A 144,179-nucleotide genomic window follows, 5' to 3' on the forward strand; every position below is an offset into this window, starting at 1 on the left:
ACGAGCTATGGGGGTGGTGTTCTAGCAGCACCTGCACAGAAAGCGGCCGAGTGTCCAGTTTTTAAAAATTTGGCAAGTTCTTGTCTTTGTGGGGCATATCGTGGCCAGTGGCACAGCAGGTGGTCGATATTTTCTTCGGTGCCGCAGACCTCGCATGCTGCACTGTCAGTCACTCCAATTAATGTAGAGTATGCCTTTGTTAAGGCACCTCCTAACCAAAGGCGACAGAAAAGCGTAGCTTCACGTCGAGGAAGTCCGAGTGGAGATCGGAGTTTCAGAGACGGGTTTAGTTGATGCAGTCGTGTAAGTCGTAAGTTTGGCGAGTTCCTCTCGGTCAGTGAGAAACTGCGTGCCAGGTGTCGAAGCTCCCTTGAGGCGTCTGTCCTGGAAAGCAGAATTTAAACACTGTGCTCTTCTTGATGTGCTGTGCGAGCAGCGTTATCGGCGGAATCATCGCAACTGATTCCACAATGGCCAGCTATACGTAGAAAAACAACCTCGTGACCTTATTGTTGGACGTGATGGTAAAGTTTCACGATTTCGTATGTCAATTGCTCATGACACCCGCGTACGATAAGTGACTGCGTGCACTCTAGTGCCGGTTTTATATTACAGAACACAGCCCATTTTCGAGTTCTTTTAGAATCAATGAATTCCAGTGCACGACGCAGGGCTGTTAGTTCTGCCGCCGTTGAAGTCGTGACATGTGGTCTTGAACCGCAGTGTCATTCCTCGCGTTGGTGTAACCACCGCACCACCAAAACAGGACGACTTAGTCGATCCATCAGTATAGATGTGCACGTGGTTGTTGTACTTTTCGTGCAAAAGAAGTAAGCTCAGCTGTTTTAGAACAGGGGCATGTAGATCTGTCTTGTTCTGTAGTCCTGGAATCATTATATGTACTTGAGAACGGCTCAAACGCCACTGAGAAAACGCTGGCTTGACCGCCGGTGCGTACCCTGAAGTAAACGACTCACGATGTGCACTGATAGTACCGCTAGTTGGAAAGGTGATTATGTAATGTTAATTGGTCAATTATCCATTTTGATTTTCAGTGTAAGTACCGTCAGCTTCCTCGGTGAATCCGGCATAATAAGTTAATTAGTGCTATGTGGCATAGGTGACTTACGTTATTATAAAATGTCCGGGATTTCTTCTATGATTACAGGCTTTCCATTTACCTGAGGCGAGCTTTCGCAGCTACGATGCGGAGAGAAGGGTGCGCATATCGTACGCCATTGTAACATGTGGCTGCATGGATAGCCTCTGTAAAAAATTGCGGCTGCCAACAGCAAACGCCTTACGGCAAAGTACACTTTCTCGCGATTGCTCTGTAGCTCTCAATCATATGTAGGTACCTTAGAAAAATAAAGATCATGCTGAAATTTGCTGCTAAGTCGACTCTATCGTTTCGCCGAGTTTCATTTACTGGCCGTAATTAGTTGGTTCACAGTGAAGTTGTAAACGTTACAGAATTCCCGTCTGGCTGTCAATACATGGGCATCCACGGAGGGAGTGGGGTTACAGAAAACGGCTGTAACTCTTGTTTTACTGAAACTATTCCGAAACAAGTTATATGATAATTAGCCGCTAACGTGACTCTAACATTACGCCGAGATTCATTTACTCTACGAAATTGCGTAGTTCACAGTGAAGTGGTAAATACTGTCAAATTCCCGTCTGCTGTCAATATATGGGCTTCTACGGGAGGTAAATGGACAACCCCATGTTTGTCCTCTGAAATAAAACTGTAGCCCTTCCAAGTTTCATTCAGCTAATTAACTAGGAAGTATGCCGAATAGCAAATTAAAAACAAACATGTTTTTTTTTTTCGTGCACTCCTTTGGACTGCACCCCGGTCAACGCAGTATGGCCGTCCGCATTGAGGCTTGGTTGAACGGCCACCTGCGTCTAAACGGCGCTCCGTCGCAGCTGCGTCAACAAGACTTGCGTCTTTAGAGCGTCTCTAGGCTGTGGTCCTTTGTGCTCAAACAGTTAGGTCTACAGTTTTATTACAGTGACTCCAAAGTGCCAACGACGATGCCTCAACAGTCGGGAAAAGCTTTGACCCTGAGCCAAGAACCTAACCGGCGCCGTCATAGAGCCATCGGTGGTGTATCGCAGCGACCACAAGGCCATCGTCACTTGCGTGACAAGATATAGATACAGAGAAACGAGACAAGAAATGATTGTGTATTTCTTTGTATTTCGCATAAATTAGATATAGGTAATTATAGGTATTGTTACATACCAACATAGTTTAAACCACCACAGCAGCTTCGCTTGTCAGCTATCTTCACAGGGTAAAATGGCTCCTCATGTTCATTTCTTTCTATTTTTAAGTATGAGCTATTCGGTGAGACAACAGCAGCACCAAGTAGTCACGGTCAGCAGCACATGCCGAAGGAAAAGAAACAATGTCAGTCATGGCAGAGGGTTAGGTGGTGCGGTGAAACTGGGAATATTGCAGACACAGGATGGGATCAGCCGGCGTGATGCAGTGGCAACCGAAGAAGGTCCTTCATTCTGCCGAGCACATAATAAGAATCTTAATGATGATGGTGATGAACCATTAATGATGATGGTGAACCATTCAGTGGGCCTGTATACATGTGACTCCATAGAAATATAAGCGCCATTATCCTCAGTAGCAGTCACCAGAGCCATCGTCACTGTTTCTTCACTCCATGGAGCGTCGATTAAAATACGTGGAATGGCTACGGGAGGTGTTCGTGATGAAGTGGGTCCGAATCCTGTCAAAGGGTAAGGGTACCAGTCACACACACAAACACCGGTGGAGTCGATATGCGTCCAGGTTGTTCGCAACTCAGGAGTGGGCCTTGACTGTTCGCTTAGAGCGCTGGTCTCCCTGCTTCGAAGCCGAGTGGCTTGCTCGGTGGAGATGTTGTCAGCGTCTAATGAACGCTGGAACGGTCCAGGCACGTGGCCAGCAGTCCCTATAGGGGCGGCTGGCTGAGCGCGGATCGTTGACTGGTCGGTGCACTAGACGTCACTCAAGGCATCTGTCCGAATGCAGCTTGTCTCTGGGATTTGTTACTCTTGAGGGGCCCTTAAGGGGATGACGCTGCGCTAGGCTTAGTACAGCTCCACTGAAGAGATATGGCACGCCACGAATAAAAGTTTCGAGCAATCATTTTTCTTTCTCTCCATTTTGTTTAGTCCTAGTTGTTTATATGATCTTGAAGGTATGCATGGGTCGTCTCGGTAGCGTTCTATAGAAAGCAATCCCACGTTGTGGGTCTTTTGCAGAGGTTGCTCTCTAGTCTCCTTGCCTAAAAAAAACATTTTTTATAAGGACGCTTTTATTGCCTACCCTACCATGGCTTCGTATCCATCGGTCGGTCGCTATCTCGCTGGATATGGTTGTGGATATATATTTTAGCACTGGGCTTTATGACCACTGCGCGCTGACCGATAAAGCAGCGTGAGTGCACCTTTGTTCCGCTTAATCGGGCACTATATATGACGGCGTAAAACGTGTACGTATAAGATATCCCCACAGGTATTTCTAAGATTGCAAACTACTACATAAAACTCGTAACGGTGATGTCTATTCATATGCATGGTTATCTCTAAAGCGTACGTACCTCTTCATAGAACAGCGCATGATTCTCAACGGCCTATTTTATTTTCTTATATTTGTTATATTTGGCCTACCCCATTCATCCGGTGTCTGGGTATGTGCCGCCGTGACAGAAGGAACGAATACATAATTTAAACGTTTCACATATTGCCCCGCACTTCTCTCTGCTCAAAACCTCTCTTTACCGTTCTTCCCCGGACAAGCATCACACATCGCCTCCGTTCTTTTGACGTTTCTGCGTCGACGCTTCACGTTGTGCATTCCGTATGTACTGCTTGTTTGCCTCTCGGCATAGCTAGCAAACCTGTGTAGTGCGCGAATGCAAACATTACGTGACATTAATTTTGCGACGAGTGCCGCGCATAAACATCGCGTGAGCTTACACGTTGCACTGCGATAAAATATAGAGAATTGTGCGCATGAAATTAAAGTTGTAGATCATTTACGTTCCCGCATCGGGGAATGCTTCGCTCTTCATATAGACTCTAACGTGTGCGTTGGTTCTGCAGAACTTGCATGCAGCACGCGTCTCTTTGCACAATAAAATGTTTTGAGAAGGCTTTGCTTAACATTGATCCCAACAAGCGCGTATGATCTCCTGTTCAGTTTCAAAGCCCACGCGTGGCGCCTGGTTTAGCATTGTTTCGTGACAATCCGCCTTGGATCTCTTACGATGAGACGCTGCACCAACGTCGAAGTGTTCAGTGATTTGATCGAGCTTGTTAGCCAATACCGCCATAGGAATCGTGAGGCGTAGACTTCTTCGAAACGAGCAAGGAACGCTGGGATGACGCGAGTCGTGCAGAAGGGGGGGGGGGGGGGGGCATCGACAACAACTCTATACTATGGCATACCACTTTCAGATTGCATTCGCTGCTCCTGCTGCATTCTGTTTTGACTCAGAAGTCGAACAATCCCGCCGCTTCTTAGGAAAATTTTGTTTGCGCAACGTTGCTGAAATGAAGAATGCAAACTTGTGTACCTATGCTTAGCTTGGGAAAACATTGCTACTACCACAATCCAACTTTATTCGATTTCACTTCGCCTGTGGTCCTGCATAGCAACTGTTAACACACTCAATATATTTCCATAGTTTTAGCCAAATGCAAGCTAAGTATTTCAAAGAGCCTAGTCAGCGGAGAAGCGGTGGTAAGTAGCAACACTAGTAGTGAAAGACACATAATCAATTATTTCTGGCAGTGAAAAAGAAAGAAAAGAAAATTGACTCGCCTTCCCAGCCCTGCGAAAGTGGATGTCCGGCGAAGCTTGCAAAGCTACCGCTGCAACTGCTGACGGGGGTATGCAATGTTTTATTGGTGGTTCAGATGCTCGTTTTGGGCTTGTTCTTTATTGAAACGTATGTTGTTCCGTGTGGGTGATTTCAATGAACCTATACACTGTTCGCTTCACTTCGCTGAGCGCTTGTAGCCTCTGCCTTACGGGGATATGAGCCATCGCATTTTTCGCTTGGTTACGGACGTATGAGGAGTTTCGGATGATTATATTTTTTTTTTCATGGACGGACACGACAAGTGCCGATTACCGAGAGGCTAACAGCTTCGCTGTAAAACACGCGGTGAGTAATAATTCGCGCTTTAAATCCCGAACCGGTGCCGCCATAAGCATTGCTCCCAAGCGGCCTGCCACAAAAGCATGACGATACGACACCGGGGCGGCGAAGCGATGGCCAGAACAGGATGCGCTCCGGACAGGAAGCGGTGCTAAATAGAGTTTCTCTCTCTCTTTCTCTCTTAGCTGGAGGACGTTTGGGCTGCGCGCTTTATGCTGAACAGGTGAGTAGTCATTTCTAACCCCGTTCCTTCATTCACAGAAGAGTTGACTGTTGGGCTAGTTGGTCGTCCATATTTGAAGTAGTAGCTTAGCGCGAATAAAGCCACGTACACAAGAAAGACGGACAAGGACAAGCGCTACTCGAAACTGTTTAATGGAGGAAAGGATAGTGCATATATATATATATATATATATATATATATATATATATATATATATACCCTCTTGTCACACATGCACCTACCAAGCAGAAGAGAAGCAGGTACATGCACATCAAAGGCGGTTGCGCAATAAGTTACATTCGGCATCCAGTAATGTGATAGAAGGCTCGCTCACACATCTATCTCTATTCTTCTTGATGAAGAAGGCCTCAAGAGCGAGCCTGGAAGAGGCGTTGCCACTCCTGCCAAGAATAGTACAGCGATTGCTCCGTGAGCCATCGCTGTACGTCCTCTGCGCTCTCGGCGATCTGCTCGATGTCGACCGCAAACAGCGGACCCAGTAATGGCCAAGAGTTTGGCTGTTCGTCCACAATGTACTCGAATTCGAAGGCAAGGCCAGTCTGGAGCAGCCTGCCCTCCGCTTCCGGCACAGACATAATGTAAAGTAAGTCCCCGAATCATGCATCATACCGCCCGCTCTCTCGCGCCACCTGTCCCAGAAAGCACGCAGTTTTAGCGAGTATACTTTCTTGTTTGGAGAGCTGTTCATACACCTCTCATATTCTTCAAACGCGTTGCACACAATCTGCGGCGGATGCAAAGGCCAGGTGAGCCTATTTGGCTGGTGGATTGTTCTTCGCTTCGTTCTCGCTCACCTTAGGCCGGAGGGTGCGTAAGCAAATTTCGTAGAAACGTTGAAGCGTTCGCTCGCCGCTGCTGCCACCGCTCTTCACCTCACCAGCGTTGTGACAGCGAGTTTCCGCTGTCATCGAGTGAGATTTGACCAAGTTTGCTTGTACACCCATGACAGCGTGCTCGCTAACTTAATTAATAAGCGATTATTTAGTGCAATTTTTTCGGCCGACAAAACTTGCGTCGTTTTGGGGCCTAAGACTTTACTACCGCTATAGATGCTTCGCCATCGGGGCGAAACTGCGACCTTCCGTAGCTTTGTTAAAATAATTTTTAAAGAACGCATGCACTTCCAACAATGTTCCTTCCAGTGGCTTTTGAGCTAGTTAAACTTTCGCGATATGCCTAATATATTGACAAAATTCTTGTTGATAATTAGCCGGAATACTAGTGAGCACATTTAAGGTGGCAGTTACGCAGCGCTGCCTTAAACACTGGTTCATCATTGCTCCGACTTCATCATCATCATCATCATCATCTGTTATGTCCACTGCAGGACGAAGGCCTCTCCCTGCGGTCTCCAAATACTCCTCTCCTGCTCTAACCAATTCCAACTAGCACGCGCGAATTTTCTAATTTCATCGCACCACCCAGTCTTCTGCCTTCCTCTACTGCGCCTCCCTTCTCTTGGTGCCCCTTCTGTAACCCTAATGGTTCAGCGGTTATCTAACCTGCGCTTTACAAGACCTGTCCAGCGCCATTTTTTTCTCCTAATGCCGATTAGGATATCGGCTATACCCTTTAGCTCTCTGAGCCAAACCGCTCTCTTTCTGTCTCTCAAAGTTATGCCTAGCCTTGTTTGTTCCAGCCCGCTTTGTGCGGTCTTCAACTTGTTCCAGGTACTACCCATCATTCACATGCCCCCTGAACTACCCTGCGTACTGCTTCCAGAGACACTAGCGCCACCATTCGCTCTAGTAGTAATTGTACGAAGCTCTGTGGTTCTGACTGCTTAATACCAAACACGGCCAACGTCATGCAGGCCACCCTCACGCTGATGTTCTCTCACGCTCATACAGCCATGTGAGGATCGGAGTCAGGAATTCTGTGATGCTGAGGGAGGGGAATGGAACGAAACAAGGTTAACTGAAGAAATTGGTATTCAAGTCGTAAAATTACCTACATTACGCACTCCTCGTTCAACGATTTGTGCTTGAACATAAAGGCGTGGTCACATTACTGTGATATATATCTCACATAACCAGCCTACATATACATATCATGACCGGCTTACCTGCGTCTGCGTCCTGTATCAACTCAAATTCTGCTTTACACAATATTTAATCCATGACACTGGTTCATCGTAATTATGAATACTTGCAAGAACTTCATTTGCGCGAGTTGGTTCATCTCGAGTAAAATTTTAAGCAATGCGAAGAAGAGGATGACAACAATCGAAAACACACACAACTGGACGAGCGCTGTACTACAAACTGGAAAAAATTTCTTGAAAGATCAGTCGGCTTATACTGCATTTAGCACGAATAACCGAAAGGTTGAAACGCATGCCCACTGCCTAAAAGTTTATCTGCGTATCTAAAACATTTATCCCATGTTTCATGCAGTGCGCATGCGTACTGCCTTCAGGAGACTTAAAATGATTCATTATCGCGATAAACCAGTAACACGGATTACATATTGCGTAACAAATATGCCCGGGTCTCAGCGCTTTATCTGCGTATCTAAAACATTTATCCCATGTTTCATGCAGTGCGCATGCGTACTGCCTTCAGGAGACTTAAAATGATTCATTATCGCGATAAACCAGTAACACGGATTACATATTGCGTAACAAATATGCCCGGGTCTCAGCGCTGATGGAGCCAGCACTCCAAGAAGCGGTTTGTATTCGCCAGCCTACAAGTCCACATTAGTTGGCCTGGCTATCGAGAAAAGTTTTCGGCCGATATTGTTAGAATGTTGCAAAATTAAATCACGATCGAAACAGCAATTCGTATTTTTGTTGTTTGCGCATGCTATTATTTACTTGATTCAGGGAAAGAAACAGAAAGTCGCATTTCTGCCCCAGTGGCGTCGTTTCGACAGAGAGTGTTCGACAATTACACGAAGTAAATTTTTTGGGCCGAATAAACTGCACTTGCTGCCCTCTGGAGCCCAGCACAAGAGCCTCGTTCTTTGCCGCATCTCCGCACGCATGGCCCATCGCACTAAACACTTCCAGTTTCGGGTCACAGCGCCATCGATGCACTAAATTGCGCTGTGCTCACGCAGAGCAGAGCACTCACATTGCCGTTTTATAGCTTTTAGACTGCAGTGGTTCTTTCGCGGGTCCTGCGTAATTGCGGGGCTCTATTAAGAAGCATGGCGGACTGCCATAGCGCGGTATCCTCGTACCTAACTCGAGCCCTCCCTGCCTTCGCCTCTAGCGTTCGCCTTCTTTCTCCACGGGACGACCTAAATAAACCAAACTTTCGCTGAACCCTTGAGGCGTCTACTCCACCGCGTTTGTACAGCCTTGAAATGTACAAATCTGAACATCTGCATGCATCGTCGTTCATTAGCCTTAGGCGACGATCGAATGAAATCCTACCGGTTCCGTCTTTGCAGCCTCGTAAAGAAGACCAGGCAGTGTCGCTCTCAATCACGCCGACAATGACGTGTGCATAGCCAACCTGTATGGATAGATGGAAACAACTTTATTCTGAATCCGGCAAATTTTACGACCCGGGCTCAGGTCTCCCATGAGGGGACTTCGAGGCCTTGCCTCGTCGCCGCCTCTCGGGCTTGCTGGACAGCCCACTCTTGTGTTTTGAGGTTGGAGCTGCGCAGAGCGGTGGCCCACTTCGACGCAAGAGCCTCCGGAGCTACTGCCATTGTAGCTGATGTAACCCGACATTCCCACAACATGTGTGACAGCGTCGCTCTAGTTTCCTGACACAACTTGCAAAGAGCAGTCGGATATTGCGCGGGAAAAATGTGCTGCAATCGCACCGGACTGGGGAATGTTTGTGTTTGCAATTGTCGCCAGATGACTGCCTGGCGACGTTTCAGCATGGGGTGAGGTGGGGGCAGCAACCGCCTGCCTAGCTGGTAGTGCTTGGTGATGTCATTGTACCTGACCAGGCGTTCTCGCGTGTTTTGAGCCAGCAGTTCCGAACTCGAAGAGGCGGTCTCCGATTCTGCGCGGCGGGTCAGTTCTCGCGCAGAGCGGTGTGCTACCTCGTTCAAGTTAATGAGGCCCTCATCGGTGGGGGTGGCGACGTGCGCTGGAAACCATATGTAGCTCTCCACGCAACTTCGCGCTCATGGGGTTCCATTCATCCTCGAGTCTTCACAAACAGGCACAGAACAGCGTTAGAAAAGTTTGCACCGGGCACGTGTAATCGTTTCCACAGTTATCGCATCAACACTGTATGGCTGCTACCCCACATACGCCATGCGCGCTCCGAATGCCATGCTATCGGGGCATAGCGTGTCACGTGGTCCTCGTGTACCTCCATAACAATTTTTAATCCAATTATTGTTACGTCATGGTAACGGAATTCCGTTGCGGAATGTTAGCCAGGGTGATATCAGGTAGGAAAAACATTATTACCCCACAAAGTGTATGAGAAAACGGTACCCAGCAGCTCAATCGGTGCTAAGACGTGGGGTTGTATCCCACCTGTGGCCAGTTCTTTTTTCGTTCGCTTAAATTTCCATTACTTTACCATTTCATTAATTTGATTAGCATTCACAAGTCATTGCTCCTGTTTTGCCCTTGGTGTCTCGTTGTTGGCTTCTTATGAAACTTTATGGAATCTAATCAGCGGGTCAAGCGCGTCAGCTTTTGTACACCATTCGTCGAACGTTCCAGAGTAATCGCTAGGATCCGCGTGTCTTCCACAAACTTCTACACTATTCACGTCGCCCATACATCCAATCAGATTGCACAAGGTTCCGTGACAGACAGCGGATGGAACAGTCGATAACACTCCAGAAACTTTCGATGCCTGCTCACCCCGGTGCTAGCTAAGCACGTGTGTCCGAGCGTGTACGCGAGTGATGTGTGTAGACTGTGCGCTAAGGAGAGAGCCACCGCGGCTCACATCCTTTGGGACTGTAGGTAAATCCGCGAGAAGCCAGCGAGAAGACGACGATCCCGCCGCAGCTAGAGGCTGCAACGAGGAGCTATGACCAAGAGACACAACTCACGGCCGTCCAGCAGGTCTCAGCAGCTCTAGAAAGGCAGCGACCGCGCGAAACCGAGAAGGGGGCGGTGGCCCTCTCGGGCCCGCGGAAGTAGCGAGGAACCAATACCTCGAGGAGCACAATGCACGAGACTGACGTAGTGGCCGCGTCGCGGTAGAAGCTTGCCCTCCCCGCGTGGAAGGAGCCTAACCGACTCTGCAGGCATTTTCGCTAAAGTTGTTCTCTCTCTTCACTTTGAAAGAAGCTGAACATGTTCCCTATGGAGGAAGCCAGAATTATGCGTGAAATGTAGATTTCAATTTCAACAAAATGCGTGCCTTGACAGGCGTGCCTTGAAAACAGAGTGAAACAAGACTTCTTCTATTTGAAAAAAAAAAAAACTATCTTCATCACGCTTTGTGGATTCTGCGGAATATGACGGGGAGACACTTTTAAAAAGAATAACCAATATTACATAAAATAAACAAGCGGATAAGTGCGGTACAATGACAATTTCTTTTTCGAGTGAAACTTTCTTTGCATACTTGGACGACTTCGGCTATTCATGGCCGACTAAGTTCGTTCCCCCACCGTTGCAGCCCAACTCATCTAGTTCTAGAGGAGCTTGAATGGTTGCACTCTATAGTAAAAGTCCTCGTGCACAAGAGCAGCCTCTTGTCCTATTATAGTCCTACACTTCGTGCTTACAACTTCTGTGCAAGCGGTCCCGCATTGGCACCACATTCTTCCAAAAATACTGCGTAGAACAGGTCGATTTACGAACAATAAAATTCAATGGCTGTTCAGTGGAAAACACGAGAGAAATGCATTAGCATGTTGGAAACGGGACCTCTTTGAAGTCTCAGTTGCATGACTTTAACTGCGTTGACCGCATTGCAGAGTGTTGTTGAGAAGCTTACTCCACAAGTCACACGTCCTGCCTCTTTAAAAATAAGATTAAACTATGGGGCTTTTTCGTGCCAAAACCACGATCTCCTTATGAGGCACGCAGTAATGGGGAACTCCGGAAATTTGGACCACATGGGTATCACTAACGTGCACCTAAATCTGTGTAGTCGGGCGTTTTCGCATTTCGCCCTCATCGAAATGCGGCCGCCGTGGCCGGGATTCAATTCCGCGACCTCGTTCTTAGCAGCCCAACACCATAGCCACTAAGCAACCGCGGTGCGTGTCCTGCCTCGTTGGGAATATATATATATGTATATATATATATATATATATATATATATATATATATATATATATATATATATACATATATATATATAGCATTATGCACGCTCTTCTAACCTCTGCCAGCCGCTCTCTAACAGAGAATGGATGTAGAGCTTAGAAGAGCGAGCACTAGAAAACATTAACTTACTTTCCCTAACATTTATTGCTCCATGCATGGTTGTGTAGAACAAAACACGATCATCGTACGCGGAAGATATTTGTCGTTTCGTCCGTTGCGGATCATTGAAAAGGGAAAACAGTAGACATTGGATACTAAATTCCGAGTAATCTTCAAGGTAAGATGTGAATACTCATATAAGCCAGCGCACTTCAATGTTTAGTCCTTGCACGTCTTTTTTTAAAATGTTTGTAGCCAAAGGGACTGTAAATTCAGTTTCAATATTGGCCTGCAGCCCCGACACCCAGCCATGCTATCGCGCCAAACTGAAATGATAACAGAAGAAAACGAACGTAATCATATGTTTGTTTTTCCAAATGACTAATGCAGTGAACCTGACGCGAATTTTCGGCATTGTGTCTGGAGACCGAAGTGCTTTTGTTTTGTGTGGTGATATCCGGATGCTGTATATTTAGCTAAGGTGCTTCCTGTTATCATTTAGCGCCCACATGATTCGGTAACCATTCCCGACACTTAACGCGTGTGTAATATAAACACACCCCCACGTCGGTAAAGAAAACGCCTTAAATAAGTCCGAAATATGCTCCATAACGGGTCTGATGAAAGTAACACGGCTTCGCGCTTGGTTTTTTTGATTGGTTGATTGATTGATTGGTTGATTGATTGATTGGTTCAATGAATGAATGAGTGAATGAATGAATGAGTGAGTGAATGAATGAATGAATGAATGAATGAATGAATGAATGAATGAATGAATGAATGAATGAGCCTCTGAACTGGGGCCCCTGTGCCTTCCGTGCATCTCAGTTGTTACATGTGTAACAGCTTTCGAATTCTACAGATTCTAAAACAAATTATGGGAGTTCAAGCTCGTCTATAAACGTGAGGAACAAACGGGATGCTTGTTGCCTCAATTATAATAATAATTATGTTGCAGACCACGACAATTGTTAAATCTGCGCACTTACTTCGTACCGTCAAAGCGTTCACTCTATGCTTTATTTTCTCATGGCCAACTTCTTTCGCAGACTTTGATGCCCCACTGCAAGTCTTAGACACCGTAACAGTTTTATTCTACGCTCGTCAACGCATCTCTCTGTTGCAGCCAGCGTTAGAGCTCCATTACGAACGAATATAGAAAACAACAACACGCAAAAAAAATTCTTAAAATCCGGGCTGACAGGCTCGTGTTCCCAAGTACTCACGACGCGACAGTCCTCTGATAAATTGGTTTTGCAAAGCAACAGTCTAGTTTCTAGTGCGCACGACATCGTTAATAGCTACCGTAACACTGTTAGAAGGAAGCACACCGGTAGAAACCATCAATTTTCGTTCGAGCCTCTCCATTACTCTTCCGCAATGTGGAACCACCGAGCAACCTCGATACTTTCCATTGTCCGCCTCCTCAAGAGCTTTACCTTACGTTTTCTTGTCTGTGCCCGCGTGCGGTGAAAAATACATGGCCACGTGGCAGCGGGCCGGAGTAATTTGCTTAGGATGTTCAGTGTTTAGCAAGAGAAACATGTGACCTGGGTGAAATGCCAAGGACACGTGCGTAAAACTGCACCTTCTTGTACGCTCGAGAAATGATGACTTTTCGTGGTCAGAGTTTTCGCGCACCAGTGGTCTGAACAGATGTCATGTGCTGGAAACCAAAGTCCAGGTGTCAAGGGTTGTGCTCCGGCACTGAAGTGCTTCTAATGCCTGCGTGCACGGGAACATTACAACAGCAACAGCGTGTAATTTTACGGGAACATGAAGTGCGCAGTTACAACGGTATTAAATTACGCCTTGAAAGACGAGAAATAAAGATATCTGAAGAAAATGTTCATTTGAAATCCAAATTTTGCATGAAGCTAAATCCAAAAAGAAACAGCCGTGTATCGTGTATTGAGTGAACGTTGCAGTTCCCCGGAGTGGTTCAAATTTAGCCCGCTGTCTGCCACCACGGCATGCCACATAATGACATCGTGGTTTTGGGCCCGTAAGAGCCCAGAATTATTTTTTTTCAATGTTGACAATGATTCCTCTTCAAAGCAATGTCAGTCGTGAGCCAGACTTCTTACTCATCCTCTGTTACTGCTTTTAGGTAACAAATGGCGCCTGCTGACTGTGGTTCAGTGTCGACCGAGGACCTTTAGCTCGAAACTCTGAAACTCAAAAAAATATTGTAAAATGTGTTGACTGCAGGCAATACTCGTCCACAAAGAGTTAAGAACACAAATCAAACCGAGCAATGACGACAAGAGTAAAAGGCTGTTATCCTGTTATCGTACTTGTTATCAATCTGTTTTTCATGTTGATAGGAATTCTGAGGGATAGTTGAATGCAGTTTAGCTATTCAGTACTGAGCACAATGCAAGAGCAAGGACGATGCAGTGAGCCCGGAAGAAAATGATGACACCACCGCTATTGTTTCTTTAGCCTGTATTGTCTTCCGTAGGCAAATTTTTCGAACAGTTGTTACCTACGACAGCGGTCTGATACCTGTACTGCAAATAACTTCTAATTAGGCCCAGGAATGTTCCCCTAAAGCCATAAATGTCAAGTTTTGTTAGTAGAGCGTTGCGATTAATGGTGTCAAAAGCCTTTGAAAAATCAATAAAGACGCTGAGAGCAACTAACCTGTCTTCAAAGCCTCGCTAAATTATCTCTTTTTGCCCGAGTAAAGCTATTTAGGTTGCACGACCTTTTCTATACCCATACAGGTAACCTGTAATTACATAGCGCTTTTTACAAAAAGAGGTTACCCTTCTCTTAATCAATTTCTAGAGACATTTAGAAAAAATATGCAGCATCAATGTTGCCCTATAATTTTTAGAGCTCGTTTCTGTCGCCAGATTTACCTTCGCTGTTTGCATGCGCCGAGGAAATATACCATTCGCCAACGAAAGATTGTACACGTGCTCTAAGACAGGACAAATTAGGTCTAGAACAGGCTTAGCTGGGCGAATCTGCAAATCATCGGTAACGCAACTTTTGCTATTTCGAAGGCTAGGAAACGTGCTATAGTTTTCATAAGTGTTAGCGGGGCCTAGGAATGTACTTTCGACGACTGTTGGTTTTACGTAGTCTGTGCAACTAGGATAATAAAAACAATTGACCAGCGATACAAAATTATTGTTAAATCGCCATCCAATGCCGTGCCTGATGTCGGCTGATTATTTATTTCTAGCTCTGCTGCATTCTCTGGCTGATTGTTTGCAGGAAGTAAATTGTTTAGATTTTTCCAGGTCATATCGGTTTGCATTATTCGTTTTCGCATTAAATAATTTCTCGAAATATTGTGCTTTTGCTACCCTTAGAATTGCGTTAAGGTTATTCCGGAATTTTTTAAACTCTGCCATATCTGTTGCGTCGCTTGTGCCTAGGAATTGCTTGAAAAGAGCATCTTTTTCTTTGATCAACTTCAACGTGCTGTCAGCAATCCAAGGTTTCCTTGCTTATTTTGCTTTTTTCGTTTTGCGTTTAAATAACTTTCTTTCTGTATGCGCTCTGAAAAAAAGGATAAAAACAACTCGCACACTTTGTCGCAGTCTTTTTCGTTACACACGTATTGCCAGTTTATGCGCAGTATTTCGTTGTTGCTCGTTAACATCTTCTTGCTTACCTTGCATCCTTCATTTTTTGCCTTTGTAGTATTCTTGGGATAGTCGGCTCCAAAGGGAGTCCGGCCTTCCCAGTTTTATGCAGTTATTATAATGTAGGCTGTATATTGATAACACCACCAAATGCAGCTGCAATAATCCAACGACAAGAACAAGAACAGCATCTACAAATGCAGCACTAATAAGCGAACAACAACATATGAAGTAGCAACAACCCAAGAATAACAAGAACTGCCAAGACCGGGACGGCAACGATAACGCCACCAACCTCCCTCGCTTCGTCGACTTAAAGGCTGCCTCAAGAAAAAAAGACTTCGAGGAACGTTGCTACCACCACTAACAGCTTCGATTTTGCTGAATGTAGCGTTTGATCTTGTTGAACTGAGATCTCTGCGCATACCGTTGTACCTACATTGCCAGCAAGTCCTCACTAAAAGTATGTGTAGGTGTCGAGAAAGGCACGTCAAAGGATACCAAGTTTTCACGTAAAAAAAGAACACAAAAGTTTCTCGAACGAATAGATTATTTGGCGCTCATGCCGTCGTGGTGCTCATACAGACCACAAAACCAGTGAAAATAACGCAAGCATCTCAGCATTCTGAACGAATATTTCGTTTCGGGAGTCTTCCAGGGCGCAATAAGCTTGCACGTATCGCCATAGGCCGCGAGCCTGTCAAGTGAAAAGATACATTGCGGGTGGGAGACTGAAGCGTAAAGCGTAAAATAGAAGAAAAAAGAAAAGAAAATAGGATAGAGAAGGAACAAGCACGACGTTACGGATACCACGTTAGTATGCAGGCATGCAACCTAAACATCTCATTTTTCATGTTTGGATAGGGAAGATAATTTTCCTGCTATTCCGTCCAGAAAGTAATGCGGACCCTATATTTCCAGAAGGTAAATGGTAACTCGAGGAATGGAGTTTGACGAGTGTTTCTAAGAATTTTATTCGCTTTTTTCCTGCAAGAGTGTGTGCAAGAGTTCAATACTTGGATGTGTGGGGAGCTCGTTTTACCGGAGGCAAGGAATACACGTTTTGATAGCTTGAGAACAGAGACAACTGGGTTTTATTCAAGAGTAAAAGTAGGTTTGCTGAGTGGCTGTGGTGGTGTCCTAGTCGGAGCGTGCCCCGATTCCAAGAAAGCGCCGGGGATAATGACTCCCCAAGGCGAGGGAAACCGGCTTTTCCAGAAGCGAAGACATAACAGGGACAGAAAGTCGCTACAGGAGGTCCCCCTATCCCCCTATAGAATGCCGGAGGCTTAGGGGTGAGTGGAGGAAGGAATGCAGAGTTAATGTTCAAGATAGCCTGGTTTCACGCGATCGCATGACACTGTCTCTTCCTTGAACGTCAATCTTCAAGGTTTTCTCTGGACGTGAAACCACAATACAGGGGCCTTCATGGGAAGGAGGTAATGGTGACTTGATGAAGACAATTGCAGAAAGGCTTGCGTGATTGTGCCTATTGTCGGGGAACACAGCATGGCCGCGGGTGATACGTGGGGGTGTAGATCGAAGCTGGTCGAGCCAGGTATGTGTCTTCTCTTTACCTCAGCTAATAAGATTTAAGTCAGCTAAGCACTTGTAGTGGCAACTCCCCCACCCTCCCCCTTCAAGAAAGCAGGGCCGGACGCGAGTGCGTTTTTCCCGCGGACGCGCTCAGCGTTGGTGCTCCTGAACGCAGCGCCACTCTGCTGGAAATGTCTATCCGGGTAAGCTCGGTGACGCTGAGAAATCGCACAGTATCAAACGTGACGCACTATGCTTTTTAGGAGGTCCGGCAAGCGCCATCTTGAATGTCCACCCGAGGCGCAACACGCGTGCCGATGCAATGAGAGTGAAGACCGATGGGACGGGGGATGTCGAAGACGCAGCTCCATCGCTAGCGAGCGCGCGCCTGTCGAGGCAGGCCGTGCTCATGGCCCTCGCATCCGTAGCTTCCTTGTGGACGCCATAGAGACGCTGCTGCAACTCATAGGGGAGCAAGCAAAGGCGAAGGGGTGCTACTTGGCACTACTTTAGTTCTTTTTTTAGGAGTTTTGCACTAGACGACGTCAGTACGCCATCAGACGACATCAGCATGATATCAGCAACCTAAAGTGTCTTGCCCCGCAGTCAACGTGGCAGCGCACCACACTATGTTAGTTATTTATCGCTACGTTTAAGTACGTGCAGAAATAGTGGTCAATCGAGAACAACAGCATGGCACTTCCATAAACCTACTAACAGAAATCAGCAAAGCAAAAATACAAGGAAGTGCGAACACCATTCCTAAAGCGTACCACAGCACCCACTGTTCTACTTCTCTTGCATTTTATTGATTTCATCATTTACCACAGCTTGTGACTAAAAAAAAGAAAGGAAGTTTTCCTATAGCCACCTTTCAAAGGCACACGTCACTATTTTTTTTTTCTGTTTTGGATGTCTCATTAAAGAGGATCGTATCGGATTATCGCAAACTCTGGATGATTGAAAACTCTTTTCTTGCTGGTTCAGGAGCTCGTTCCTCAAGCCATAATTTATACAGTGCAAGGAAGCTTCCAATAGCCGTTCCCTTTTTGATGCCCCGGGAAGCTCGTGTACTCGACCATTTCCATTGTTATCGATGCAGCATAACCCATTTTAATTGGGTCATTTTATTCCCGGCTGAGCTCTAAGCATGCATTCAGATGATTTGGTCAGTGACGTATCAAAAAGCGCAGCAACAAAATATTGATAGAGCTTGACCCGACGGAAAGTGTCCGAAAAATTATTATATACAAATATAGTGAATTCGTTTTATTATTTTGTGAAGAACGCGTGGACCTGGGACAGATTGTGCAATTTTAGCTTCTGTCGAGTTTTCCTGTGATTTGCTCGCTAGCTTCTCGTTTGTTTGATTGTTGGCATCTTTATTTGTTTTCTAGCTTCTTTTAGTGCGATATAAGAAACCAAGCTGTCTTGGTAGCGAGACTTGACCTATCGAAGTGTTAGCTTTGTCTCTGAGGTCAATGCACCTTCCATTAGTGAACACCAAATGCTTCTTTGTTTCAAATATTGAAACAGTGAAACAAAATTAAAACTGAATTTTCAGAAGAAATAGAACTAACCTTTAATTAGCCTTGCATGAACGCCTGAGATTCCAATATAAATTTTGCTTGCTTTACACTCTGTTTTTTTTTCTCAAGATGTAAACTGCTTGGTGATTTGTCCCAGTCCTCTTTCTTGCTTATCGTTGTAGTGTAACAGGGTGACATGCTTTATTTTTTCCTTAGGTCACAAAAAGCGGCGTGCGACGCATGAATTCTGTGTGCGCTTTGGTTTCTGTAAAATTCTACGAATGAAAAAGAACGCGCATATACCCTTAATATTAATAGGCGCCAGTGCCAAAAAGAAAGAAGACATGAACGGAGGTGAGAGCACAAGGACGAGATTGAACTGCCAACAGCATTATCGTGAATTATTCACGTATACCTATTGTCCTAACCAGTCGTTAGCATCTGCGCATGCGGAAATATGCCAGCTCTTTGTCTGAAAGCGTCATGGAAGCCATGCTCACACATCCCTTCACAATTCAAGACATCCGTTCAGATTCTGCGATTTGCCGTGTCACACGCGTTTTGCTCTTCTTGATAGAGGAGGTGTTTTCAAGGTGGGACGAACAGTCCTTGTAATTTATACAAAGACTTACCAGAAAAACCTTCAAAATCGTTTCCTTCACGCGCATTTTTTTTACGTTGTTTGCGTGCTTCTTTAAGGTATCCTTAACACATCTCCTAGTTTGACCAGCGTACACGTCTCTGCACCTTAAAGGAATTTCATAGACTACACCTTCGGCGCATTCAGGAAAAGTCCTCCTATGCTTTATCCCACTGTCACGATGCTGGGTTGCCGCCGAGTCAGTCAACCTGCAGAATTTTGAAAGGTTGTGGGGGGCAGAAAACACGGCTTTCACGTCGTTATACCCAGTACGCCCAATTCGCCCCATTAGTACCCAGCTAGCCTGAAGCTCTTCCAATTTTTGCTGCAATCACTGCCGTCCGAAAAAACAGTTTCATGTGTTTTTGGAAAACACATTTGTAACACAGGCGGTTCCTTGGCTATGGATAGCGTAGGCAACCTGAGCAGCCTTGCACATGGCGTCATCTAAAATAACCAGTTGGCGTACAAGCAGCTTCAGGGAGACTGCGGGGGCAAGATGTTCAGTTGCCTTTAAGTGATTAGCTAAGCTGGGCTGCACTGCTGAATTTTGCAGACGTCACTTATTTTGATACTCAATCTCGATAGATTTTTCTACAGTCTTCTCATCTTGCTCAAAAACAAAAATAATCTTTTAAAAAAGTAACTTTGTTAAACATCACAGTAAACTTGGCCACGGACTATATACAAAACAGTGAAAATTTGAGGCAGAACACGTTAACGTCGACCTCGATCACCTAGAACACCTAGCCCAACGGAAGTTTCGTCGAAGCTTTGTATTGTTATTCAAGTGGTTCCTTAGAAAAGCCTGTAAAATTTTTAAGCTACTTTAATCTGACTTCTCATATCAGCCACGCTGTGTTGTTCCTTTTTTTTAGCAGCAGCCAGAATGCGCGGTTTCAGTTCATTTGAATAATAATTACACGTTCCATCTATGTCCGACTTAGTGTACGTCTGGAGCTCACAAGCGCATCCAAAGGTCACGGTGTCTTGCTGCGACGTCGTTTTCTTTTTTTGTACGAAATGCTAAAGTAACCCTTATTCGGCGAAGGCGGTTAATGTGATTTTAACGGACTCCCTTGTGCTTTTTTAATGCGCTCGCTCAGCTACCCGCGTGCGCTATCAACATAACTCTTCCGTGAGGTGCCTGGCGAGCTTGTCTCGAACTTCTTCCAGTCTCTTCGCTTTTAATACTTTGAAGGAAAAAAACGAGACACCCCTCTCAATTTTCCACACCGCTGCTTTTGCGAGTCCTTTTTCTCCACTCTGTGTACAGTTCCTGTCTGCTCCCTAACTTTTTTCTAGTCACGTGATACTCCTCCTTATCTTATGCCATACGTATACGCTTCCTTTGTATCTCGTATACTCATGTGCAAAATTAAGGGGAACCAGCCCAGGCCCCCTCCGGTTTAGATGTCCTTTTTTTTACATTCATGGCAACAATGATGTCGACTTTGTTTCCATGTCAGGTTGTTCCTCATCCAGATCAAGGATGTTATTGAAGAAGTCTGCTTGAAGATGTTCCCCAAGCCGCAAACAAGAATTTACGTAAGTTTTCCGTCAGTAGATGTCCTATAATGTTCTCAAAAATGCTGGAGGGTTTCCTACTTATTATACAGGCGCTCCTGCATACGTAGGCATTAAATTTAATGAGCATTGGCATGGGGAAAAAAATAGAGGCAGCTATGCCACTTGCAGAGGCTCCTTGTGCTTCTCTCTGTAGCGATGCTTGGCCGTTCTCCTCTGTGCACTGCGGTAGTCTTCACGCAAACTTGTTTTTCGGCCCCTATAGTCCCGAGGCTTGAGCTGCGGGAAGTACCTCTAAAACCTTTGAACTTTGCGTCGCGTTCTCATTTTCTTATTCGTATATAACGACACCCACTCCAGCGATAGCCTTGACTGAGCTGCAGTACGTAAAAACATAAATAAATAAATAAATAAATAAATAAATAAATAAATAAATAAATAAGGTCAGTTTATTTTTTGCCCCTGGCAAGCGTGCATTGCCACCTAAAGCACGTATATGAGGAAAAGGCAACCTCTCAGCTCAAGGAATTTTTTTAATTCGTTCGCGCAACGCTACAAAAAGAATGAACACTAGCGCACTGCTATTATGATTAGTGCGTTTACTGTGAGTGCTTTCGTTGTGCCTGCATTGTTGTGCGGCGTTCTCCAGAAACTGAATACCAATAGGCCGAAACTTCAAAAAAAATTGAATTTATTATCGGTTCAATATGGCTGTTAATTGAAGTGCGACTGTGCTTAACCTTGTGCGCAGATAGCACAATATTCCCTCCTAAATAGGTGACCGGCTGCTCCTGATTATTTTGCTGGTTGAACTTGGTAAAAAGTTAAGAGGAAGAATTGGCAGCGGAAACAATGACTCGAAAATTGCAAAGCAGATTCTGATATCTGAATGCCGACATGATGCGTCAGCGACGATGGTAGAGTCAGAATACGAGATAGGCTTGTGTGATGGGTAATCAAATTTATTAACCAAGAAAGCAAAAGAAACCAAACCGTATGTGTAAAATCACATTGGACCAGCATAGTGTACGTAGTCGATTTTTTCCTCCTAGAGTTGGGAATGAAAGGATATATGTGCAATTGCGCCACATAAATTCTGAACTCACGAAGAACGCGGTTCAAAATTTTATATTTACGGAATATAAAATATTCACATATTTCTCTCAATAGCGCTCAATCATTTTCAAAATTATAGTAGTAACACAGAAACGTGATTTTCCGACATCATTAAAGGGTCGGAGATACGCTTTTTGTCGCACTTCTAGACATAAAGCGTATTTCTCAAAGAAAGCTTACATACGAGAGCTTTGCTCCAGAATGCTATAATAAAGCTGACGTGCACGTTCATGGTGGAACATCACGCCTCCTCCCAAGTGGCTGCGTTCCCCCTCAACTTCTACAGCGTACGGCCATCGCTCCGTCAACGCCTACTCTATTTTTTTTTTTTCAATGCCAGTGCCATCGCTCGCTCCCCAATGGGAGCCGTTGGCGCGCCTTAGTTCCGTGAGTTGCCGCAATGCGACGCTACCCGGATCGCACGACCTAATTAGGTGGGACTAATTTAGCTACGCTTGCTTGCAGAACCCGGGCGTCTGAGCATCCAACGCTGCCGTTCCCGATGGCAAGGGGTAGACGCTCCGTCCGTGCGTCTGTCAGGTGTCAGGTTATCACGCGTCTCTCTTCTTCCGACTTCCGCTGTGAAGCGCCCCCCAGATGGTACTCTACCCGACGACCATAAAGCAGGCGCGAACGCTAACCCATAGAGTTTCCTACAAAAGTTACTAGAGGGAACTCTGGCGCTAGTGTCTACGGGAACTGCAATGGGAGTGGTTGTCCAAGCATGGGAATTATGGGAAGTACATGGATTTGCCTAAACTTCGTCCTTTTGGTTTGAAACACGGCTTTGTGACTTTGTAAACTCGTCGTTTTCAACAGTGTATTGAGTAATAAATAATTAAAACAACATCATTAAAATTGCCCGACGGCAGGATTCGAACACAGGGACTTTAGCACAGAAGGCTGATATTGAAACCAATAAGCCATGAACGCATGGATTCGCAAGCGAATGAAACGACCTTATGAACTTATCGCGGGCATGCCAGTGCCTCGAGACGCTTGGCGCGTTTCGATTTGGCCACCTGGCCAAGCTCAATCATTGCAATTAATAGCGATTGTACGCGTTCTCAGCGCCTTCTGCAGTTCGAAGAATACAGATTGCGCTGAAATATCCGACAATAAGATTTATATAGCGCAATATACAAAGCCACAAGAACGTCTGAACCCAGAAGCACAATGAAGTATTAAAGCTCGTGCCCTCTCTTCTAAATTCGACGTAGTTAAATATTTTAACAGTCAAAGAAAGACCAGAGTCGGAAGCATTGCCATCAAAACCGAAATCAAAATAAAGCTAAACCGCGCATCTAAAATATGGGTAGAGAAGATTACCGGTCTGACCGGCCGCTAGGGGCGCTGGCAGCAGTGCAGTAGCTCCGCCGCTGGACCCTATGTGAATGTGCGCTCTTTAGCTATACGTTTATCTATGATATTATTTCGGTTGGACGATAGCCTGATAACATGTAAACAGCCAATGCGTACCTTTACGGTGCTCTCTATATTATGCTCCGAACTTTTCTTTTGTAGCATGCAACAGTAACTATAAGCGATATCCCTAACCTGGGAATATGGTGAAATCGGCAATTTCTAAGGTTTTTTATACTATGGAATCAGAAAAAAAAAAACGAAAACGCAAAGTAAACAGACGTTGGTAATCGAGTTCCCTTCTGAGTGAAAATTAGAGATGGTATATACCACTAATGTTTTATTTCTTTATTGTCAAGTTACACGGCACATTCAGTCGAAGTTTCGTCATAGTCGTCATAGTCGTCGTAATACATAGTCGTCAAGTCGACTTTGTATTATAGCGTCGTGAAAGAAATCGCGACTGCGACATTGTCACGTAGGCAATTCGGGCTTTGAACTCTTGTGTGGACCGCCGACTCTGGTCTCTCCTTACTTTCGGCGCTTTTCAGCACTAACGAATGACCAGTGCAGCTGAAATAGTCCTACCCACTTCGATATAATGTAAGAATGAAGGCATCCCCCGCCGCTGTGTCAACAATACTAGGGAGTATGAACTTACCGTTACGCGTAATTACCGTTCACGAAACGCGAAATTACTGGGCGCATAAACGCGAGCATCCGGGTTGGTGGCGCCATCTTTCGTCACTGAGCTTAACCAGGAGGACACCTATAGCTATTATTGCTGTAACTATCCATGTTCTTTATCTGCTGGCATGTACCGACGCAATCTATAACATGCAGTGCCTATGGTTTCAGATGACTTCAATGAGAACACCCATGTAATGGAAACCTTTCAAGCGTTTTTGAAAGAAAAAAAAAAGCTGCCGATACGCGCTTCTGCGTTTACTGTAACTCGCTCTTTCCGTAGAGAGATGCGTATACGGACGGCGAAGGAAAAAAGCGCGAGGACGGAACAGGAAGGAACGAACAGACGATTATCGGTGAACGTATTCGCGCAGTACTAGGAACGCTGGGTATCTTGATCTACTGCGGTCAGCACACCGGAAAAAAGAATTACGGCAGAACTCATCTCACCATGGCTATCGATGGTAGTGCGATATCATTCGAACAATGTAGTGACGCTATTTCTGATGTTACATTTCTTTAGCACCTTTAGTGGTCACTTTGAATCTACCGCTGCCTCGGCTATATGCGACATACTCTGGTATCGCCCCACTTTGATATGGCACACGCTTTCCAATGTTGCCGATGTCATGAAATGGGGCGCTGCCGTTACACGAAAGTGGTAATGATTATTTGTTTCGAAGATTGTTTACTGCTGAGGCCGAGTGTGTAGTTAGATAAAAGGCTTACTCTGTGTATCGATTACTTAGAGGTATTATTATAATTCGCAGGGTGGCTACGCATTCTCAAAGTTACAATGAAAAACATTATATAGAAAAGCTGTCCGAGGATGGTGTTTGCTTTAGATAACATAGAGGCACAAAAAACAACGCTTTGGCTCCAGTGACAGTGACATTTCGAAGCCGTTTGTTCCCGAAATGGTGAACACATTGTAGTATTGTTTACCAATTCTGAAGTAAAGTTGGGCAAAGTGCGCAGCGCACTGCAATGAACCGGTTCATTTGAACGGTTTGCCAGCTGGAACCCCACCCTCTCTCTCTCTGCCTCGGGTACCTTTCGTTTTTTTTTTCGTCTTGAGCGCACGCGCGTTACCGAAGATCATGTCATCATGCTTCCATATAAAAAAGAAAAAAAAAACGAAGTGGTATTACAAAAGAAGACATCATTGACCTTGTTTTATTGACGTGTTAACGGTGGAGGCTCAGAAAACGCTCAGAAGTTAGGGACATGAGTGACGTTTTCATGAGTACACTAATTAGCACAAATGAAGACCAGGACGTAAACTGTATGTTCACCTGTTGTCTTTTAGGACACGAAAAACTTCGTCTATGAAGTGTTCTCACACCAGCCCGCGTTGCGCAGTCAGTTGCGCAATCAGTTGGGAGAGTCGTGAGACGTGGTTCGAACAGCCAAAGGCAACGAACTGCGCCATCCTTTGCGAATTCAGGCTTCTTTACTTCTCCCTTCGGTTGCACCAGGTGCCACACAATAGGAGGCACACCAAACCGAAGTAACTGCCACGCACACCGCATAGAGCAAGCGCATAGTCAACTAGAATACTTTCAAGTGGCCCGACCGCCTACCCTGGAGAGGGCCTGAAGCGGAAGAAAGATGCGGCGGCGCTGTAGTGGACCGCACTTGAAAGTACGTGCGCTTTCGGGCTGTCGCGCTGCCAGGCTAGCAAGGGTCAAAATATTTCGCTTCTGGTTTCTGTTCTCTGCAGCATCGGTATGAATGTGGAAAGGTTCATATAGTGTCGCCTGCGTGCGTTGTAGTTGTGGAATAGTCTATCCGGAGACATAGCCGCAATACTTCCCATCTCGTGATGGTGTTCGTTGCAGTTTGCCATGACTTACTATTGCACTGTCTTTTTCGTGAACGTGTAAAACGTAAAAGGAGTATTTGCAAAAGCTTACCGTGATTTTCGCGAGCGGCTGAGCTGGATAGCAGGCTGCAATATATACACTACGTATGATACATATCTTCCCTCTGACGGTGCTCTTCACACAAATTACGCACCTTAATTAAGCCTGTCTCGTCGCTTTCAAGATCCTTTACTGACGACATAAAAATTATTTTCTGTCTATGCTCAGCATAGACACCGGGGGTTGCTGAACAGGTGGCTATTGCTCTAGCACTAATTGATTCTAGAAGAGTTTTGGTGTTTAGCGACTCGCGATCTGCGATTACAGCCTTCTCGAGAGGACTTGTTGCGGAACCGGCTAACAGACTGCTGCAGGGTAGAGATATCACTTCGCATACCGTTACTTGGTTCCCGGCGCACATGGGTACAGTGGAGGGAGCCCCGCGTAACCTCAACGAGGTGGCGCACAGGGAGGCACGAGGATTAGTGTGCCGTGTACTCCCTGAAGGGGCTGGATCTCCCGCTCCTGAGTACAGGGACCAACTGTTAACCTACAACGAAATCACCAAGCACTATTACTTAGGGCGCAGGGCATTCCCGTTGCCACATCCTAAATTAAATAGGCCGCAGGCGGTTACATTACGGCTTCTGCAGACACGGACGTACCCTAACCCTGTCATCATGAATAAAATTAATCCGGACTGCGGGGTTTCAGTCTACTGTAGTAAGTGTGGGGGTTTGCTCGATTTACAACACATGCTGTGGCGCTGCTTGGCGTAGGCCGGTGATGGTTCTCGAGGTGAACAGTGGTGGCAGCGAATGCTGCACAGTGAAGTGCTGGCGGACCAACTCAGGGCTGTCCAGAGGGCCCGTGTGATAGCAGAGGGGCTCGGCCTCTCTGTACCGACGTGGGAGTGGCCCGCATCAGTCCCAGACTGATCCCTCAGGACCTAAATAAAGTTCTTCATACCATACCATATGCTCAGCATGAAATCACCTACCCCGAGATAGGAACCACATAAAGAAGTAAGTTTGCCACAGATAAAATGCAATGACGATTAACGTTGATTGTTTCCTTAATATGATTTGTCGCGACATTAGGAGCTTGTTCTTGACGACTCATATTAGCTCCTGTCTCTGTATCGAACTTTAGAAATCGCTGCGGCATTTACACTGAGTGATGCCGATGTTCTAATTTTTTTCCTTTTGCGCCGGATTTGGAATGTAGCATGCTGGAATATCCCGCGTTGTATTGGTTGGATGTATTAGATTTCTTGGTGACATTTCATTTTTTATTACCATTCAATACCTTCGTTTTTAGATTTTTGCATCTCAAGGATTTTGCAATGGATTTGCCATTGCTATCTTATTATGCACGGATGGCTGGCAGAGTTACGAAGAATAAACAACCAAGTTGTCGTGTAGCACACCAGTGCACATTTATTTACAAAATATGATCGCTTTTCAGTTAACTACTGTTGAACGGCTTGGTATAATCATACCCCACATGCGACTAAGCCTCAAGTGTTGGTGCGACTTTCTGCACGCTGCATCACGATATTGTCTGTCTGCAGTTGCCAAGATAGGCTGACAGTGTGGGCAACGCTGGTAGCACCACCTCACGTTTACGTCGACTACAGCTAAGTGAACATTTCTATGTTCTCGTTGATGATGATGAGTTGATGCACACGCATTCTGCCTATCAGCAAGTGCAAAGACGTTGATAGAAAAATGGCAGCACATGCTGCATTCGATTTTTTTTTTTTTGCTTTTCCACTTCTGTTTGGACGAGGACATGTTGCTGAAGAAAGCTACAAACTATAGCGGGAACAGGGCTGCTGCGTCCGTCAACCATTCCTGTGTTCTCTTATTTCGTCAACTGTTGTGCGATTACGGACAGACTCAAGCTGTTTTCCTTTTACCACTCCGAGCTGATAACCCTGTGCGAAGAAACCACCACTGAGCCGACATGCCACCCTTCTTTCTTTACTCGCCCTTTCTCGTTCGGTTGGAGTACAGGCAGAGCTTCGGAGAGCTCATGCGAGAACCGTGCCAACAGCCGAAGGCTCTTGCGAAGTTCGGCGAGCTCTTCGCGATCAGGTTGCAGCGGTAGGGGGCGTTCGAGTCCCCCTTGGCGCACATCCCCGCGCAGGCAGACACGAAGAAGAGCATGTCCTCACTGAGGAACTCCAGCCCAGGAAGTACAAGCGGCTGGCCCACCTGCACGGGAGAAAGCAACATTAAGTAAAAATTTTGCAGAAACGATTGATGATGACTTTCAACGTAAGAAAACAGCCAAACGATTATAGAAAGCTTGTAGCATTAACAAAGAGATGAATGTGCCTTCAGACGCATATTTGTTGCACCTTGAATATCTAGGTAGCATTTGTTTCCGCATAGAATTCCATAGAGAACAGATCGGTTAACAAGGAAATTTGTGGTGGTAGCCTAAGGGGCTATACGTATAAACCGATTCGTCAAATATCTGTCACTTGAGTGGAAGGTGACAGCCTCCCCCAGCGGCCACGGCACCCTCTCCCCAGGCCGTCACTGGGTGAGAGAGGTGGTGAAAGAGGAGGACGACGGCCCTTGCCGAGCATTCCATAACGGCACCCAAACTTTCAGACACCCGAAAGTTCTTGCGTAAAAACGCCGGTGTCTTGAAAAGCTATATTACCTATTGTTTGGCTACGAACGCAAGTTGCAACTTGGTTACGGGAGGCTACGTGCCCTTTATAATAGCGCCTTTCTATCGCCGGTCAGAGTTCACTCACTACCAACCGTGAAAAAAAAGCGTAAAAGCCAAAGGTATCTCTCCCTAACAAAACGCAAGGACAGCGGACCCAACTCACTTCATCTAATCTATGCGAAGGGGGGCTTTCTGAAAAGGTTCAATTAAAGTTGATGCAAACAGACTCCGAGTGCATGCGTGGACATTATATGCAAATAGAAAGGTCGCCTGTGACGAACACCCGCGCAGCATGTGGAGACGTCACTATGTCCGTGTGCTATCGTATACTTAAGAGTGAGCGGTACCGATTTCGGGGGGGGAGGGGGGGGGTCTATACAGCCCAACCTCGTTATAACAAAACGGGATATAACGAAATAACAGATATAAACAAGTTTCTCTAAAAATCATCATAGATATTCATATTGCAGCGCATGATATACTGTATATAACGAAGTCGTTATGGCTACCTCCGCAACTTCGTTATAGCGAGGTTCTCTTTAAGCTTTTTTCGTGTGTCTGCCTACCTCAAGGTGTCGGTCGACGAACGCCGCCACCACTTCGGTGGCCATAGCCAGGCGAGCCCAGTCGCTGTTGTCCTCGTCTTCACTCGCGATCGCGACTCGAGGCTCAAGCGTCTGCAGGCACTCCAGCCACGAGTGGTCCAGCGACGCTCCGCGGAGAAGAGCTGCGACCAGTTCGAGCGCGAACCCGCCGTAGTTGAGCGACGGGGGCGCGTCGGCGCCGAAACGCGGAGGTAGGAGCCAGGTCAGGGGAACGCGCGCCTTGCCGGTCGCGGTCACCTGCGGGAACGCGGCGCGCGAAACAGGAGACGTGCGTGCTGTCGGCCACCACAAATCTGTGCGGAATATGTGGCTTGCGTGCCGACAACGCGTGATGTGGTGTGAAAAAGAACCTCATCCGCCAGTTAACTACTTCTACTGCTGCTACTTCTACTACTACAGTAGCAACCTGCTATAGTGCTACAGAAAGTAATACTACTACTGCTACTACTACTACTACTACTACTACTACTACTCACACCACCACCACTAGAGGAACCACTAAGAATACTACCACTACTACTACTATTACTACTACTACTAGAGGAATAACTGCTACTACTACTACTACTACTACTACTACTACTACTACCATTACTATTACTACTACAGGAACCATCATTACTACTACAGTAGCAACCTGCACTGCAACTAGTACTCATAACTAGAATGTCAACAACTACAGCTACTGCAAGTACTGCTACTACGAGAACTACTGCTACATAGCAACCTGCGCTACTATTAATACAACTAATACTAATATAACTACACCTTCTACAATAACTACAGCTTCTACAAGTACTACTGCTACGAGAACTACTACTACTGACACAGTAGCAACCTGTACTGCTATTACACATAATACTGATATAACTAGAACTTTAACAACAGCCGCTACAAGTACTATTACTACGAGAACTATTACTGCAATAGCAACCTGCACTAGAATTACTACAACTGATACTAACATAACTAGAATTTCTACAGCACCAATTGTTGCTACTACAATAACAACTTATTACGCGGTGGCTGAGAAGGTATCAGCGGCCAGGTATATTGACGGGACCCTGTTTGGCCATTGACGCTGGAGCATTGAAGGCTAGCGGCTACTTTTTTCTTTGAAGAACAAAGGGAGTTACCCGAAAAGCATGCGTAACTTGCCTCCACTTCTGGGTTCCTAGGGGGCGGAGAAGGGTAAAAGGAGCCGGAGTCCCCGTATACCACGCTGAGGAGTTCCTTGCTGCGGATTTGAGAGAGCACGGCCAGATAGTCGTCCAGGAAGGACCGCTGTCCGTAGTCCGCATTCACTCGCAGGTCGCCGTAGAAGGCGTCCAAGTCTCGCGTCGTGGGGAGGGGCATCGTGAATGTGGCCGCTCTGGATGCATACGTGGACGTCGATGAGCGGCTGTTGTAAGTTCTGAAGCCCAGTGTTAATATTCTAGCATAGAATACGAGAGTCGGAAAGAAAAATATGCTATAGAGTGGGTTGCGGACTTCCAGTTGGTTTATTGTTTTCGAAACGACCACTTTCATACAATTTACGTTTGAGTGCTCCCTAAAAACAGGTAACGAGAAACTAAAAAAGAAAAACAAAGACGGAAATCACTTTGAAAAAGAAATCTATGCCAAAAAAATAAAAAAATGAAGTAAGCGTTATATGTTCATGCTGTGTTAGTTTCCACGTTCTGTCTTCCTTTCGTTAGGTTTCGATCATATCGCATTCAGTGTTCCCTTTTTTCTTACATTTTTATTCGTTGTATTTTTCTGTAGCGGTAATTGTTTCTAAATGGTACGAAACCATCTGTTTCGACAAGAATAAGCCAGTTGTAATTCGGTGGCGTCTTTTATCACTTTTCCTTCTCTTGCGTTTGAGTTCTAAATTCCCGACTACTAGTTTGATTCGCTAAGAGGGTTACCATGCAGAACGGGACTACTATTCATCAAATTTACTAGCTTTGGGACAGCCTAGTTACGAGGCCTTATTGGGTCATCTAATACACCATGACATTTCGGCCGGCCCATTTATCAATGCAGTAGTACCGCCAGAAATACTTTGCGTCGCGTGAACAGGTCTCTTGCACTGTTACAGTACTACGCCCCCCATGCTGGGTAATTGTTCTCAAATATATTAAAATACCGTTTCTTCAATACATAAAAAAATGTTGAAGGACGCTTAAGCTTCGCCTTCAAAAGAGTGGAACGTGATATCATTCAAAGATCCCTGACTGCTTCTCCCGTTTCCCGGCAACTGGAGCGTATGTAACCGTAACGTTTACCGGGAAACGTTGCGGGTGACGGCTATGGGCGAAGGGGAGCTTTCTGGTAGAAACGCGGACTCTTGCGTGGGTCGATTCCGGAGCTAGTGCACAGATGCGCCCAAAAAATTACGTAATTTTCAGGTTTCTGTTATTGTTTCGCACTTTTAATATTTAGACCTAAGGAGATTTAACACCAGATACATGCACGGTCGGTGTTTTATTTCATGACATTTGTTTCGGGGCTGTCATTCTCAAAATTCCGCGGAATGACTTTCTCAAGAATGTAAGAAGGTATAAGGAACATTAGTGATAGAATGGTGTGGCAATAGAGACCATACATATCGCATGTCATATAGCAAGGCGTGGCATATACATATACCTATATCTACATGGCAATTTGCATTCGCGTGACACCGGCGCTGATAATGACGCTGGATTTTCTGCGACAGGGGGCGCTTAACGCTGTCGCGTTAAATTGTTGACACCCTTTGTGGCGTATCTTCGTTTGCACAACGATATTCGTCGTGTACCTTGTGTGCTTCTCCTTATTTTAAGGCTGCGTACCAGGTAGACTATAAAATTATTTACACCCTTCAAACTGAATAAAGGATGTAAATGGGTCCACAACTCACACACTTACAGCTAGAAAGGGTGTAAAGGTGCGAGTTATATACATGCATGTGCACCCTCATTCACCCTTTCAGGGCACGAATTACTTCACAGTATACTTCCGAATCACGAACGGCATGCCTGCTATCAGCGCTCCGCATCAATCCTTGCGGGAAAGTAGCAAGCGCAGTGTTTTCAAGAAGCGAAACGCAAGAAGATGCCGTGGTGGTTATTGTCTGGGGAAAATGAGTGCCCCAAAGGATGTATATTTATTTCAGAGTTTGTAGAAACTTGCGCCAAGTTTCAGCGTCAAACATGTCAAGTCTGCGTACTCAGTCCATCGCTCGCTAAGAGGATAAAATCTTGCCTCATTCAGTAGGCTACTAGTCTCACGAGTAATCTGCACCTAATGTTTGCGCCTTCTGGAGCGTATCTTTCTACACCCTTCCAATATAGTCTGGCATGAGTTGAGCTTACGCTCCAACACCGTCCTGTCAGGAAATGTGCGTCACGAGAAAGGCATGCAGCTATCGGGGCAATCGCTAAATACCTAAGTATATTCTCAAAGCAACACTTTACCTTCCTAGCCTTTCTAAGCCTGCATATTTTTTAACCCTTAAACCACAATCACACATGTTTTTTTTTTTTTTTATCACGCAAACGCCAACTACGTCGTTGATATGATCGCCGCGGTGTGACTCCCCTATTGCGGCGCGTGTTCATAAAACGGGTTAGACCAAGGCGCGGGCATGAAATTTAAATTAAATATTGTTACGTAGGAAGACGCAGACGAAAAGCTATGTACAGATATATTTACAAGGAAAATACGCTGCGCTTGGCCAAGAGGCGACAGCCCGCGCAAGCTTCGAACCGTCGTCGTCGTCTTCACACTGCTGGCCTTTAGTGATCGCACATATTGTGCCGTAGCACTACCCCCGGCTGCAAAAGCGCCGTCCCGGAGCGACTAAAGATCGGACTCGGAAGCAGTGTAGTAGGCCTTGAGCCTACTGACGTGTACGACATCACTAGATGCCACAGGAGAGGACGAGGTTGAGCCCACAGGAGCAATTTCGTAAGTCACAGGCGTCACCTGGCGCAGCACGCGGTAGGGCCCTGTGTATCGCGAAAGAAGCTTCTCTGAAAGTCCGACGTGACGAGAGGGCGACCACAGGAGCACGAGCGCACCAGGTGAAAACTGTACGTCACGATGGCGGGCGTTGTACTGACACTGCTGAGTGGTCTGTGAGGCCGTAAGTCGAGCACGGGCAAGCTGGCGTGCGTGGTCGGCGAGGGCGATGGCGTCGCGCGCATACTCGCTTGTTGAGACCGCAGCAGGAGGAAGTGCCGTGTCTAGGGGCAAGGTAGGTTCGCGACCGTACAGTAGATAAAAGGGAGAAAATCCGGTGGTGTCGTGCCGGGAAGAATTGTACGCAAATGTTACGTAAGGAAGGGCAATGTCCCAGTCGTGGTGGTCCTTGGAAACGTACTTGGCCAGCATATCGGTATGAGTACGGTTTAATCGCTCTGACAGGCCATTGGTTTGAGGATGGTATGAAGTAGTCAGTTTGTGTTGAATGGAACAGGAACGCACAATGTCAGCGATAACTTTCGAGAGGAAGTTTCGACCATGGTCAGTAAGCAGCTGTCGCGGGGCGCCATGAAGCAAGATAATGTCACGCAAGAGAAAGTCCGCGACGTCAGTGGCGCAGCTGGTAGGGAGAGCCCGAGTGATAGCGTATCGGGTGGCGTAATCAGTCGCGACGGCTACCCATTTGTTCCCAGAGGATGACGTGGGAAAGGGACCGAGCAGGTCTAATCCAACACGAAAGAACGGTTCCACAGGGACTGTGATCGGCTGGAGATGACCGGCAGGTAGCACCTGAGGTGTCTTCCGACGCTGGCAGGGATCACAGGCAGCAACATAGCGTCGAACGGAGCGAGCGAGACCAGGCCAATAGAAGCGGCGGCGGACGCGGTCGTACGTGCGGGTTACCCCAAGATGTCCTGCAGTGGGTGCGTCATGCATCTCAAAGAGCACAGTCTGGCGTAGATGTTGTGGCACGACAACAAGAAGATCAGGGCCATCAGGGAGGAAGCTCCTTCGGTACAGAATGCCGCCCTGGAGGACATATCGGCGAACGGATGCGTCGGTAGGTGTAGAGCGCAGACGCTCGATGAGTACTCGCAGCGATAGGTCTCGGTACTGCTCATCGGCGATGTTAGCGAAGGCAGACACAGAGAAAATGCCGTCGGCGGTACTACTGTCGGCGTCGTCAGGCTCGTCTACCGGGTAGCGAGACAGGCAGTCAGCGTCCTTGTGTAGTCGGCCAGATTTGTAGGTGACAGAGAACGAATATTCTTGGAGGCGTAAGGCCCAGCGACCAAGTCTTCCTGAAGGGTCTTTCAATGAGCATAACCAACAAAGTGCGTGATGGTCTGTGACAACGGAAAAGGATCGGCCATATAAGTATGGGCGGAATTTCGAAACCGCCCAAACTAGGGCCAGACACTCACGCTCAGTGATGGAATAGTTGCGCTCCGCGGGTGAGAGGAGCCTGCTGGCGTAAGCGATAACACGGTCGTGGCCACGCTGGCGTTGTGCCAGTACTGCTCCAATTCCGTGACCGCTGGCATCAGTACGGACTTCGGTAGGCGCAGAAGGATCGAAATGGGCCAGAACGGGAGGCGTTGTGAGAATGTCGACTAGATGAGAGAATGCAGTGGCCTCGTTATCGCCCCACTGGAAAGGAGCGTCTTTTTTCAAAAGGTCGGTTAGTGGTCGTGCTATGGCGGCGAAATTCCTCACGAAACGGCGGAAGTACGAACAAAGGCCGATGAAGCTGCGCACATCCTTGACACACTTCGGAACAGGGAAGTGCGCAACAGCATGGATCTTGCCTAGGTCCGGTTGCACTCCGTTCGCGTCAACGAGATGTCCAACGACGGTAATCTGGCGACGGCCGAATTGGCACTTTGATGCGTTGAGTTGCAGACCGGCGCGACGAAAAACGTCCAGGACGGCTGAGAGGCGCTCGAGGTGCGTAGCGAACGTTGGGGAGAATACGATAACGTCGTCCAAGTAGCACAAGCACGTGGACCATTTGAAACCGTGAAGAAGGGAGTCCATCATGCGTTCAAAAGTGGCAGGAGCGTTACATAGGCCGAACGGCATCACCTTGAATTGATACAGACCGTCGGGTGTTACGAAGGCAGTCTTCTCGCGGTCGAGATCGTCCACGGCAATCTGCCAATAGCCGGAGCGAAGGTCAATAGAGGAGAAATAGCGAGCACCGTGGAGGCAGTCAAGGGCGTCATCAATCCGAGGTAGGGGATACACGTCCTTTTTGGTAACCCTGTTAAGGTGCCGATAATCCACGCAAAAGCGCCATGAGCCATCCTTCTTTTTTACCAGCACAACCGGTGACGCCCAAGGACTACATGACGGTTCAATAATGTTCTTGGCAAGCATTTTGCGAACTTCTGCGTGAATAACTTGACGCTCAGCTGGGGACACTCGATACGGGCGGCGATGAATAGGAGGGGCATCGCCGGTATTAATGCGATGTTTGACAGCTGTAGTTTGGGCCAAAGGACGATCGTTAAAGTCAAAAATATCGTGGTAGGAAAACAGAACGCGGTAGAGTTCATGAGCGTGCTCGGAGGGCAAGTCGGGGGCAATCATTTTCCGTAAGTCAGCGATCGTACAATTTGTCGACTGCGATGGTGGAGGAGTAGCGGATGAAGTGTCGTCTACTGCAATGGATGCTACGGAGTGATCCTCGAATGAACAAAGCTGGGCCATAGACATCCCACGTGGCAGCACTTGTGTCGTCAAGCCAAAGTTCACCACTGGCAGGCAGACGCAATTCGCCGTAATAGATAAAACTGTATGGGGTACTGTGATCCCGTGTGTAAGGAGGACGTCTTGCATAGGAGCCGCGATGTAGTGACCATCGGGGACTGGTGGGGATGACACTAGGTCAACGTAGGTCAGTGCCGAAGGTGGCAAGCGAACGAAGTCGGCGGAACTGAGGCGACTGGGGTGGGGTTCAGCAGGATCTAGAACAGGCAGGTCAAGGCGGAGAGTACTGGCGGAACAGTCGATGAGAGCAGAATGTGCGGAGAGGAAGTCTAAGCCGAGGATGATGTCGTGGGGACAGTGGGCGATGACTGTGAATAGCACGATTATTGAGCGATCGGCGAAGGAGACGCGGGCGGTACACATACCAATTACGGGGGCTGTTCCGCCATCGGCGACACGGACAACAGGCGTCGTGGCGGGCGTGATAATTTTCTTGAGCCGGTTACGAAGGTCAGCGCTCATTACGGACAAATGCGCTCCAGTGTCTATGAGAGCAGACACAGAAACACCGTCTACTTGCACGTCAAGAAGGTTCAGATGAGTGGGCAAAGTCAGTAGAGGATTTGGCGGCGTAGGGAGCAATGCAGCGTCACCTCGAGGCGCTGCATCGTCTAGTTTTCCGGCTGGGAGCGGCGTCCGAAGGGAGTCGGCGAGTAGGAGCGACGGGGCTGGGGAGAGCGAGATTGTCGTCGTTGGGGCGAAGGCGAACGAGAATAGGGGCGGTTCGTTGCAGGAGAATCAGTGGCGGCATTATCGGAGCGTGCGGAATAGGGACGAGAAGGGCCACCTGAGGGGCGAGAGTAGGCAGTATAAGCAGACCGGATCGGGGAACTCCAGGGACTACGACAGTACCGAGAAATGTGCCCGATTCGATGGCAGTGGAAACAAATACGCTTGTCGTCAGCAGTGCGCCATTCAGATGGGTTGCGGAAACGTGGTGGTTAAGAAGATGCGGGACGGGGCGAAATCGAAGAAGCCGGGCGGGTATCAGGGCGATGGGCCGAGCAGGTGGTGTGAAGACCCATGTTTTCAAACTCCTGGCGGACAACTGCCTGGATCAGTGAGACCGTGACTGCAGATGTGTTGGTGGGACTGGAGTCGAAGGCAGCCGGATAGGCGGCCTCGATCTCACGCCGGACGATCCTGGTAACATCGGCAGTGTTGTTGGGACGAGGAGCGTCGGCACAGGAAGATGTCGCTGGGGTGTTGGGCAGACGGGCAAACTGCTGGTCAATACGTCGGCTTTTGGCGAGTTCCAGGCGGCGGCACTCTTTTATAACAGCATCCACCGTGGCTACGTTGTTGCAAACGAGCAAGTTGAAGGCGTCATCGGCAATGCCTTTGAGGATGTGGGAAACCTTTTCTGACTCAGTCATGTGGGTGTCAACTTTGCGGCACAGAGCCAAGACGTCCTGAATGTACGTGACATAGGGCTCTGTGGACGTCTGCACACGGCCGGAAAGCGCCTTCTGCGCGGCAAGTCGTTGACCGTAGGGGTTGCCGAACAAGTCTCGAAGCTGTGTCTTAAGTGAATCCCAACTGGTGAGCTCATCTTCGTGCGTGCGATACCAAACTCGAGGTGTGCCACCGAGGTAAAAGACTACGTTGGCGAGCATAATAGTAGGGTCCCACCGGTTATTGCGGCTGACGTGTTCATACAGGCTGATCCAGTCATCAACGTCTTCCCCATCGTGGCCCGAGAATACGCCAGGATCACGGGGAGCGGAGAGGGTGATGTAGGTCGGCGAAGTGGCAGCAGGTGTCGGAGCCGGCGGAGTCGGGTTGTCGTCACCGGGAGCCATGAAGGAAGGCTCGACGTACCGTCCACTGCGAAGCTCCGTGACGAGGTACAGGGAACGTCCACCTCCACCAGATATGTTACGTAGGAAGACGCAGACGAAAAGCTATGTACAGATATATTTACAAGGAAAATACGCTGCGCTTGGCCAAGAGGCGACAGCCCGCGCAAGCTTCGAACCGTCGTCGTCGTCTTCACACTGCTGGCCTTTAGTGATCGCACATATTGTGCCGTAGCAATATGAAAAAGAAATGGAGGCAACTAAAAGAGTTGTCGCATTGCGTAGCACGGGCGAGCGACAGCGCACGCGTGCGCGACAGTTTCTTTTACACCAAGAGTTCAGAAAAGCAGGTGGGAAAATTTATAGCATTTAATTACCTGCGTGTGCGTGGGTGTGTGGAAACGTTCAAGGATTTTAAGGTGACTTTTTGACTATTGAGTTATGGGGTTTCACGTGCCAAAACCACTTTCTGATTATGAGGCACGTCGTAGTGTGGGACTCCGGAAATTTGGACCACCTGGGGTTCTTTAACGTGCACCTAAATCTAAGTACATGGGTGTTTTCGCATTCCGCCCCCACCGAAATGCGGCCGCCGTGGCCGGGATTCGATCCCGTGACCTCGTGCTCAGCAGCCCAACACCATAGCCACTGAACAACGACGGCCGGTCCTTTTTGACTATAGTACCTCACAATTATGGGTTTTCGCAGCGGCATTTCCCAACAGGTGTTTGAGAGCAGTCCGGCTGCTTCACAGGTAATGCAAACCAATTACAAAGCAATACTAACAGCATACGTTTGCTGCCGAAGGGATTTAAAGCGGTGAGGCGGGCTGGTTGGTGGCTGGATCTGGAATTCGTGTTTGCAGCGTGGAATTGAAAAAAAAAACTTACAGAGGAGGAAACAAGTAGAGAGCTAGGACGAGCGCCGAGACCACAGGACCACTTTACCGCGCCGTTAAGATATTTGCCTTAGGAACTTTAATGTCCTACAGTAACTCCGGGTCACTGCCCCAAGCGCACTGGGTCTCCGAGTGAGAGGTGAAATAATCGTAACGTACGTTTTCGGGTACACTGTGTTTCTTTCCTTGAAAATTCAGCACGCGCCACGTTCCCGTCAAGAATGCCGTAGGTGATAAGCGTAAGTGTACAGAGCAAATGTTAAACGTGGACGAGACGAGTGACACGGACAAGCGCAGGACTGCGCTAATCATTTTTACTCGTCTCGTTCACGTTTAACCTTTGTGCTGTGCACATACACTTATGAATCGCCAACTTGCCCGATGCGCAATCCTGCCACGAAGTCGCGCTGATAACGTGCATGTCGTTTGTAAGCGTTAACGAATAGCACACGAGGCAGATGTTTATCCTTTCGAGACAAGACAAGCCCGAAAAGGTACAACAGTGCGCAACTTCACAATGCGCCTTGCCGTGAAAACGCTGCCACTTAGAGCAAGTGTCTAGCGTTTCGACGTCTGAATACGATCAATTCAAAACATTCATAGTGTCTTCGTTTCTTTCCAGCAAGCGCAGTGGTAAGTGCCATTAAGCTTCTTTTCTTCCCTCTGCGTAACATCTTTCCTAGGCGTCGTTAAGGTTAGAATTGACCTTGATCACGTTAGGTTAGGCCTTGTGGGTTTGAACGTGTGGGTTGGCACTCGTTGCTTCCTTCTTCTGACCCGCTATGACTACTTGGTAACAACGGCGCTGTGTTGGTAGGCATGAGGTCATGGTATTGAATCCCGGATGCGGTGGCCGCATTTCGATAGGGGGACGAAATGCGGAAACGCCCGTGTACCGTACTACGGTTGCACCTTAAAGAATCTCAGGTGGTTGAAATTAATTCGGCGTCTCCCACTACGGCACGCCTCATAATCAGATCGGGGTGAGTTTGGCACCGAGAACCCCTGAACGATGTTTTTCGTTCTCCTTGTGCATCTGGGACGTATGATCCGTAGCTTCACAGATGGATCATACGCCCCGGATACAATTCCCAGATTACGTTTCAAGTTTTACGTTCTTCTTGTACATCTGGGATGTATGATCCGTAGCTTCACAGATGGATCATACGCCCCGGATACAATTCCCAGATGACCCTGAAGCGGCGTGCTGCAATGATGTCGCGACGTCGCCCCACTTTTTCTGCCATTTGAATCCGCACTTTCGTCATTACATTGTTCTAACCCAGAAAAAAAGAAACATAAACTGAAGTTTTTTTCCTTATTTTTTTTTAGACGTGCAGAAGAGGGTGAAAGCAGGCTCGAGTTATTATCCATTTCGCCTTCGGTCCGACAAACCGCGACATTGTGAGTATAGGCTTAGCGAAGTGAACATATCCCTTTCGTCTATCCGAAGTTAGCAGCATTGTGCCATAGCCATGGAATTTCCCACAAAAAATCGCTAGAGGGATACACTGCTCCTAGTGTCTATTGGGGCTGCAAGTAAGTACTTTGGCTCAGCCTGCATAGGCACGATGGTTAGCGCAACTACTTGTCTAAACTTCGTCCCTATGGCTTCCAACTGCTTTGCGACTTGGAAAACCGATCGTTTTCTGCAAAATATAGCGTTATGAACTCTACTACACACAGTGATTATGCACTTACACGGAGTATAATTGTCTGCTGCACTTAATAAAACAAATAGATTGCTTTGAAATGCAGGCCAGTATAAAGGCACGTAAAGCATAGCCTGAACAAAGCGACAAGAATGCCTGAAGCCCCGAGCACGAATACCGGACAAATCAGTGTGCTAACCATAATCCTCGCGTTAGTTGAACGATCTCAGCGCGAGAGTTTCCTGCAGTAGTTTTCGAGGAAACTATGCCTACAAGAAAACGCCCTCGATGAAACCATCAGACGTTGAACTGATTCGCTGCATCTGCACGACATGACGTCCCTGGTGCTGCCGTTGACACAATCGATCGAAACATCCATGCTTTGAAGGACCAGCGCGTGTGCGTGAATAATTACCGACAACCGTCAAATAACAGCTGGCTCGGTCCAGAAGTAGCTCGAGCGTAAATATTTTAATTTGCAACCGTTGCCGTGCGAACTATTCGAAGCGTAAGGTTTCCTGTTGGCGTCACAGCATTTGAGGCGGCACTCCGAAGCAAATGTTTTTGTTATCTACTTGACATATATTCGTTTGATGTGTTTAAACATCTTTAAAAAAACACGCCGGGGTTTCACTTTTGCGTGCCATTGGCCTCCTACTTTGCGGCAAATTTCATACACTTACAAAGAAAGGGCGATGAAATTAGCATGCTTATTTATAGCATAAGTTATGTGCACTGTATGCAGGACGAGGGCTTTTACCTGCGAGTTCCATCATTCTGTCGCGCCACTCATCAAACAGGGTGTCTTAACTATAATGCACCAAGATTTAAAAACCACGCAAATGCCGCGTAGGTGGACGGAACCTAGGTAATGTTGTTTGCCATCGCTTGGGGATGCTCAGATTATTTTTTTGTGTGTTTATCTCCTGCTTACACAAATAATAAATTAATCAATACATTTCTAGAATATTAATTAGTTGAAAACCGGAGAGCAACATGAAAAACTCCCAGCACAGCTTTCTGTTGCTCGATACGTGCTACACAAGTTTTTCCGAACGTGAAAGAAGCCCGCGAATACACACAAAGTGCCTCGAAACAACACGCAAGCAATAACCTCAGTATCTCCAAGCAACGGCAAACATTACCCTGGTTCTGTCCAGCTAAGTGGCTTTTGTACAATTTTAAATCTTGGATCATGATAGTTGGGGCAACCTGTATAATAGATTTCATAGCCCGCCTAGCTCCTGCTTTTCCTAGTAATCTCTTCTTCAAAAGCGCCTAACCCGAATCTGCTGTCTAGTCAGCACCACTCCATCCGTGTTTAGTTAGCCTGAATCGCCTTAACTTAGTGATGGCGCGAAAATGTTTGTCGTTTGCTTTCTTTTCCTTCGTTTTTGCGTTTATAAGCTAACTTTGGCCGGTCGGTACCTACTTATCGCAAGAAACAACGTTTTTCAACGGGAAAGAACGAGACGACCGACATGAGCTCAGAGTAGCAACCATAATGCTTATCAGTATAGTTGCTTATACTTATGCTTATAGTGCTTATACTTATGCTTATCAGAATAGTTGCTTATCAGTATGGGCTGCTTATTAAAGTGACGAACGCGCAAACTCCCTGCCTTGTCGCCATTCGTGCAGCGATGTGCGCGTGTGTAAATGCTTTCCAGACTTCGACAGCTGCACCATAGTGAAACGCTATCGCGAACAAAGAATCCGGAACGCGCGTGATATTTTTCGAAGGATTCGCTATTCACACACCCGCCGTGGTTGCTCAGTGGCTAAGGTGTTCGGCTGCTGAGCACAAGGTCGCGGGATTGAATCCCGGCCATGGCGGCCGCATTTTGTTGGGGGAAAAATGCGAAAGCACCTGCGTACTTAGATTTGGGTGCACGTTAAAGAACCCCTGGTGGTCGAAATTGTCGGAGCCCTCCACTACGGCGTGCCTCACATTCAGAAAGTAGTTTTGGCACGTAAAACCCCATAATTTGACTATATTCACGTGTAACGTAAGAGCAGGCATTCGGGCTAATTGTTGCAAATACACGATGGAAACAGACAGCGCAGCTTTTTCGCGCAGGCCGTATGGCACAGGGAGACACATCAGCGCTTGGTGTATGCGCGCCTGCGTGCGTGCTCGTGTGTGTCTTCCTGTCCTACGGTCTGCGCAAAAAGTAGCGCCGTTTCACTTCCATCGTCCCCGAGTACGGTGATACCTGCGTGAGTGTGCCTGCGGTATCTTTTGCACAGGAAAGAGTTGCCGGGCGTTGACTGTGAATTGTGAACGTGTCGTGCTCTTGTCCACTTGGCGATGACTGCATACGAGTAGCGAAAGTAGCCCTTCGCTATACAGATAACAATCGCTTGCTTGCTAGGCAGCGCTCATGGGAGTCCTGTTCTCAAGCTGATCAAAAGCGATGTCCCGCCCCGCCCCCTCCCGTAATTACGTCTTGCTGCTGGACTTCCTCGAGTGCGTCACAAATAACTGCGTCATCTTTCAGGCGCCCAGTTATCCTGCTTCACACGTCAGACGCTGCGCTTCACTTTGCACGTGCTGCATTAAAATGCAACATAATTGTTGCTTGCGGTGCTTTCGATGAACGGAAAGCTTCATAGCCTAATTACTGAGTGGACCACTCTAAATTAAGAAAGCGAAAAAAAAAACCCGCCTCAGAGGTCTCCTGTCACTTCTTGAAGGTGTACCTTTCTGATTAAATTTAGCTGCAGTTTTCCGCCTTCTGTATTTGGTTTGATGGCCCAGTGAATTGGCCTAATGCAAGAGATTCTTAAGTGTGTGTCCGTTTTATTCACGAGGCGCAGGTCTGATCAGTAAGATTCTTTTAGTACATTGTGATCGACGCAGATAATATGGACCGAGGATGCGAAGGTTACCGCATGCATCACGGTTTGCACTTCTCTATGTTAACATGCGTGCAACATTATTTTTTCCCCTAGCGTTTCCTACACTATTAGACGAAACTCTGGCGCTGTGATCGTTCAGATACCACGGGAATGATGGTTAGTACACGAATTTGTCGGACCTATGTGCTTATAAATTCAGACGTTCTTGTGGTTTTGTTTATTGCGCTTTACCTTCCTTCATTGATCTAATTAACTTCAAAGCAATTTATACTTTTCTAAATGAAGAAGGTACTGAGGCTCTGCGAAGACGCAAGATCGCTACCAACTGCAGCAGTACGGCTAAACGAAGTGACCAAATCCAAACGTGCCAAGCGTCTCAACGTGCTGGCTCGCCAGCAAGGAAGAAATTCGTAAGGGTGCCCTGTGTCGTTTGTGAACGCGTGCGACCGTGGCATGATGGTTTCAATATAGGGCTGCTCTGCTAGAGTTATTGTGTCCGAAACCTTCCATCGAACAATTTTAGTTACGTTTTAGTTATTCATAACGCATTCCTTCGTTGAAATCGATCAGTTTGCATAGTCACGATGCCACCTAAAGTCATAAGGACAAGTTTAGACTAATGCATTCGCTAACCTGAATTCCTGTGCTGGCTGAACCACCCTGCCCGCAACTCCCGTTGAGACTAGCGCCACAGTTCCCTCTAGTAATTATTGTATGAAACTCTATGGTTTCTTTTCGTTCCGTTGGGCACAGTTTTGCAACAGATTACCGTTATCAAGTTATCGCTCGTTGGAAGATGTCCCTCCACGTATCCTACATTTCTTGACTGTTGTCACTAATTCTATAGCGAAAGGGTCTTGTTAGAGGAACCAGCGCTGGCCAGCAGGCGCTGCAGCAGTTTGAGCGTGCAACTGAAATGTGCTGACACCATTCTATAGGGAGGTACGATACGGCTTTTTTGTCTGGTAACAGACGCGGATCTTTGTCAATTTTCATTTCAGCTCTATGAACGTCCAGCCAAGTTCAGGACATACATACCCATGCCCGTTGCAGAAGCGCATGCGCTCAAACGTTCAAGCACGTTGGCTCCCACTGAGACGAAGTATCTGGACACACGTACCGCAAGATGAAATGTGAAGCTACTGACGTGAAATCGCAGCCCAAGCTGCTCAAAACTGTTTCCTGCGATCCCTAGGTTTGTCTGTTAGGGCGTTGCGGTGGGCACGCGAAGTTTCCGCGCTGGTTGCGAGCAGCGCTATGGCTTGATCCATGAGTTTAAATTTTCCACTACAGACGATTGTGCTCACCGCCGTCGTTGCGATTCGAGTGTAGCTCGTCTGCCAGGGCCCACCCGATTCCAAGTTCACAAGCTCTCCCGATTAAGAACTTGTGAAATACTAAACCTCAGTTAAGTCACGTCCGTAACTCGGACTTCTGGGGCTGTTTCTTGCAGTTCGCCGTCACTGCGAAGTGACAACACGCTCACTCACTCGGCCCGGACAGCGACACCCTGCTTCTTCATGAAGCTGACCAGGGCCTCGGCGACGTCTCGGAAGGTGAGCTCCGCCTCCTGCCAGCCCTTGTACGAGTCCAACGCCTCCATGCCAGGCATGACGCTCGGGTAAGGCATGAGGCGGTACACAGCCTCGAAGCAGGTGGCCTCGCCTGCGCTGTGCGAAAACCTGGGGAGAGAAGACACGGAAATGCGAAGAATAGGTGAGAGTCGCGTCTTTTTGATGCCTTGCCTAAAGTGTACGCTGAAACGGTAAATCAGATTACGACTGAATAAGTATTATTTCAAAGCATCCGCTACTTTCGCGGCAACAGCTAGTTGCTTAATGAAAGGCGAAAATGGAGGTCGAAGTTTAATTTCCGAATTTCACAGTGAAGACACCAGTAGTAATGTGTGACGCCATTGATTTAAAGGTTGTTTAATTGTTATATTTGAGCCATTGTGGTTTAATAAAATTTTCTTGAACTTCGCAAAATTCAGCCTTCAGTTCTTCAGACCAGTGGTCATACGTTGAGGTTCTGAGCTCGAGGTCGCCGGTTCGACCGCGACAGGGGAAGCCGCATTCCGATAGGTTGGAAATGCAGAAACACTGTTGCACTTGCCTTTATAATAATTTGTGCGCTAAAGAAATCCAGGTTTCCAAAATTAACGAGGACTGCTTCAGTACGGCATGCCTCGTGTTCACACATCCCGATTAGGATAAGTAAAACCCCATATTTAAATTTTCAGATGCTCTGAAAATTCTTTACTTCACAGCAAACTACTTTGTGACTTCACATGACTTCACAACGGGTACGTAGTACAATGTATCCATTTCACCCCAGCCCACATCCGCAGTACTCTTGCAGGTAATAAACTTAAACATGCTTGCGCATTGAGCCTCGCGGGCATGTTAAAGGACCCCTCACTAGGCTTGGCCCGTTTAAACAAACAAGTGCAGCCTGCACATGACGCGATGGCGATCAAGCTGGCATGCGGAAACAGCTGAAGTATGAAACCAAACACCCCGTGCCTTCCTCTTAAGGGAGTCGCGCTCCCACCGAGAGTGTCAGTCACATGCACAAGTGTCTCTTCGCCGCACATTTTTCGTCAGTCAATCACCAATGATCTAATGCGGAAGTTGCAACGCCACCAGAAAAAGGAGGATAGAAAACAAAACTCGGTGTCCTTCCACTCCGTGACGAAGGATGACCAGCGAAGCTGTGTATGTAGGCCCCTTAATGGCGAACTGCACTGGCGCCACGGCTCGGCCCGGCATTGCACTATCTTCGGGATCAGCCCAAGCAATGACGATTTATTCTAGTATGGCTGCGTCAATCATGGCTCGTACTCGACGGCATGAACGCAGGTGACGTCAGACGCGGACGCCGGAGGAAGAAGGCTCGAGTTTTGTGCCGACACACGGACACAATCCTGGGGGGTACTAGCCCTTAACAGCTTCGTTGAAAAAAAAAAGGGGGGGGGGGGCAAGCAGGGACACGACGTCCCTCGTATCCGGTATGAAAGAAGGCCGGGAATGAACAGCGATTTGGGAATGCTATGTCGCAGCAGAGGGAGGGAGAGTGTGCGTTGGCAGCGACGCTTCCCTCTTGGCGGTGATATCAGGACAGCTGATTTCTTCCGCCTCCTCCAATAATAAAACGATTTGAAAAACTCTCGGTCAAACGCTTCTTAGACGGCGTTTTGTAGCGTCCAGTGTGATACCGAAATTTGCAGTGCGGCCGGATGTGGCACCGCCCGATATATATACCAAGTTGGTTAAAATCAGTCTGCAGCCAGGCAATGCCGAGAGTCTCGTATCCCACGAGTTGCTTCAGAAGGTTATACCCTGTATTCCTTTCACGTACTTCCACCATTGGAACGCTGCCTAAGTAGCCGGAATCTAAACAGCGATCCCGCGCTCAGCAGCAAAGTAACCGGGCCAGCGCCATGTGCACTGAGCATTTCCCGTTTCTTTGCGAGGTACGAAACAACCACAATAATAGGCTATTGAAATATCCTTCTTTAGCGGCTTTTGCGCACCAGAATTCCCAACGCCTTTGTACTACTTCCGCGTTTTTTTTTTTGTAACGGCTGGCCTACAGCATCTCCTAGTTTTGTGTCCGCGATATTCTGAAACTTTCCGATGTCGGGGTGTACGAGAATCGGGGAAACAGAGAGGTGCTCGGTTTTACGTTAATCGCGATCATATAAAAACCTGTCGCCTTCCTTCACAATGTCGGGGTCACTCACTTCTGGTCCGCTAGTGGAAGCAGCTGACGCACCAGCTCCCAGGTGACGTAGCCGGTTGCGCCGGAGGGTGGCAGGTCGTACAGAAGAAAGTCTTGGTAGCCAAGCACGGCCGGATGGCCCACGGCCACCTCGCTGAAGTTGTTGATTGCCAGCGACGGCGGCCATAGTGAGGCACTGCCGCTTGGCAGCAGGGGAACGATGGCGTGATACTGGCTGGGGTCATCGTCGGGGATGACTGCGGTCATCTCAAGCACGACCTCTTCCGTGGCCGCGATGCGGTGCACGATTCGGTCCATCGTGCGAGCATGTCGCGCAGTCTGGTTGGTGTGGGCGCTGATGTTAGCCTGTAATAATGAAGGACAGGTGTCGCTGAATGCGTAAGGCCTTGTCACGTCTTCTGATATCCGCGTTGGCGGCGCTGACGGTTTGGGCCGGCTAGACTAAATCACTGTCTGTCCCTTGAGTGGAAGGTATCTATCGACTATTTAGCCCATACCAAAAGAATGAAACTAACATTAAGGGATTGTAATACGGCGGTGCGGGTTTGAGAGCATATTGGTGCAGCTGCTGTACTAGCTGAGATTACAAGAAGAAGAGTGTAGTTTGGCGGATCTTGTATTGCAGAGTGCAGCTGTGTAACTGGTGGTCTGTCAGGAAAGCAAAACGGATGTCAGGGGAAGGACAAATGCTGTCGACGATGACAGATGATTAGATGGTGTGATAAGGAGAGGAAATTTGCAGGCGTACGGTGGAATCACTAAACTTACGAGGCATTAACTGGAGATAGCTGTGGGAGGCCTTGGTCGTACAGTGGCCATAAAATGGCTGACTAAATAAAATAGGCTGAAGCTAATGATGGTTGTGGTGGGGATGATGAATATAGCTCATGAATGAGCGAACCAATAAATGATTACACTTCAAGAAAAAAGCACGCGACGAGCAAGTGCTCGTTAAATTCAGACCCAAAACGCGCCCTTACGGCAATACAACGCAACATGAAAAACTACGCGGCGACAGCTGCGGTTCAGTAGCACTGCGGCAGCAGTGGGGCAAAACCTGTATGCAACAAATGGCGGTCGAACATATGGAAATTAGACTTGCATCCTGCCAGCCATCATTTGAGCTGAACATGACCCGAACGAGGTATTGATTGCACGATTGGTAATGGGGTCTTGTACAAAAATTACCGGAAGAAACTGTAGCGCTTAAATGCAGCAAGCCCCCAAGTTTAGCGCTTGAAAAACATGGAAAAGATTGGGAGTGCATGTATTTGCCTAAAACTCGACCTTCTGGCTTTCTACCTACGGCGTTGTGAATTTGTAAATTGAACCGCTATCAATTAAATATTGCTTTATAAAGGAACAATTCACAATGACCATGCCTGCGTGCTGAAACTTGATGCCTTCATGCGTCTAGAATAACGATTTTCTTTCAAATTTAGAAAGATCATCCTTAACCCTCTGTCTGACAAGAGAGACTTGGCCTAGAAAATTTTTATTACTTTACTTCTTTATATTGCTCAAATACACACCAGCTGAAATATAGAAGAGTGTCTAAAAATATGGCTGTGGCTTAGCTAAGGTTAAGCCCAGGATGCGAAGCATACTAGCCTTTATTTTAGTTGTTGAACCACTGTTTAGCCTGGTGAACTGCTGTTGCTTGGCTATATTTGGTTCGGCTAGACGTAGAAACAACTCATGCGTTACTCTGCTTCGCCTTCAAGAGTGGAACGCGACAGCGTTCCCATCGACCCGCCAAGGGGTGTAAGACAATGGGCTACGGCGCAGCGACTACGCGCCCCGCATTGGACGCGGTGAGCGTCGAGCAACGCAGCGTTCGGCGCGGCAACGAAATGTGCGCCTGAGCAAGCGACGCACGCCTGAGCCTTAGAAACAGCGCGTTTCTAAGGCAACACCGCATTCACTAGAGGCGCTTTTGTACCGCTTTGAAGCATCGTACTCGTGGCTCAGTGGTAGCGTCTCCGTCTCACACTCCGGAGACCCTGGTTCGATTCCCACCCAGCCCATCTTGCAAGAGTTGAGCCAAAGCCACCTAGAAAATCAGTCTCTGTAGCACGCCGCAACCTTCGCTTCTCATTCCAACGAGCAGCTCTGTCTCCAGGAGGCATCTCACCTCGTGAGTGTCTAGCAGAGGCAAGCGCAGCTGCTTATATACCGCCGCGACGCCGCGAGCGACGGCGCGAGTTGGAGCCCCGTTTCTCCTCTCTCGTGACGTCACGGTGTCAGGTGGTATTGAAGGCAACACCGCCGCGCCTGAGGAGCTGGGTTGAGCCCTCGTAATATGCTTCGCATAAAAACTAATCGAGGTAGAGTAGGTCAAAAATGTTGTTGACGAGCTGGTTGGAGGTCAATATGGCCAAAACCTGGTGTTTGGTACCTGCTTTGGCAAAGTCAATTCATGTTCTTCAGATGTACCTCTACGGGGATAAAAATATAGCAGCTTGCTTAAACAAAGGAAAAAATATCGCATTGGTGACAATATGACCCCCACGTGCGTTAAGAAGTGGATGACGAAGTCTTCCAGCTTTGTCTTCGAAACATCTGCTCGTGCTCACGATTGACATTTTTTTGAATGCCGCTGTTGAGCAGACGCATATACAGGCGTAAATTGAGACGCACACTAATATAAAGAGTCGTCTTGCTTCTGCAGATGTTTTTGTTAGGGTAAGAATATTGTGGAGCTGCCAGTTAAATGGTTAAGAGATGTTGAGACCTTCTTGTGGCACTGCGCCATAAGAACGTCTGAGTCGAGAAGATTGAAGAATAGAAAAATCCATGTATTAATCATCATCCACTATTTTAGCTGAGTGGTGGCAGCGCCAGAGTGCCTTCTTCTAATTTTTTTGTTTACCTTTATGCGGTCCCGTGCTCCGCTGTTTTGATATTACGTGGTCTGAGTCTTCATCCCCAAGCTAGCCGGAAGCGAGTGACAACAACCGCCACCACTGCGTTACCCCGCACTCACCTGCACCAGAATTACGTTGAGGTATCTCTTTACGAACTTCAGGTATGCCTGGTCCCGGCGCATGTGACTCCTCTCGCGGCGCCACGGTTCAAGGTCACTGCGACGGCCCATGGATAGCAGCGGTTGGCCATCTTGTCCCCGCCATGTCGGATGACGACGCAAGTCGAACAGCGTCTGCACAAAGCCAAAGAAGGGGTGCGTTGCCAGAGGCGCCGTGACAATAAGCCTAAATGTTCGGCGATGGGTGGTGAATGTCCGTAAGTAAAATGAACATGCCAAAATATGTGGGCAGGTTTCCTCTGGGTCTTCTTTGTTTTTGTTTTTTGCATATGTTCATAGTTAGCGGCACAGAAAGGTCCTTCTCTGCGTCTTGGTTTTGTGGATATGGTTTTGTGGCTTTATGGCACATGGATAATCGTAAATACAACATTGTCACTGTGTGCCTGCTCCTGGACTTCCTTTGTTGGCTTCGCAGGATGAATAGTGAATCGCACAGCGTAAGAGCATGCTGCTCGGAGGTTTAGGCCCGGTTTAGCTTATCTTTGATGATGTCTCGTTTATAGATTGGTATTATTGAACTCTGGTTACGAGAAAAGCCGTGGCGCGAGGTTCCAGTATTATCTTCGGCCACTTGGGCGTTCTATACCATGCGCCCAAGTCTAAGCACACTATAGTATTTTTGCATTTAGCCCCGAATAATTAAATACGGCCGCCTCGACCGGGAACGGGACCCGCGTCTTTGTGCTCAAAAGGGGCTGACTGATAATGTTTTACTTCCTGAAGCGCACAGCGGCGCTGATGTATTCCATAGCAGAGGGCTTCAGAATAACTCCGTACGCGCCTATACTGTAACAGGCACTAAACTCTTGGCACACCAGCGTCCCTGTACACCTCGCGCTCGACGATATAGCCGTGAGCTACAACTACAGCTGCCGAGTTGTAAAGTCAGGGTGCCGCGACGACTACAGCAGAGGTAAATGACATAGGAGGACACTCGAACCTCTCAAGGCCTTGTTAGACAATCGCGTAGACCGGTCATACAGGACAGGCTTCAGAAGCGAAGCTTTCGCTACCTGGAAAGCGAGCGAAGACGCTTGCTCGTAAAGGTGAACATGGGTGGCGTCGTTATTCGATGGTGAGACGGCAGCGGTGCCTAACCTTGTCGTTTGCATGTGCGATCAAGCACTTTGAGAAATATCCCGTGCACGGCGAATTTGGCTCGGTGGGTATGTGGTGCGCGGTACACTGGTTTGTGTCGGATGTGTCCGCGGTGTTGCAGCAGCTCAAGTTTACGTTGAGCGAGGTGTTGCGGTGTAAACATGTCGAGCATTGCCGCGTGTGTTATGCTTCCAAAGGGTAATTGAACAAGAACAACCTCTTTCGAAAGTAGCATTGAAAGCTTCACTTCAGCCGATTCTCACAGCGGCTGGGGACCGCGTACTTTCTTACCATTTTAAGAAAAAAATTTCGTCCTATTTAACGGCTTCGAAATTTGACGGTCCAGGTCATGATGATGCGCTGCACTTTACGGTAGTTCAATATTATGAGAGCTGAGAATGTAATTATCCTTTCCCGCTTACATTTTTACACATATCCAAGCTGCACGTCTCCGTTGCTGCGACAAGTACGTGAAAAACGGCTTGTTTGCAGCGCCAGGAAGTAGCGATGAGAAATAGAAAGTGTCATGTGACTTACGCAGAGAACTCACGAAGTATCTGTATTCTTTTCTCTGTGCAAGTGACAAAGATTCCTGTGGACTCACCTTGAGGTCATAATATAGGTCGAGCCTGATGGCAAGCTCGACCGGGTTCTCGACGTGGTCATCGAAAGTGCCGAGGCCTAGGTCTTGTAGGAAGGCGACCAGGGCATCGGCGCGGTGCTCAATCGAAGCCGCCAGACACCTTCTGTAGAGCACGGCAGCCTTGGCCGAGCTCGACGTCACCTGGCCATGCCCCAGTGGACCCTGCTGGTTACTGCTGGTAAGGGGCTGCTGGCTTGGTGACACGCTCGGTCTACGTCACATGTAGGTAAGAATAACCTCGATTTTATGCATAAAATTCTTGTCGACTGCAACTTGCGTTACGTTCCGAATCATCTCCTTAAATGCACACACTCCAGAAACATTAAACGTACATGTCCATGAATTTTGACATTGCCTTTCCGGCTATCTATCGGAGTTCACCGCTGTGCACTAGCGTGAATGAACAAATTTATTTCAGATAATCTTTTTTTTTCACCATTCTTCAAAGAATTATATTTCAGAAGGCTGTTTGAATTTCAAAAACTTTAGGGCAGCAATATCCCACTGAAATGGGGCTGCCGCGTCCAGGATTTGATCCCGCGACCTATTCGACGTGGTGGCGTAGTGGCTATGTCGTTGCACTACTAAGACCGAGGGTGCAGGGTCGGATCCCGGCCGCGGCTGCGGCATTTCGATGAGGATGAAAAGAAAAGAAAAAAAAAACGCCGGTGTCCCGTGCATTAGGTGCACGTTAAAGAACCTAATCCGGAGTCCCTCACTACGGCGTGCCTCATAATCAAATCATGGTTTAGCACCTAAAACCCCTGAATATATATATATATATATATATATATATATATATATATATATATATATATATTGTATTAAATCCCGCTACCTCGTGCTTTGCAGCGGCACACCATGGCCGGTGAGCCAACACGCCGGGTTGTCGGAACAAATGAAGGTCAGTGACCGAGCATTCACTAAACACTTCCTGTACAGGATAAAACGTGTCTCTAGTCCACAGTGTTCTTGTGGCCATAGAGACGAAGATGTGCATCATCTTCTCCTCGAGTGCACTAAATACAATCCACAAAGAAGGGTACTGCAAATAAATTTGTTGATATTAGACAGAAGACCTTTCACTCTAAAAAAAATACTTGGCCCATGGCCAACTGCGGGCCTTCAAAAAAGAGCGCTTCTTGCTCTGAAAAAGTTTTTAGAGGAGACCAACATTTTGGGAAAATATTAGGCATCAGATGATCCGAATGCGCTAAATGAGCAACATAAACGTTCGTGATTCATAATTGGTTTATGAGGCGATCGCAACTTTATGCAATATGTATAATTCTGTTCTGTACTTGCAGTGAATTACATGTGTTGAATATTATGACTGTTCTAAATATCTGACTTTATATATGCGTACGTGGACTGGACTTATGCACAGAACTTTGCAACTCATGTACTGTTGGACTCTATATTTTTTATTCATCCAGTGTTCTACTGAGTGCCATCTTTCGTGTCGCTCTTCTCCCTTTTTACGCAAACTTGTTTCCTTTGCCAAGTGACAAGGAGTAGCCGGTGCCACCATAAAGGCGCCAACCTCTCCTAATATTCATCTCAATAAAAAAAAAAGGGCCGGAGGGAATGTGAGTGCTTCCACTAGTGATCTAGGTGACGTTTTCTCTCACCGCTCGCCAGAAATAGTGTGGACCGTGGTGTTCGCGCCCTGAGCGATGCGCCTGAGCCCAGAGCGCGCGTGCCACGTCACCAGCGCCATCTGGCTGTCGTGCGCGCTGGTGAATGAGGGCCCCTGCAACCATCCCGAGCACACGTACGCGTACAGGTTGTCGCACGGGCTGCCGCGGCGCCCCAGCGCTTCCTGCGAGGCAATGTGCTGATATGAACAAGGGCCTCCGGGATCGGAGACGCGTATAGCGCGCCATCTCGAAGGTAATCAAAATGGCATTCACGTGCTCACGTTTACCTACACGCGTTGTGGCGACAACGCCTCTGACAACGCAACAAATCAGCGACCACGATGACTCGGTAGCTGCGGCGCGCTACTCCTGACCACTATAGGTCTCGGGTTCGGAACCCGAGTGGTATAACGGAATAGAGACACAGATAACGCGCTGTCTAACGCTGGCTATGTTACATAACATTGTTTGTTAAAGCGAATTTACAAAAAATATTGGTCTATGGGACTGCGTTAATACCTTACACTCGCCTCAAGGCCTAGCGACCATTACATCCACGACAGGAGGGCAAAGCAGTACAACATTAAAAAAACGCATGCACATAGTTTGCAAAAGGGACTGGGCCAGCTATCATTGTAGCAAATTGGTAGAACACAGAACACATCGCGTTGAGGTTGCGGATTTGGCTTCCACTGGACATATTTCGCATTTTCACTTTCTTACCCAGTCCTTTAGGTGGAAATAAAATAAAGATAAAAAATTGCTTGAAAATATGTAATGGTAACAATAATATGACATTGAGTAAAGGTTGCTTAAAAATTAAAAATGGTGCTTCTGTTCTCGATTATTTCTCTGGACTCACTGTGGGTTCTATGGCGCTCGTCATTTGAGGTGTTGTTGTGCCAAACAGCTCTTAGCCATGAGCAAGGACGTTTAACCCAATTCCGCTTTCCAATCTAGTTTGAATCGTTTGACTGGCAGTGATGGTAACGCAAAGATAATCCAACTATGAACGGAATACGCCGGTTCCCGACGAATAAACGAAGCAGTGTTTGGTAAGATTAGGTGCGCTTTGTAGACGATCACAAGGAAGAAGACAGGACAGGCGCAAACAGTGTTGAAGAAGTGCTGTACTTGAGCACTTCCATAGATTAAATGCCTCGGTAGAACACCGACTGCTGGAAATTACGAAGTGGAAAAAAGAAAACATCTTCACCAGCGCAATCACAGTATACAGCCGTTACTACAACTCAGTTTGGCAAACGCATTCGTGAGCAACATATGCAAGGCGTAGCTCAATCAGGGGCACACAAGACGAGAGCCGTGTCCCCTGTTCACTTTCGGCGTGTGTATCGGTAGTGCTGCTCCGTGCGCAGTGGGGCCACCTCGTCAGCTGCAGCGAACGAAGCAAGCCTTAGCCTGGAACCGAAGCTCTGACAAGAAACTTGTTTTCACTTTCTTATCCGTATAACAAAGGCAAGTCTGAACGGTTATACATGGCTCCAACTTTACATGGCATTTGTTCACCCCGCATTGGTCAGTGTGGCATGTTTCCCAAGAGCTGTTCGCAGTTAACGATGGTCAATGGCCGAGAGGCCCAGTGGAATCACTGTTTCCGGTATACTGGTATGGGTTACGCTTTCGAAGGCAGGCACAACAGTAAGGCTTGTTCTTCGGACCTTCTCCAAATGTACTGCGTGTATTTTTCAGTTTGAAACAAATGAAGCTGTTGCTGAAATTCTTAATGTGTAGCTATAAACATGGATAAGGTGACGCAGAAAGTCGGGTCTACGCTTTGATAAATGAGCCTATTTGTTGTCAAAGGCCCCCTTGACAAAGATAGGCCCACTTGTCGAAACGTAGGCCGGCGTTTCTGAGGCAACTCAGCCCTGTTTGTAACTTTTATACCGCAGTGCGCTACTCCACGCGCAGGCCACCCCTCTTTGATTTTTGATCTGCAGCTAACGGTTTCTGCACCGACCTTCCAGAACGCCAGCAATATTTGTTACAACGACCACGATACGGCCCCTGCGTGCACTCGCCTTCAGCAGCGTCGCGGTCAGGCGGCAGGAGGTAGTGTTGCACAGGTGCGCGGCCCGGCGCGGGAAGCGCCCGGCCGCGCCGGCGCCCCCTCGTAGCCGCAGCGGGAACCCGTGCTGGCTGCGGGTAAGCACCAGCAGCACGGTGGTCATGACGACCACCAGCGCGAGCAGGACGAGTCCGACTCGCATGAACAGCGCCTGCTGCGCGGGACTCAGCCGGGGCTCCGTCAGCCGGAAGTCCATGGCTGCGAATAGAGGCGAGCATATTACCGTACGTACAAGATCACTCGATGCGACTGAGGCAGCCGCTACTACGCCGTTGAATGTAGGGTGTAAACAGGAAAACGAAACGCTTTAGACTTTAACGGTAATGGTTTCTTAACTATCATCATCATCATCATCATCATTATCAGCGGGGCTATGCCCACTGCGGGGCAAAGGCCTCTCCCATACTTCTCCAGCTACCCCGGTCCTGTCTTAATTGTGGCCATGTTGACCCTGCAAACTTCCTTATCTCATCCGCCCACCTAACTTTCTGCCCGACCCCTGCTACGCTTCCCTTCTCTTTTTGAATCCAGTCCGTAACCCTTAATGACCATCGGTTATCTTCCCTTCTAATTACATGTCGGGCCCAGGCCCATTTCTTTTTCTTGATTTCAACTAAGATGTCATGACCTCGCGTTTGTTCCCTCACCCAATCTGCTCTCTTCTTATCCCTTAACCTTACACATATCATTCTTCTTTCCATAGCCCGTTGTGTCATCCTTAATTTAAATAGAACCCGTTTCGTAAGCCTCCAGGTTTCTGCCTTACACTATACGAGTCCAAAGAAATACAGCGAAACATGTGACTTGAGCACGTCGGTCTGCTCATACGGGCACAAGGGTCTGCCCCACACAGTCGCTAGTCCTTTTTGACCAGGGGCCGTTTCCGCGAAGCGTATAATACCCGTGCGCAATCTATTAACTCGTGGATGAGTAAGCTTTTCGAAGGTGGTGACACCGTACGTTGCGGTGCATGGATGCTGCCAAAGAAACAAAGATGAAGTTTTGGCACAAATCGTCACTCCCATAGTTCCGCAACGCGCCGACTTACCGTGCGACACATTATTTTGGCGGAATCTCGAAAAACCACGAGTAAATAAACGCGCACGAAAGAATTCTGTAGAGCGAATTCTGTAGAGCTAGAGCACAGAACAAAGGCTTGTCCTAATAGATTTACGTGGACGTTAAAGACAATAAGGCGAAAATTATTCCGCATCCCTAAACGCAGCAGTACTAATCACCCAGGCCTTCGCATTAATAAATAAAAGGTCATCAATCGCGCAAAGCAGCTCGCCCGATGCGCAAAAGCTGGATTCACGTTAGTCCTATACGAGTCATATATTAACGCGAGAGAAACCGACATAAGGACTGTAGTGAAATATGAGAGACCCATTCAGTACGGTCAGCCCGGACTCCCTACGTTTGATTTAAAGTGCCGCCATAAACGTTAATTTTCCCATGCGATCCTATATTCTCCAGCACGCTGTGGGTGGCCGCTATGCGTGAACGTGCAGTCTCAAACTGCACTGCAATTTTTGTAACTCAACGTGACCATCTTCAAGCGGAGAACCCGTTTCGTGTACTTTCTCAAAATAATGTGGCTCTGATGTCTGCCTGGCTTAAGCAAAGAGAAATTGCAATACCCATTGGTTGCCTACAGTCTTACCTTATTAATTATGCTATAAGCCAACGGGCTACGTTCTATATACGGTGCATGCGAGAACACTCGTGTACAGGGTGTCGGGTGCGTGCGCTAAGGAAACCCGGGTCGTCTAATTTAACGGGGAGCCGGCCTCAAAGTCGTCGTCCCTGACGACCTACTCTTCAGTTTCGGGACATTAAAAACGTCCCCATTTACCATGCTAACGTGCGTCTTGCTGCGCAGTTAGGCCTATCTGAAAGAATGAGCGCGTACGCTTAAGCGAATTACGACGGCGCGTGCCAGAAAAATCGCCCTTCCGCGGGAGAAGGACGGCAACCTAACAGCACAATCCAGCCATAAGCCAACAAAAGCCCTCCAGGAAAGAAAGAGACCCGACCGCTCCGACAGGGTCTACTCGTAAGAGTGCCGTATCTGGGGCGAGATGGAATTGTGTACAGTGGTGTGGGTTGAGCTGTCGAGGACGCCGACACAGTAAGGCAAACATATACCCGTTTTGCACACGCTCCAGTTTGTTGTTTATCTGTGTGCCTTTACAGTGTCCTCGTCCTCGAAAGCGCAACCCACACCGGCGCCTATTCGCACGCGTTGCCGAAGCGATTACCTTTAGTCAGCTGAATAGACATTCTTCTGTCTTGGTCAGCGTTTGGGGCTGTTCCTAAACGAGTGTTTCATGCAGAAAAAGGAAGGCAGGATGGAGGAAAGAAAGAAAAAGGGCTGTGGAGATGTCACGGAGCTCCGCCGTGCTGGCTTACCGGGTCGCAGGCTTCTTCTTCTTCTGGCGTGGTCACGAGCGAGCGCGCGATTGCACGGGGCTCGCGATACGAATCAGTCTTCTTCTTCGCTTTCAACTTTCATATTGCCCGCGTGCCACATGTTTTTTTTTTTTTTCAGTTGTCAAGCTTAAGAGGAAGCTTTAGCTCGGGTGCTCCTATCTAAATACATGTAAAAGGAGAATTCGTTTTTCTAGGCAACCACTGCACCAAATTTGACGGGGTTTGCTGCATTTAAAAGAAAAACTTAAAATCTAGTGACTGTTGGTTTCGAATTTTCGATTTAGGTCGTCAATTTTTTATAAAAATTTGGCAAAAATCGCAAATTTTCAGAAAACGAAACTATCAAGTTTACAACTCCGTAACTCAGCAAGAAAACATGATATCGCAATTCTGTGAATTGTACCTGATAGCACATCTAAAGCTGACAAAATTGATATGTTACACATGAACCTCAAAAAATGGGGAAATGTGTAATTACAACTTTTGCAGAACCCTCGAAAACAACGTAACAAATTCACGCAAGATGTAAACTGACATAACAAATTTGTCCGCTTTGAATGGTCTAATGGATGCCGTTGACAGAATCGCGATATCTGTTCTTGATGCAGAGATATTAGTTTGTAAACTTCGCGCTTCTATTTTTTTCAAACGTCTGAATTTTTGAAAATCCTTTTAACAAAATTAAAGCCCTAAATCAAAATTCCACTTCCAACAGTCACTAGAATTTAACTTTTTCTCTCAAATGCAACAAATTTCATTAAAATCGGTCCAGGGGTTATCTCAGAAAAACGTTCTTGCGTTTTTACATGTATTTGAATAGGCCGCGTCGGAGTTGGGCCCGAGCTAAAGCTTCCTCTTAAGACAATCGTTCTGCGACAGAAACTCCTGCCCATGGTGCGGAGAAATACCAACCCTTTACCACATAACATGGGAATGTAAGCATAACTACACATTCCATAAACATAAAAACCCGAGTGCGGAGCAATGGGAGGGCCTGCTCACCAGCAGCGAGCTCACCGCCCAAAGGGCAATGGTGCAGCACGCGTGCGAAGTGGCCAGGCTCAGTGGAGCCCTGGAATAGGGGCGCACCCGTGCTGAAGAGCCAGGCAGCAAGCGCAAGACGGCTCACCGCTAAACCCCTTGATAGAATCAATAAAGTTTTTTTTCTCTCTCTCTCTGTGACTGCAGGTATGTCGTGCGGCGAGCTGCTTGTTTGGTGGTGGATTGCTGCCCTCACCAAAGAAAATGACGCGTACATTAGGGCATATGCAAGTGGATGGCATTTGTAATGCTTTGCAGTTATAAGCGGTGCTCTGCATTCCACTATTTCGTTATTTATTCTGCTGTTATAGTGTGCTACTGATTGTGCCGTGCCACTAGAGAGAGAGAGAGAGAGAGAGAGAGAGAGAGAGAGAGAGAGAGAGAGAGAGAGAGAGAGAGCCTTTCATATGAACGCTCGCTTCGCTCACGTCCATTTGGACTAAGGGGCGAAATGCTACGTCAGTGAACGCCATGACACTAGCGCGTCCAAGAACATACCGAACAGATCAACAAGCAGACTTCTTACGACTTCTGACGACGTAGCTGAGTGCCTACACAGGTAAGCACTCGGCTACGCACGGTTACGGCTGCCTGGCTTCGAGAGCCCGCACAATTGTCTACGTGTCCCAGGGTCTGCCAAAGCATCGCTGGCACACAATGTAAAAATCGCTCCATCAGAGGGTGCGATCGATTTGTCAGCATTTTTGCGCATGCAATAAGGCTAGAGTGAAAAGCATGTGTAGTATACCTGATTAGCTCGAGCAGGCTAAATGACTACTTGCAAACACCCTATACTAAAGAGGATGCCACTAAATCATGGTCATCAGTAGGTTGTTTACATTTGGGTGGCCCTCATAAACAGATAGATCGTGGTTGTGGCACGTAATGCCGCACAATTTGGTTTCTTAGCCCTGGTTAGAGTGATACTGAAGCTTCTATTTCCCGTAGGTGAGTCTTCTTGTAGCGCTTATAGCTAGGGTACTCATGACGCAGTTTTTGGTTGTTACGCATGCCGCGATGTCCGTGGCGCGGTGGGAGTGGTGATGAATGTCTGTCAGAGGTGCGTGATGAACCGTACCGCAGAAAAGTGCTGCCGGAGCTCGGTCTCTTCAGAGACCCAGCCTAGCAGAATGGAAATATTAGAAGCCTCTCGTCTATGAAAATTTTGGCTGCTTACAGCTTCGCTCCTGTTTTGTCCACTTCAAACCCCGCTGTCATATTCTTCGGTGGGTCTGTAAATTGGAGAGTAGTATACTAAAGTATTCCGTAAACGGTGGTGTTTGGCACTTTACTAATTGTGTTTCCTATGCGGCCCCATCTAATCATCACTCGTAAGCTCACAATGAAAGTTAACATATTGATTTCACAGGCTGTCAATCGAGGACACTTCATGAACTCCACAAGTCCTACGGAATGTATGCATTTGAGTCGCAATTAGAGGTTAATATCTGGGCTGCCTTTATTATCCACAGCCGAAATAAGCTACTTCATGGCTACTCCTAAACGATACTCTTCCTTTAACTTCATCATTGTTTTGTGACGTGCTCCACTGCAGTAAACTATATTAAATACACGGTTGGTTCGTAGATCGTGTATTTGCGAGAGCTGCGAGGTGGGTGTAGAAATGTGTAGTCATCTTTTTTTTTGTGTGTGTGTGTGCGTGTGTGTGTGTATGTGTGTGTGCGTGAAAATGCCGTGGGCTTTCTTCTGAGGCGCAGATATATTATTTCATCAGTATGTAAAACGCTCACCGTTGCTTAATCGGATGTTGCCTAGAACGACAACTTCGCAATTGGCAGGTTTGCCTAAATAAAACATTCGTAAATGGAGTTCGATAACCAAGACTATGCACATAGGCAGACTACCAGGAATGGCGTGACGTGCAACCTAAAAATTAACAATAACATGGCAATACTTTTAATTTATATACGCACTGTATACAGCTTATTAGACCGGGCATACGCCTCTGTCAGGAGCTTCACAAATCCCCCTTAATTGGCCCTACGTGTATTTTGTCCTAGAGCAAAACTGCGACTCGACACCGATAATTTGGCGTGCTTCGCGGTCGGAACCTAGCGTTACGCATGCAGCTTTAGCGAAAGATTATCCGCTTCTTTAGGCGTTAATTCCGCGGATTATGCTGGCCTGCTCCGCCACTCTGTTGGCGGTCCGTTTGACTACTATTCGTACCTTCTCCCGTACTGGTGCCCTTGGAAGAACTCGAGCGCGACATAAAACAGGAATTCTAGCTCATGCGTATACAAGCTAACAACACAAAGAGCACCGTTCGGGGTTAAATGAGCCTAATCCATACATAAAGATGGCTATGTTTGGGAAAGTAACTCCCCCCCCCCCCCCTCCTACCACTTCTGCCACCCTCGGCGTTACATAAAACGTCTCCATAAGTATTATCAGGAAATTCATTGTTCGGCCTTATTAGACCCAATAATAATCTTTTCTTATCACAGTTTGCCCTCCAAAGCAGTTAATTTTGTTAACTCGCACAGAGAATAACAGTTTAAACATACGAACCTCCATATATTTGGTTTAATTATTAGCTCGTCAAGTTGGTTTAAAAGTTTATAGCTCTTAAGGTTTACTCCATCCGTATAGGCGTTTTCGGCTGCCATGTTTTGGTGCGTGAAATATGACCTACCACAAGCGTCAATTGTAGTGCCTATTGTTTCTTATTTGCATTATTATTCGTATTGCTAGTTTGTTGCGCTACAGACACCTGATATACTTTTCTACGCAGATGACATGAGTGCTTACTTATTCATCTATTTTCATTCACCCCCATTACTTCGGCGAACACGCGCCACGTGTATTTCACAGATTGATTAAATATGAACTAGATAAATTTAAACGTGAACAATACCAAGTTGGAAGCATGTCGTGCTATCAATAAACCGGTCGTTTTACTCGCTTCACTTACATTTTAGTCTCGGGTTTCATACTGCTCATTGCAATGCAACTTTCAAGGAGTGCAATTCCATGTAAGTCTACGATAGAGTACACTCGTACAACGTGTACTATAGGTAACGTAGCGAAATTTTTGGGTATGCTTATAGTAGATATCGCACCTGGCTACCTAAGCACACTTAAAGCGTCACCCACCGTGCTAACGTGGTGGCTTTGGTGTTGCGCTGCTAAGTCCGGGTGCGCGGGTTCAAAACCGGGTCACGGCGGCCATGTTTGAATGGGGGAAAAATGCAAGAACGCCTGTATACCATGCGTTGGGGACACGTTAAAGAACCTCGAGTGTTCAAAATTAATCCGGAGTGCCCAACTATGGGCATTGCTTGGAATATATTAAGGGTTTGACCCGTAAGGGGCCCGGAGTTGTTATTTGTAGCTTCGAAGTTCCTCTTCGTTTTTCTTTGATTCAGCCTCAACTGTGGCACTGCTCTTTTGTGAAGCTCGGTTTAGTGGAGGCAAGGAATACACGTTTTGTCAGCTTGAGAAGGAAGAGACGGCTGGCTTTGTTCAAAAGTAAAAGCGGGTTTGCCGAGTTGCTGTGGTTGCGGCCCAATCGGATGAGTAGCGGTCAGTGAAATATGCCCCCACGGTGAGGCCGACTGGATTTCCGAGGCGCGGGGACAACGAAGTGACGGAAGGTCGGTACACGTTCTTCTTTGGGGAATTACATCCCCAAAAAATCAGGATAAGCGACCTCCTGTGAAAAAAAGAGCAATTCGTTTCATTCATAACTTGCCATACCCTCAATACGTACCGTGCTTATTTTCAATGGACCTTATATCTTAATGCTACACAACCTCATCCAGGTGGGGCTGCTACGTTTAGCAAAAAGCACCGGCTTCGCGATAACTTATTTACTGTGGTGGGCAGCGTGACAACGCTGGGTGACGCTTTTCGTGATAACCCTGGTCGTGTCCGCGCTCCCTAGGGGCACTTGTTTAAATTGCCGTCACGGTTACCTCTCTCGTGTTGCTGAAGCCGTTCGCGCTGCATTTTGATCGGCAGTGCCTGGACTGATTCGGAAAGGGCGAGGTGTGGACTTCACTGTGGGTTGCAGGAACTTTCTCACCCGGAACAAATATCTTGCAGCGCGAGCGTCTGCCACGCCTTCAGTTTGCTCTGTGGAAAGATATGTGGTCATAAAGATGACAGAAACCGTCAAGCGTGCTTCACCGCGTCAGCAATAAAATTCTCACAACGTTCAGATTGAGGTAGGCGCATAATTCAGTACAAGACACATACCTACGCAATTGGCACACGGACACATACCTACGCAATCGGCACAAAGACACATACCTACGCACAAAACTTTGGCGGAAAACGTGTAGTGCGTTCTTTGACGCCGTTGCACTCCTAAGAAAAGTTAATCGTCAAAGCTCGTGCTTGCGATCTTGCTTTATTACATTGATGAAACGCGCTTAGTGGTAAAATATAGGGAGCATTAAACATAAGAGTATCAAAATTTACACTTGCTTTGGCGACAATTATGTGTCAGGTTCAGACCAGCGTTGCAAAGGCATACGACATGTAATAGACAAAACTAAGCGCCAAATGCGAAACTGCTCTCAAATTGTTCATATTGCTGCCCTGCCACTGAGCCTACAATACATGAGGGAATCGAATACACTCAAAACGCGAGTAGAAATCACGAAATGTGCACATGATTTTGTCATTTGCACTGGCAGCTGTACACGCTATTGGTTTTTCGAGAAAAAACCTCAACGGCTTTGCGCATGTAACCGTGACTGAGTGCTTATCCGTAAGCTTCTTTCTGTAGTGCGATTCATCGAGAAAGTAGCCGCGGTTGATCGGACGGGGTGGCAGTGCATGTACAAAGTTTGTAAACCTTTCTCGCTGCTCACGTGACGGTTTTTCGACTCACCACGTGACACCATTGTCAGAAGACGTGCGAAACGCAAATACAACTCCGCCGACAGTTTCGCGCTTGCTTATCCTTTGCAAACTGCTCGGAAATCTATAATTTCACGATCGGATTGATCGCTCGTGTTTTTGAGGCCGTTCTGTGAACGAACGACAGAGCATTACGGCGTACGCGGCTTGCGGGATCAAGAGGTCACAGTTGGCGTCACGAAGGATCAGCCAATAGTAACACACGTGCCAACACAAACGCGAAACCACCCCGCCCACCTCGACAAGGCAGGACGAGACCGTTTATGCTAAACTCTTTCCACAAGGAAAGCACATGGCACTGCATGGTGTCGCAAGCGAAAAAAATTTGCTTGTCTACTCTACACCCACCATCTATACGAACTTAGATTTAGAGTCTGAGGGCACCGATGACGTGTGCGCGTACGTACGCACGCACGCACGCAAAGGCACACACATGCACAGACACACACCCTTCTATCAGCCAAGAACGACAGCAGCACCAATGCCGTGCTTCACTGGAAATTGAACGTGGCGCGATGGCGATAACGACGGCGTATATAGCATCATAACGCGGTGCAAGAACACCAACAAACACCATGGTACAAACAAGTTGCTTTTCTTATTTTCTTCTGCAAAGATTGACTCCGCAAAATAGGCCACACACGCTGTGTGACGAAGATGGACACACGCTGAGAATCGAGTTTATGAAGCCACGCAAAACGTTTCCCTTCTTTTTCGTTCTCTCTCTGTACATGAGCCCCTCAGGGCGTCGCTGTCACGTTTGCTTTACCTGCACTTCTGAATGTTTTGAAACCGACTGAGAAGAAATCCAATTTCACTGTGTCGTCTGGCATCTGTGCGTGAAATATGACACGTGCGAAGTGCCTGCGGGAAATGCACACATTAAAGGCACGTGCCAGCTTCAATGCGTATGCGTTTCTTTTATGCGTCTACGTGGTCTCGTTCTGTGTCTATGCTTTTCGCTCTCATTGTTTGTGTGTCTATGTATGTGTGGGTACCTACCTGCGTTGGTGCGTCCTCTCTCTATGTATGTGTTTGCGCCGTCACGTGTTTTGAGAAGGGGGTGATCACATTTCTAAGCGCCTGTTGCTGTCATAGTATAGGAGTTATTTGGAGCACGCGGAGGCGTCTTACGTGAATACTTAACTGCCGAGTTGGAATACGTTCCCTGTCTACCACCGCAACGGAGGCATACGGAGAGTTGTTGTGTCGTCTCTTTTCGTCCTTGTCCCTACCTAGCTCTGCTACGCCACTGAACGTTTTTTTTTTGTGTGTGTTTGTGTGTGTGTGCGTGTGTGTGTGTGCGTGTGTGTGCGTTAACACTTTCTTTGTTAGGTTGAGGATCCTGGCAATCCAGGAGTGCAGATTTTTGGGCTAGTTTGTTCGTTGCTTCAGTTGAAGTCGTAGCGCTGGATTGACACGGACAAGAGAGACGACAGGACGTGCGATGTCGTCTGTCGTCTTCCCTGTCCCTGTCAATCCAGCGCTATGACTTCCATTGATCCTGGCAAACCTTCAATTCGACATTCTCACAGCATTCATTACCATTACACACTGTACGCTTTTTATTTCTTTAGTTTTATTTGGATCGGGAGATGTGTTCAAGAAAGGCTTGATTTCAACAAAGCAGGCTTGACCTTGATCATGGCCTCTGAGATCGGACTGCGCGTGCTGTGACAATCGATCTCGCAGCCCGTACTTTAGTTTGCTCTAGTAATCGGTATACGGCAAATGTAGAAAAGGGAACGCGCAAGTGTCACATTTTCAACAGCGACAATAGTGTTCCTGTTTTTATTTCCAGTAAAAATTATCCCTTACGCTATAACATCCCTGCGACGGGCTAAATTTTCTGTCCTTGCTGATATTATGCTCGCCGGGGCAGCCCGACATCTGTCCTAGTTGTGACGTCATTCCTGTCAATTCGGTTTATTCGGTACTATCCTTTCGTACCATATTCAATCACGACACAAAAAATAAAATAAAGGTATTTCGTAGAACGTCAACCTGCGCGCTTCGCTTATATAATCCACATTTCATTTGTCGTTTTTGTCATCTTTTCTCGTATCTTGGGTATTTTGTGCTCCTCCCTGAAAATTCTCTTCACTTACATAAGTTTATTTCATTGAGCGTTAATTCGTTCGACCTTTCCTGTTTTCTTTTTCTCCTTTCATTTAAAAGAACGTAATATAGATCAGGCTGGAAATATAGCCTTTTTTATCCTGCATCACTTGCTTCATTTAGAGTGTCGCATTTCCAGAGTTCAGCTTCAAATTTCACGAATCACTTCTTCTATTGTCTGTTCCCTCCGATCGTTCTTCCCCGAGTTAATTTTTTCCGTGCTGTCGAAGCCAATGAATACAGCGAGGTTCGATACGCGAAGCGAGTATACATTTTAGCTTTTTTGAACTTCTAGTGACGTCACTGACTGTCCATCGGCCTTGCGTAAGACAATGATCGATCCAAACTTAAACGAAGCAGGAAGATGAAGAAACTCGCAATTCTTTTTTTTTTTCGTTGCACATGAACTCTACAGGACAACGACACATAAAATGAAGAAGACAGCGAGAGAAAGTTTGCAGATTTTCAATTTTCTTTTCAGTCTACTTTAAAAAGACACTAAAGAGGAAGATAACTCTGTATTAATAAATTATCCTTCTAAACTTGCAAGAAAACACCACTCTTTTCGTTAGAGAAGTCATGGTAAGTGAGAGGGGACGTAAGACTGAAATGAGAGTGACGAAGTTACTTTTAAGTTTGCGCATCAGCTGAGTGCTACCTTTCAATAGAATAAGCGCCAAAAAGTGACAGCACACAAGAGGAAAAACAGACAGGACAAGGCGCTTCCTTTTTTGGCGCTTATTATTTTTGGCGCTTATTCTATTGAAAGCTATGCACCAACTAGCCCCACAACGTGTTTTACTGCTGAGTGCTACGCACTAGATTTTCACGGTATCGGCTAGGGACATTAAAAATTTTTTTAGCGGTAACAATGAAATATGTTGTGTTCTAGTGGAACCAAAGCATGAAAATAAGTTCTAAAAGCTTTTATTGATTAAGAAGGACCCAATTTTGTAATATAGCCGCTGAAAAGTGTTCACAAAACATATCAACAATGAGCACCAGCAGTGGTTCTCGTAACAAAAACTGCAGGCTTCGTCGTTTCCTGCTTGGCACATGCGCTGGTCACATTCATGCCTCTATGAAAATTGGAATGCACCATCTAACCGTGTAAAAGGACAAAGAAGGAAACGCACAGGACAGGCGCGGATGTCCTGTATGTTTCCTTCTTTGTCCTTTGTTGTTTGCGCGGTTACATGATGCATTCCAATATCGACCACCACCTAGGCCGCCTCTCCCTGTTAAATATGTCACCCTTTCTGAAAATGTTGCCTGTTTTTTTACATTTTTTTCTTGTTCAGGAACGCACGCTGATATTTTCAAAGTGGCATTGCTGTTAGATGTCCTGTTAGCAATACACCCCGACACTCAGCAAAATCGTTGAGTTGGTGCATTCTTTTCGTGACGTGCACTGTACACTCCGCCTTCGGTGGGCCTAATGAATTCCGGGCAAAGCTTATTGAGTGTATATTCCACCTACATGCAGTACAGAATGTAAAAAAGAGATTTCGAATTATGCCCCGTGTGCGTAAATGAAAACACGTATTTCGCAGCTCGCCCACATTGCCATACAAAGCTCGGTTTGTCATTTTCTAGTAAAACTTGCCCTGGACGAAAATGCTATTCTGCGCTATATCGATAGGGTGGCAAGATGCAGCGCAAGTCTTCCATTGTTACCGAAGCATTCAGACCTTAATTTATATGGTCATAATGCGGCTGACAAAAAAAATGTGAATTTCAAATTGTACGTGAACCAGTCAGCAGGCACCAAAAATGTTCAAGGGCTGATTTTTTTGCCGCACCTACGTCTCTGTATAGGCTAAGCAAGGTCATGCTTTTTCTGTGACAGCAAAAAAGAGTAGCTAAAGTATCGTATTGGTCCCCGTTAGAGAGAAGGTGCGTAGTAGGACAATGGGGTAAATCACCGCGATAAGTCAAAATCTAGTGCATCAAACAAAACCAAATTTTCGAAATGCTTATGCCCAAAAAGGTTGTAGCCGGTTCTTTAGGTACGGCAGAAATGTGACCCCTTTTCGTTTCCCTTTCAGCCGTTATCTAGGAGAACACTGTGGTTTATCTGCAAGCAAAACAGAAGCACACCGAGGCACTTCAGCGTTCAAATGTTCAATGCAAAGTTTCTGTGTGTGAGGAGTACAAGGAAATTTTGTTGACTCGTTTCCCTCGTTCGTGGAGTAACAATACGGTTACCTTTAAGTGGCAGCTCGATGGACAAAACTGTTACCTATATACAGCATTTCGCTTAGTTTAAGAAGAAGCGTTTAATATTTCATTTAGTATGTGTTTTCTCAGCATACAAGATAAATAAACCAATACAAACATCCTACTATGCCGATTTGTTTGTATCTTGCCAGGTAAAGGGTTAATGAACCGATACTGTGGGGTATACTGTGGGGATACTGTGTGTGGGATACTGTGGGGTATACTGTGGGTAGTGAAAGTATGCGACCGGTTTCGTAGTTCGCTCCCATCAAAATACGAAGCTGTCGTGGCTGCCAAAGAGTCGGACAGTGCTCTCTCACATCGCCTTCTGTCCTTCCTCTGTGAATTGAGCGGGAAATAGGGCTTTTTTTCTGGAACGATAAGTGTCATCGGTTTCGATATTCAAGAAGCGTCGCATTATCATTCGAGAAGGCAAGGAGCACGTCGCTTTATATGTCTCTAGAAAAGTTACAAGAGTGCTTAAATTGGAATTTTTCATCAAACTGAGACCGTGTTTGCGTGCTCCAGAGTTGCTGATAACGTGGCCCAAGATCCGTATTCTACTCGACGAAAAGCTGACTGTTGACCTAGTAGTTGGTTTTCCATAATTGAAGTAGTAACTCAACGCGATAAAAACCACCGAGACAAGAAAAGTGGACAAAGACAAGCGCCGAACAGCTGGTCTTTGTGCAGCCTTGTCCCTGTGGTTTTTATTGCGCTAAGTTACTATACCAAGAACCTCAGCTCGTTGTAAGCGAAGCGTCACTTTACGGCTTCAGAGTGAGCCCTGCTAAACCACTTTATGCATGGTTCTTGAAAGTGGTGACCTTCCAGTGCATATATGAACTTCTGGTTTTGTTTCGTCCAATCATTTGAAAATAATGTGAGTCTCGCAAAATAAAAAAAAAATAAAAGTGGAGTTTCTGACGTGCAGGCTCACCTCATTTTTCGAAGCTTTTGGACCGCCCTGGCTGGTGTTTTCACTCAGACAACGAAGGATGGTAGCACAAGGCTATGGAACGTCGCTTCCTGGTAAGTTAAATATAGGGTACCATTGCTGAACGGTATGGCTGTTCTAGATGAATGCACAGCTATTCTAGATGAATGCACGTCACAGCTAAAATTGCCGGGAAGGTCTGTCACAGAAAGCAAATCTAAAAAGAAATACCACAACTAGAGCTCCTAGTTCGCTCTCCAGAATCAACGAAGTCGACAGGTAATTGAATGTTACTTAAACAAATGTACATGGCGTTCACTAAATGCGCAGGGGTCATGGTAGCTGTACTGTTACTTAAAGAAAAGCAAATTGCTAACATAGTGAAGGAATTGAAAATTGACGCAAGATCAAGAATGAAAAAAGAAAACAGATAGTTTCAGTGAAGACGCATGACACGAAGACAGTGATCGGCTAACGTGAATGGCAATGATGCGCAGATAACCGTGAAGTCATAATGAGACCTAAAGAAACAATGCGATGCGAATCGACGGCTTCGCGAAATAATGAACGGAGAATTCGCTAGCTTTCTTTGCTCAGAAAAGAACGGTTAGGGCAGGTAAACCATTACAGGGGGATACTTGTTCTTGTTCCCCCAGTGAAATAGCGCAGCCCACTTTGGGAGATGGGCCATGAATAGGGCGGTGAAAAAACTGTTATGAATTTTTTTTAAATAAGTTAAGGTGAAATGAATAGAGTATTTTGCAAATTGGACTTAAGGTGTCTACTGCTACGTATATGAATAACCAATCATCTATTACACAAAGAAGGATTATGTGAGCATAATAAGTATTAAGAAGAATTAGAGCATGCCGTTCTTTTTGTTTCACGCAGAAAGATGCAGAAGGCTTCACAAGTTGTTCCTGCGGCTGTAACCCAGTGCGGCAGCCCCAAAGGAGAGAATTACAGGAAGAGTCAAATTCTAGCCAAGCTTTTGGAAAGGTTCTTCAAAAAATCTTTTCCGTTGAATAATGAAACGGCGGCACGTCAAAAAGAAGTATTGCGGGGATACTTTCGCAGGTAATGTCTTGTTTTTTTTTCTTGTTTTCCGCATCCACTTAACACACATTATTTCCAATGTAGAACTGACTGATGTTGCTTACGTATCGCTTCAGGCGAGCGGCCGTGAACACAATCTTTGGAGAAATTTCTCTGCCAAATTTGGCGATGAGAAATAGCGTCCCCAGATCTCGTCACCGAGCAAAATGTAGAGGCGCGTGCTAACTGCGAATGTTCCGCCTTTCTTTTTTTCGTCTGCTAGAAATGCCACGGCTGACCGAGACATAAGGCACTGTAAGACCGGAATCTATTTTCCCAGCAGAAATGAGCACCCCACACGCACAAAGAGAATGAATTCCTTGCTTTGACATGGGACGAAAATGGATCCTCAGCTCCAGTTCCAGACGTTCTCGTTTTTATTTATGAAATCACTTTCATAGCGAGGCCCACGGTTTGCTGGATCGCGGTATTGCGTCATAGCCCCGTTACGTAAAGCGCCTGGAGCAAACGTGGGCCTGATGTCGCAAGTACAGCATAGTCGGCTTACCACAGTCGTCTGTTTTAGACTATAGCTCTTGTTCGAGGGTATGGCACGTGGACGACGCATTTGGGCAACAAATATCATGTAGATTTTTTGTGTTTCTTGGAGCAGCATATCATCGCCACTCGGCGTAGTAATCTCGGCGTGACACAGGGTTGTTTATAAGTTGCTGTCAAGTGGGTGGGCGTGCAGAATGGGCTCTTGTCGCGGGAAGTACTTCTCGGGGGTTGGTGGTGATCCACTTTTCGCGATAAGAAATGCAAGAAGGCAATAAGCGTTAGGGGTCCCTCGGTGCGCATTTTATAGGCTCTTGGCGATATTATCGGTGGTCTGGCAGAAACGTAAGACAGAGGAACCATTTACGTGCACACAAAGCGTATTCCTGAACTGTGTCCTTCCAGAAAGCATTTACCGCTTCAGCACTGCCATTCCCCTCCCACCCCCCCCCCCCCCCAAAAAAAAACAAGGTATGCAAATTCGCACGCGTTATTCTTCTTGCTTATGTAATATTTGCATTAAACATGAATTCAGAAAATAAAAAAAAATTCATTGCGATATCAGGGCGCAAACTACTGCTTGCGCTACATTGTCTTGGAGGTACAGTGAAACGCAATCTGTGTATATCAAGTGCTGCCACTTTCTAAAATAATTTTCCTCTTTTCTGCCCTTGTTCCCATTAGGTAAAAGTATTAGGTAAAAGTGCTTGGCACTCATAATTTATGTGCCAATCTAATTAGAATATTTTACACCCCTTTTAGTGCGCATCAGGCGACCCCTTTCACAAATCCAACTGCGTGTTTATGTGTTCTATTCTGCTGGTTATCGTGCAAATAAGCTATCTTGTCCTGTTCTGTGTTGAATAGTAGTTACATAAGATTTCTATAATTCCTTCTGCATAGACGTCACATACGTAGCTATATCCTAACAAAGTAAACGATTTGCTTGAAAGACGGTATTACCCGCTGTGGATGCTCAGTGGCTATGGTGTTGGGCTGCTGAGCAGGAGGTCGCGGGATGGAATCCCGGCCATGGTGGCCGCATTTCGATGGGGGCGAAATGTCAAAACACTCGTGTACTTAGATTTAGGTGCTCGTTAAAGATGCCCAGGTGGTCGACATTTCCGGAGTCCTCCACTACGGCGTGCCTCATAATCAGAAGGTGGTTTTGGCATGTAAAACCCCATAATTAATTTTTTTAAAGTCGGTTTTCTTTATTTTCAATATCGAGTGGAAGCGCACAGAAATCACGCCATCGCTGACACGGGTCCAACGTAAGGTACCGGGGAAAGAGAAAAAAAATTTACCATTGGAGCAATGGTAAAAAAAAAAGTGATTGGTTGGCTGGTTGTTTCTCAGTGAACTGGTCCAACCCACTCGAGGGGGGGGGGGGGGGGGTGTAGGAGTAGGGACGATCGGCCATGGATCGGCTGATGAAAAGGCATAATATGTAATCCTTATTTTGAGGAATATAAATATAACCAAAACTGATAACAGGAACTTGTGAAACGCAATATCACGTGATACACGCAGATACCAAATATGCTATCTGCATATTACAGAAAATAAACTGTGCCTTTCGCTGGCTCTTTTTTCTTTCAGGGGGATAGGTTCTCATCATTTTAAAAGTTTGACCTAAGAAATAGACCTCAGAGTTTTTCTATTGCAGCGCGGGGACCTGAAAAACCTATTTGCACGCAAATATTGAAACATCCTCCTCCGAGATTCCACTTCGTAGCAAAATATTGTTTTTTTTTTTTCACGACGCGGTGGGCTCCGATACGGGCGTGAGGCATTTTGTTTTATATCATTTTGCACATGGGACCTCATGGTAAAGCGCTAGCGGTGACACAAGTTTACCTTCTCGCTTCTGGAATCTCATTTCCTCAAGTCTTTTTCGTCGTCGTAGTAGTCGTCTTGCGGAAATTCTTGCGCGGCGAGAGACAACAAACATCGGCATAACCAATTCAGTAAAGCTTTCTGATGAGGATCAAACGCAACGCACGTTATACAAATCTAAAAAAAAGGAGGTAATAAAACTGGAAAGTTAACTCGCATCTCAAGAGTTTGCCATTCCGGTCGGACTGTAATCTTCGTTGACAACACACCAACTCATTTTCCGAATTATAGTGGTAATAGCAAACAGACAACCAAATTACCTAAAGGCTTCAGCAAGAATTGAGCCCAAGAACTAGGGAGTTGACGAAATATAAACACCGGCTAAACTTTGTACTGCAAAAACACCAGCGGTATCGGTTGGAAGCGCTTTTGGTCTAAGTTTACAGTTCACGTGCATGCATTTTAAACAGGGCGCTTTTTAATACTACACGATTTCTTTCTTTAATTAACAAAACTGTGAGCGTAGGGGATGTGGTGTTCTTTGTAGGGAACTTTCTCGCTGATGCATACATACTTTGTCAGTAATAACATGGATATGAGAAGGTTAGTAAAAAAAATGTTAATCAACTTTTTTTTAAGAGCCTGGAAGCAGCAGCTTATAGGGGAGACTTCGACGTAGCCTCATTTTAATGTGCCCCTAACTTTTTTCTCAGTTACTTCGGAGGTCGCCTAATTCGATATGTTCATCATCGAATTTCACGCTTTATTGCTCAATCCTGCAATTTCATTGCTCAACCCGAGCAATAGCCATATCGTGCACGGGTGCCACAGCTATACCTCATACGGAAGCGCCCCTTGACGAAGTCTGAGACGAAGTTTAAATGATGGCGCGCTGCAGGAAATACTAATGTCGCACGTCGCGGGAGGTGCTTGACAAGCGAAACGTGCCGTACCAGTATCGGCCGCAACTGGCCGCGACTTTAAATTTGAAACTTTCATTTTCGGCACTGGGCATTTCCGCCTCCTGTATTGATTAGCCGGGCCACCTTTTTGGCACTTACGCCGTGCTCGGTTTTTCAATGCTTCCTGCATTGAGCATTGATATTCGATGATGAATTTTTTTGAAATATAGATGCGATTCTCATTATTTAAAAAAAAAGCGTTGCTGCGTAAAGAATTAAGCCAATGAATACGCGCAAAGTGCCTCGAGCGGCCAGTGGTGCGGCAATCTTCCGTGCTTTCGTGGGCTTCTTTCATGCTCGGAAAAACACTTTTATGTAACACGTATCGGGCAACTGAAATCTGTATCGGGAGTTTTTCATGTCGCTCTACAGTTTTTCCCACTGACACTTCTAATCTAATTAGAATATTTGAGATGTTTATTAATTGAATACAACTAATTATCTAATTTCGCGGAATGAAAGAAAAATAGTTTAGGTATCTCCAAGCGACGGCAAGCAACATTACCTTTCTTATTTCCAGGTACGTGGCATATGCATGTTTTTAAAATATGGCTAAAGTCAGCTGGGACACCTTGTTTATCAAGCAGTATATAGTTACTCTTATCAGTTCGTCGAAAACTGCGTCCTGCTGTCAAGGACGCAGGCCTCGCTTATGGTCTTGTTGAGTGAGAATGACATTGCGTTTTATTATTGATCTCCATACTATTGGGCGATTTCTGTTATTTATTTTTTAGGATACTCACCATCTCCAATGACGGGTATCATTACGACACGCCTATCACAACTCCCACGTGCGCCTACCTAGAGAACAAAGTATTATTCAAAGTTCAGCATGTGGCTCAATAATGGCTCCCTAATTTTTGGATTCGAGGACGTTATTCCTGGCTTATGAAACGGTGGTAGCATTTCAAAAGACCATGTTACATGTGTAGGGGTGAACGTCCCAGCGCCGTCTCAAACCTGGTTGCGAAGCTCGTGCGCATTCAACGACTTGAATACGTCTCCGCGCACTCGAGCCGGCCGGTCTTTGTTGCCCAATGTCATTATTTCGACGCCAGAAATCTGCTATTACTTTACGTTATCCATCTGCTTGTTCTAAGTGTTCAAAAGGGACATATCTCAAAGGCTCGACTATTGATAAAGCTGCTACAGGATTCCGTTACCTGGAATTAAACAGTGCTGTCGTGTTTTTTATAATAATAATAATAATAATAATAATAATAATAATAATAATAATAATAATAATTCAAAAAAAGTTATTTAACGTGTCCAGGAACAACCATAAGGCCTCATTCCCGGCACACACATACGCACTAAAAAAGAAATAAGAAGTGCAGGGGATTTAAGTAAAAAATTCAGGCAGAAACTCCTCTGGTATCTATGTACGTATGCGTAAGCAGTGTACCACTTGCTCATCTTCACTCAGTTCGCTGGGTGGCATTATCAATGTTTCGGAACTTGATCCTACCAGAACAAACACTCGTTGGTCGGTAGCTTACCGTATTCGATGGCGAGCATAAGGCAGGTTTAATTAATATAGATTTCATTGTGGCGCTCGAAGACGCGACCATTGTTGTTAATTATTGCAAGTAAATTAGCAACAGGTAATTACAAGTATTCATTGAGGCATCAAGCCTTCTACAATTGATGGAAGTTGAACGCACGACCTTTAGTGTTAATTGAAGTGAATTAGGGTTTACTCCATGGTGCTATTGCAAAACCATACCTCTACATTTGCTGAAGGAAGTATGCAGTGCTTTAGTGATAGTGCGGATACTGCTTTTAAACTTGTTCTTTATTGAAACATACGCTGTTCTGAGTGCTTTGTGCGATTTTAATGAATGTATGCGTGGTTCGCTTCACTTTTGTGAGCGCTTGAAGCCTTTGCCTTACGTGGGTAAGGGCCATTGCATTTTTGCTCGCTTACGGGAATATTAATCATTCAATGTTTTACGTGACAGTTATTTTTCTCGATGGGTAGGTATAGAAATGCTTACGCATTTAAGAAAGTTAGTGAAGTACGTTTCACTTCTAGAACGCAGGTTACGCGCAAGTGCATGGGTTCGATTCCCTTTTTGTGCATCGCACTTAGAATGCTTCAAAATGCTTTGATTGTGTGCGAGTGTGGCTGTTTTTCAAGGCCTATTTTTATTTCGTACGTCTTATGTCCGTTTTTCGATTTCTATAAAGTCTGAAACGCCATTACGAAAGATGGTAAGTCACTGTAAAGGAAATCCACAGACATTTTTATTTCAAGCAATTTGGTAATGTACTATGCACACGTTCAATTTCTCCTCCTTCTTTATTCCTCTTAAGGAGTCTCCTGGGCGTACCAAGCCCACGCCTTTTGCCGGACTTGTTCAGCTCGTGCCCGGCGCTTGGCGGCGGCGACTTCGGAGTCGGTCGACTCTCGCTGAGCTTGCCGTCGCTTGCGTCGCTGCTCCGTCCTTCTCTCTCAACGCTTGGCCTCTCGATCACGAGACGAACCCGGTAAGTCCACAGCTCACACAAAACCCGTAGCGACTGCCAGAGGAGGTCAACCCAGCGCGCCTCCACCTACCCTCCTCCTCCGCAACGCTTCGCCTCCTTTCTCCTTTCCGACTTCGGAGTCGGTCAACTCTCACTGAGCCTGCCGTCGCTTGCGTCACTTCTCCGTCCTTCTCTCTCAACGCATGGTCTATCCCGAGACGAACCCGGTAAGTCCACAGCGCACACAAAACCCGTAGCGACTGCCAGAGGAGGTCAACCCAGCGCGCCTCCACCTACCCTTCTCTTCCGCAACGCTTCGCCTTCTTTCTGCTTTGCCGCTTCGCTCAACGCAACCTAGACTTTCGTCTGGGTGGCGTTGGTGTGCCGCACTTTCCTCGGCGCGCAAGCTTACCTTCTCCACCTTCAAACGCCTTCCCCCTCTGGCGCTCGCTTCTCTCGTGGCGACGTACATAATCTTGCCGATTCCTCAGGCGAGGCAGGTATGCTTGCGCGTAGAAAACCAATAAAAAGAAGTTTCAAAACAAGGGTGTTCATACAACAAGGCGCAAATTGACTACAACAGAAAAAGGGTGTACAATGGTAGTTGAATAAAATAATAATAATAGTAATAATAGTTCATTTTTCTGGCCAGGAAGAACACGGTGGCCTGGGAGCTGGTGCACAGAAAAACAATTAAAAGACGTAGAGAATCTAAATCAACTGCGGCTGAGTGACGGGATAAAAAAATTGAATGAGAAAAAAAAAGCTGCAGAAACAGCCAGATGATCAAAAACAATACAGCATGAACACATAATTGCGCGACGGAGAACACCTAAGGAAGAAGAGCGCGACTATCAAAAGTCAGGAGAGGGTAGCAGCTAGTACGCAGGCTCAAAAGAAAGTGCGAAGCTCTGAGCAGAAAGAAGACAACGCGTTTTGAGATATTTATACTTGAGTTGCGTCCTTCTGAGACACTTTGACACATTACACGGTACATTGCCTTTCATCCTGCTTAATACTCTCAGGGAAGCGATTATGCAACATATTTATTTAGTACGTGAGGCCAGGTACCATACGGAGATGTGCGGGAGTGGTTCAGCTTAATCCTTGCCATTAGCTCTCGTGGCATTGGCCACTAATTTGATACCGACCGTTGCATCGTCATACACAGCGAGAAGCACCTGTGAAAGTGCGTTCTGAATGCCATAATATAACACGGAAATATAGAACGTAGCACGAACATGCCAAGCCACCACGCCTTGTTAAATCTGCATCACTGTCTTTGTCACCGCCATGTTTTCAAGAGGTTGCAAATAGAAATCATCGTCGCCAACATGCACGTATTCTGTGGCACACACTGAATCACAGTTTAATTTTGAAAAGTCAACTTTGACGCAGCCTGCTTTTAGAAAATTATTCGTAGGCCTAGCTCCTGAAAAGCCTTTAAATGAGAATTTCGCCGATCTATTCATTCGATCGGCCGCAGACCTCGCGAGCGCTTTTGGGAATTTTTAGCTCACTGGATGATCTCCTCGCTGAGACATTCACTCTAAGGTAGCAATCTTTCCAATCCCTCGACGAATGACACTTGTAGAAGATCACGGAAGAGAGAGAGGTCACATGTGCAGAGCGCGGTTGCCTTGCTCCAAAGCGGGCTTGAGGAGCTTATCTTTCACCGTTGCTAATGAGTCTGGCAAGGGGATTTGTTTCAGCGATACCCAGATTGTGGAAGTTACGGGAGCATGACTGCGAAGTACCCATTTTTAATGAGTTGCCTTCTCGGTATGGTCAAGTTTCACGCTAAGAGCAGACGCAACCCATATAAACTTACTTAGCAATGCTTTCAGTTATTCTTTCTCCATTAGTTGGTGGTGTGCAGTCATAGGATTCTATTTGACGCCGTTTTCCTCGGTTATTTCTCAGTCTCCTGAAAGAAACAGACCATTTTTGTCCGGGATTTACACGCCTATCTCCAAGACATACCGGTACACATCCTAACCTACGTTATAGATAATTTCTAAAAATGTAATAATGAGCTAAAGAAGATCCGGCATGAAGCTTTGTACGCTTACTTCCATAATTTCCAGAAACTGTCGCAGCTCTGCCTAGATAGCCGAGGTCAGTACTTTTCGTGGACCTAGAGTCATTAGTGAGTGAGTTCGATAAATTATTTTGTACGAGCTCTGTCCTTTAAAGTTTCCGACAAGTTTTGCTGTTCACTTTGAGGTAGGAGGCTCTTTCTCAATGTAATTCACTTCATAGCCGGGCAGAGTATCCCAATTGTTTTTGATCATTTGGGATTCTTTAGGAGAGGAGGAGGGAAAGAGATAAGGAGAAGGCAGGGAGGTTAACCAGAATAACGTCCGGTTTGCTACCCTACACCGGGGGAATGGGAAAGGGGAAAACATAGATAACAGGGAAAGAGAGGAGGGAAGGAAAGAAGGAAATTCTTTAAAGCAGACAAGGAGCATGGTACAGGAGCCTTTTTACGTTCTGCCGCCGCCTTTGCGGGGCCTCCAACAAGCGACCCTGTACTCAGTGGCAGAACGCAATGACAACTTGTCCACCATGGCCGGTGATGGCACCGTCCTAAAAGCCCACTAAGGAGCGACTGTTACGAGCTTGTAAAATTGACCGAAGCCTGAATGCATCAACCGGCGCATTTCCATAACGAATTGAAGGAGAGTGCCGCGGTTTGAAGTATTGAGGATCCCTGATCCAATTTGATTCCTGACGTCTTGTTTTCGGGAAAAAAGAAAAGCCCCAATTGTTTTAAATATTACATGCGCGTGCGGAAACCCCTCCGCACTATTTGCGGGGGTGTTGGTTCTTCGCGCATTTGTATGCGGCTCTAAATTGAGGTGGTGGACTGGTCCGTCTTCATCGCAGATGAATTCGGTACGCTTTGTCGACCACCGAAAGAAAACGTTTGATGTGGCCAGACCGAATTCAATCATCCAATGTGACTGGCTTGATTTTTTTCCAGGTATTCCGTCCATGACGCCTCGGCCGGATTGCCTCGCCCTTTGATCAAAGCCACATCGCGCGTTTTGTAGTGGCCGGTTCCTGGCACGTTTTGCACATCGATTCATTCGGCTCTTCACCAAAAAAAAAAGAAAAACCATATAAGCATGGGCGACGATACTCGCACAGTGTCTATACCTAATGCGAGTGTGAAACAGCAATGCGCAGCAACTAAGCTGCGGAGAATAGTGTAGTAACGGCAGCTCGAGGGTGTTTCATCAACGTACCAAGGAAACAGGACCTGTTTGTATTCTTCCAGTGCACGTGGTCCTATTTTAACGAAGGCGTACAACCAAGATATTCCAGGATAAAATGTACGATGCTCTATAAATTCGTTTTTCGGGCATTATTACAAAGGTAAAATAAATGAAGCACCACAATTCCCTGCATGCTCGTGAGAACAAAACGATGTCTCCCTACATGTTTTGAAAAGGACGGCAGAAAGCTCATCGAACGCATAATCGAAGTTACATTAGCAGTCACTGCGGTAACTGGCAAAACAAATTTATTTGTACAACGGTCTGTACTAACGCACGTATGAGCGAGTTTGGAAGTACTCTAATTTCTGTTGTCGAGACCATTACTCCTTCGCTAGAGGCAGGTAAACGAACAGTAGTCCCCATCGGGATGAGATCGGAGCGGAAAACATTTATTGGGCTCTAGAAAAGAGATCTTTGCGGCTTCAGACGGCCTCTTCCATCTTCTGATGGATTCTTCTGTCTACAATCACAGGGTCGGGAAAACTTATGGCAAGCGGTCACAACTGTTTCTCTGCACTGAATCTCTATTGTTTTCATCTACCAATTTGTTAATTTTGTTGGTGGTCTTATTGGAGGCGAGCGTTGCTACATTTCATAGATGACAGGACGATGGCTGTTTTTCTTTCGGCTGCATCGTAACTACAATGATAATGCGCTGCTGCACAATGTATGCCAACCTTTCATGCTCAATATGACTACTGTCATTGACGTTCCAGTGGGCATGGCGATGTGACCTTCGAAGAGTGTATTGCAGCTTTTGTGAGTGATACCGTTTTATTCTGGCGTATTTTAAATTTATCGACCGGTATTGAAGTCTTTGAAGATCGCTAGCTTTGCATTGCTCCGTGTGTGCGCACATCTGAACTGAGGAAATGACTGACTTTCAGACCTTGAGGCAACATCGATAATAACATAAAGAAAACATAACATGGTGCCTTATTAAACGCATGACTATTAGGTGGTTGTTCAGGTAGTCTTTGAACGGCAGGGCATGAAACATTAGCAAGAAAAACAGGCAGCCTAAGAAGTGTACCGATGAGTTAGGTTTTAGAAGAACGTAAGGCATTATAGATAAATTGAAGCTCTTTAGTTCCTCCAATTCACCCAAGTAAATCCAAGTGACCTTCAGTTCCCGCAAGGCCACTGGATGCTGAGGGGAGAGGTACTTCGGCGCCTCTTAAATCTATTTCCCTGATATAGAGTCGGAAAGTGGATGGTGAGCCGTCTAGGTCTACGTGATTTGAAAAAGGCGCAACCAACTCGGCTCCATCTCAACCTGCGTTTCGATACTTGATGTTGTTAGCTGGTCTGCGAAGTGTTTCAGACCGTATCGCGTTTTATAGGTGGAATTCACGTGGGCAAATTGCCGCCAACTTATGCAAAGTTAGGTGCGCGTGCAGCGCGCAGCACTCCTCCTCCTTTAGTACGCAAAACATGCCCGCTTCTACTTCAAGTGACAAAGGAATCATTAGCTTTTCTTGTAGGATAAACTATGGCAAGTGGAATCTTACCGACATAATGTAGCCTTCTTTGTAATGCCTTCTTTGAAACTGTGCTTTCGCGCTACATCGGGTCCGTAAGCAAACCCAAACTAGCCCAACCACAGGTCGTTCTACAGAATATGGCAAGTGGAGCCTCCAATTTATATTTCCTACTGCATTCAATAAGTAGGACAACATGTATGATAATTATACTTGTTCTCCAGCTATCCGGAAGCCACGTTTTATTAAAACAATTTAGTGTAGCTCCAATTTGTGTGCACGGTGTACAAAGATTTACGAGTGTTTTTCTTCACTGATGTGAAAGCGCCAAGTGGCCCATTGAGCGAAAACTCTGGCATCTGTCGCCTGACAGTGAAACGACATCTAAACTCGCATTGCTAATGTCAGCGACGCTACGTCATGAGCGCGCTTCGACGGGGTTCCCACTTGCTGCGACGCCACGTCACCGGCTGCGCCTCGACGGAGCAGAGTGGACGTGCCACTAGAGCGCGCCATATGTTGTGGGAGGGGTGAGGGCATCGGCACGACACCACGTCACCCTCGCTCTCGCTCCCGGCAAGAGCGCTCCTCAACGAAGCAGCGCCAACACCTCCTAGATAGCAGGCCTGTGCACTCTGCTTTATGAGGTCGTGCTACTGGGGCCGAAATTTCCGCTGTCAAGACCGGCGTGACCAAAGCGGTGACGTCAAAATCACATAGACTTACTTGGGAGCATCCCGATTGGATTCTATGGCATTCGAGCAAGGTAGCATGACGTCATAGATCGCAGTGCACTGGTGGCAGAGCGGGCGAAACGGAACACCTGCTGAGTCACTAGCGTGCAAGTTGAGTCATGAGGAGACAGGGCATGGCCTACATTCGTTATTATATAACGAACCCCGTCTAGACTTTGTTGTTCGCACTTATCCTCCGGCTGCCATCCCTCCATCCATTCGTATCTCGTCATCAACCGCGTTTCCCCCTTTCTGGCACAAGTTCTGTTGCTACCATCACCGTCGTCATCCTTTATATGTCTACTGCAGGACAAAGGCCTCCGCCAGCTGTATCGAGTTACCCCTGCCTTGCGCCAGCTGAGCCTTACACCCATATTTTGCCTCCAAATTTCCTACTTTCATCACGTAACCTAATCCTCTGCTGTTCTCAAACTGCACGTCCCTTCTCTTGGCGCCATTTGTGTAACACGAATAGATAACTGGTTATCTGCCCCAGGCACAAGATGTCCCGCCCTTTCTCATACTCTATGTGCCACTGCAATAGAGCTCCGGCAAGCTTCTCCTCTATCGGCGTCAAATCTTGCGCAATAAAAACTCAATTATCAGCACCATCCCTGTGTTACGTGTCTAGACATATTGCGAGGGCAGCAATAGAGCCTTACTGAGCTAAGTTTTCTGCTCAAGATAGCGTAAGATTGCACACTTAAGGTTCATTGAATATATACGTTTCAAAACAAGAAAAGTGCGTCTACTTCTTAAATACAACAAAGGGAAGAAATGACCACGAACTAAGAAGCTACAAGACTTTAACTTGAGTGCGTCTAAGGGCCAAGACTTCGAGTTCAGAAATAGGGATCTCGAGAACCCTCAGTCGATTATACGGTGTGGCTTGGTCAAAAACATGCGAAAAACGGGCTTGTAGAGTCAAGAGTTGGAAGTGCTGTTTCGCTGGCCTATTCACCACAAAAAAAGAAAAAAAAGGATGACTGGTCGAGATCATTCTTTGCTTGCAAAATATAAACAGGCAAGACCGAAAAGGACGTGCGACAAACCTACTGCATTGATAGAAGGGGAATGAATTCCTTCGCTTTGCAAGCCCTCACAGTTGTACACCTAACTGCTAAGGTATATTGATTTGCGGTGTTGGAAGGGCCTTTCAGAATAGAATTCCATCTACTTCCTTCGGCTGTGCCCCGTGAACCAATTTCTTGGTGGTACCTATGCCGCAGTTCCGCAATAAACTTCGGCGAGACCCGCGTTCCGAAGAATCCCATTACGCGGGCTTGAGTTATCGAGCAAGTCTGCTACAGCGTTAGCGCATTCAGGGTTTCTTAGGCGCTTTTATTATCGTAACCAGTTTGTGCTATATGTAGTTCACCCCGACCACACATCAATTCGCTGACGGTATGTTTGCACTCCCACTTCCTGGAGCTGGCCTAAGTTTAGTGAGGCTCAGGGAGTGTGATATGTAAAGTTCACGTTTTCTGACGCTCAAGGAGGAAGGCCAAAATTTCTGCGCAAGTCAGTCACTCATGTAGAGCTGGTACGCAATATCTGGTGGATAGTCGGGCGACCATAGCTGTTTCATTCAGCTAACGTAACGAATCATGGGACTCGCGCAAGCACTTCTGAATCTAGGCTTCTATAACAATTCTGGAACCAGGAATAACCGCATTCGCTATTAGAGACAGCCCCAGAATCCTGAAATTTGTCTATTCGTGTAACTTCAGGACACGTGCATCTCCACAGGAGTTCCAGTATTACAATGCACGCTCTTATCACAAAAAGTGGTTAGTGACGTCACAATTTATGGCATGTTCGCCCAATTGTTTCGCAGTGTCGTCAATTTCTTCTGATGTCCGGTCCCCAGAATGAAGCGATGTTAATAAAGACATTTTAGTAGCGCTGTTGAAACTTTCTTCGCGTTATAGTGCGTAACTGCTGTCACAATGGAGCGTCGATAAGCCAGCTCCCGAGCCTCGTACGAGTGCGCGCACAGAACCAATCGAATGTGCCTTTCGAGGATCGACAACGCCCTGTGCCTCCGGACTTGTTAGGTCACTGCAAGTTTCCCCACTGCCTCAACAGATGGCGCTGTCAGCGCATCGTGCACTCCCGCCTTTTTCTCCCTTCGGCTCGAAAGCGCGCGCTTTCGGTGATCGGGTCCGCACTTGCTGTCCAGGCACTGAGGCCCTCGGATACTTTTAAACCCTCAGCGGCTCGCGCTGGTAGCTTTCGCAGAAGTTCGCGCTTCGAGCTTCGCTTACCGCGTTTGCAAGTTTCTTAGTTCTTAAAGTAAGTTAAACCATCAAGTTACTTGCCGCACAGTCAAGCGAGAAATTGCTTGCGGATATCCGAAGCAATGAAGTTCCACACTTGCAAATTGGAGTTACTTCTGACTCAAGTTTCTCTCTTACTGGCCACATCAGTGACCTCGGCTTCGACCGGGAACAAGCGAAATGGTGAGCAATGTTGATATTAAGAATATGTTAGTTTTATTTCTTTAGTTTTTCACCGGTTAGTTGTTCAGCTTAAGGTTTCATTTAGGATGACATGTACTTTGTCAGCGAATCCAGCAAAAGTTGTCGACACTTTAGCCGTGACGTCTGGTTGCCGTTCAGTATGTGAGCTTTATTTACAGTACTGATATGCCTTCGAATATGATAGAAAACTTCTTGTAGCCTTGCTCTGTAGTTGGAGGAGAGGGGGTTATGCAGTGGTTGTTATATTTATGGATGTTTGATGTGCTCCCATGCGTTGGATACCCTTTGATACCAAATCTTCGTGTCGCACTGCATCAGATGCTATATCGAATTTCCTTGTAGTCGGCCTAGCAATGAAGACGCGCTGTGGTTCTTTCATTTGCGCATTGCTTTATGTCACTGCTGTATGATCAATTTGACATGATAGAACCGTTCCTGTAGTAACCCTATAGCTTTGAAGACAGGCATTGGTTGTTGGGTTCTAGGATGCTCCCTTGGCAGCAGTGCCTTTGATCTGCTTTGAAAGCAACTCTTTTTGCCATCATCATAGTTGAGAGGTTATGAAGCAGTTAGGTTTACCACTGTTTTCTATTGACGCTATGAGTTTGTTAGCATGGTCTTCGGTTCATAACCCAAGAGTTGAGATGGTAGGTAGTCTGTTACAGATAGACAGCTCTTAGACATACAGCTTTCTTTTTCTTGGCTCTACACTTTCAATTGTCGATGAAGGCAAATCTTTCAGTCGTAATCGAATTGGGAGAAAAGTGGATGCAGGCCCATGCAGGAGGGGCTACAGTACAAAATAATGGAATCCAAGCGGGACAGTGATTACACACACAAAAAAAAACACGTACAAGAATGTCATTACTTGAATACAAGGACTACAAATGGAAAAGAAAATGATATAGTTCCTTCGTGAAATCCATGGTCAGAAAAAAGCTTTGGGGAAGACAATTTTATTCTAATACCTTTCGTGGGAAAACACTGCGCTTATATAAATTTGTTCTAGCAAACAACGGCGCTAGAGAAAAATCATGCGTCTGTCGTATTCTCCTCGTAAAAATACGCTGCATGCAAGAAGGTAACGTAAATTTCGTTTTCACAGAAATACAGTTGTGAAAAACATGGTGCGATTAAATGTTGTCCGTAATTGCAACGTTTGGATATATATAAAATATAAGGGCAACTTTGTCGCTTGATTGCTTAACAATAAAATAACGATTGATTCGTTTGCTATCTTTGTTTATTATAATACATGGTTGCTATGAGCATGTGTTCTCTAGAAGTGTGACGTTTGGCAACTATTTAAGAACATCGAAGCATTCATCCTTGCCCGGCATGAAAATTCCGAGTTCACTAGACAGTCGGTGTTTATATTAGTCGAACGATTTGAGCAGATATGTGCAACTGATTTGCGCAAACAGTGTTTTGCAGTACTAAAGAACAAATCATGCGTTGTATAGCCAGGTATGCAATAAAGAGAAGTTAACTTAATTATAGACTGACGCGTTTGGCATATTCGTGATCGTCATATTTTGCCCTTTCTGTTAAGCGTGTTTCAGAAAAGCAGTTCATATATAAAAAAATAAAGTTATACTTGATTGAAGTACTGTTCGTGGGGAAAAAACCGTAACGACCTGGGACCCGATTCCGCGGAACGTTTTGTTCTTCAAAATTACTTGCGACTTGTCGATCGCCTTCGCCAACGTTTATGTTCGTTTTCACGATCGGTGACCGCTTGTTTTGGAAACTTCTCACGCGTATGAATCGGAAGTTATCTCTACGAACACTCATTGAGCGGAAACTGAATATTTGTAGCTCGTCATATCATTAGTATAGTGATAACGTGGCAAGAACGAGAAACAAAAACAACAAAGAGTGCAGTAAGAACTAAGGGTACACTAAGGGTAGACTCAGTAAACTGAATAGCTTGCGGGCACAAACTACAGCATAATTTTCAGAACCATCACGAGGAACCCGCTTTCCTCATTCTTGAGGAATTCTTTGCTGTGCTGGTAGGAGGCGACAACCTCGGCATCTACCTAATCCATGTCACATACGGTTTAACGCCTAGACGAAGGAGTAGTTTTCTTCACTAAAGTGGTTCTCTCAAATAGTAACTGACATTTTTATGGGCGTTCTGTGACCAGTCTTGCGTGAATGATGACTATCTGTACATACACGCGTTTCTGCGATACACCCAAGTGCATATTTAACGTCGATTCCTCTTTTTTTCTTGTATGTGTGCTTTATGGTTGTTCCGGCTTTGGAAGGTTGTTTTACTACGGTTAAATTAGGATGGGTTGCAATAGCTATGTTCTACATAGTGTTGAGAGAGCGCTAAGGTGGGCTACATGATATTTAAAAAAAGTTAATGAATAAGGCTGATCCTGACGAAGATTAGAAGTATAGAAGTTTTGTCTTTTACACTGCAGGGAGTCTTTTTTTTTCTTCTTTTGTTACTTATTGCTCTACTTTGTTTGTAGATTAGGAAAATGTCGCCTATCAACACAACACAAAGCGTTCATTACGAGTTTGAGAGCTTTGCTTGAGTCATGCCTCGACGTGAAAGCGCACATCAACCTAAGTTCCTAAGGAAAACGAACAAATATTTGATGGATATGGAAGAAGTTTTCGACGTTATTAAACTGCTCTCGAAGAGCCGCCATTTACTTCAGCTGTGTGCACTAGCCCTATCATTAATTACTTATCTCGCCGTCGAACGACATATCATGAATTCACTGCCCGAAGCTTAGATGGACGATGTGTGCTTGGCACAAGACAGCTTGAGCAGATGAACGGCTTCATCGTGACGTGCCAACATTACCACCACGCTTAATTATTCACCCGCTCATTGCTATACAAACATTTAACTAGTACTTCTAACTCGGGCGCCACCTTTTCGACGAGATAAGCATGTCACGCTTTTGATTAGAGCCACAATAAAAGCCCCATGAGAGATGATTTCATTTGAGTTGACTGAAAAATGATTACGGCTGGTTTGTAAATGTTGCCCATTACATTTCTTTAGTTATGCCGAAATCTAGGATAAAACTGTAAGCAGAATTTTGCAAGAAAAATAGAAGAAAGCTTTTATGAAACTGCGAGGGAATAATCAACATCGCGGTTCAAGTATTGTTTCCGAAAGAGCAAAAAGAAACGGTGCTGTAATTGGAACTCGGGCTGTGCAAGCACAATAGGCGTGTCATTTGCTCCTTTTCTGCACTGCCTAGCGATTACGTATTTCATTTCAAGCGTGAAAGTTGAGAAGCAACAGTAAGCAAAACACTTTGTGTTGAAAAAGTTTTTTAATGATGCCACCACGACTACAACTGCCAGATCATTCTTTTTAGTTATTTTCTTTTATCTTATAATGCCTTGAGAGAAAGATTAGGTGCGGCACAGCATAAATATTTTTGGTAAAAAACCAGGCCGCAAAATGGTCAAATTCCCTCTGTGCGGACTCTTTATAGCCCTAACGTACGCAGGCTTTCAGGGAACTGAATTCTAGTCTATTGTGCGTATGACATAGACGCTTAGCTTCACTTTGAAGTTTTGTCTCTTACATTAAACTTCTTATCAAAGAGCATATTTGTGAATGAACGAGGCTTCTCATGTTCACAACTTTCCACTTAGGGATATTTTTTTACTTCGTGTTGTGCTACGAGATGGTGCCAACCTATCTTCGCTTTCTTTCTTTCTTGCTTTCTCTCTTGTTTGTTTTTTGGGGAGTCAACTTTAACTTTGCTCCTTCTCCCTTTTTCTAATTTTGCAGTTTTCCCATTCCTTTTCCCATAACTTTGTCTGATGCAGCCGCTCTGCCTGTCAACCTGCGAGAACTGTTTTTCTTTTATTGCTTAGGCTTGCCAGGTAACGTTCTGGTGATAGAAAGGTACACACAAATGTTATCCTCAAACTATGGACTCTAACGAAAGGAGGAATTTGAGGAAGCGAAGCTGGGTTTTTGTACGAAGGATCATGACAATAATAAATTTGGCTTTGATCTAGAAGTATTGTTTCACGATGCTGTGCGCAGAATTCTAGCTCACTGTTTTTCCGCAGCGAAGGCGTGTTCATCTTTGTGAGGTGCATGCCATCGGGATCATTCTGACACTGGGAACGACGCGAGTGAAAGAGAAAAAAAACGGCTTTTCGTGATAAAAGGCAGCGGGCCCTTTGATGCGTGATGCCTCCCCCCCACCCCCTAGCCTCACTTTATATCTAGGCAGTTATTGTTGCTGAATTTGCTGGCATATAGTTTGGGTTGAGTAAATGCCGGTGTTGTTTAGCTTATTTTTTTCTCTGTGTGATATCGGCTTATAGCGAAAGAACTGCGCTTTACGCTTGCATTTTTTCGCTTTCCCCCCCTCCCTTTTTTGACTTTTTGCGCAGGGGTTTGAGTCTTAGAAGAAAGTACGCGCTGTTGTAGAGATGGAGGAGCAGCGTGACAAAGATGCAATTTCGAGTGCTTTTGATACGATTGGCTAGTTGTTGCCCTGCTTTCGAAAAACAAATTCCATACTAGTCTACAGCTAGATCTTTTAGAAAAATCTTACCAGAAGTGACCGCTTCCGGCATTGTGTGCATCAAACTTCAATGCTACATTGTGCTACCATGCTGCACAAATGTGAGGCGTATGGGTAGCGATGGCACTAGGATGACTGTGAGGTAGGAATATTGTTTAGGGAAAAGCGGTGATAACAGTTCGGATGCCTAGAAAAGTGCGACGCGTATCAAACAACAATTAGGGAATCTGTACATCTTGTGTCGCAGTACGGAATATCCATTGTGGAAGACTGGCGAAGAACGAAAACACCCAAAGACGCCTACCAAATGGCTAAATAAAGATATACAGTAAATTCAAGAAACCATTAAACATTAGTCACCAGTTAGCGAGCAGATGGATGTGTTTAGGGATGCCTCCGGGCCGACATGACATGCCCACATCTTATGTAGGAAGCTTTTTTTTTCTTATGCAGAACAGGTGTGCACATCCTTCGTTAGCATGCTAGACTTATCGCAAGCCGTCCTCTGGGTACTTTAATTCAGCTACCATGTATGTATACATCTATATATGTATGATGTATCCACAAATACGTCTGCCAGGATAGTAGCCGACCCAGCAGCAGCCAGGCAGCCCCGCAAAGCTCAGGTAGGTAGGCAAAGAGAGCTCCACTTAAAAAGAACGGGTACAGTGCACAAGTGTTGTTGCTTGCCGAGATAAACTATACACTCAGTTTCATTCCGTAATGTCCGGCATAATTTTTTTTTCCAAACTTTACCAGCAGCGCGCTAATTCCTAAACGTCACGCGTGATTGCACGCCTGCACGCCACTACGCCATCTGTCTCTAAACTGATTTCAAGGAACAAACTCTTGTTCAATGCCTCACTCGCCAATCGTGTGAAAGTTTACAAAAGTTTTTACGCGAAAGCGCTATTCCCAATATAGTAATACATTTTACAAGGTTGTATAACACATCAGTTTTGCTCGTGCTTGATGCAATATTAAATGTAGTTTTTAGGATTCTTATATTTTTTTTCTTGCTGAGCTACAGAATTGTAAACGTGTTACTTTTGTTTTTTTTTCCATTTTGCGATTTTCTACAATTTTTGTTAGCACACTGGCAGCCAAAACAAAAGCTCCCTTGAAGAGTCGCTAGATTCTGACTTTCTTTTGTTTAAATGCAGGAAACCATATGAAATTACTTTCACTGGTTGCCGAGAAAAACGATCCTACGCATCTAGATTGGTGCCTTCGACTTGATTAGGCTTCCGCAGAAGAATAAAAGTCTTGTCTATGCACTGTGCCCGATGCAAAGGGTAAGAGAAACAGAGAATTTGGCACGCCAGAATGTTTTCTTTTACACATTTAAGTATGATTCTGGCGTTCCGCGTCACATATTAACTGGGGGTATGTGTGAAGGGAATTCCGAATAAATGTCCATAACCTGGGCTTTCTTAACGAGCATTCAAAACAAGTAACATGAAGGGGTTTTTTTGTGTGTGTTTGTGTGCGGTGGCCTCGTTGTGTGCGGTGGCCTCGAGCCCACAACCTTGCTCTGCAGCAGTCCGGCATAGCCTATGATTCAGAGTGCCTTGCTATACTTACCGACCAGGTTGTACAACCAGCCATCACACCCAATCTTAAGTGAATATTCGGCGATTAGCACTGACATTTCCCAACTTAGTACCGCTTTCGCGCTACGCTGTAGTACTATATGTATTGATTATCTCTGCGGGCCCGGTGCCATGTTGTGTATCGCTGCGAAGAGATAGAGAAGGCCCTCATTAAGCTGATGACCTTGCACGACTTGGTTGTACTTCCGCTGCTTGTGGTCTCTACTGCGTTAAAGAGCATTGCGAGCAGGAGAACAAGAGAGCACGGCTTTCCCTTCGAAAACAGAGAAGTCGATAAAATCACAATTGGTTCTGGATCATAAGCATGGCCTGCAACGCCGAAAAAAATGGCTGCTAAGATTACCCCAAGGCGTTGTCGAAACTATAGCTAGCGCCAGCTAACGAGGCATCGATCTTCAGAAGTGCTTCGTCGATGAGAACCAAAAGTTGCGGACACACTTTCATTGCAGTCGAAACCTCGACTGTCTTAATGAGTCTTAATGGGTGTCACGCGTTGATGAGTTGTGACACGTGAGAATCACAAAATTTGTGGGACCGGGCTCGTTGGTAGTCAATGAGTACAGCGGACCGAACAAAAAGAAGGAATGAACAAACAAAAAACGATTTATCGTTTTAGCCCGGTCCCACAAATTTTGTGATTCTCACAAAATTTGTGGGACTTTCGCAATATTTGTGGGAATTCGCAATAACAAGACGCCGGCGGCGTCTTGCTATTGCGAATTTTGATGCAATCGAAAGGACTGCGTTTGTCATCCCGCATGATATCCAGACGAAGAGCAGTACACGATGTCCTTGAAGCGCGGGGAAAACCTGGGAAATTGGGAACGTGACATTGGCATAAGCTGCCACTTTCTTCTTGCGTACCTTCTCCGAGATGCAATATATTTCTTGCGGTGTGTTGGATATCATGTCTGTTTCTTTCTATTTCGTGTCGTTTTTTTACGCGTTCTAGAGAAAGGTACAGAAAAATAGCACTTATAACACGCGGTTTTTTTTTCAAAATTTGGCAGGTGAAATTTTATTTTCTTTAGCTACAGCTGGGCTATATCCAGGGGCCGTTATCACGAGTAGCTGTTTATTTGGCGTATGACGAGAACAAGGTGTTATAGTTATTGATGGAACACAGTTGGTGCGATTTGAGGACAGGACACGGAAAGAATGCGCACAGGACAGGCGCCGAACATCAACTGAGCTTTACTGCGTAAAAATCACACGAGCAGCAGTTGCTGCGCGGAGACATTAGAGACAATATTGTCACAGCACACTTTGCCAGCACAGAAGGAGATGATCATGTCTTACTCTACTACTGAAAGGCCTGATCTTGGCAAGAATAGAGACAGATTTCTAACCACGTTATAACACATTCTACGCTTTTCCTATCCGTCATGACCATGTTTCATCAAACCAGCAACCAACTAGCTCATCTAAGTCGGTTATAGTTAAGTCATTGTCGGTCGGGTAAATACATTATTTTTCTATTTAGCCGCTGCAAAATTGCCCTTCACATTAAATACAATACGCATGCCTTAAAACACCGATGTTGAGCTGGAGAAGGCATGGCCTCACATAAACAATGAAGCTAGTTGTAACAACGAGAAAATATTTCACGCAATTTTCTGACAAATAAAACATGCGCCCATGCTTTGGTATCCTATGAATTATGCAAATTCGGGTGGCTGGTAAGCATCAACATGCATTTTTGTCATTTTTGTCTATTTTTGCCATTGGCTTGATTTTTCAGTATAATGATTTTTTCCCCGAACTCGTCCTTATGTCGTGTTCGCTAGTTCCTGTTTGTTGTCCTCTGTTTACCTCGGAGACTTCATAATGAGAGCTGTCTTCTTTCTTTCTTTCTTTCTTTCTTTCTTTCTTTCTTTCTTTCTTTCTTTCTTTCTTTCTTTCTTTCTTTCTTTCTTTCTTTCTTTTTTGGGTGTAGGGGGAGCTCGCTGAGTTGCTCTTTTTGTAAGGTCTACCTAATTGTCGTGGCTTAATTTTGACTGGTTTCTTCATCTAAACATGCCACTGATTCTAGGCGCTACGTCTTCTGGCGTTCAGCTTTCGTTCTTCTAACCTAATTTCAATGATTTTCAACCTATTTTCAATGAGCCCTCGTTCTTTTTCTTCCATGTTATGAGTCACTTGAACTGCGCCATCATCATAATTTAAAGCACACAAAGGCCTTGCTGCAGTTTGCTTAGTGTGTTTAGGAAGATGCTCTCAATGTTGGGGAGTCTTCTTTCCCTTTGAAGTCAACAACGCTTCACTTGCATGCTTGTTTGCACTGCCGTGGAGGAAGTAAAACGCTCAGTATCGAAAACCTCGCTTACCCTTAGGGCATAGGCATCGATTGTTAGCGTTTTTTTCGAAGTACTCTTGTTTCAAAGGGTTCCGAAGTTCAAAAATGTATTTTTCCTCTACTGTGTATTTTGTGGAGTTCCGGAGTTACGAAGCTTAGATGATGTTCTCAAGAATTTTCCTGTTAAACGAGAAATAGGAAACTACGTTTTTCTTTTTTCCCCTTCGTTCTTCTGTCACGCGCAGACCCACAGTTTAACTTCTAGGATTCGTTCGTGTTTACTTTCTTCGATCCTCAACTGCGATGTTTCCGATTTCTTTTCTTCTACTATACCGTTTTTCTGATGATCTCAGGTCTTTGCCTTCAACAGCAAAAAAGAAAACACAAACATTCTAGCCCAAGATTCTTGGTGAATTCTCGATATTTGCAAACTGAAAGCCTGTGGAGTCCACTGTCCTTGAGCTAAGGGAAGAGAGACCTCCTCGACGTGCGAAGACTTTTCAACGACGAGGCGCAGTGATTAGAATTGTCGACTTGGCCTTTCTATTCACCGGGACAGCCGGACTGCTTTACTGAAAAGGAAAATAAGCTATCGACCACCGTTCGTTCAACCTTCAGGCCACAACGCTTTTTGTCACTTTTGAAGGGCTGTGCTGATATTGGTGCACTTCCTCTGTCGCAACATTTTGCTACGTCAGGGAGAAGAAGCTTGAAAATGGACATGTCAGCTCGCAGTTAGTAAGAACGCTGTCACGAGGTTTGCCTCTCCTTTTCTCCGAGATGAATTCGACCTAATGTATGCATATTAGAAGGCGAAAGAGTCTTAATGTGATAATGTAAATTGAAGATATACATTTGTGATTTATTGTGCACTTCTGATTTAAACGCTACATGCCAAAGTACAACTGGTAATTTTCAGGTAATGTTACGCAGTGAATTGTTCAGGTTGCGATGCCGGTCTTGTCACAGAGGTTGCTTAGTAACATGCACCAGTTACTAGAGGTATGCGTTTGTATGTGTTAGCATACGTCTAGTTCGAAGTATACTATGAACGTCATATGAGCATCATATTTATTCTAACCAGCTAACAAAGCATGTCTTCAATTAAACATGCCTGAATTTGAAAAATGTAATTCATGAGCGACAATTGATGCAGTGGAAAAGCTTAGATGAGGAAAGGTTCGGATTTCAAAAGCCTTTTCATTTCAATCGCAGTACAGCACTACGTAGAAATCGCGCCCAAAGTCGATGAATTTGTTTCATTGATAGAAAAGGATGCAGTTTTTAATTCATGGTTCTTGTTCGCAATTTACAAATAAAAGATGGCAATAAATGTACTGCCTGTTTGCAGAATCGAGACATTTCTGATTTACGTTAGGGAACGAATAGGATATTCTAGGATGCCAATCAGACACAAATTAGGAAAGGTAAACTATTCAAGTGAAGGAAGAAAGGGGCAATGTCTCAAATAAACAACTTTTAGCAGTTCTGACAGTTTGTTCTTGTGTACCAAATTGTATTCATTACTGATTTGGCCTGTAGTCATATTTAAATGTATGATCTGCTGTAAACCAACTTCTGTGAAGCACTTTTCTTACTGTTTTCAATTTTCGTACTATTCAGCATAACAACTCTCTGCATTTGGTCAAGCATAATCTTTTTGACATGAAAGGTACTTCAGGTCAGATAGCACACGGGATCGCTTGTCAGAACCGCATCCAAGAAAAACATAATACTATTACTTATATCACTACCGCTGTACTACCCACACACTTCACTTTGATACCGTTGTATTGGTCACGTGCACGGATGGCACCATCGTCTCCCCATGCATGACGCAATAAGGGCTAAATTTAGCCTGTCGTACGGAATTCAGAGAGGCATAGCTTGGTATTACGCTTGTCAACTCGAGGGGGGGGGGGGGGGGAGTGTGTGAGGTCATGTCCGAGAGAACTCACTCAGCCAAAGTAGCCATAATCAATCAAACTCGAGCCTGCGTTCATCAGCAGTTCAGCAGACTTGTTCAGGACCCCATAGTGCACCGCCATAAACGAAAGTCATTTTCGCCCGGAATGCACGAAGTGGCTCTGGCACAAAGTTCTCGTAGAGTAATACTAGCAGTAACGGCAAAGCGAAAAGTGCCGACGAGCAGCATGAAACAACGACTTAACTCCCGCGTAGCCCGGTGAATGTTGTTTAAGCCATCACTGCACTGTTAGTCTTGAGATTTGTCTCCCTGGTATGATTGTGAAGTTGCACTGTAGACAGTGATTTTACTTGGCCAACTAGTTACAAACTCAAAATACGGCTATTTTGGCAACCTCATGTTCGAGATGGAGCAATTCCCGTCATTATTTACATTCGAACCAAGAAGTCAACGTTTGAGAAGCGGTCGCTTCACAATAACTCGACAAACGCATGCTTTATCCTAATGCAATAAACGCTGCACTGTAACCTCGATATCCTCACCAACAAAATGCTTTGAACACGAGGGAACAATCTTAACGTTATTCAATGTTAAATCATTTCCTTTGTGATTGAAGCTAGAGCAGAACACCCCACTTTAATCAGCAAAATTCACAGTGCTTGTGGTTTAGGAGCGCCACGAAGTAGTAGGAAGAACATGTCAGGCAATACCGTTACCTCCAAGCCTTTCAATGACCATGATAATAAATATGATTGTAAATGTGAAAATTTCGATCATGAAGCTCATTATTAAAGGCGTCACCTTTTAATTAGGGCAGCCTATAATAGTAATCCAGTATGCGTGAGCCAACTAGGTTTTAGTGTACCCATTGCACTCAAACGTTCTGGCCAACTCCACTTTATTTCTGAAAAATTACTTATGCCAGTGACGGACTCATCTCTTCTCTGCTTTCTTTACCAAAGCAAGACTCCAGTCCACTCTTCTTAGTCTGCACCACTCAACAGGTGTGGTATCATGGACATTGTTGTCAAATTCAGCCATATTTTCAAATTCGCCTCCTTGTCACCTTGGAGAGCTGCTACACCCTATCTGATTAGTTTGAAAACGTGAATTTGACAGCGTACTGAACAGACTCTTCGATAACGCTCCCACCAGCCCAGTTCAACCCAAGCGCTGAAGGTTGCGCCCGCGAGGCGTGTCGTAGGTCAATCAAATCATACCCAGAGCCGACAACAGAACAAACTCAAATGAGCTACGCTTCGCCGCTGCTCTCTCACTTATCGCGTCGTAACAAAGCTACCCGCTTTCCCTGCTAGGAATAAGTATGGGAATGCTGTCGCTTAAGGATCATTCATTTAGCTCGTTACATTGGCGACGTCCATGACGACTATCCTTGGACCCTTCGAACATGCGTGCTCAGTAATAGGGCACTCTCTTCCTTTCGCGCATTAGTCAGTACGCAGAATAAAATAATAATTCTTCGAATGAATATGCAAGTCAGGCACTCGTTTTTCTCTACCGACATGAATGCAGCCTTGAAGCATCTGCAGTAATTGCAGGAAGCAATTAGTGCGAGTGTGGTAGTAATTGTAATGCGAGTCCATTGTTGTTATCGCTAGCTGGTTATTATATTGAAAAAACGACTAATGAAGTCTGTGTCTAGTTGCATAGTTAATATTTGTACTGCAATTCTGGACTACTGCGCAGTGTATCAATTTACTATAGCTCTCGTTTATCAGTAAATCCCAACAATGGTTTGTAAGGCCTTGCACTTGCTCTAGCAAAGACGAAATAAACATAAAATTCAACGTGGCTGTCCGTACCTCATATTGAAACGCGAATGCCTTCCTGCTTCCCGTACCAGAACAGTGATCTAATTTTGCCAAAACCAGGTATAGCTTTTAGTTTTTTGAAGAATGCTTTTCTCCGAATATGTCTTAGCCCACATCTACCTCAGACCCAATAAAGCACTTAGGCGCGTTGGCTGCTTAAAGTGAACGTTCATTACCTACTGCACCTAAAATTCCAAGCTCCGCCTCTACGCAGGACTCTTGTCTGCAGTGTAAAGAGCCTTCTTGATAATGCGTCCGTTGTCTTGAACTCACAATTAGGAAAAAAGGAACGAAGCTCCACTTATACATTGTCATTTAATGTGTTTCTCAGCTGCGTCTAATCTTCGAATCTTTAACTTCATGGTAATTTTTAGGAGCACCACCCTGCAGAATGCGTCACGTTTCTGCACATCTTTGTAAGCTCGCAATTCTGCCTCTCAATAAGATGTGCGAAAATTTTTAAAATGTTTAACTGTAAACTATAACCACTTGGATATTACGTCATTTCGTGCTGGTACACAGTTTTCCCTCGTGCCATTGCATCCTTTCCATAAGTATTGGCCTGTACCACGTGATATGTTTTCAGCTGTTTCTGAACATTCTAACTGCTGTGAATATTTTGTTTATTTTGTTGCCTTATTCATTACTCGCTGCTGCTCCAACCCTGTGGCTGACTGTAATATGCTAAAAGAAATTTAAAAAGTTGACAAATTTGAATGTTATCTTCCACAAACATCGCTTTGCAGAACGCCTAACACGCTCGCATAACAGCCGAGATTTCTTCTCAGCTGGAAATGTTTATACAGTCGTCTTACGGATTCTCTTGTAACAACATTTAGATGATAAAACGCCGGTTGTTACAATATTCATAGCTGAATGGCAGTTCAGGACGTTTTCATCTCGTGCCAGTTCAGTAGCCGGCGCTAAGATAATTTAAACGTGAAGCCGGCCTTTTGAAGTTTGAAGTTTATTATTATTACACAATACAATACAATTACAAAGAAAATGTAATACAGAAGGAGGTCCCAAAGTAAAAACTGTCAGGGGGAGCTCCTGTTACAACATGCACAAAATATGTAATATAGGATTAGCAACGAGGGTAAGAACACCGTGAAAATACAATGAACATATTAGAAGTAATTACTGAAACATCGGGTAGTTGAAGATTATACAAAAATTAGCAAGAATAATTCCATATTGAAATACACTTGAAGGTACTATCATCACAGTAATTGAATAGAAATATAATGATTATGAACAAAAGTGGGCAATCCAACAGTGCAACAAAATTAATTTACAAACGACTGATCAACATAAATCGAGAAAAATAATGAAACATGGCTACACAGTAATAAATGTATACACACACGCACACATAGATACACACCTATATATAGACACACATATAAAAGTATGTACACTTGTCGAATAATCAGGTAAGGTATGTTGTTAATAAGAACTGTCTTAGAAGCCGCCGGAAACAGTGTAATGAAGAGCATGATTTAATATTTGATGGCAGTGAATTCCAAAATGAAATTGCGGAAAAGAAGGCTGTCATTTTACCGTAGTTAGTGTTGACTTTAGGAAGCAAGAGATTATTATTTTCAGAAAACCGCGTGTTATTTGTATTGAAAAGTTGCGTTGAGGGAAGTAACTCAGCTGGAATGTCACTGTTTCTACTTCTATATAATATAAGACATAGTTTCAGTTGAAATGTGCAAGTTAATGGTAGAATCTCAAGAGTGCGAAAAATGGGCGCTGCTGATGTGATGTATGAACTGTGGGTAATTATTCGGACCGCCCGGTTCTGAAGGTGAATGAGGGTTGTCAGATGTGCAGGATATGTGTTGCCCCATGATGAAATGCAGTAAGTAAGGTGACTGTTAATGAAAGCGTAGTAAAGTGATTTTAGTATATATTGCTGAAAACAGTGTCTTGTTCGAATGAGCACGCGGATGCCGAAAGCAGTCTTCTTAGTGACAGAATTTACGTGAATGTTATACTTAAGTTGGGGGTCTAATGTAACACCAAGGAAAGTTACAAAATTAGATGGGGTAATGACGTAGTTATCAATGTATAGTTCAGGGGTTCTTGTAGGCGTTTTTTGGGACGAGTGAAATAACATAAACTTTGTTTTAACAGGGTTTACGTTTGGCAAGTTATTTTTACACCAAGACACAAGATTCGTGACATCGGTGTTTAACTTTCTGAGTAGACTGTTAATGTCTTTATCACTACTGAATATCGTTGTATCGTCAGCATAGAGGATGCACTCAGAACTGTTAAGCGATGATGGTAAGTCATTAATGTAAATGAGGAATAGCAGAGGACCCAAAATTGATCCTTGTGGAACGCCCTGGTTCGTTGTTATTGGGGTGGATAAAACGCTTCCATATCTAACAACCTGGGTTCTGTTAGTAAGGTAGCTTTGCAAAAGAGCTAAAGCAGGTCCACAAATTCCAAATGATTCAAGTTTAGCGTACAAAATGGAGTGGTTAATAGTGTCAAAAGCTTTAGTTAAATCAACAAATACCGCTCCCGCCCATAGCCCATTGTCGATAAACTGCTTTAGGCTGTCAGTTAGTTTTATCAGTGCTAATTCAGTCGATAAGTTAGCACGAAAACCAAACTGCTTAGAAGTTAAAAGGTTAAATTTTGTTAGGTAGTTCGTTAGGCGATTAACAAGGAGCTTCTCAATTACTTTACTAAAAAATGGCAGTATCGTTATAGGGCGATAATTAGAAAAGATATTTCGATCACCTTTTTTAAATACTGGAGTGACTTTTCCTTGTTTGAGACTCGTTGGAAAAACGCCGGTACGAAATGCAGTGTTAATAATATCAGAGAGGACAAAAGATAACTCACGAGCAACAAGTTTGATTTTTGATGGGTGAATTGAATCTAGGCCACAGCCTGTTGTCTTGAGCCCTATTATAGTGCGATGAACTTCATTTGGCGATGTGGGTTTTAAGAAAAAGGAGTGAGGCACGCGGGGCAACTTGGGCAAGTTAGGGACACCGGCTGCAGAGCTCTTGAAAAATGATTCATTAAATGAATTTGCGACATCTATAGGATCAGTTAGAGTGCTGGTGCCGTCAGTAAACCCTGTCACAGGTGTGTCTTGTTGAATAAGATTTCAAAATTCTTTAATTACATTCCAATTTTTTCTCCAGTCATTCCCATTTTCGAGCACTTTATTTTCATAGTAGGTTCTCTTAGCCTATTTAAGTAAGACGGTGAGAGTTTGTGAATATAATTTGCACTTCGAGGCAGAACGGTATCATAGGAGGTTTTCGCTGGTTGCCAATGCAGGATCGACGCCATACTTTCCATTGACGCTAAGCCTAAGCCGTCTGGAATCCGAACAGACGTCGCTTCCTTGTCCTATCGACATGGCCTCGAAAGAACCCGTCTCTGTCACCTGGTTCCACGTGGCAGACGTCAGGCTGAACTTGTCTAGTGGCTTACCACAAAGCATGGACAGTCATCGGGAACCAAAGAAAGTTTATTCTTTGGTGGCTCCCGAGCCTCCACCTACCAAAGTGCTGGGAGTGACCGTTGGACTAGTGGACGGTGCCCACTGGAAGCAAGAACCGTGGATTGGCAGGGCATTCTTTTCCCTGCTCAGTGATCCACCCGCTTTGCTTCTGAATCAGCTGGATCGCTCCGACACCGGAAGTTACGTGTGCAACGTTTCGTACAACGGTGACAACGTAACCGACGTGGGTATGACCATTAAGGAGGCTGTCGTGGATCTGTTTATAGCAGGTGAGTAACTTCGTCAGTTCACTGGATTTCAAATGCGCGAATAAGCAATCTTTGTGTTTCTAAACAAAACATGTATACAATGGACAAAAATTAAACAGCGGCCACGTGCCTCATTTTCTTGTTCGATGCTCTCAACAATACCCTTTGGCAATAAACGTAATGACAACTCGGCCTCGTGCATTCATTAGACCTGTTAAATTTCGCGCCTTTTATATATATCTGTGTATATGGTCTGGCGATTATGTTCTCCCGCCACACAAAATGCTAAAGCACTTCCGCCTCATCTCCGTGACGTCACCCTTTGCAGTTTGTCTATAACCAGTCTGACATATCAAGAACACGTGGCTATAGTTCTTGTCAGTGATCTGAACTGTTCTGGAGTTCGGGCTCACGCAATCCCGTTGAGGGAACTTGAAAGCAGTGGCATTGATTAGGAATGGCTTAAATATGTTAGAAATTTAGGGCGAGTCGTGACCAAGGCACAGAGAGTAAGATTTACATTTGCTGCTTCGTCACAAAGAAAACAAAAATTCGCGATGAAGGCACAGCGGTGTGCGTTGATGAGGTTGTATGAGCACGAAGTTACAGAAATGACGTGACCAAATAGACAAGTGACATTGTTTTAACGGATTTCAGTGATTACATCCTTGACTTGTGGTACAGCTGGTGGGATCTCCGCGCTTTAATCTCGCAATCGTGATGGTTTATGTGTAGTGGGCGTGGATGAGCATCCCTGTCTTTCGCTGCCCAAGCTTATTCACGCCATTTGCGGAGCCTGCGTGACCGAACATTCGAGTGTAGATTTCGGAGACACCATAGTCGAACAATCGTGAAATTTCGGCAGCGCATTACACGCCTGTAAGCATTAGGAAATATGATGTTTGAATTGGAATAATTATGCCATCTATGGCAGAGTGAGCTTTCAAACACGACCTCGCCCGCTGGAATCGACAGACGTGGCGCAGAGCTACGCCTGTCTCAACGGCGAGCAAGAGACTAAATTTAGCTCCGATTGCGTCATGCGTGGCGCGAGAACGCCATCTGTGCAGGCGGTACATGAATAATAGACTAATAGATTCTTTCCTCTACACTACGATATAAAATGAGGCGTGTGGGTAGTACGGCCGCAAAGAGATAAGTGATGCTAGGGTTGCATGTATTCGTTACATTTTGTTACGAGCAGTATTTGCTGACCGGTATGAAAAACCTTTCACGTCGATATAGGAAAGTTGCGTCTTAACGTAATCATTACTGGGGCACGTGGTACGCCAGTCTTCCGAAATTGCATTTCTGGTTGTGTTATAACTCAGAAATTTCAATAACACATTTAAAAAGTGAGAAAGAGACTTTGCTGTACACGGAAGACCTTAAACGACACCTACCTGTTCGTTTTAGAAGACCACGATGCGCACTTCACTCATCAAGGTATGCCACAATGTAGCCAAATAACTCTAATTATTCCGAGGGACATTCCGTTTCAGGATATTGATAGTCTAGAACATTGTTACTTGGCAGTCCAGAAGGTAGAAAGCTATGTCACCATGGAGATGGAGGCCAGCACGTAGGTACAAAAGCACTTCATCGTCCTCAGTGCGGTGGCCGCTAACTACGTTCGCTAATGTCACGTGACAGTGTATCTAGTGCTTTACCAATGACTGCACACTTCCCGGGTCAGCAGTCCTGCAGCCTTAATAGTAGCCATCGACTGCGTCCACTTACGCAAATTGACTTCGGAAATCCCTGTGCTGCCCCGCTCAACAAAGTGTTGCTTTGGTCAAGGATTCGCGAGGTGCTTAAACATTTAAATTAACATAACTACAAAATGTTGTTTCCTCCGGTATGTCTTCAATTCAGAGAGCTTTAGCGTACTGGTACAGGCTCCTCAATAACCACTGCAGTATCCGATAGCTTTGTGCCTGCGAAGAGTGAGCCAGGTGCATCAGCGATGTGGCTGCAGCGGCACCAGATAGCCGAAGCAGGAGCCGTTTACTACAGCTCCCTAATGTGAAAAGTGTTGCTCATTGTATGAGTCTATCGGAAATGAAGGTGGGGACAATATTCTATCTCGTTACTTCTTCGTTTTGGTCCTGTTACGCATACTGAATCCACGCGTCACAGCGAGCCAAGAAATCTACGTTCATAATTAATACAGCTTCACGCTCTATGGATACATATTGGCTCGTGAGCTTCAGTGCATTTGGAAGGCTCCTTATTAGCAGTGACTGTCTGCGATTCCTCAACACTAATTTCCAGCTTTACACAGGGTTAACTGTGCCTTTAATCCCCATTACAATTTCATCAACCTGGCCGGATTTTAAACGCAGGATGTTCGGATCACGGTCTCGTTGCCATGAATGCTCCAGTCACCGAGTCACCCTGATCCGTAAATCCACGTGACCTAGGCGTATAGGGGCTTTGAAGGCAGGAGGCCAGTAGATCCCTCGTTTCTATAATCGCCTTAACGGTTCCGCGACAAATGTTCTCACCGAATTAAACTTATAATGAAGATATATTTTAAAAATAGTACACTTGTACCTTATCATCAGATCACTATAGACCTGTCATATAGGAAGCATTTCTTCCCTTGCGTCTATGCAAACTACTTTCTTAATTTTATTTATTATTTACGTGCTCTTTTAAACGTCTGTTATCGCATTTATTAATACGGACAAGAATGTCTACACTATTAAACAGTTCGAAAGCTAATAATTACGAGCGGCTTCATTAAATAGATGTCAACTATTTAGCGATAGCCGTTTAACATCTGGTGACGGTGCATCGAGTCAGGAGGACAAAGGAGATTCTATCTCTAAAGAAGTATCGACTGGCCTCTATTCTTTATCCCCTTCGTTAGCGAAAGTACGCACATAGGTGGATGCGCATGCGCACACGCACATGCACAGATACATGCGCACGTATGCAGACATATACGCATAGGCGCGCACATGCGCGCCTACATACGCATCTGCGTACGCACATGCGCACTCATACACGCGGGTACCCAATGATGTCTTTCCGTTTTCCCTCGTCTATTTAGCTCAGCTTAATATAAGGCATCGTCCTGCTGAGAAGTATTTGTCAGTGGCACGGTGCTTCGAGTCAGGAGGACTAATGGGCTTCTGTCTCTAAAGAAGTATCGAATGGCCTATATTCTTTCTCCCCTTCGTCTTGCAAAGAACGCACATATGTGCATGCGTGCGCACACGCATACACATGCGCACAGGCATACACATGCGCACATGCATGCGCACCTGCATGTCATCAACCGAAGTCTGTCTCAAGGCAACTTTTCTATACGTTGTCCTGTTTCTTTCCCGGCCCCCTGGAAACTAAGACATCCCTTGTTCGGCCTGTTAACAAGAAATATATGGATTTCTTTATCACCGACAAAATTATAAAAGATTGTCCATGGCTTGAAACACATTTCTATTCCTTGAGCTGTGTTACTGCGTAGATGGGGTACATTATTTGCGCGAGAACCCGCAAGGCGTGGCCAACTTGATACCAGAATATCACTAAATAGCACTGAAATTATTAATCGGTGCGGCACATACTGCAATTTATGAATTGTAGCCGACGAATCCCGAAGCCGTATTTGGTTGGAGTGAACTCTGGGGGCGATAGCAGTCTCGTGATATGCATAGCAAAGTTTGCAATGAAATGCGTTGGTGTTCAGGTTATGTTTCAGCTTCTGTAGACAATATGAGTTTTGTTAAAACATTTAGTGGGAAAACAGACCATTTTTTCTGGAATTTCGACAGCGCTTATTTCGAAGCAGCTGCTACTTTCAAAATTGCTTTCAAGTGGAAGGGCCGCGTTAAATACCGGGCTTTAATTAGTAAATTGCATATGTGCACTAACGTAACTAGTCAAAAGTTGATCAGTGAACTTGAATTATATTCCTCATTTGTGCATTTTAATTTCTTGAAGTAATGTGAGCATTCATCCTCACATTACTTAGTACTTATTTCATGCAGCCCAAACAGTAGGTTTGAGATAAATGCCACACATTTTTTGAAATAACGTTAGCATAAGAAATAAACGGGATTTGTAAAATGTTGTTTCGTAGTTACATCCTAAAGCACGAGTGAAAAATATCATCGCTGCGAATGCGGAGTCAACTTTCAGTCTCAAGAACACGCGATGATAGGCACTATTACAGAGCAGGCAAATCTTCAAGTGCGCGGGCGCAGATCATTACGGTAAGGGCAAAGCGAACTTCCTCCATAGTAAGTAGCTGGCATGCTAGAAGCTCATTAGAACTTTCGCATACGACTAAAGCTGAGAACCACACGAGCCGCTTTGTAAACGACCGAGGCGCAGCTCGCCGGGAAAAAATGAACAAATCGCTAGTGCCATTGAATGTAGGAAAGCACAGACCGTAGAGTTTAGATATTCGAGCATGATACAGTAGCTCCCCTTTTTGTATGGTTAGTTGCCCTGGCTGGGTTTTCTCCAAGTACACTTTTTCCCTGTCAATAAGTACTTTCTCGCTTACTTTCTGTGACATTAGCTACTCCGCCTAGGAAAGAAAGCTTTCCTGCCCCACTTCAGGCTGGTTTGTGGCGCGTTTTATTTCACGCGCGAAAGTTGCGATCGTATTTTTTTATCCCTCTCAAAGGCCACATACTTCCGCTCGACATTAAAAATGCTGTTGCATTTCATACTTTTTGCATCATTCTCTCAAGCTGGGTTCTTGGCATATTTTCCCATATAAGTCAATAAGAAAACGTTCGGGAGCAGGACATGCTGCCTTCGGGTTCTCTTCGCACGAGATGCCTTTCTTTATGTGGAACGATAATAAAAGACGCTACAGAAATTCTGAGCATTGTCTACTAATACGTGAGCATTCTTTGGCTCAGCTGCTACTTCGCATTTATTCACTCATTCAGCTATGTTGTACATGTCTGCCCATCGCTAGCAATCGTATACTATTACACTACCATAAAGATTACATGCGTTAACTTGGCCACTCATATATTTATCTTGCAGATGTATCGAATGAGCCTAAACGCAGTCACAACTGGCCTTTCTTTGCCACACCGCAGCTTTTCCTTTATTTTTTTATTTTTTCCTTTTTTTGCTGCGACCTTGACGCGACGACGGGGACGTAACCAGTCTTTTCTCTGAATACTACCAGTTATCTACTGTTACACTATTATAATGTTTACATGTGTGAACTTCTGTTACTTCTTTGATACGACCTTGATGCGTCGACAGCAGCGTAACCGGCTTTTTATTTTACAGCGAAGCTGTATAGGGTTTGCGAATTCGTCCGTCCATCTGTCGCTTGTACCCCGGAAACTACTCCGGCACAATCCCCCGCGCATGCGCTAATGAAAAAGAAATGGAGGCGCGCGATTGGCTGTACGAGGAGCGAAGTCGCTGCTCTCCGTCGCAGCCGAGCGTGCGTGCAGCAGTTTCTCTCCGGCTTCGAAATGGGTAGGCCGCGCGTCATACGTACTCCTGAGGAGCAGGCACCTTTCGATCAGCAATGCCGTGACCAGAACCGTGAGCGAGCTCGGCTACGCCGTGCCGATGCTGCAGCCCGGGAACAGCAGCAGGGTCGTGCAGCCGAGCGCAGGCAGCTATTGCGTACCGAGGGGCCGGTAGCCTTACCAAGCGGTCGTTAATTGAAACGTCGGCATTAACCCAGTGATAAACCCCGGGCTGTATGCTTCAGCTTCGCTGGCTAACCCTCTGTGCGGTGTGCTTGGACGGTGATTTTGGTATTTATTTTCTCTCACGCTACCAATCATTTACTACTGCACTATGATAACGGACACATGTTACAACTTTACCAATTATACATTGATATCGACACGTGTGCTTATCTTTATCGGGCGACCACGTTTGGCCGCCTAACAAATGTTATCGTGCAGCGCAGGACGCGCCTGCATGGAAAAGAAGTTTCTGGAATGTTATCGATGGTTCCCTCCACTGTCTTTCACCGCAACTTGTGTAATCTGATTGCATGTATGCGCGACGCGAATAGTGCAGAACTTTGTGGAAGGCACGCGGGTCCCATCGGTTAATCTGGAACATTCCACGACTGATCTATAAAAGCCGACGCGCTTCACCCGCTGATCAGATTTTCGACGATCGCCGACTGTGTTCGCCGCTATCGTTGTGCTTTAAGTGTAGCCTGTTTTGTGGGCACAGGTTCGCCCAATAAAAGCTAGTTTTGTCTTTCACAGTATTGCTACTGTGTTCCTTAACGTCACTACCACGTGACAATATTGCAGATATAAGGTGTCACCGGATGGCCAAATTTTGCTGATCTACTCGCCCAAGAATTCTTACGCCTTAAAAGCGGTCGTATCTAGGCCCCTGTCGTTCTTGCAGATCGGCTACGAGGGCACAGGCGAACATTGGCGGCCTGAAAAACTTTTGCAATAAAACCACCAATTGACAAAGCTATGTCAATTATCTATTTCAATTGGTAGCTTAAGGGCAGGTGTTATTTTGAAATTGACCTCAAGGAGCAGGGAAGTCATGTATGTTTGACATAAATCCTAAAGTTGCAATATAAATTACAACTTGAAACACAAAAGGGACATTCAATTTGTAATGTCAATCGCAGCTAAGACAGGAGCGAACAGTACGTTAACTTGTAATCATTATCATTATCATCGATTATATTTCTTTATTTTTATTTATTTATATCCCACTGTCGGCTACTACATGAGGTTGGGCATCAAGAAATCCAATGTATGCTCGTATATTTGCTAATACATACACAGTTATACGATTGAAGCCATCGTAGAGCGAAGAAACACAGGCAAAAAGAGGACAGGACTACACCGACGCCAGCGCCTGTGGTGTCCGGTCTTCTTTACGCTAGAGTGGCTTCAGTGCGTATTAACCCACTCGTCCAAGAACAAGTTTCACATTTATTCTAGCAGACAAAATAACTGCCCGCCAAGCACGGACCTCGTCCTATTCGCGGAAGTGCCCACAGGACGCGCCTAATTTGTCCAGCAGACTGCTGTTGCCACGGCGGCATCTGTCTAGAAAGGCAGGCAGACGATCGACATGTTCATAAAAACCACGTGCAGGCAATGTACACATCCACTTGCCAGATCCGCTGAAAGCCTAAGATATCGTTATCAGCGTCGTGATCATCAACATCATCATAATTATCGTCACCTTCGTTTGTTTTTCTTTAAGATCTCCTTGCTGGAAATTACTTCCTCGTCATCAGTAAGGGGCGCTGGGCAAGAAATAACAGATAAAGTGTCCGCCTCGTTATGGTGCTATGGGCTATTTCAGATGCTCGAGATCGGAAACTACTGCTGTTCTTCTTACCTACAATAATGCGTACAATATTTTCTTATCTCTTAAATACACCCTCTCTTTGCTGATCTACATGAGAGCGCATTTGCCTTTCTTAGGCATTGCTGGACGGTGAGTAGCAGTCCATCGCTCTTGTGTAACACCCTGTCAAGGAATATTTTTTTTCTTATCTGTACGTATAATATATGCATAATCTGTACCCGCAGTAGAGGTTCGTCTGGCATTTAGAAAGGATGAGATGACGGTCGGCTTCGCATGATGTACTTACGAAATCAAGCGCGCTTTTTAAGCCGCTCATGCACACTGTGATTTCCGGAAGTCTTTTAGGATGCGTTGATCTTCGCTAAGCGTCGCCTCTGAAGTTTAGCCGATAATTAGATCCGTGGGGAGCCCCGGGGAGCGTACACGCGTGACCTGGTTCCCGAGCTCGGTGCAGAGACTGGAATCTCTTTACAGCGTGCCGCACTTGCGGGCTCAGTAACGCTCTATCTTTTCGGCGTCATCCGCAACTCGACTTGACGTCAGGTGCTACCGATATACTTGCCCACTTCGGAAATAATCTTACGCTTGCGTCGCCCCCTTGACTCCTTGGTTTCTCCCGCGCTTCTCGATCCCGTTTTATATTCAACGTCATGATGGATTAAAGTGCGATGTTCCTATACCTTCTCTGGCCTTCTGCGGGGCGTTCTAATTAGCCATGTCCCCTCGAGGCCAAACACACTCCCTGGACACAAAAAATTTTCAAGTCGGTTCCCGTTACCAACCGTACGTTACGAATGCGAAAAGAAAGCATTTCGTTGCTATAGCAACCATGCCGACACTTCGGCCCCGCTCGCGGCGTGATGTCCGTGTAAAGATAGGGTCAAAGATAGGGATCCTTGGGCGGCGAAAGATGGGGGATAAAAGAGAAATGATTAAGTGGGCTGTTAAGGCTGCGACGGCGTCTGGCAGTGGAAAAACATCCTGGTTAGACGGCCACTGCTCAAAGGCGTATAACAGACAGAGATGTGGGCGTTATCGCGTGGTCTTTTGATCTGGAGGAAGCAGAGATAAATGATGCGGTTGAAATGAGTCATCAATAGCTGCGGCGGAAAATGAAATGGAATTTTCAAAACGGGTGCATGTTAAAAAAAAACACGAAGCACATATGTCTTAAGCGCACATGTTTACGCGGGAAGTGAGCTGTATAGAAAAATTCTCCGTAAATTTACCTCAGTGGTCCGGTTCGCTTCCCTCATATGTCTTCTCCTTTGAACCACGTACATCAGGCACAAGTCCTAACGTGAGCAAAATACTTCCGGAGGACACGTATAACTTCATTACCCTGCCTATCTATTTTTCTTGCGTGTCGTTAACCTCTCCCTTTTACGTCATCAGACAGCGCGCCCAGCCGAGAGGATAAACACCAGCACCGTGAATGTCAGGTTGCCCACCCACTTTCCATCACCCGAAACCAGCGTCGCGTTGCGGCGTACTTGAGTACCGAGCCACGGCGGATCTAGAGCACGCGTGGACGCGACACGCACCCTCCATAATGTCCACGACTGGGATTATCCCAACTGCGCGAAAGGCATGCACTTGAAGTGGCGAAACGCGAGCGGTGAGCTCCATCAAGGCTGTATGTGGCTGGACCCCCGGATGTGCCAAGACAGCGGCAATACGGAAATATAAGACCCGACGCAAAGAGGAAACGACCCGATGGGACCCTGCAGTTTGGGAGCAAGACTCGAACGCACATCGTTCCTAGTTTGATGATGTGTCAACGCCCGTAGAAGAACAAGCCTTTCTTCGTGTAATGTTCTAATACATTTGGTGTCGCAATCAACGAATCGGTTTTCAGGTAAGACTGCGATACCTTTGAAGCCAAGCTTTCTAGGCGGATGCTGCTGGCTATAACTGCCGTCGCTGCTCCTGTTCTCTTACCGAGTGGTTCATCAGGATGGCACTAGCATAACGAATCGACTTACATGTAATCCCGTCTGTACGACCCCTAACAAATGTACTTATGGCCGAATGTTTTTTTTTACGGAATTATGCTCTGGAAGAAGTAATGGTACTTGAATATCTTCACTGTAACGAAAGAAAAAAAGTCAGAACCAATTCGCGTATTGGAATTTAATATGTGAAGGGATTCTTTCGTGAAACACGTAAATAAAATAATGTAAAACCGTTTCCTGCGACGGGCTTTTCAGCGCGGCGATTATGTGCCTGCCGGGCAAATAAACAAGACACGTGAACCCCCCGCCACCACGTTAACCAAGTGACACACGTGACCCCACGCGACCCCACGTGACTACGAAATTCAGTGCCTCTGGGATCGGCCCACTTTTTGAGCGCTTCATCTCCGCGGTCAGCCCAGCTTACCATTTCACTGACTCCGGGATTAGTACGCCTTACTCTATCAGAAGACGACCGAGTAGTCGCGCCAAATCCCGGCAATGTGGCACATCTGTGACGGCATCTCGGGGTAAAAGTCATTTCGGGAGAATATGTCGTACATTTGCTTTCTATTTAATTTTGAAAAGGACTGAAGTCAATGTTCAACATATAACGTACCAAGGGCTATAGGAAGGTACGGCCCTATTGGGCACCGTATGACGCTAGTATGACGCTAACCGAATGGAGCGATACAATGAATTCCAGGATAGCACGTGGGAAAAAATGTGTTTTTTGAAATTTGTTTTTGGAATTTGTGCATTTAAATATAAGTTCGTGGGAAAACGCGTGACCAACTTCATATGCTTAATATAGGAAATTCACATAAAATTTAACGCAAACACAGCATGCCTTCGCTGAGAGCAGTACTCATTGCGATATTTCAATGCACTAAATGTGCTTAATCGGAATTCAAATGTTAAAATTCAATATTTGATGGCGTCTTCGGGTGCGGCTAAACTTCATTGCGAGGCAATACCGTTTTTTGCAGTCTCGTAATAAAGTTTTGCTCAGCGAAAATATCGAATCTCACTTTTGGAGTGCGCTGGCAGTTGTTGTAGCTTTAAAGAATTTTGCCGATTTTGGCCATCTATTCTGTGCCCTGACTCTACCGAACCATTGCGCAGCGTTATAGCAAAATGCTTAACCACGCGACCGTGAAGACGTGCATCAGTCGGCTGCCTCAAAAGGAAGTGAACCACCATTCCATTCTGTTGACGGCTTGAAGAAAATGATAATTTCTTGCCTTTTGCGAGTCGTTGTAGCGGTAAATATCCATCACTATTTTTTATCGCGATAGCAATTATATGTCCATTCCAGGCGCATTTCTGCCGTCGCTGTGAGCTTCCTTGTGAGTGAAAGCGCGTCAGGGTGAGCCGACGGACGGTGGTTCAGTCTCGCTTGGGGGATCGACGAACGCGGCCCGGACGCGTGCCCTCTCCCGTGGCTTGCTTGGCAGGGGGGTGAGGCAAAGGAGGAGGGACATGCTTCTCCGGCGGCTCCTACGGTGCCTCGATGTCCTTCTCGCCCGCTGTGGTTTCTACTACTGCGTTGGCCACGCGAATCGTGGACGCCATAGTAGACGCATTTGGCGGACGCCATAGGGACGCGTTGCCATAGCTCGTGTGTCTTGAAAGCGGTCTCCCATGTGGCCAAAGTGGGCGCCCGCGCAGGCCTCATCTTCAAAGCGATCTGCGAAGTTTTGCAGAGTGAGCGTAGTGCTGATAGTTCCGTATGCGCTGTGCTTTCGACGTTTCATTCGCGTTGAAGCGAGAGATACATGAAGGTCAATTCGCTAGCTGCTGTCGCGATTTCTCGCTTCAGAATTTTGACAGCGAGTTTCCGCGCTAGCGAGCTATGTTGATATTCACCTGTGCGTGCGTGACACCGTGCTGGTTATTTAGTTGATACACGTTGGCTGGCTAGTTGGTTTGAATCCATAATATAATGCGTAAGCGCGACTAAACAAGGACGTAGAAAGAAGCAGACACGCGAAGACAATGCTGTCTCTGTGTGTTTTTTCCACATCCTAGTTGAGTGACGCTTACATATTCTATCATTGTTAATCTACTTAGTAAGCGAATGTTTACAAGCTTATACGGCCGATAAAACTACTATGCTTACTTCGTACTACTTGTCTACTAATCTGCTATCGCAATCAGTGCTTCGCCTTTCAGGCGGGAGTGCGAATATTTTTTGCACATTTATCGCAATGGCTCCTTCACAACTCTGGAAATTTTCGCGTTAGCCTGCAAGTCGTCACTGCATACACGTCGGATACCGTCTAGGTCACGTGTACCTGCGTTTCCTTTTGAGCGGATGACGCAAACCACTACGGGAATAGCTTGAAGAGGTTTGAAATTTCGAGTATCTGTTACTTTTGTGCTACTTTCGTGCTTCACTACATAGAAGAGCGTTTCCTTAAACAAGATAACACCAGTGCATTTCGCCGGACGCTTGGAAAATTATTCTCTCGAAACTGGCGCAATTCTGAGAATCCTGAGAACTGACGAATCCTGAGGATCCCAGAACCTCCCGCATACGAACCGGACGTTCTCCTAAGGCACCCGATGCAGCCCATTTACGCGATGAATAAAGACGTATTCAATGATTGGCTTTCCCTCAACGAAAGGTAAGTCTCTAGCCCTCTACAAAGTCGGCGCGTCTGGTCCAACCAATTCTCCGGCAAGAGATTGCAGGTTCGGCGAATACATCACTTCTCGGGCTGATCCAGCTGCTAGCGCTGATCTACGAGATCAATAGACGGTCATGCACAGATTCGTTTCCCAACAAAAAGGGCAGTCTAGCGATCTTTAGTGTCAGCGCGTCCAGTCAACGTACACGTGGCTAAGGATTAGCGGCTATGGAATTCCGCTGCTCTGCACGACGTCGCGGGATGCAATCCCAGCTCCGGCGGCCGCGTTTCGATGGAGCCGAAAAGCAAAAACCACGTGTCCTGTGCATGGCGGGCACGATAAATATAACCTAATAGTCAAACTGAATCCGGAGTCTCCCACTACGGCGTTCCTCATAATCAAATAGTGGTTTCAGCACCTAAAACCCCGCTATTCAAGCCCATAGTTTTCTAAAGAACACCGCGGTTAGGCGCATGCATATCTTACTTATAGCTAATGCAGCTGCTCACGTCCATTTACGCAAGTGATAAACAGCCATGCTCCGATTCCCTCTGCCGCAAAGAAAGGTAAGTCTGAAGCCCGTTAGAATATCGGCACGTCGTGTCCAAACAATTCTCTGGAAAGCGCTGGTACGGCGCGGTCATCACACCCGCTGCTAATGCATGAGCTGATGCCGATTTACTAGTGGAAGAAACGGACACTGACAGATTAGGCATGCTGCAAGGAAAGGTAAGCCTAGTGCCCATTACAATATATCGGCACGTCATGTCGAACCAATTCTCTGTAAAGCGGTCACTCGGCACAAACACCACGTCGGCCGCCAATGCGCGGGCTGACGCTGCATGACCAGTTGAGTCAACGGAGAAAGCACAAATTGGAATTCCTGCAAGGAAATGCGAGCCTGGAGCACTTACCTCTTTTTTTCCAAAAAGGTAGATTTTGAATAACCGGTTTATTCTTCGCATAAACTGCTTGGAAGCACGTGCATTATCGCAGGCAATTACTTAGGCGTCCAATTGGTGCTTTTTCGGAGGATATTGAAAACCCCCCAAAATCAAAATTGTCATGGGCCCTACCTAAATAAAGCCTTGTCTTTTTTTCTAAAAAAACCGATTTTTAATATCGATTTATTCTTCGAGTGAACCTCTTGCAAGCACCCACGTCATCGCACGGAATTATTTAGGTGGTGAAACAGCGCTTTTTGGGAGGATATTGAAAACCCCCCGAAATCAACATTTTCCTGGCCTATAATAGCCTTACCTTTTACAGCTCACTGGCTGTAATTCGTAGATTGTAATATGGGACTTATGGTACTCAATTCAAACGCTAAATAAAGTAATATGTTCGTTATTTAATTAAGCATTTCTCGTCATACAAATAATGGCCGCCTCAACAAGTTCAAGCGTTACAGTTATCCCGTTTCTCCCAGCACAGGGAAGCCAGCCGGTCTGCGAACTGGCTAAGCTGCCTGTCTTTCCCTTCATTATAACCCTGTCACAGGCAATTGTTTTTATTGTGATGTAGCTATTATGATGTACTGCATGTAAGTATGCCTATATAGTATCCAGCCTGTATATAAGTTGCTGAAAACAAAATAATTTCTTCGTATCACATGCTGCTCTTCAATGCTAATATTTATACCTCGAAAACACCTGATATACCCATACGCAAGTTTCATGATCCTATCGCCCAAGAATGCTTTACTTTTCTACCAAACAATAGTGCGCACGATGTGTGTATATATACACTGATTAAAAAATAATATAATATTCGATTCCTTGGGGCCACTTATTCCCAACATTTTGTTCGATTCCAAAATTGCCAAATTATAATACTGGAGCACCACTATAATATAGCGAAATTACGCGCATCACACGTCTCTTTGCGTAGCGTTTATATAAAACGACTGAAGAATGCTTCCCTCTATGCAAATTATGACAAGTGCGTTCGAGCTGTCGTAAACTTTTGTTAACGTTGTTTTGTTGTGCACCAACTGGTGGCCTTGTTTATCCTGGCAAACCAATGCCCGTTTGATTGTCTTGCATTTCGCCTATAAAAATGTGGCAATGATTGCGGTTTTATGCGCAAACTGCTTGCTTATAGTACAGCTAGAAGCGGGCCTCTTCAACCATGGATAAGTACAAACCGTCGTTTGCGTATGCGAATTGACTGGTCGCGTTATATATTTTACAAACCGAGCCCCTCGCCGCTATTCCGTTAAGCCTCCAGTGCCATTAAATCTTAAAGTACAGCGTAACATCGAGCATGCTGTTGTACTATATCCTGCTTTTACTACGACATGTGAAATAATCGGGCAAGAAATGTGACACCACCTGGAGGTAAGTGGCAACTTGGGCAATTGCAATCCTCTCCGAGAAATAATTCGCCACTGGCACATGTAATATATTCGCCAGAAGATTAGGACCCTCGCTGGGATCAGGGAAAGCCGCAAAAAAGCTTGCAAACAATTGCGAACAGACCTCAGCAAGAACGAAACACCGTCGCGTACCTAACCGCTCGAAGCTCGCAGAGATCGATGGGTTCACCCAGTATTCGAAGATTTCATGATAGGCCAGCATAAAACTCCGAGCAGCAGCCACGGTGGCCCATGCCCGGACGACCAGAGCAGGATGCGGAAATGCTTGGGCGCAGTACAATCACTAAAAATAAAAAGAATTATTGCAGGTTCCACGTTTATGTCGCATGCTAACTAAGAGACTAAGCACGTCCCCTATAGACCATGTGCTTTTTAGTTGCGCTTCTTCTTCCGAACAAGCACGCAAACTACTTACCGCGGTGGCGACCTCGTGTTGACATTGTTTCGGAGCACAAAGACGTCTTCACTATCGATACTGGACACAAGAGTGCATTATCGGGATTATTCGGTGTGCACCGTTGTATCCACGGACACTGCCTGACTGATCGTGGCCCGGACTTCCTACAGCCAATTTGTATTCAATGAGGCAGGTTCATTGCGATGCGAGGCGTGGTTTCCTGTCTTGGCACTCGGTCGCACGCTTAGTGGGCTTCGGCGCGGGGGACCTCTTTTTGTTGTAGGACTGAACGCAAACGAAACTTCCCCCGGCCACGGCTTTCGTTGGCCGCATGTCCGAGCCTCTGGACTATCGACGACAATGCGTTCTTTCTCCTGTGGTATTGACGTGCACGTGTTCCGCAGAACGGGCCGGAAACCGGGACAGGTTCACAAGCGATTTGGCGAAGCCTCGTGTGTGTTTCCTCCTCAGTTCACACTCTCAGACGAACCGAGCCGTGGAGAACGCCTCTGTCTATATGGTGGTGACAAAACCGTCGAACCTCGGCAATGGGCTCTGATAACATGATTTCAAAAAATAGGAGACATTAAGTTGGGGCATGCTATCAACTGTACGTGCCATATAGTTTTCTACGATAATCAGTAGAGAGAACTGTAGCGCTGCAATCGCTAGTCCACGATGGGAATGATGGTTATTTCACGAATTTGTCTGATCTTCGTGCTTGTAGCTTCATGCATTCTTGTGACGTCGTTCATTAGGATCTATCTGTCCTTATTGGCCTAAATTTCAAGGCAATCCTTATTTATAATACAAAACGCAGTAAGTCTTTCAGAACGCGCATAATTGCTTCTTATGGCAGGGGTCCAGCACGCTCATACGTTCTTGGCATATCGGTTTCAACATTGGCCTTCTGTGCTAAAGGTCCATTGTTCTAATCCTGCAGTCAGACAATTTAAACATGTTTATTTATTTATTTCTATTTTATTTATTTATTACAGTGACAGTGACAAACTCTGTGAGCTTAAGCGACCTCACGTTTGACCCTAGCTGCGACTGAGCAAAGAAATGTTTCGAAAAGCAATGAAAGGGGATAGTTGGTGAACGTTCATGGGTATATTGCGCTTAGATTTACAGTGACCCATATTTAGTGAAGGACATAACATGGACGTACGAAGCGCTACGTACGTCCACGTCCTGTCCTTCATTTAATATCGTCACTGAAAAACTAAGCGCATTATAACCATGGAAGATGTTTCGCATTTAAGAGCGCGAGGCAGATACAACTTCAACAACAGCCCACAGTAGACCGTTTAGCTCAAAGAAATATACTGTCAGTGGGCTTGCGCAAAAACACCTGCGCAACTCTGCGTGGGATATTTTTTACGCACAGTCACCAGCGTCACCTTACTTCACCCATTAGAGATTGACTAAATCTTTTTTTTTATTCTTTGCTTTTATTTCAAGAAAAGACAAATTAAACTTGCGGCCTCATCCCTCTCTTGGATGCCGGATATCGCTGGCGTCAATCGCGCCCCATGAGGATGGTGTCTCGTCACTGAAACAGCTCACTGGCCATCGGTGTTGCCCTGTAGTAATGACCTAGCTCTTTTACGTTCGATAACGTTTGAGAAAGACATAGGAAAGTGGCCGTTAGAAGAAGGTTAATGTTTATCTTCTTCGTGTACATCAGTGTGGCATACGTGTCTTACAATGAGCGTGCCGGATGCCTGCGTGACTTGTCCGTTAGCAGGGAAGAAGTTTGGGCGTGTTGGTGGGATACATTCAGACTGGGATACATAGCGCAACAAGATATGACACAGAGACAAGCAGAACACAGGACGAGCGATAACTTTCAACAATAGATTTATCGTTTGGGCGTGTTGGTGGGATACATTCAGACTTGTTGGAAGTTAGCGCTCGTGCTGTGTTCTGCTTCTCTCTGTGTCATATTTTGTTGCGCTACGTATCCCAGTCTGAGTGACTCGTCCATTCTGACCTCGCCGAGCTGCTCTCGCCCAGCGCCACAAATGGTTCGAGATGCGCTGGCTAAAACTCCAAGAGTCTCATTGTCAGGGCATACATAAATGCGTAAGTACGTGTACGCGGGAAGAGCTGTCACCATAGCGCAACTGGGGAGGCAACGCACGCGGAATGCATACACTGTGGTCTCAGCTCCTACAGGTGTCAAGTAAGTTTTCTCATCCACTTTTCACTTCCCTTTACCTTCTCTTTCGTTTTGCGCCTCAAATAAATCCATTCATTTCCCCTATGCTTCTTTTGGTTTCATTATTTGTTGCCTACACATCCTTATGACCGATCCTCTGGAATCACAAACCATCCTCTAATCTTAACTACACTTCTTGCTACGTTTTGGGTGGATTGGTGTTCTGGCCTCTAGTCTGTAGTTTGAAGTGCTTTGCCGTTTCTTGGTTCCTTTCAGTAACAAATTACTGATTTATAAAAGTTTGCACACATTGGGTCAAGTACTAGGATGTAACTATGTTTCACCTAGAACGACGACGGCAGTGCCACCCCTGTAAGGTAAAACAAGCAGAAGGTGATCACATCTGCGCAGCATGGATCATGTGGTTGGAATGTGTGCGCTTATACCCGCAACCCACAGCAGGAGCGAGAGCACACGCGATCCGCCATTAAGGCCCCAGGACACCCAGCTCTGTTGCGGGAAGTGCGTGGATCGGTCCCGACCCCCGGACGCACAGCGACTTGTAAGAAAGGTACAAGCACACTAGCGGTCAGGTGTCCCCATTTTCATGGACGTGTAGCTCAGGAGAGGTTCGCAGAGGCCACCATGTTGGTTGGGCAAGAACGATGACCAATGGAACACCACCCAACTAGCCAAAAATAAAAGCAGTCTGGCGATCCCATGTCGCCACATTCCCAGCAGGTGGGGGTCTTTAGGAACCCGTCTAAAGGTCCAGCACAGCTGCACCTATGCTACTGGTCGGTGCCCGTCTGCCGCCCTCATGTGCCTCCCACACCAGCAGCGGAGGCACGACTATTTCACCTAAGCTGCGGTGGAGACGAGGCATTTGCAGCTCCTTGCAGGACCCCCTTTGGAGTTGATAAAATAAATGAAAAACAAAGCACCACATCATGGTACACCTCTCGCAACGTTAACGAAAAGGGGTTTTCCGGTGGCACCCAGATTCGAACCCAGCAGCACCCGCATACGAACCGGACGCTTTCCTAAAGCACATGATGTCGCCTATTTATGCGATGAATAAAGACATATTGAAATATTGGCGCTCCCTCTACGAAAGGTAAGTCTCTAGCCCTCTACAATGTCGGCGCGTCTGGTCCAACGAATCCTCTGGCAAGAGATAGCAGGTTCAGCGAATACATCACTTCTCCGGCTGATCCAGCTGCTAATGCTGATTTACGAGATCAATAGACGGTCATGCACAGATTGGTTTTCCAACAAAAAGGGCAGTCTAGCGATCGTTAGTGTCAGCGTGTCCAGTCAACGTACACGTGGCGAAGGATTAGCGGCTATGGAATTCCGCTGCTCAGCACGAAGTCGCGGGATGCAATCCCGGCTGCGGCGGCCGCGGTTCGGTGGGGCCAAAAAGCAAAAACCACGTGTCCTGTGTATCGCGGGCACGATAAAGATATCCTGGTAGTCAAAATGAATCCGGACTCCCCAACTACGGCGTTCCTCATAATCGAATCGTGGTTTCAGCACGTGAAACCCCACTATCCAAGCCCATAGTAATCTAAGAAACGCCGCGGTTCGGCGCATACATATCTCACTTATAGTTAATGCAGCTGCTTACGTCTATTTACGCAATTAATAAACAGCCATGCTCCGATTTGCCCTGCCACAAAGAAAGGTAAGTCTGAAGCCCGTTAGATTATCGGAACGTCATACCCAAGCCCATAGTAATCCAAGAAACACCGCGGTTAGGCGCATACATCTCAGTTATTGCTGACGCAGCTGCTCAGGTCCATTTACGCAATTGATAAACAACCATGCTCCGATTCCCTCTGCCGCAAAGAAAGGTAAGTCTGAAGCCCGTTAGAATGTCGGCACGTCATGTCCAAACAATTCTCTGGAAAGCGCTGGTACGGCGCGGTCATCACACCCGCTGCTAATGCACGAGCTGATGCCGATTTACTAGTTGAAGAAACGGACACTCACAGATTATACGTGCTGCAAAGAAAGGTAAGCCTAGTGCCCATTACACGATATCGGCACGTCAGGTCCAGCCAATTCTCTGTAAAGCGGTCGCTCGGCACATACAATACGTCGGCTGCTAATTGCGCGAACTTACGCTGCATGACCAGTTGAGTCAACGGACAAGCACAAATAGGAATTCCTGCAAAGAAAGGTGAACCTGGAGCACTTATCTCATTTTTCCAAAAAGGTAGGTTTTGAATAACCGGTTTATTCTTCGCATAAACTGCTTGTAAGCACGCGCATTATCGCAGGTAATTGTTTAGGCGACCAATAAGTGCTTTTTCAGAGGATATTCAAAACCCGCAAAAATGAAAATTTTCATGGGCCTTACCTAAAACCTTGCCTTTTTTCTAAGAAGGCAGCTTTTTAATATCGGTTTATTCTTCGAGTGAACGTCTTGCAAGCACTTGCGTTATCACAGGGAATTATTTAGGCGAGCAAATAGCGCTTTTTGGGAGGATATTGAAAACCCCACGAAATCGACATTTTCCTGCGCTATAATAGCCTAACCAGTTTCCAGACAAGCCGAGATTTTAATATAGGTTTATTCATCGCGTAAATTGCTTGCAAGAATGCGCTTTATCGCAGGGAATTATTTAAGCGACAAATTAGTGCTTTTTGGGAGGATATTGAAAACCTACAAAAATCAAAATTTTCCTGGGCTATATATAGCCTTACCTTTTTTTAGCCCCCGGGCTTGCGCTGATGCCATTGCACACAATAAATAAGTGAGAAGGCGCAGAATAATTTTCCCCGAAAAATTGAAAAACAGGAAAGTATATTTTTTCCGACGAAAAATAAAGTATATGAAAAGCGTTCGTTCTCGTTTTATATGAGGCCCCGGGCTTGAGTTGACGCCGTCTAACGCTGTAAATAAACGATAAGGCGCAGAAAAATTTAAATCATGGTAAGCCTATAGCCCATGAAAATATAGTTCTTCCTGGTTCAAAAGGACGGGGCCGGGGGAGCAGAGCTGGAAAAAATTCAGAGAACAGTGCAACAAATAACCAACCTTATCAAAAGAGCGACGAGCAAAAGCCACGGACTCAAGGAAGAAGACTGCACGAAAATGATACAGGCGCTGCTCACGAGCATCGTCACGTACGGGACCCCATACGTTGACATGAACTACAGTCAACGAGACAATGTAAACGCCCTCATCAGAAAATCATACAAAATTGCCTTGGGTCTGTCCCCCTCCACGTCCACAGCGAAACTGCTCAAAATGGGAGCCCACAACACGTGGGAAGATCTCGTGGAGGCGCGCAACGTCAACAACTGGAGAGACTAAAGCTGACACAGACGGGAAGAGCCCTGCTGCAAGATCTGGGCTACCAAGTCGAGGATGAAAGGCACCTGCCTCAGCGTATCCCACACGAGATCAGACACAAGCTACACATAAGTACCATTCCCAGAAACATGCATCCCGAGTACGACAAGGAAAGGAGACAGGCGAGAATACAGGCGCTCGATCGCATACTCGAACGAACCAACAGCAAAGAAGAAAGCGTTAGATATACGGATGCAGCTGCGTGCAGTACCAACGACCGATTCGCAATCAGCGTGGTCGACGAGAAGGGCGAACAACTTACAGCCACATCCATACGTGCCAAGGACGCAAGCACAGCGGAAGAGGTGGGCATAGCCCTGGCCATAGCAACGTGCAAGACGGCCATGGTTACCGTGGTGACGGACTCGCAAGAAGCACGCAGAAGGTATATGAACGGAAGGATTGGAAAGGGAGCACTTCAGGTCTTGAACAACACCAAGACAGAAGCAGCACAAATCCTCTGGACGCCGGGACACAAGTCTCTCACGGGGAACCAGGCGGCGCACGCCACGGCTCGAGATCATGCACGCCGAGCCATCTCCGACGCGCAGAGAACGCGTACCGACGACTGTGACGAGGATGAAGAACGCATATCCAAGAAGTACTCGGATATCTTGGCGCACTACAGGAAGCAGAGGCGTCGCTACCCGCCCGCGCATAAGACGATGAGTAGGGACCAAGCGGTAACCTGGAGAAGACTGCAGGCTGGAACCTACCCACACGGAACACTGCTGCACGCCATGTACCCGGGCATCTACGGGCGAGACTCCAAGTTCTGCCCGCCGGACACGCCCAACACCTTGCGCCATATGGTGCTTGGATGCAGGAATAATCGAGAAGCACCACCATCTTGATCGCCACCAGGCGGTAACATGCAGAAAGAGGCGGATTCAGAAGAAGAATCGGAAGACCAGTGGGAGGCTCTGCTGGTGACGCAAGACCCTGACAGCCAGCTGCGGTTGGTGAACAGGGCTCGGGCGGCGGCAGCGAGCCATAGCTACCAGGACTGAGGAGGCCACCCACCTTTGGGCTCGAGAAGCCTGGTCTCACAATAAAGTTTATTTCTCTCTCCGACGAAAAATAGAGTGTCTAAAAAGCACTGGTTCTCGGCATATATCGTTTCGCCGGCATGCGTAGAGGCGGTTCAACGCGATAAATAAACACTCAGGCAATGAATAATTTTCCCCCCTAATTCAAAAAAATTCTAAGCCTATAACACATGAAAATGTCATTATTCCGACGAAAATAAAAGTGTATCGAAATCGCTGTTTCTCCGCATATATCGGTTCGCCGGCATACGTAGATGCCGTTTAACGCGATAAACGATCAGGCAAAGAATAATTTTTCCCCGAAAATCGAAAAAATGGTATATAGCCCATGAATTTGACGTAGTAGTTCTGCGGAAACCCGCAAGGTGGAGAGAAGTAATGAATAAAGGGAAAATCAGACATCCACCCGTTCGTAGCAATTGCTACAAAGGAAACCCATACGGGTTCCTCGAAAGAAAAGCCTCATAGTTGAAGAAAAATTCGCCATGGTCCGGGACTCGAACCTGGGACCACCGCCTTTCCGGAGCAGCCGCTCTACCATGTGAGCTAAGCAGGCGGCTAGCAGATGGCACAGCGAAGTCGAATTTGTCAACAACACGAAGCAAAGGCAAGAGTTTGACGTAGTAGTTCTGCGGAAACCCACAAGGTGGAGAGAAGTAAGAGAAGAGCCCAGGAAAATATCGTTTTTCCGAGGAAAAATAAAGCGTCTCGAATGCACTGGTTCTCCACATATATCGGTTCCCCGGCATGTGTAGACGCCGTTTGACGCGATAAATAAACGACCTGGCAAAGAATAATTTTTCTCCGAAAATCGAAAAAATGCCAAGGCTATAGCCCAGGAAAATATCGTTTTTCCGAGGAAAAATAAAGCGTCTCGAATACACTGGTTCTCCACATATATCGGTTCCCCGGCATGTGTAGACGCCGTTTGACGCGATAAATAAACGACCTGGCAAAGAATAATTTTTCTCCGAAAATCGAAAAAATGCCAAGGCTATAGCCCAGGAAAATATCGTTTTTCCGAGGAAAAATAAAGCGTCTCGAATGCACTGGTTCTCCACATATATCGGTTCCCCGGCATGTGTAGACGCCGTTTGACGCGATAAATAAACGACCTGGCATAGAATAATTTTTCGCCGAAAATCGAAAAAATGCCAAGGCTATAGCCCAGGAAAATATCGTTTTTCCGAGGAAAAATAAAGCGTCTCGAATGCACTGGTTCTCCACATATATCGGTTCCCCGGCATGTGTAGACGCCGTTTGACGCGATAAATAAACGACCTGGCATAGAATAATTTTTCGCCGAAAATCGAAAAAATGCCAAGGCTATAGCCCAGGAAAATATCGTTTTTCCGAGGAAAAATAAAGCGTCTCGAATGCACTGGTTCTCCACATATATCGGTTCCCCGGCATGTGTAGACGCCGTTTGACGCGATAAATAAACGACCTGGCAAAGAATAATTTTTCTCCGAAAATCGAAAAAATGCCAAGGCTATAGCCCAGGAAAATATAGCTTTTCCGAGGAAAAATAAAGCGTCTCGAATGCACTGGTTCTCCACATATATCGGTTCCCCGGCATGTGTAGACGCCGTTTGACGCGATAAATAAACGACCTGGCAAAGAATAATTTTTCTCCGAAAATCGAAAAAATGCCAAGGCTATAGCCCAGGAAAATATCGTTTTTCCGAGGAAAAATAAAGCGTCTCGAATGCACTGGTTCTCCACATATATCGGTTCCCCGGCATGTGTAGACGCCGTTTGACGCGATAAATAAACGACCTGGCAAAGAATAATTTTTCTCCGAAAATCGAAAAAATGCCAAGGCTATAGCCCAGGAAAATATCGTTTTTCCGAGGAAAAATAAAGCGTCTCGAATACACTGGTTCTCCACATATATCGGTTCCCCGGCATGTGTAGACGCCGTTTGACGCGATAAATAAACGACCTGGCAAAGAATAATTTTTCTCCGAAAATCGAAAAAATGTCAAGGCTATAGCCCAGGAAAATATAGCTTTTCCGAGGAAAAATAAAGCGTCTCGAATGCACTGGTTCTCCACATATATCGGTTCCCCGGCATGCGTAGACGCCGTTTAACGGGATAAATAAACGACCTGGCATAGAATTATTTTTCCCCGAAAATCGAAAAAATGGAAAGGCTATAGCCCAGGAAAATATAGTTTTTCCGAGGAAAAACAAAGTGTCTCGAAAGCACTGGTTCTCCACATATATCGGTTCCCCGGCATGCGTAGACGCCGTTTAACGGGATAAATAAACGACCTGGCATAGAATAATTTTTCTCCGAAAATCGAAAAAATGCCAAGGCTATAGCCCAGGAAAATATAGCTTTTCCGAGGAAAAATAAAGCGTCTCGAATGCACTGGTTCTCCACATATATCGGTTCCCCGGCATGCGTAGACGCCGTTTAACGGGATAAATAAACGACCTGGCATAGAATAATTTTTCTCCGAAAATCGAAAAAATGCCAAGGCTATAGCCCAGGAAAATATAGTTTTTCCGAGGAAAAATAAAGTGTCTCGAAAGCACTGGTTCTCCACATATATCGGTTCCCCGGCATGCGTAGACGCCGTTTAACGGGATAAATAAACGACCTGGCATAGAATAATCTTTCCCCGAAAATCGAAAAAATGGAAAGGCTATAGCCCAGGAAAATATAGTTTTTCCGAGGAAAAATAAAGTGTCTCGAAAGCACTTGTTCTCCACATATATCGGTTCCCCGGCATGCGTAGACGCCGTTTAACGCGATAAATAAACGACCAGGCAAAGAATAATTTTTCTCCGAATATCGAAAAAATGCCAAGGCTATAGCCCAGGAAAATATCGTTTTTCCGAGGAAAAATAAAGTGTCTCGAAAGCACTGGTTCTCCACATATATCGGTTCCCCGGCATGCGTAGACGCCGTTTAACGCGATAAATAAACGACCAGGCAAAGAATAATTTTTCTTCGAAAATCGAAAAAATGCCAAGGCTATAGCCCAGGAAAATATCGTTTTTCCGAGGAAAAATAAAGTGTCTCGAAAGCGCTGGTTCACCGCTTATATCGCTTCGCCGGCATGCGTAGACGCCGTTTAACGCGATAAATAAACGATCAGGCAAAGAATAATTTTCCCCGAAAATCGAAAATATCGTTTTTCCGAGGAAAAATAAAGTGTCTCGAAAGCGCTGGCTCTCCGCTTATATTGCTTCGCCGGCATGCGTAGACGCCGTTTAACGCGATAAAGAAACGATCAGGCAAAGAATAATTTTCCCCGAAAATCGAAAAAATGCCAAGGCTATAGCCCAGGAAAATATCGTTTTTCCGAGGAAAAATAAAGTGTCTCGAAAGCGCTGGCTCTCCGCTTATATCGCTTCGCCGGCATGCGTAGACGCCGTTTAACGCGATAAAGAAACGATCAGGCAAAGAATAATTTTCCCCGAAAATCGAAAAAATGCCAAGGCTATAGCCCAGGAAAATATCGTTTTTCCGAGGAAAAATAAAGTGTCTCGAAAGCGCTGGTTCACCGCTTATATCGCTTCGCCGGCATGCGTAGACGCCGTTTAACGCGATAAATAAACGACCAGGCAAAGAATAATTTTTCTCCGAATATCGAAAAAATGCCAAGGCCAGGAAAATATATAGCCCAGGAAAATATCGTTTTTCCGAGGAAAAATAAAGTGTCTCGAAAGCACTGGTTCTCCACATATATCGGTTCCCCGGCATGCGTAGACGCCGTTTAACGCGATAAATAAACGACCAGGCAAAGAATAATTTTTCTCCGAATATCGAAAAAATGCCAAGGCCAGGAAAATATATAGCCCAGGAAAATATCGTTTTTCCGAGGAAAAATAAAGTGTCTCGAAAGCACTGGTTCTCCACATATATCGGTTCCCCGGCATGCGTAGACGCCGTTTAACGCGATAAATAAACGACCAGGCAAAGAATAATTTTTCTTCGAAAATCGAAAAAATGCCAAGGCTATAGCCCAGGAAAATATCGTTTTTCCGAGGAAAAATAAAGTGTCTCGAAAGCGCTGGTTCACCGCATATCTCGGTTCGCCGGCATGCGTAGACGCCGTTTAACGCGAGAAATAAACGACCAGGCAAAGAATAATTTTTCTCCGAAAATCGAAAAAATGCCAAGACTATAGCCCAGGAAAATATCGTTTTTCCGAGGAAAAATAAAGGGTCTCGAAAGCGCTGGTTCACCGCATATATCGCTTCGCCGGCATGCGTAGACCCCGTTTAACGCGATAAATAAACGACCAGGCAAAGAATAATTTTTCTCCGAAAATCAAAAAAATGCCAAGGCTATAGCCCAGGAAAATATCGTTTTTCCGAGGAAAAATAAAGAGTCTCGAAAGCGCTAGTTCACCGCTTATATCGGTTCGCCGGCATGCGCAGACCCCGTTTAACGCGATAAATAAACGACCAGGCAAAGAATAATTTTTCTCCGAAAATAGAAAAAATGCCAAGGCTATAGCCCAGGAAAATATCGTTTTTCCGAGGAAAAATAAAGTGTCTTGAAAGCGCTGGTTCTCCGCTTATATCGCTTCGCCGGCATGCGTAGACGCCGTTTAACGCGATAAATAAACGATCAGGCAAAGAATAATTTTTCTCCGAAAATCGAAAAAATCCAAGGCTATAGCCCAGGAAAATATCGTTTTTCCGAGGAAAAATAAAGAGTCTCGAAAGCGCTGGTTAACCGCATATATCGGTTCGCCGGCATGCGTAGACCCCGTTTAATGCGATAAATAAACGATCAGGCAAAGAATAATTTTTTTCCGAAAATCGAAAAAATGCCAAGGCTATAGCCCAGGAAAATATCGTTTTTCCGAGGAAAAATAAAGTGTCTCGAAAGCGCTCGTTCTCCGCTTATATCGCTTCGCCGGCATGCGTAGACCCCGTTTAACGCGATAAATAAACGATCAGGCAAAGAATAATTTTTCTCCGAAAATCGAAAAAATCCAAGGCTATAGCCCAGGAAAATATCGTTTTTCCGAGGAAAAATAAAGAGTCTCGAAAGCGCTGGTTAACCGCATATATCGGTTCGCCGGCATGCGTAGACCCCGTTTAACGCGATAAATAAACGATCAGGCAAAGAATAATTTTTTTCCGAAAATCGAAAAATGCCAAGGCTATAGCCCAGGAAAATATCGTTTTTCCGAGGAAAAATAAAGTGTCTCGAAAGCGCTGGTTCTCCGCTTATATCGCTTCGCCGGCATGCGTAGACCCCGTTTAACGCGATAAATAAACGACCAGGCAAAGAATAATTTTTCTCCGAAAATCGAAAAAATGCCAAGGCTATAGCCCAGGAAAATATCGTTTTTCCGAGGAAAAATAAAGTGTCTCGAAAGCGCTGGTTCTCCGCTTATATCGGTTCGCCGGCATGCGTAGACGCCGTTTAACGCGATAAATAAACGACCAGGCAAAGAATAATTTTTCCCCGAAAATCGAAAAAATGCCAAGGCTATAGCCCAGGAAAATATCGTTTTTCCGAGGAAAAATAAAGGGTCTCGAAAGCGCTGGTTCACCGCATATATGGGTTCGCCGGCATGCGTAGACGCCGTTTAACGCGATAAATAAACGACCAGGCAAAGATTAATTTTTCTCCGAAAATCGAAAAAATGCCAAGGCTATAGCCCAGGAAAATATCGTTTTTCCGAGGAAAAATAAAGGATCTCGAAAGCGCTGGTTCACCGCATATATCGGTTCGCTGGCATGCGTAGACCCCCTTTAACGCGATAAATAAACGACCAGGCAAAGAATAATTTTTCTCCGAAAATCGAAAATATGCCAAGGCTATAGCCCAGGAAAATATCGTTTTTCCGAGGAAAAATAAAGAGTCTCGAAAGCGCTGGTTCACCGCTTATATCGGTTCGCCGGCATGCGTAGACCCCGTTTAACGCGATAAATAAACGATCAGGCAAAGAATACTTTTTCTCCGAAAATCAAAAAAATGCCAAGGCTATAGCCCAGGAAAATATCGTTTTTCCGAGGCAAAATAAAGATTCTCGAAAGCGCTGGTTCACCGCATATATCGGTTCGCCGGCATGCGCAGACGCCGTTTAACGCGATAAATAAACGACCAGGCAAAGAATAATTATTCTCCGAAAATCGAAAAAATGCCAAGGCTATATAGCCCATGAAAATATCGTTTTTCCGAGGAAAAATAAAGTGTCTCGAAAGCGCTGGTTCTCCGCTTATATCGCTTCGCCGGCATGCGTAGACGCCGTTTAACGCGATAAATAAACGATCAGGCAAAGAATAATTTTTCTCCGAAAATAGAAAAAATGCCAAGGCTATAGCCCAGGAAAATATCGTTTTTCCGAGGAAAAATAAAGTGTCTCGAAAGCGCTGGCTCTCCGCTTATATCGCTTCGCCGGCATGCGTAGACGCCGTTTAACGCGATAAAGAAACGATCAGGCAAAGAATAATTTTCCCCGAAAATCGAAAAAATGCCAAGGCTATAGCCCAGGAAAATATCGTTTTTCCGAGGAAAAATGAAGGGTCTCGAAAGCGCTGGTTCTCCGCTTATATCGCTTCGCCGGCATGCGTAGACGCCGTTTAACGCGATAAATAAACGACCAGGCAGAGAATAATTTTTCTTCGAAAATCGAAAAAATGCCAAGGCTATAGCCCAGGAAAATATCGTTTTTCCGAGGAAAAATAAAGTGTCTCGAAAGCGCTGGTTCACCGCTTATATCCCTTCGCCGGCATGCGTAGACCCCGTTTATGCGATAAATAAACGATCAGGCAAAGAATAATTTTTCTCCGAAGATCGAAAAAATGCCAAGGCTATAGCCCAGGAAAATATCGTTTTTCCGAGGAAAAATAAAGTGTCTCGAAAGCGCTGGTTCACCGCTTATATCCCTTCGCCGGCATGCGTAGACCCCGTTTATGCGATAAATAAACGATCAGGCAAAGAATAATTTTTCTCCGAAGATCGAAAAAATGCCAAGGCTATAGCCCAGGAAAATATCGTTTTTCCGAGGAAAAATAAAGTGTCTCGAAAGCGCTGGTTCACCGCTTATATCCCTTCGCCGGCATGCGTAGACCCCGTTTATGCGATAAATAAACGACCAGGCAAAGAATAATTTTTCTCCGAATATCGAAAAAATGCCAAGGCCAGGAAAATATATAGCCCAGGAAAATATCGTTTTTCCGAGGAAAAATAAAGTGTCGCGAAAGCACTGGTTCTCCACATATATCGGTTCCCCGGCATGCGTAGACGCCGTTTAACGCGATAAATAAACGACCAGGCAGAGAATAATTTTTCTTCGAAAATCGAAAAAATGCCAAGGCTATAGCCCAGGAAAATATCGTTTTTCCGAGGAAAAATAAAGTGTCTCGAAAGCGCTGGTTCACCGCTTATATCCCTTCGCCGGCATGCGTAGACCCCGTTTATGCGATAAATAAACGATCAGGCAAAGAATAATTTTTCTCCGAAGATCGAAAAAATGCCAAGGCTATAGCCCAGGAAAATATCGTTTTTCCGAGGAAAAATAAAGAGTCTCGAAAGCGCTGGTTCACCGCTTATATCGGTTCGCCGGCATGCGTAGACCCCGTTTAACGCGATAAATAAACGACCACGCAAAGAATAATTTTTCTCCGAAAATCGAAAAAATGCCAAGGCTATAGCCCAGGAAAATATCGTTTTTCCGAGGAAAAATAAAGGGTCTCGAAAGCGCTGGTTCACCGCATATATGGGTTCGCCGGCATGCGTAGACGCCGTTTAACGCGATAAATAAACGACCAGGCAAAGAATAACTTTTCTCCGATAATCGAAAAAATGCCAAGGCTATAGCCCAGGAAAATATCGTTTTTCCGAGGAAAAATAAAGAGTCTCGAAAGCGCTGGTTCACCGCTTATATCGGTTCGCCGGCATGCGTAGACCCCGTTTAACGCGATAAATAAACGACCACGCAAAGAATAATTTTTCTCCGAAAATCGAAAAAATGCCAAGGCTATAGCCCAGGAAAATATCGTTTTTCCGAGGAAAAATAAAGAGTCTCGAAAGCGCTGGTTCACCGCTTATATCGGTTCGCCGGCATGCGTAGACCCCGTTTAACGCGATAAATAAACGACCACGCAAAGAATAATTTTTCTCCGAAAATCGAAAAAATGCCAAGGCTATAGCCCAGGAAAATATCGTTTTTCCGAGGAAAAATAAAGAGTCTCGAAGGCGCTGGTTCACCGCATATATCGGTTCGCCGGCATGCGTAGAACCCGTTTAACGCGATAAATAAACGATCAGGCAAAGAATAATTTTTCTCCGAAAATCGAAAAAATGCCAAGGCTATAGCCCAGGAAAATATCGTTTTTCCGAGGAAAAATAAAGAGTCTCGAAAGCGCTGCTTCACCGCTTATATCGGTTCGCCGGCATGCGTAGACCCCGTTTAACGCGATAAATAAACGACCACGCAAAGAATAATTTTTCTCCGAAAATCCAAAAAATGCCAAGGCTATAGCCCAGGAAAATATCGTTTTTCCGAGGAAAAATAAAGTGTCTCGAAAGCTCTGGTTCTCCGCTTATATCGCTTCGCCGGCATGCGTAGACGCCGTTTAACGCGATAAATAAACGATCAGGCAAAGAATAATTTTTCTCCGAAAATCGAAAAAATGCCAAGGCTATAGCCCATGAAAATATCGTTTTTCCGAGGAAAAATAAAGAGTCTCGAAAGCGCTGGTTCACCGCATATATCGGTTCGCCGGCATGCGTAGACCCCGTTTAACGCGATAAATAAACGACCAGGAAAAGAATAATTTTTCTCCGAAAATCGAAAAAATGCCAAGGCTATAGCCCAGGAAAATATCGTTTTTCCGAGGAAAAATAAAGAGTCTCGAAAGCGCTGGTTCACCGCTTATATCGGTTCGCCGGCATGCGTAGACGCCGTTTAACGCGATAAGTAAACGACCAGGCAAAGAATAATTTTTCCCCGAAAATCGAAAAAATGCCAAGGCTATAGCCCAGGAAAATATCGTTTTTCCGAGGAAAAATAAAGGGTCTCGAAAGCGCTGGTTCACCGCTTATATCGGTTCGCCGGCATGCGTAGACGCCGTTTAACGCGATAAATAAACGACCAGGCAAAGAATAATTTTGTTCCGAAAATCGAAAAAATGCCAAGGCTATAGCCCAGGAAAATATCGTTTTTCCGAGGAAAAATAAAGGGTCTCGAAAGCGCTGGTTCACCGCTTATATCGGTTCGCCGGCATGCGTAGACGCCGCTTAACGCGATAAATAAACGACCAGGCAAAGAATAACTTTTCTCCGATAATCGAAAAAATGCCAAGGCTATAGCCCAGGAAAATATCGTTTTTCCGAGGAAAAATAAAGAGTCTCGAAAGCGCTGGTTCACCGCATATATCGGTTCGCCGGCATGCGTAGACCCCGTTTATGCGATAAATAAACGATCAGGCAAAGAATAATTTTTCTCCGAAGATGGAAAAAATGCCAAGGCTATAGCCCAGGAAAATATCGTTTTTCCGAGGAAAAATAAAGAGTCTCGAAAGCGCTGGTTCACCGCATATATCGGTTCGCCGGCATGCGTAGAACCCGTTTAACGCGATAAATAAACGACCAGGCAAAAAATAATTTTTCCCCGAAAATCGAAAAAATGCCAAGGCTATAGCCCAGGAAAATATCGTTTTTCCGAGGAAAAATAAAGGGTCTCGAAAGCGCTGGTTCACCGCATATATGGGTTCGCCGGCATGCGTAGACGCCGTTTAACGCGATAAATAAACGACCAGGCAAAGAATAATTTTTCTCCGAAAATCGAAAAAATGCCAAGGCTATAGCCCAGGAAAATATCGTTTTTCCGAGGAAAAATAAAGAGTCTCGAAAGCGCTGGTTCACCGCTTATATCGGTTCGCCGGCATGCGTAGACCCCGTTTAACGCGATAAATAAACGACCACGCAAAGAATAATTTTTCTCCGAAAATCGAAAAAATGCCCAGGAAAATATCGTTTTTCCGAGGAAAAATAAAGAGTCTCGAAGGCGCTGGTTCACCGCATATATCGGTTCGCCGGCATGCGTAGACCCCGTTTAACGCGATAAATAAACGACCAGGCAAAGAATAATTTTTCTCCGAAAATAGAAAAAATGCCAAGGCTATAGCCCAGGAAAATATCGTTTTTCCGAGGAAAAATAAAGTGTCTCGAAAGCGCTGGTTCTCCGCTTATATCGCTTCGCCGGCATGCGTAGACGCCGTTTAACGCGATAAATAAACGATCAGGCAAAGAATAATTTTTCTCCGAAAATCGAAAAAATCCAAGGCTATAGCCCAGGAAAATATCGTTTTTCCGAGGAAAAATAAAGAGTCTCGAAAGCGCTGGTTAACCGCATATATCGGTTCGCCGGCATGCGTAGACCCCGTTTAATGCGATAAATAAACGATCAGGCAAAGAATAATTTTTTTACGAAAATCGAAAAAATGCCAAGGCTATAGCCCAGGAAAATATCGTTTTTCCGAGGAAAAATAAAGTGTCTCGAAAGCGCTCGTTCTCCGCTTATATCGCTTCGCCGGCATGCGTAGACCCCGTTTAACGCGATAAATAAACGATCAGGCAAAGAATAATTTTTCTCCGAAAATCGAAAAAATCCAAGGCTATAGCCCAGGAAAATATCGTTTTTCCGAGGAAAAATAAAGAGTCTCGAAAGCGCTGGTTAACCGCATATATCGGTTCGGCGGCATGCGTAGACCCCGTTTAACGCGATAAATAAACGATCAGGCAAAGAATAATTTTTTTCCGAAAATCGAAAAAATGCCAAGGCTATAGCCCAGGAAAATATCGTTTTTCCGAGGAAAAATAAAGTGTCTCGAAAGCGCTGGTTCTCCGCTTATATCGCTTCGCCGGCATGCGTAGACGCCGTTTAACGCGATAAATAAACGACCAGGCAAAGAATAATTTTTCCCCGAAAATCGAAAAAATGCCAAGGCTATAGCCCAGGAAAATATCGTTTTTCCGAGGAAAAATAAAGGGTCTCGAAAGCGCTGGTTCACCGCATATATGGGTTCGCCGGCATGAGTAGACGCCGTTTAACGCGATAAATAAACGACCAGGCAAAGATTAATTTTTCTCCGAATATCGTTTTTCCGAGGAAAAATAAAGGATCTCGAAAGCGCTGGTTCACCGCATATATCGGTTCGCTGGCATGCGTAGACCCCCTTTAACGCGATAAATAAACGACCAGGCAAAGAATAATTTTTCTCCGAAAATCGAAAATATGCCAAGGCTATAGCCCAGGAAAATATCGTTTTTCCGAGGAAAAATAAAGAGTCTCGAAAGCGCTGGTTCACCGCTTATATCGGTTCGCCGGCATGCGTAGACCCCGTTTAACGCGATAAATAAACGATCAGGCAAAGAATACTTTTTCTCCGAAAATCAAAAAAATGCCAAGGCTATAGCCCAGGAAAATATCGTTTTTCCGAGGCAAAATAAAGATTCTCGAAAGCGCTGGTTCACCGCATATATCGGTTCGCCGGCATGCGTAGACCCCGTTTAACGCGATAAATAAACGATCAGGCAAAGAATAATTTTTCCCCGAAAATCGAAAAAATGCCAAGGCCTATAGCCCAGGAAAATATCGTTTTTCCGAGGAAAAATAAAGATTCTCGAAAGCGCTGGTTCACCGCATATATGGGTTCGCCGGCATGCGCAGACGCCGTTTAACGCGATAAATAAACGACCAGGCAAAGAATAATTATTCTCCGAAAATCGAAAAAATGCCAAGGCTATAGCCCATGAAAATATCGTTTTTCCGAGGAAAAATGAAGGGTCTCGAAAGCGCTGGTTCACCGCATATATCGGTTCGCCGGCATGCGTAGACGCCGTTTAACGCGAGAAATAAACGACCAGGCAAAGAATAATTTTTCTCCGAAAATCAAAAAATGCCAAGGCTATAGCCCATGAAAATATCGTTTTTCCGAGGAAAAATAAAGTGTCTCGAAAGCGCTGGCTCTCCGCTTATATCGCTTCGCCGGCATGCGTAGACGCCGTTTAACGCGATAAAGAAACGATCAGGCAAAGAATAATTTTCCCCGAAAATCGAAAAAATGCCAAGGCTATAGCCCAGGAAAATATCGTTTTTCCGAGGAAAAATGAAGGGTCTCGAAAGCGCTGGTTCTCCGCTTATATCGCTTCGCCGGCATGCGTAGACGCCGTTTAACGCGATAAATAAACGACCAGGCAGAGAATAATTTTTCTTCGAAAATCGAAAAAATGCCAAGGCTATAGCCCAGGAAAATATCGTTTTTCCGAGGAAAAATAAAGTGTCTCGAAAGCGCTGGTTCACCGCTTATATCCCTTCGCCGGCATGCGTAGACCCCGTTTATGCGATAAATAAACGATCAGGCAAAGAATAATTTTTCTCCGAAGATCGAAAAAATGCCAAGGCTATAGCCCAGGAAAATATCGTTTTTCCGAGGAAAAATAAAGTGTCTCGAAAGCGCTGGTTCACCGCTTATATCCCTTCGCCGGCATGCGTAGACCCCGTTTATGCGATAAATAAACGACCAGGCAAAGAATAATTTTTCTCCGAATATCGAAAAAATGCCAAGGCCAGGAAAATATATAGCCCAGGAAAATATCGTTTTTCCGAGGAAAAATAAAGTGTCTCGAAAGCACTGGTTCTCCACATATATCGGTTCCCCGGCATGCGTAGACGCCGTTTAACGCGATAAATAAACGACCAGGCAGAGAATAATTTTTCTTCGAAAATCGAAAAAATGCCAAGGCTATAGCCCAGGAAAATATCGTTTTTCCGAGGAAAAATAAAGAGTCTCGAAAGCGCTGGTTCACCGCTTATATCGGTTCGCCGGCATGCGTAGACCCCGTTTAACGCGATAAATAAACGACCACGCAAAGAATAATTTTTCTCCGAAAATCGAAAAAATGCCAAGGCTATAGCCCAGGAAAATATCGTTTTTCCGAGGAAAAATAAAGGGTCTCGAAAGCGCTGGTTCACCGCATATATGGGTTCGCCGGCATGCGTAGACGCCGTTTAACGCGATAAATAAACGACCACGCAAAGAATAATTTTTCTCCGAAAATCGAAAAAATGCCAAGGCTATAGCCCATGAAAATATCGTTTTTCCGAGGAAAAATAAAGAGTCTCGAAAGCGCTGGTTCACCGCATATATCGGTTCGCCGGCATGCGTAGACCCCGTTTAACGCGATAAATAAACGACCAGGAAAAGAATAATTTTTCTCCGAAAATCGAAAAAATGCCAAGGCTATAGCCCAGGAAAATATCGTTTTTCCGAGGAAAAATAAAGAGTCTCGAAAGCGCTGGTTCACCGCTTATATCGGTTCGCCGGCATGCGTAGACGCCGTTTAACGCGATAAATAAACGACCAGGCAAAGAATAATTTTTCCCCGAAAATCGAAAAAATGCCAAGGCTATAGCCCAGGAAAATATCGTTTTTCCGAGGAAAAATAAAGGGTCTCGAAAGCGCTGGTTCACCGCTTATATCGGTTCGCCGGCATGCGTAGACGCCGTTTAACGCGATAAATAAACGACCAGGCAAAGAATAATTTTGTTCCGAAAATCGAAAAAATGCCAAGGCTATAGCCCAGGAAAATATCGTTTTTCCGAGGAAAAATAAAGGGTCTCGAAAGCGCTGGTTCACCGCTTATATCGGTTCGCCGGCATGCGTAGACGCCGTTTAACGCGATAAATAAACGACCAGGCAAAGAATAACTTTTCTCCGATAATCGAAAAAATGCCAAGGCTATAGCCCAGGAAAATATCGTTTTTCCGAGGAAAAATAAAGGGTCTCGAAAGCGCTGGTTCACCGCATATATGGGTTCGCCGGCATGCGTAGACGCCGTTTAACGCGATAAATAAACGACCAGGCAAAGAATAATTTTTCTCCGAAAATCGAAAAAATGCCAAGGCTATAGCCCAGGAAAATATCGTTTTTCCGAGGAAAAATAAAGAGTCTCGAAAGCGCTGGTTCACCGCTTATATCGGTTCGCCGGCATGCGTAGACCCCGTTTAACGCGATAAATAAACGACCACGCAAAGAATAATTTTTCTCCGAAAATCGAAAAAATGCCAAGGCTATAGCCCAGGAAAATATCGTTTTTCCGAGGAAAAATAAAGAGTCTCGAAAGCGCTGGTTCACCGCTTATATCGGTTCGCCGGCATGCGTAGACCCCGTTTAACGCGATAAATAAACGACCACGCAAAGAATAATTTTTCTCCGAAAATCGAAAAAATGCCAAGGCTATAGCCCAGGAAAATATCGTTTTTCCGAGGAAAAATAAAGAGTCTCGAAAGCGCTGCTTCACCGCATATATCGGTTCGCCGGCATGCGTAGACCCCGTTTAACGCGATAAATTAACGACCAGGCAAAGAATAATTTTCCTCCGAAAATCGAAAAAATGCCAAGGCTATAGCCCAGGAAAATATCGTTTTTCCGAGGAAAAATAAAGAGTCTCGAAAGCGCTGGTTCACCGCTTACATCGGTTCGCCGGCATGCGTAGACGCCGTTTAACGCGATAAATAAACGACCAGGCAAAGAATATTTTTTCCCCGAAAATCGAAAAAATGCCAAGGCTTTAGCCCAGGAAAATATCGGTTTTCCGAGGAAAAATAGAGTCTCGAAAGCGCTGGTTCACCGATTATATCGGTTCGCCGGCATGCGTAGAACCCCTTTAACGCGATAAATAAACGATCAGGCAAAGAATAATTGTTCTCCGAAAATCGAAAAAATGCCAAGGCTATAGCCCAGGAAAATATCGTTTTTCCGAGGAAAAATGAAGGGTCTCGAAAGCGCTGGTTCACCGCTTATATCGGTTCGCCGGCATGCGTAGAACCCCTTTAACGCGATAAATAAACGATCAGGCAAAGAATAATTTTTCTCCGAAAATCGAAAAAATGCCAAGGCTATAGCCCAGGAAAATATCGTTTTTCCGAGGAAAAATAAAGAGTCTCGAAAGCGCTGGTTCACCGCTTATATCGGTTCGCCGGCATGCGTAGAACCCCTTTAACGCGATAAATAAACGACCAGGCAAAGAATAATTTTTCTCCGAAAATCGAAAAAATGCCAAGGCTATAGCCCAGGAAAATATCGTTTTTCCGAGGAAAAATAAAGAGTCTCGAAAGCGCTGGTTCACCGCTTATATCGGTTCGCCGGCATGCGTAGACCCCGTTTAACCCGATAAATAAACGACCAGGCAAAGAATAATTTTTCTCCAAAAATCGAAAAAATGCCAAGGCTATAGCCCAGGAAAATATCGTTTTTCCGAGGAAAAATGAAGGGTCTCGAAAGCGCTGGTTCACCGCTTATATCGGTTCGCCGGCATGCGTAGACCCCGTTTAACCCGATAAATAAACGGCCAGGCAAAGAATATTTTTTCCCCGAAAATCGAAAAAATGCCAAGGCTTTAGCCCAGGAAAATATCGTTTTTCCGAGGAAAAATAAAGAGTCTCGAAAGCGCTGGTTCACCGCTTATATCGGTTCGCCGGCATGCGTAGAACCCCTTTAACGCGATAAATAAACGATCAGGCAAAGAATAATTTTTCTCCGAAAATCGAAAAAATGCCAAGGCTATAGCCCAGGAAAATATCGTTTTTCCGAGGAAAAATAAAGAGTCTCGAAAGCGCTGGTTCACCGCTTATATCGGTTCGCCGGCATGCGTAGACGCCGTTTAACGCGATAAATAAACGACCAGGCAAAGAATAATTTTTCCCCGAAAATGGAAAAAATGCCAAGGCTATAGCCCAGGAAAATATCGTTTTTCCGAGGAAAAATAAAGGGTCTCGAAAGCGCTGGTTCACCGCATATATGGGTTCGCCGGCATGCGTAGACCCCGTTTAACCCGATAAATAAACGACCAGGCAAAGAATAATTTTTCTCCGAAAATCGAAAAAATGCCAAGGCTTTAGCCCAGGAAAATATCGGTTTTCCGAGGAAAAATAAAGTCTCGAAAGCGCTGCTTCACCGCATATATCGGTTCGCCGGCATGCGTAGACGCCGTTTAACGCGATAAATAAACGACCAGGCAAAGAATAATTTTTCTCCGAAAATCGAAAAAATGCCAAGGCTATAGCCCAGGAAAATATCGTTTTTCCGAGGAAAAATAAAGGGTCTCGAAAGCGCTGGTTCACCGCATATATGGGTTCGCCGGCATGCGTAGACCCCGTTTAACCCGATAAATAAACGACCAGGCAAAGAATAATTTTTCTCCGAAAATCGAAAAAATGCCAAGGCTATAGCCCAGGAAAATATCGGTTTTCCGAGGAAAAATAAAGAGTCTCGAAAGCGCTGGTTCACCGCTTATATCGGTTCGCCGGCATGCGTAGACGCCGTTTAACGCGATAAATAAACGACCAGGCAAAGAATAATTTTTCTCCGAAAATCGAAAAAATGCCAAGGCTATAGCCCAGGAAAATATCGTTTTTCCGAGGAAAAATAAAGAGTCTCGAAAGCGCTGGTTCACCGCTTATATCGGTTCGCCGGCATGCGTAGACGCCGTTTAACGCGATAAATAAACGACCAGGCAAAGAATAATTTTTCCCCGAAAATCGAAAAAATGCCAAGGCTATAGCCCAGGAAAATATCGTTTTTCCGAGGAAAAATAAAGAGTCTCGAAAGCGCTGGTTCACCGCTTATATCGGTTCGCCGGCATGCGTAGACGCCGTTTAACGCGATAAATAAACGACCAGGCAAAGAATAATTTTTCCCCGAAAATCGAAAAAATATCGTTTTTCCGAGGAAAAATAAAGAGTCTCGAAAGCGCTGGTTCACCGCTTATATCGGTTCGCCGGCATGCGTAGACGCCGTTTAACGCGATAAATAAACGACCAGGCAAAGAATAATTTTTCTCCGAAAATCGAAAAAATGCCAAGGCTATAGCCCAGGAAAATATCGTTTTTCCGAGGAAAAATAAAGAGTCTCGAAAGCGCTGGCTCTCCGCTTATATCGCTTCGCCGGCATGCGTAGACGCCGTTTAACGCGATAAAGAAACGATCAGGCAAAGAATAATTTTCCCCGAAAATCGAAAAAATGCCAAGGCTATAGCCCAGGAAAATATCGTTTTTCCGAGGAAAAATGAAGGGTCTCGAAAGCGCTGGTTCTCCGCTTATATCGCTTCGCCGGCATGCGTAGACGCCGTTTAACGCGATAAATAAACGACCAGGCAGAGAATAATTTTTCTTCGAAAATCGAAAAAATGCCAAGGCTATAGCCCAGGAAAATATCGTTTTTCCGAGGAAAAATAAAGTGTCTCGAAAGCGCTGGTTCACCGCTTATATCCCTTCGCCGGCATGCGTAGACCCCGTTTATGCGATAAATAAACGATCAGGCAAAGAATAATTTTTCTCCGAAGATCGAAAAAATGCCAAGGCTATAGCCCAGGAAAATATCGTTTTTCCGAGGAAAAATAAAGTGTCTCGAAAGCGCTGGTTCACCGCTTATATCCCTTCGCCGGCATGCGTAGACCCCGTTTATGCGATAAATAAACGACCAGGCAAAGAATAATTTTTCTCCGAATATCGAAAAAATGCCAAGGCCAGGAAAATATATAGCCCAGGAAAATATCGTTTTTCCGAGGAAAAATAAAGTGTCTCGAAAGCACTGGTTCTCCACATATATCGGTTCCCCGGCATGCGTAGACGCCGTTTAACGCGATAAATAAACGACCAGGCAGAGAATAATTTTTCTTCGAAAATCGAAAAAATGCCAAGGCTATAGCCCAGGAAAATATCGTTTTTCCGAGGAAAAATAAAGAGTCTCGAAAGCGCTGGTTCACCGCTTATATCGGTTCGCCGGCATGCGTAGACCCCGTTTAACGCGATAAATAAACGACCACGCAAAGAATAATTTTTCTCCGAAAATCGAAAAAATGCCAAGGCTATAGCCCAGGAAAATATCGTTTTTCCGAGGAAAAATAAAGGGTCTCGAAAGCGCTGGTTCACCGCATATATGGGTTCGCCGGCATGCGTAGACGCCGTTTAACGCGATAAATAAACGACCACGCAAAGAATAATTTTTCTCCGAAAATCGAAAAAATGCCAAGGCTATAGCCCATGAAAATATCGTTTTTCCGAGGAAAAATAAAGAGTCTCGAAAGCGCTGGTTCACCGCATATATCGGTTCGCCGGCATGCGTAGACCCCGTTTAACGCGATAAATAAACGACCAGGAAAAGAATAATTTTTCTCCGAAAATCGAAAAAATGCCAAGGCTATAGCCCAGGAAAATATCGTTTTTCCGAGGAAAAATAAAGAGTCTCGAAAGCGCTGGTTCACCGCTTATATCGGTTCGCCGGCATGCGTAGACGCCGTTTAACGCGATAAATAAACGACCAGGCAAAGAATAATTTTTCCCCGAAAATCGAAAAAATGCCAAGGCTATAGCCCAGGAAAATATCGTTTTTCCGAGGAAAAATAAAGGGTCTCGAAAGCGCTGGTTCACCGCTTATATCGGTTCGCCGGCATGCGTAGACGCCGTTTAACGCGATAAATAAACGACCAGGCAAAGAATAATTTTGTTCCGAAAATCGAAAAAATGCCAAGGCTATAGCCCAGGAAAATATCGTTTTTCCGAGGAAAAATAAAGGGTCTCGAAAGCGCTGGTTCACCGCTTATATCGGTTCGCCGGCATGCGTAGACGCCGTTTAACGCGATAAATAAACGACCAGGCAAAGAATAACTTTTCTCCGATAATCGAAAAAATGCCAAGGCTATAGCCCAGGAAAATATCGTTTTTCCGAGGAAAAATAAAGGGTCTCGAAAGCGCTGGTTCACCGCATATATGGGTTCGCCGGCATGCGTAGACGCCGTTTAACGCGATAAATAAACGACCAGGCAAAGAATAATTTTTCTCCGAAAATCGAAAAAATGCCAAGGCTATAGCCCAGGAAAATATCGTTTTTCCGAGGAAAAATAAAGAGTCTCGAAAGCGCTGGTTCACCGCTTATATCGGTTCGCCGGCATGCGTAGACCCCGTTTAACGCGATAAATAAACGACCACGCAAAGAATAATTTTTCTCCGAAAATCGAAAAAATGCCAAGGCTATAGCCCAGGAAAATATCGTTTTTCCGAGGAAAAATAAAGAGTCTCGAAAGCGCTGGTTCACCGCTTATATCGGTTCGCCGGCATGCGTAGACCCCGTTTAACGCGATAAATAAACGACCACGCAAAGAATAATTTTTCTCCGAAAATCGAAAAAATGCCAAGGCTATAGCCCAGGAAAATATCGTTTTTCCGAGGAAAAATAAAGAGTCTCGAAAGCGCTGCTTCACCGCATATATCGGTTCGCCGGCATGCGTAGACCCCGTTTAACGCGATAAATTAACGACCAGGCAAAGAATAATTTTCCTCCGAAAATCGAAAAAATGCCAAGGCTATAGCCCAGGAAAATATCGTTTTTCCGAGGAAAAATGAAGGGTCTCGAAAGCGCTGGTTCACCGCTTATATCGGTTCGCCGGCATGCGTAGACCCCGTTTAACCCGATAAATAAACGGCCAGGCAAAGAATATTTTTTCCCCGAAAATCGAAAAAATGCCAAGGCTTTAGCCCAGGAAAATATCGTTTTTCCGAGGAAAAATAAAGAGTCTCGAAAGCGCTGGTTCACCGCTTATATCGGTTCGCCGGCATGCGTAGAACCCCTTTAACGCGATAAATAAACGATCAGGCAAAGAATAATTTTTCTCCGAAAATCGAAAAAATGCCAAGGCTATAGCCCAGGAAAATATCGTTTTTCCGAGGAAAAATAAAGAGTCTCGAAAGCGCTGGTTCACCGCTTATATCGGTTCGCCGGCATGCGTAGACGCCGTTTAACGCGATAAATAAACGACCAGGCAAAGAATAATTTTTCCCCGAAAATGGAAAAAATGCCAAGGCTATAGCCCAGGAAAATATCGTTTTTCCGAGGAAAAATAAAGGGTCTCGAAAGCGCTGGTTCACCGCATATATGGGTTCGCCGGCATGCGTAGACCCCGTTTAACCCGATAAATAAACGACCAGGCAAAGAATAATTTTTCTCCGAAAATCGAAAAAATGCCAAGGCTTTAGCCCAGGAAAATATCGGTTTTCCGAGGAAAAATAAAGTCTCGAAAGCGCTGCTTCACCGCATATATCGGTTCGCCGGCATGCGTAGACGCCGTTTAACGCGATAAATAAACGACCAGGCAAAGAATAATTTTTCTCCGAAAATCGAAAAAATGCCAAGGCTATAGCCCAGGAAAATATCGTTTTTCCGAGGAAAAATAAAGGGTCTCGAAAGCGCTGGTTCACCGCATATATGGGTTCGCCGGCATGCGTAGACCCCGTTTAACCCGATAAATAAACGACCAGGCAAAGAATAATTTTTCTCCGAAAATCGAAAAAATGCCAAGGCTATAGCCCAGGAAAATATCGGTTTTCCGAGGAAAAATAAAGAGTCTCGAAAGCGCTGGTTCACCGCTTATATCGGTTCGCCGGCATGCGTAGACGCCGTTTAACGCGATAAATAAACGACCAGGCAAAGAATAATTTTTCCCCGAAAATCGAAAAAATGCCAAGGCTATAGCCCAGGAAAATATCGTTTTTCCGAGGAAAAATAAAGGGTCTCGAAAGCGCTGGTTCACCGCTTATATCGGTTCGCCGGCATGCGTAGACGCCGTTTAACGCGATAAATAAACGACCAGGCAAAGAATAATTTTTCCCCGAAAATCGAAAAAATGCCAAGGCTATAGCCCAGGAAAATATCGGTTTTCCGAGGAAAAATAAAGTCTCGAAAGCGCTGCTTCACCGCATATATCGGTTCGCCGGCATGCGTAGACGCCGTTTAACGCGATAAATAAACGACCAGGCAAAGAATAATTTTTCTCCGAAAATCGAAAAAATGCCAAGGCTATAGCCCAGGAAAATATCGTTTTTCCGAGGAAAAATAAAGAGTCTCGAAAGCGCTGGTTCACCGCTTATATCGGTTCGCCGGCATGCGTAGACGCCGTTTAACGCGATAAATAAACGACCAGGCAAAGAATAATTTTTCCCCGAAAATCGAAAAAATGCCAAGGCTATAGCCCAGGAAAATATCGTTTTTCCGAGGAAAAATAAAGAGTCTCGAAAGCGCTGGTTCACCGCTTATATCGGTTCGCCGGCATGCGTAGACGCCGTTTAACGCGATAAATAAACGACCAGGCAAAGAATAATTTTTCCCCGAAAATCGAAAAAATATCGTTTTTCCGAGGAAAAATAAAGAGTCTCGAAAGCGCTGGTTCACCGCTTATATCGGTTCGCCGGCATGCGTAGACGCCGTTTAACGCGATAAATAAACGACCAGGCAAAGAATAATTTTTCTCCGAAAATCGAAAAAATGCCAAGGCTATAGCCCAGGAAAATATCGTTTTTCCGAGGAAAAATAAAGAGTCTCGAAAGCGCTGGTTCACCGCTTATATCGGTTCGCCGGCATGCGTAGACGCCGTTTAACGCGATAAATAAACGACCAGGCAAAGAATAATTTTTCTCCGAAAATCGAAAAAATGCCAAGGCTATAGCCCAGGAAAATATCGTTTTTCCGAGGAAAAATAAAGAGTCTCGAAAGCGCTGGTTCACCGCTTATATCGGTTCGCCGGCATGCGTAGACGCCGTTTAACGCGATAAATAAACGACCAGGCAAAGAATAATTTTTCCCCGAAAATCGAAAAAATGCCAAGGCTATAGCCCAGGAAAATATCGGTTTTCCGAGGAAAAATAAAGTCTCGAAAGCGCTGCTTCACCGCATATATCGGTTCGCCGGCATGCGTAGACCCCGTTTAACGCGATAAATTAACGACCAGGCAAAGAATAATTTTTCTCCGAAAATCGAAAAAATGCCAAGGCTATAGCCCAGGAAAATATCGTTTTTCCGAGGAAAAATAAAGGGTCTCGAAAGCGCTGGTTCACCGCATATATGGGTTCGCCGGCATGCGTAGACCCCGTTTAACCCGATAAATAAACGACCAGGCAAAGAATAATTTTTCTCCGAAAATCGAAAAAATGCCAAGGCTATAGCCCAGGAAAATATCGTTTTTCCGAGGAAAAATAAAGGGTCTCGAAAGCGCTGGTTCACCGCATATATGGGTTCGCCGGCATGCGTAGACCCCGTTTAACCCGATAAATAAACGACCAGGCAAAGAATAATTTTTCTCCGAAAATCGAAAAAATGCCAAGGCTATAGCCCAGGAAAATATCGTTTTTCCGAGGAAAAATAAAGAGTCTCGAAAGCGCTGGTTCACCGCTTATATCGGTTCGCCGGCATGCGTAGACGCCGTTTAACGCGATAAATAAACGACAAGCAAAGAATAATTTTTCCCCGAAAATCGAAAAAATGCCAAGGCTATAGCCCAGGAAAATATCGTTTTTCCGAGGAAAAATAAAGAGTCTCGAAAGCGCTGGTTCACCGCTTATATCGGTTCGCCGGCATGCGTAGACGCCGTTTAACGCGATAAATAAACGACCAGGCAAAGAATAATTTTTCTCCGAAAATCGAAAAAATGCCAAGGCTATAGCCCAGGAAAATATCGTTTTTCCGAGGAAAAATAAAGAGTCTCGAAAGCGCTGGTTCACCGCTTATATCGGTTCGCCGGCATGCGTAGACGCCGTTTAACGCGATAAATAAACGACCAGGCAAAGAATAATTTTTCCCCGAAAATCGAAAAAATGCCAAGGCTTTAGCCCAGGAAAATATCGTTTTTCCGAGGAAAAATAAAGGGTCTCGAAAGCGCTGGTTCACCGCATATATGGGTTCGCCGGCATGCGTAGACCCCGTTTAACCCGATAAATAAACGACCAGGCAAAGAATAATTTTTCTCCGAAAATCGAAAAAATGCCAAGGCTATAGCCCAGGAAAATATCGTTTTTCCGAGGAAAAATAAAGAGTCTCGAAAGCGCTGGTTCACCGCTTATATCGGTTCGCCGGCATGCGTAGACGCCGTTTAACGCGATAAATAAACGACCAGGCAAAGAATAATTTTTCCCCGAAAATCGAAAAAATGCCAAGGCTATAGCCCAGGAAAATATCGGTTTTCCGAGGAAAAATAAAGTCTCGAAAGCGCTGCTTCACCGCATATATCGGTTCGCCGGCATGCGTAGACCCCGTTTAACGCGATAAATTAACGACCAGGCAAAGAATAATTTTTCTCCGAAAATCGAAAAAATGCCAAGGCTATAGCCCAGGAAAATATCGTTTTTCCGAGGAAAAATAAAGGGTCTCGAAAGCGCTGGTTCACCGCATATATGGGTTCGCCGGCATGCGTAGACCCCGTTTAACCCGATAAATAAACGACCAGGCAAAGAATAATTTTTCTCCGAAAATCGAAAAAATGCCAAGCCCAGGAAAATATCGTTTTTCCGAGGAAAAATAAAGGGTCTCGAAAGCGCTGGTTCACCGCATATATGGGTTCGCCGGCATGCGTAGACCCCGTTTAACCCGATAAATAAACGACCAGGCAAAGAA

At 45.5% G+C, this 144,179-nt stretch overlaps 1 protein-coding gene and 2 long non-coding RNA genes across 6 annotated transcripts; 2 read left to right on the top strand and 1 right to left on the bottom strand.

Moving 5' to 3' along the window:
• Window positions 1–27,100: 27,100 nt before the first annotated feature.
• Window positions 27,101–57,614, bottom strand: LOC139060928 (uncharacterized). Of its 3 annotated transcripts, none has more exons than XM_070540277.1 (10): window positions 57,350–57,489; window positions 55,042–55,286; window positions 52,991–53,181; window positions 51,321–51,570; window positions 49,559–49,732; window positions 46,574–46,917; window positions 44,319–44,510; window positions 30,050–30,263; window positions 28,853–29,128; window positions 27,101–27,817 (listed from the first exon to the last, which is right to left on the bottom strand). In XM_070540277.1, exons 1-10 carry the CDS (start codon window positions 57,369–57,371, stop codon window positions 27,584–27,586), a joined length of 2,142 nt encoding a protein of 713 aa, XP_070396378.1. In that variant the 5' UTR covers window positions 57,372–57,489; the 3' UTR covers window positions 27,101–27,583. The 3 variants fall into 3 exon arrangements, with proteins under 3 accessions (XP_070396378.1, XP_070396379.1, XP_070396377.1); XM_070540278.1 differs by lacking the exon at window positions 57,350–57,489 and adding an exon at window positions 57,501–57,614 and having other exon boundaries at window positions 27,102–27,817; window positions 52,991–53,177; window positions 55,038–55,286; XM_070540276.1 differs by having other exon boundaries at window positions 27,102–27,817; window positions 52,991–53,177; window positions 55,038–55,286.
• Window positions 44,407–51,434, top strand: LOC139060929 (uncharacterized). The gene is made up of 3 exons (XR_011515111.1): window positions 44,407–44,544; window positions 49,601–49,815; window positions 51,297–51,434. It is a non-coding gene; the product is annotated as an uncharacterized lncRNA (long non-coding RNA).
• Window positions 51,460–99,698, top strand: LOC139060931 (uncharacterized). Of its 2 annotated transcripts, none has more exons than XR_011515113.1 (5): window positions 51,460–51,585; window positions 68,725–68,822; window positions 69,619–69,804; window positions 75,438–75,611; window positions 99,079–99,698. It is a non-coding gene; the product is annotated as an uncharacterized lncRNA (long non-coding RNA). The 2 variants fall into 2 exon arrangements; XR_011515114.1 differs by lacking the exon at window positions 99,079–99,698 and adding an exon at window positions 78,577–78,892.
• Window positions 99,699–144,179: the final 44,481 nt, after the last annotated feature.

This window comes from Dermacentor albipictus, chromosome 6 (genome assembly GCF_038994185.2).
Source record: "Dermacentor albipictus isolate Rhodes 1998 colony chromosome 6, USDA_Dalb.pri_finalv2, whole genome shotgun sequence".
Classification (NCBI taxonomy): domain Eukaryota; kingdom Metazoa; phylum Arthropoda; class Arachnida; order Ixodida; family Ixodidae; genus Dermacentor; species Dermacentor albipictus.

Coding starts and splice junctions, on each gene's coding strand:
- LOC139060928 (XM_070540277.1), bottom strand. CDS start 57,371: ATGTCTATTCAGCTGACTAAAG. Junction 55,287..57,349: donor GTCTATTCAGCTGACTAAAG/GTAATCGCTTCG, acceptor CTCTATTCGCAG/CCATGGACTTCCGGCTGACG. Junction 51,571..52,990: donor CACACTATTTCTGGCGAGCG/GTGAGAGAAAAC, acceptor CATGTGACGTAG/ACCGAGCGTGTCACCAAGCC.